The sequence below is a fragment of the Brienomyrus brachyistius genome, chromosome 22, assembly GCF_023856365.1.
Source record: "Brienomyrus brachyistius isolate T26 chromosome 22, BBRACH_0.4, whole genome shotgun sequence".
Classification (NCBI taxonomy): Eukaryota; Metazoa; Chordata; class Actinopteri; order Osteoglossiformes; family Mormyridae; genus Brienomyrus; species Brienomyrus brachyistius.
Window position 1 is genome coordinate 9,769,407 of NC_064554.1, and position 107,287 is coordinate 9,876,693.

Sequence of the window (107,287 nt, forward strand, 5' to 3'; positions counted from 1 at the left end):
GAACCTCAAAAAGCTGTATCACTTTTTTGGGGGTTTTTCCAATTACAAACCTAGGTCTCCTCAAGGCAAAGATTTTGTTAAGCTGAGAAACAAAATGGCCAAGCAAGAACCCTATTAATCTTTTAATCTATCCGTTTGTTAAAAGCATATTTTTGAAAGAAGCAGCATCGAGGATGGGATAATGCATCCATATATCCGGAGAGCTTCTTCCAAAGGGTCACACAGGGATTAAACTGGAGACATCTCAGAGACGAGTGATGGTCATTCTGTAGGTGAAGGAAAATTCTGCTTGTGTAATTACAGTACACTCGGGAAAGCTATGAATATTTCACGTGGATAGGGAGGGAGGGAGAGAGCAGCCAGGGGTTGGGGGAGGATGAGTAAGTACAAAAGGGAGAGAAGAGAAAGGAACAGGCATTCCAAAAGCGGGAGAGGTGAGGCACGTTGAGAGAGGGGGCTGGGGGTGACAACACAGGGCAAGGAGGGATCAGAGGGATTAGCGGCAGAGAGCTGAGAGAAGCACAGGAAGTGCCCCCACAGCAGGCCCTGCCCCCTGTCACCATGCCTCTGACTAGCCTGCCAGCACCCAGCAGGTGGCATAGCAGCTAAGGGGCTAGATCAGCATCCTGGGCCTCGCTGTTGTATTAGCGTACAGGGTCAGGGATTGTCAGCCTGGCCATATACGTATAAACATGTCCATGACGGGACTCTTCTGTGTCACCAACTAAATGTTTTGATTGGGGAAGATTAAATCTTTGTAGGCTATGCTGTTAAATAATATCTGTAAAAATTGCATTTTGATGAAAATGTCTATCAGAATTGGCCATGGTGTAAAGGGCACTTCACCTTGTCTGTTCTAGGACATTTACAGCTATACTAAACTGGTAAGCAGCAAAAATGAAAATTGTGAACAGAAACTGCATTTTAAAAGCTTCTCATAACATCTGACTTACTGTGTCTGTTTCTTGTCCTTGAGTCTGAAAATCCTGATTTCACTATTACGCAACACTAACCGCATGAAATTCCAGACTGCAAACCAATACTGAGAGGCTGTCACTCACTGGCTTCACCTGCCTCCCACTGTGTTGAGCCAGTGATTGACAGCATACTGTAATCCAGTTAGGTTAAAGCAGTGACGGAGAGCCCAGTGTAATCCCTCCCATTGGGTTAAAGCAGTGACTAAGAGCAGATTAATCTCTCCCTTTGGATTAAAGCAGTGAATGAGAGCCCAATGTAATCGCTCCCTTTGGGTTAAAGGCACTGTAACCCCTACCATTAAGGTTAAAGCAGTGATTGATAGCCCATTGTAACCCCCCATTGTGTTAAAGCAGTGGTTGATAGCCCACTGTAACCCCTCCCATTAGGTTAATCCAGTGGTTGATAGCCCACTGTAACCCCTCCTATTGAGGTAAACCACTGACTGACAGCACTCTGTGATCCCTGCTATTGGTTTAAAACAGTGATTGTCAGCACACTGTAACCCCTCCCAGCAGTGACAGCTATTGAGCAGTCATGGGGGGCCTGTCTTCCAATGCCCCTACCTGTCCCTGCGTGTCCTTCCCAGAGGGCAGCTTGTGAGTGAGGCTGCGACTAATCCACCACTCTCCCTGTGAGCCAATCTGTTCGCCGATGGTCTCATTGGCGGAACTGGTGGGATGGGAGGGAGGGCAATCTGGACCCCGCTGATGAATGGGACACTCTTCCCAGGGACGACAGGTTAGCAAGAGGGAAGCATAAGAGGAGGGAGATGAGGCAGGGCAAGGCGTCAAATGGCGAGACAGAGAAGGTATCAGAAGGCCAGCCATGTCTGGACGATCGAAGCAGTGCAGCCGTTGAGAAGCCGACTCTTGAGGAAGCTGTGTGTGACTGTATCACTGTCTCCACAGCCACTTGTATGATCATTTTATTGGTTGCAGATCAAATTTGTCACACAGAAGTCGCATCACAATTTTAATGTGTGAAGCGGGGGGTGGGGGGAGTTGCACTTTAAAAATCACATTCTAGTTTCCAGACTAACAAATCTACAGCTTCAGGAGGGTCGGGGGATGGCGCCTCCCAGCTTTTAATGCGTGGGGACAGTATGTGGTCCCCAAAATCACACGGCATGTGGCTTCTCTGCACGGGGAGGCAGATGCAGAGATGCCCTGAGAATGAAGGGGCAGACCATTGACCACTGACCTGCGAGTTCCACAGAGCAAGTACAGGCCTAAGAGAGAACCTTGCTGTGGTGATTCGTAACAGGGCTGTTAATGGGCTGTGCACAGAAACCGAAAAGGATTCCCTTAAGTCAATGTAGAACTGTATTAGATTTACTTATGGGTATATCGCGTTTGTACTTAATAAATGTAAAGTAAGTGACCCTCAAGCATTAACGTTTAACTGTGACAAACCCAGCTGGTTTGGAGCTTATCCAAACAAGCACCTATGCGTTTAAGCCTCTAGGCATGGACAGCCATGAGGTCCCGGTGACAGGCACCATAAAACACTCAGGGGAAGCACCTTATACCTTAAATCAGATTTCAGTTAACATATTACATCACAAATCAGTAAGTTTCACCCGTCTTTCACCTTCTTATCTGGCACTGGGTCGCATTGAACCTGCAGTTAATCCCAGAAACACAGGGAACAAGGCAGGGGACGCCCTAGATGGGATGCCAGTCCATAACAGGATGTACGGCCTCACTCTTAGGGGGTATTTTACACCAATTCACCTAAATGTGTGCAATGGCAGGAATCTCGAGTAACCATGAGACCCACATGACATGGTGAGAGTGTGCAAGTTCTACACACACACATGCCCACACACACTGGTGCACACACACACACACGTACACAGGTTTGAAATCATATCTTTGTGGGGACTCTCCATTAATTTCAATGAGGAAAAGTCTAATCCCAACATGATGACCTTAACTCCTACCCAACCCTAACCTTAGCCATAGGTAACCAAACAGAATACAAGACTTTCGGCATTTTTAGTTATTTGATTGCAGTCACATATCTTTGTGGGGACCTGAACAATGGTCCCCACAATGTCAAAATAACTGTTTTTTATCACATTGCGGGGGATGTGCATGAGGTGACAGTATGACTCCCTTTTTAAAAAAAAAAAAATATCTCAAACAACATTATGTGCTTTACACAATGTACATTGACATCATAACACAAGTCCATTCATAGGACATAAAACAAAACAAAACAAAAACCAGTAATCGCTTCTCTGGAACAGCCTCCAAAATGCCAAGAATATTCACAGGAGCTCTGCTTATTAAAGAATAGTGTGAATTTCACAAAGGCAAGACTACAATGGAAGAATGAGGAATTGTTCTTGATTAAAAAGATGAAGGTTGGCCTGGAAGACGGAGGGAGGAAGCAGAGGAAGGAATCAAACTGACGTGGCTTCTTAACAGATGGCAGATCTTCCTATAGAGAGCAGCAGCTCAGCCCGACAGAAGAGGGAGAAAGCGAGAGAGAGCGAGAGAGAGCGAGAGAGAGAGAGCGAGAGAGAGGCAGCCGTCAAAATGTGCGTGTTATGAAATCATGCAAAAGTGTTCCCAGAAGGTTGCCGCAGGACCAAGGCTCATGGCAGAAGAGGGAAGAACAAGTGGATTTGAGGCAGGTGTTTATGGACACACACACACACGTCGGGTATACCTATCCTTATGGTAGGCTATGCTGGTATACCTATCCTTATGGTAGGCTATGCTGGTATACCTATCCTTATGGTAGGCTATGCTGGTATACCTATCCTTATGGTAGGCTATGCTGGTATACCTATCCTTATGGTAGGCTATGCTGGTATACCTATCCTTATGGTAGGCTATGCTGGTATACCTATCCTTATGGTAGGCTATGCTGGTATACCTATCCTTATGGTAGGCTATGCTGGTATACCTATCCTTATGGTAGGCTATGCTGGTATACCTATCCTTATGATTCACTTCAATGGGAAAAATGCTAACGCTAACTATGATAACCTTAACCCCCACCCTGCCCTAACCATAGCCATAAGTAACCAAGCAAAATACAAGAGTTTTTGCATTTTTAGTTTTTTTCATAGCAGTCACAGATTTTTATAAAATAGAGTTTTACCCGGTCCCCATAAGGGGAAAAAAATGGATATTTATCATGTTATGGGAACATTGTGTCCCCATAAGGATAGGTATACCCGCTCAGACACACACACACACACACAGATGATGCAGAGAAGGGTAGTGCCATCGCCTCCTTTCAGTGGGGTTCTGTGGCGGCCAGTGATCCCACACACACCCATCGCCGAGCACGTGGATGCGGAGACCATCTGGCTGGTGGAGGAGGCGAGCCCCCAAAAAACCCAAACATAAGAGGGCAGAAGGTTCCAGAGCACCCTTTAGAGTGAAGGGCTGCTTTATGAAAGGGCTGCCAGAGAGGCACAGTTTAATATTAAAGCTCGACCGTGGCTACGGTCACTGTGACTTTCCATGTTTGGCTGTGCTGCAACCCTGCCAGCACCTGCCTGCTGTACCCCATGTCCTTGAAAATATTGTGTTTTTTTTAAATCTCCATGAAGACCTAACTTCCTGGTGCTTACAGTGAGGCCCGATTCACACTGGGCCTGATGGGAGGGCCTTCCTGAAGGCAGCAGCCGATTGAGCTCGTTCACAGGCCTGGCGGGCTGCAGGCACGAGTAACGTGGCCAAGCGTGAGCACAAAGAGGGTGGCATGTGCATATGAGTGGATGCTGTCCCCTGATAATTGGGTTTGATTTCTGTTTAATCAGATAAGCAGCCTGTCACCAGCCTCAAGGAAGAATTACAAGACATTCTGTAGCATAGCAACACCTGCTGTGGCATAAGGTTGTCTGCCCATCCATCCCTCCATCCATCCCTCCATCCATCCATCCATCCGTCCATCCATGGCCAGTCGCATTCCTGCTAAATCCTCCACCAGTGAAAACTAAGTAATTTCCCAAAAAGCTGAAGTTGTGCAGTGTCAGTAACAGGTTTGTTTTTGATCTGTCTGTGAGACACCTGCTACGGTCCAAACTCAGACAGTGCTGGCTGTCACCATGTGCCTTCCTCAGCATTAGGGCCAGTACTGGGGCAGGAATACAAGCGTAAACAGCTCTGTGAATGAGACTCTGTGAATGAGACTCTGTGAATGAGACTCTGTGAATGAGACTCGTGGCAGCTTGCAAAGCCGAGGGAGAGACGGGGAGGCAAATGGCGGACAGGGGGGGGGAAGCAGAGCAGGGGAGTGTCACTCAGGCATGAAGTGAGGGAGGACATTGCAGATGTGACTTACGAACTGTAACACTGTGAGTGCTTCAACTTCCCACCCCACACAGGCCGGCGTGGCATGGAGGACTGACTCATTCAAGGACTTTGGCTTTGACCTTGATCACAGTCTACACTTTGCTTTTAGCAAGGAAGCCCACACTATCTTGTTCTATAATGCTAGCATGTCCTCGGACCTTGGAGGTTTTTCTTCTGCCTACTTGGGAGTTTTTGGTTCCTTTCCTCTGTTGTCACTGTCTTTCTTTCTCCTTCATTTCTTTCTCTTCGCTTTTCCCTGTTTTTGTATCATTCTGTCTTAATGATGTTATAAAATATCCCCAGTGTAAAGCACCTTGGGAAGACCGGTGTGAAAGGCGCTATATAAGAATGAATTGATTTGAGGGAAGAGAGGAAGGCCGCTAAGGGCAGAGGGAAGCACCCAGGGGGATCTGGGCTGCAAGCAGCTTCTCTGGGTGGCCTGTCACTGATACAGGCTCCACACAGAAGCTTAAAGGAGTTAATCCACATTTATCTGAATTTCATTGGAATAAAGGGAGTACTTTGTTGACCTGTAAGTGTAGTGATGGTGAAAAATGTCAAAAAGCATGGCCCATACATTTATATTATTTATATTATTCTGTATGTATCTGACAGGACCTCTCTCCAAAGTCGCAGGGACAGAAACAGCCTGTTCTTCAAATGCCAGACACCCACTCTGGGGCACATGTCAGGCCACACTCACACCATTATCACACTGGGATCATCACATACGCGTGTAGGAACCTTCCTGTAATCGATAACTGGTTGCAAACAGCATGTGGTGCGCGGTGAGATGAGTGGTTATGTAAGGGGGGGTAGGGGCCGCTGGGTGAGCCGTAACGAGATGCCGTGTGATCCGGGGGAGGTTGAGTGCAGGCAGACAGGATGTCTCACACGGTATCCGGACACGTCTGCGGGCCGGGTGGCAGAACGCAGCGCTGGCAGCCAAGCAGAGAACTGCTCATGATTTATGGGTGCAGTCAGACATGCTGCAGGGAGCCTAGGGCTCAGCTGGCAGGATGTCTCTGCAAACAACCTGCCTGTCATTAATGCGCGATACTGTCGAGTCACATGCTCGGCCCTCCAAGTGCCACCGCTGGGCTTGGGTGCAGATCCGGTCAGTCACGAGACCGCCTTTGACGGCTGTCCAGCAACCCCGCTCCGGTAAATCTCACCAGCATGTCCCCGGATTCTTTGTAAGGTAAAGGAAGCTGGCAGCCAAATGCAGGCACCTGATCTGTTTAATCCCACCGTTATTCCAATAGCTGACCCCTGATCTTGCCGCCCGCCCACAGTCTGTGCGAACAATCAACCGGCCATCAGCACGCACTACCCCAAGCCCAACTCGCACCCATCCCATCCCAACACACTATGGGATCATAAAAGCTGAACAAACTGATACTCGATGTGTGGGGGTGTGAGACAGGGAAGGAACCCCCCTGAAGGAGGTAAGGAGGTCAGTGCGTCAGCACCTTTAAAGCGAGGTAGTGCAGGTCACGCTTCCCCAGCCAGCGAGGTGCCTGCAATTACCATGGGTGCCACTGTCCTGCAGCAACGAGGAGAGCAGCCCGAGCTCAGCAGAGCGAGGGTAACACGTGACTACATAAGTGCATGTCATGTAACGAAGCTAACACGAGTGCATGTCAGGTAACGACGCTAACACGAGTGCATGTCAGGTAACGACGCTAACACGAGTGCATGTCATGTAACGACGCTAACACGAGTGCATGTCATGTAACGACGCTAACACGAGTGCATGTCAGGTAACGACGCTAACACGAGTGCATGTCAGGTAACTACGCTAACACGAGTGCATGTCATGTAACGACGCTAACACGAGTGCATGTCAGGTAACGACGCTAACACGAGTGCATGTCAGGTAACGACGCTAACACGAGTGCATGTCAGGTAACGACGCTAACACGAGTGCATGTCATGTAACGACGCTAACACGAGTGCATGTCAGGTAACGACGCTAACACGAGTGCATGTCAGGTAACGACGCTAACACGAGTGCATGTCAGGTAACGACGCTAACACGAGTGCATGTCAGGTAACGACGCTAACACGAGTGCATGTCAGGTAACGACGCTAACACGAGTGCATGTCAGGTAACGACGCTAACACGAGTGCATGTCAGGTAACGACGCTAACACGAGTGCATGTCAGGTAACGACGCTAACACGAGTGCATGTCAGGTAACGACGCTAACGCGAGTGCATGTCAGGTAACGACGTTAACGCGAGTGCATGTCAGGTAACGACGCTAACGCGAGTGCATGTCAGGTAACTACGCTAACGCGAGTGCATGTCATGTAACGACGCTAACGCGAGTGCATGTCATGTAACGACGCTAACGCGAGTGCATGTCAGGTAACGACGCTAACGCGAGTGCATGTCAGGTAACTACGCTAACGCGAGTGCATGTCATGTAACGACGCTAACGCGAGTGCATGTCAGGTAACGACGCTAACGCGAGTGCATGTCAGGTAACGACGCTAACGCGAGTGCATGTCAGGTAACGACGCTAACACGAGTGCATGTCAGGTAACGACGCTAACACGAGTGCATGTCAGGTAACGACGCTAACACTAGTGCATGTCAGGTAACGACGCTAACACAAGTGCATGTCATATAATGACGCTAACACAAGTGCATGTCATATAATGACGCTAACACAAGTGCATGTCATATAATGACGCTAACAAAAGTGCATGTCAGGTAACGACGCTAACACAAGTGCATGTCATCAAGCTGCACAATATCTGATTTTCCAGTATTTCATATTTCCGGTGAACACTCACAGTCACTGATTTTTCCCTCACACACATACATATATGCCTAACAACTTTTGCCTTTAGCAGGAACAAAACATACCACAAAATGCTTATGGGTTTTGGAGAAACCCAGTGATCCCGTGAAGTTCATCTAATGATGTAAAATGTCGTATTACTCCCGATCACACTGTATAGGTCACAAGTAAAGTACCATCCAGACTAAAGTCTTCTGAAATAAATTCAATAAGCAATCTATTGTGTTTTTTTATTAGGTAGGATTTCAAATCGCCCTGTGAGGAGCAGACTGACACAGAGCTGAAAACAGTCACCAAAACCGTGACCCGATAGAAGACAGGAAAAAGAGAGGAAAATTAGGAAAAGAGGGGAGGAAGTAACTCAATTTAGACAAACAAAAGGTAGTTTTCCACAAATAAAACATTTAATCACGGTTTATTTATAAAGTACCATCATGGTTATATTTCATAAATGTATTTCACAACACCACAGTGGACCAGGTGTGACTATAAAACATAATTAAACCAACTGCAGGCACGACACTTCGGCCAATCAAGTTTCAAGAGAGAGGGAAGACATGTGGACCTTATACTTACTGTTACCCATAAGAGCTGCTTTCCACTAAGACAGAACGGAGCCCAAAAGGTAGAATCACACAAGATGCTCTGCAGGGGGGAGTAGCTTGCAGCCCTTTGGTGTGTTGCATGTGGCCACATCCTTTAAGGTGGAGTTGAAATCCCCAAGATAGCCTCTCGACACCTTTTCACTAAAATTCCCAAATTCCCATTCATATATCTATCTGTCAAGGTGCAAAGTAAAACACAGGCAGGAACCTAAGACGAAGTGCAGAGTAAGGGTTAAAAAGTACAAGTTATAAGACATAAATGTAAGAATGTGTGCACATACAGTAAATAAAGCTCAGCGCCAAATATATTGTGGATTATTTACAAAAGAGCAGAGCACTCTGTCTCCTTACACAGTATCCCATGTCAGTGTGTATGTGCACCCTGTGGCTGGGGAGTGTCACCATGTCAGCTCCTCTTGGGGAAGGGTCACACCTGCAGGATGGAGCACGTGGGAATAGGGGCACTGACCCCAACTCCCACACGATACGGGATGGCTGACAAACCTCCTGCTCTCAAGACAGTAAAAAGTCAGAAACGGTTAAACGCGCCCAAATTTGGTGATTTATTTCCAGGATTTCCCCAAATGCCTTGCGGTTACTTTTTTCTCTCGAGCACTTTCTATGAGTAAAAACGTGCTGGAACAGAAAATCTGCGGCTGCTTGGCCAGCATCGGCTCCTCACGTTCATAGGTCATTCACAAATCGTCCCTACTGGGCCCCGATTTGCTCCGTGCACGGCTCCGCTGGCTCCTTGGTGGCCCCCCCAAACACATCGATGCCGCGGTTGGTCCACGGCACCACGTTGCCCAGTAGGGCTGAGCTGCAGGTCGCCAGGTCCGCCACCTCCGAGGATGACAGCACCCGGTCCCAGAGGTTAAATTGAAAGAGCTCCCCCACCATGGCTTGGGAGGCATCAAAGCGACCGCCTATTGCATCCTGATTGGTAAAAGGGGGGGTGGTGCAAGAGGAGCAGAACCAAGAGGGAAGAAATGGGAAAGATTGGTGGGTTAGATGGGAACTGGCAGGAGAAGGTGAGAAGATGAAAAGGAAAATAGTGTCTAATAGCCAAAATCAGCACCTATTCCTCCTTACCTGCTCCTGCCCCAAGATAAGCATACCCCCAGGCCGGATAGGGTGCCAGGCAGCCAGACCCTCTCCTTCCCCCTTCAGTGTACCCCCTTGGTAGGCCTGCCACACTCCATCCCTCAAGCTCCAAGTTACACACAGGTGCTGCCACTTGCCTGGCTGCGGGACTAGAGGCAGCTGTGCCACCTGCAGGCAGGAGGATAAAACAGCATGCGACAGTAGTGAGACGTTGATGTAATAAAAGAAATTTCCAGGAACATCACCACGCAATCTGTCATGTCGTGCATGCGAGTGCCAAATATCCACCCGCAAATGTGCATCACGGAGCAGCAAACCAGAGTGTGGGTCTCCACCTTGTCGTTAATGAGGATCTCCACGGGGTTGTGCACGCCCTGCAGCAGCACCAGCTCGTTGGGCTGCTCTGGGATGGAGTAGGAGAAGGGTGTCCCCAGGCCTGAGCCCTTGGGGCGGAGCCACAGGCAGGCAGTCATGGCGTACATCTCCGGGATGGGGTGTCGCACCACACCATACATGTAGTCCGTCCGCACCGGGAACAGCAGCTTGTAGCTCTCTGGGAAGTTATACCCGGAGAGACCTGAGATGGAGTACAGAAGACAGAAAAGAAGCACGTGGCTCGAGGCAGGTAAAGGAGCACTGAGCCATGCCCTAAGGAGCCTTATAGCATGACGTGGGCAGAGAGCATCCTCCGCTAAGCCCAAAAATGAATCGTGAACCTTTATCCGGAGTGACGGCCCCAGCTTATCGAATTTCACGCCTGGAAGCAATTTTCTTTTTGGTGGTTTGGTTCAGGTCAGTTGTTCAGGCTTGGTACAGTGGCTGGAGCTCCCAGCCAGCATGTGAAGCCCCTGGCCCCCCACAGCGTGAACCCTGAGCACTTGGGAGCCTAATCAAAGTTGAGTGGCGAGTTTGATCTCCACCCCTCCAAACAAATTGGGGTTCCTTACTGAAGCCAAAAAGGTTCATTTAAAAAAAAAAAAGCTTGTTTAATCGCAGACCTGACAACCAACAAGGGATGATGAACAATCAAGGCCCTGTGCAGAAATGTACATGCTGTGTCTAACCTCAAAGTAAATGAATCCCACTACATCAGACATTTAAAATTAAGTCCATAACTGCATATAAAAAGTAAATATAATTGTATAACGCAACCTGACTGATATTAATATAGGTAAATCACCCCCTGCAAACATATCTCTGTTAGCTCCTCCTTTAAAGAGTGTGGCCTTACTTTGCTCCAGGCGATCGATGCTGCGCCATAGAGAGTCAGCATCCTCTGGCGCCTCCTGCTGGCGACCCCTCGCATCACCATTCAGCATCACCCTTTCCCCTTCCAGCTGCTGCACCTTGGCCTCAAGCTTGCCCCCCAGCTTGTCCTGCGGTCGTCGAGATGGTGCCTTGATCCAGGTGCCCCGGTTTCCTGGGAGCCCCCCCTGACCTTTCTGTGGTGCCCCCGTGTGGTTCTGGGATGTAGGCGGTGTATCAATCTGCCATTTAAAGGGACATAATACAGCTACTATTTTCGTTCGGTGTTATCGGCCCCCCCTTCCTGTTGATTATATTAATACTTGTATGATTAACAGCAGCTTAAACCAACATCATTGACACATTGCTCACATATATGGAGGCAATTTGTCATGTTTTGATCTTTATAACAATAGTAATTACAAAAAACTGACAGCTGCCTGGATTTATTGCTCAAGGACAAATTCAATGCAAGCAAAGCTAACAGAGGATTTTAAATAAGGTTTGTGGAAATTTTAGAAAATTAAGAAAAAATATTACTAACAGAGAACTGGAAGGATAGAGAGAAGGAGGGGAAGTGGGAGAGAGATGAAGAGGCAGCGAGGGAGAGAGAGTGAAAGAAGAAGAGGGAGAGAGAAAGGGAGGAGATGAAGTCAGAGAGAGAGGGAAAGAGAGAGGGAGATTGGAGAGAGAAGGAGAATAAGAGAGAGAGAGAGATGAGACGGTGAAGAAGAAGAGGGAGAGAGAAAGGGAGGAGATGAAGTTAGAGAGAGAGGGAAAGAGAGAGGGAGATTGGAGAGAGAAGGACAATAAGAGAGGGAGAAAGAGATGAGAGGGAGAGAGGGTGAAGAAGAGGGAGAGAGAAAGAGGAGAGGAAGTCAGAGAGAGAGGGAAAGGGAGGGAGATAGACTGAAGGAGAGGAGGAGTGGGAGAGGGGAGACAGGGAGAAGGAGAGAGGAGGAAAGAGAGGGAGTGGTAGATGGAAAGAAATAGAAATAAAAACAGAGAATGAAAGGCAGAAAGAGGGAGAGAGATAGAAAGAAGCAGAGGAAAAAGACAGGGAGAAGGTTAAGAAGAGAGAGAGGGGGACATTGTTTCATTTACTATTCCTGTCTATTTTTTCTTTGGTTCACAGGAGACACACTAACGCTTATATGCAGAAACACAAACATGCTGTAAATGTTACACATCTACCTAACACATATAGAGGGTTTATTACTAACAAGGGTGGCAGAAACAACTTCAAAAGAAGAGGGCTGCCTAGAACAACGCTGCCTGGGACAAGAGCTTACATGTCTTTTAGCTCATGATACAGCGGACTGATACGCTTTGTATCCCTCGCAAACTAAAGTGCAAACATCCGGTACGTTTATAACGTAATTTAATCCATGTAAAAATAATAAAAACGGAATGCGTGATTTGTGGTAACAGATTTAGCGAACAGTAATCTTTTCATTGAGCCTGAGATCCAACATTAATAGCACTATGAACCCGCGACCCTGACAAGTATAAGCAGTTGGGAAATTGATGCACTGATAGTATTATAAATGTTATCATTACTAAATGATCAACAGGACCGTTGTAATGTCTCACACTCAGATGCCTTTCTTTTCAGAGTAAGGAGTATAACTTTAAGTCCACACACGTGCACTAAAGATATCTTACACACGGTAAATATCCTCGATCCTTACCTCCAGTTTCTCAATGCGATCCTTCATCTGAATTATGGCCTGCTCCATCTCCTCCAAGACGAGGGTGCTCTGCTGCTCCGGCACGACGGGTGACATATGGCCGTTCCCGGCCAAGAGTCGCCGTCTGTTCCCCCAAAGCCCTGCGCTCCGTCCCGGATAGCTGCGCTCGCCCAGTCCGATCTCGCACTCGGACAGCTTCCCCGTAAGCTCCTGTATGGTCTGCTGATCTGAAAGTATCTGGTCCTTCTGCTGCAGGATGGTCTCCTGGAGCTGCTTGGCCGTGGTGCTCAGATAACTCCAGTCTTCGTCTGAGTGCAGCGGCGGACTGGCACTCTGCTTTAGGAAGGTCTTTGGGTTGCATTCGCCGGCAGGGACGGGGGTGCATATGAGGCGGCTGAAAGTAACCTGCTGTCTTCCTCCTGAACCAGCTCTGTCCGAATTACTAACGGAAGCCCCTATCCCATCTGTCGTTTCAGCACCGTGGAGAGCACCCAGCGGTCCAGCCTGGACCACGGATCCCTCCGGAAGGGTCTCCAGAACCGAGTCATGGGACAGCGACTCGTTGTCCGAAAACGCCTGGGGGACGGCGGAAATAAATCCGGGATGGACCGCGGCAATAATGCAGATGACCGCGCCGAGGAAGGCCAGCATCCCCGCGGCCAGAATGACAACGAGGAACTTCAGGGTGGCGGAATCCGCGGTCGGTCAAAAGGAGGAAACGGGCGACTTGGGAGAGAGTTTATTTAAGAAAAAAGCGCTCACCAGTCCCGCTGCTTAAGCCTTCGATCATACCTCAAATCAGTACAGATCTATTTCCAAGCTCTGTCGGCTGGACCAGGGAATGATGCTGACCTGCGTCTCTTTTCCCCTTTAGTAAATACAAAAACAGAAAAACGAAATCCGATCGCTTCTCGTGAGTATCACCGCAGATTTGCGACGCTCGGTTATTGCTGAACAAATGCGGTGCCTCGAGTCTCCTACTGGGTGTCTTGCTGGGCACCTTCTGTTTTCCTGAGCTGCTAAGCTCTTCGTGGCAATCGGGACTACGAGGAAGAAAGAGTGAGTGTGTGTGTGTGTGAGAGAGAAAAACAGAAGGGAGAGGGAACAGTATGACTGACACCCGCATCATAGATAAATCATCACAGGAAAAAGTGAGATCCCGTTCCGCACGTCGGACTACATCCTCACTCCCAGAGCACAAATTACTGCTAGTGTGGATAAATGCTTTGCGATCTCTTCTGATGACCTCTCCCTACATTAATATTAACAACACGTCTGTGTGCTCAGATCTCGGGCGAAATGCCACCTTCCACTCCCCCTGGATAGGAGGAGGGAGGTGCTGCCAGGAGTGTTTGTGCAGGGGGGGGGGGACAAAAAAGGATGGTGGGTAAAATTCTCTTCGGCTAGTGGAGTAATCGCTGGGATTAGGAGCCATATTCATTCACTCGGAGCTTAGTGGACACAACACTGCATTTCTATGCAAAAATAAAGACATAACAGCAGACAGAACAGTCCTAAGAATCCAAATGGGAACGCACTGAAAAACAACGGAAAAAGCACAAAAAAAACATCCTACCGTGAGTGGAGACTGAAGTAAAATACATGAGTAATACACCGATTAGCTGTTAACAGCCACCAAACGTCCCGGATCGATACATATTTGACTGCTATATTGACTGCGAAGTTAAAAGTAGCACAAAGGTATAGATATTTAAGTAAAATTCAATTTGTAAAATTTTAATTCATGTTTAGTTTTTTTCAGAAATAGATGAAAATGCAAAATAAGCAGCATTATTTTAAAAATGATTTTAATGCTTTTGAAGGGCTCTGAATATTTCAGGCGTGTTACTACCGCCACCTGGTGCTTAATCACGGAGATACTGCTCTCGTCGTTTTTTTTTTTGTTTTTTTTTTTTGCAACCGTACACCTGTACAGAAGGTGTATAGGGGTAGCTCGAATGTTACTTGAAACCCTAAATTCTTTTAATACCATACAAAATTAAATTACATTTCATATACACGAAAATACACGAAAATGCAAAAAAACCGCAATAGTGAATTTCACCAAAATCCAGACAAAACGGTATACCAATCTAAAAAGTCTTTACAATTCCTTTTTTTTAATTAAAAATGTAATACAGGAAACACAAACATGACAAATGAGCTGTACAGCTAAACATGCTTCTAAATACATTAGCCGGCATTAACACCAACATTATGAACAGCATTTCACAGTACAACGTGCCTCAGAGACCAGTTGGGCGCTACAAAGGCCCATGCAGATGGTCTCTGTTGCTCAACCACACGGCATCATACAAAGAGCAATATGAGGGAAGGCAAGGAAAACTTTGGTACTTACTGTTCAATCCAGCTGCAGCACAGTAACCGAAACCACTGAGCTCATGCATGAAAAAAAATCACAATTTTGAAAGTAATTCGCTTAACAGTCCCAGTAGACGGGGTGTAAATAAGAATATTAAAGGCACTTGCACTCCTGTGCCTTTAGGTGGCGCCTCGTTTTGTTTTGTGACACCACGGTAGACACCCCCTGTGTGATAATCATGGCCAGCCAACACAGCAAGAGGGTGTTACGATTTCAGCTGTAAATTGCCAAAAAAATTGACCGTACACACAACAGCTCTTCAACAAGCCGGACAACTCTGTGAAAACGCAGCGGGATTGAACAGTGATACCAAGGGGGAGCACACAGCCCCACATGGGTGCAGCTTTTTGGGGGTCACGCCTGGCGCTTCTCTCAAAACATCACAAAGCACGAGGTGCCCGACTAACTTTATGAATCACCCATTTTATAACCAACCCCAGAAAGCAAGCCGATACAAAGAAAATCTCAACAATTGATCAGAAATATAAAAATTCCATCCAGGTTCTGTAAGATCCAATGCATGATTCTTAATAATCGTGTTTAATTTTCTGGAAATGGTTGGTATCAAAAAGGCAACACAAAACTTCATATAGTATCTAAGCTTATTTCTTAATTTTTTAAAAGTTATTTTATTAATGTCTTTAGCACCTGTTAAAAACAGAGCATCATTTCATATGAGTAAGACCGGGATTTTAGCGACGTAACAAAACCTGTACATGGACACGCTAAAAAAGTGCTGACTCGCTTGTGCGGCAGATACTGGAAGCAGAGTAGACAGAGGAAGGGAGTTTCTCCATAATTTCCACCATAAATTAAGCCTCATCCTGAGCACCTGCTAGTCAGGATTACAGCACCAGCATGGGGGCTGTCTTTATTAATCAAGAGTGATGTCATAGACTCTAACGTGTTGGCTCAAATCTGCAATAAAGCAGCTTTTCTTAGAAACAGTTCACTCTTTTACCAAACTTGCTCTAGTGGCTTTCTGTTATTATTGATGCCAACACAAAAGGCAATCTTGGTCAACCACTATGACCGGCTGTTTGCCATCGGATTTCCTATGTGATTTACAGTAAGAGCTTGTCACGTTGACAAACTGAGACAGTCTTGAACTTGATCAATGTCCTTACTTAACAATCAGTACACATTCAAAGATCTAGAGGTTCTTAATAAAATAAAATAACTTTACTCATAACCTATGGCAAAAACTCAGATAAATGATAAAGGTGCAGCAAATTTTAAATATCCCCAAATCTGATTTATCATTAGGCAGACTTATTAAAACCATATAAACAATAAGCAGGACTCGAAGAGACACCTTGCTTATCAGACTTCCTCCTACATTTTCGCAAATAAAGAGCTATTTAAAGAGGGAAGACACCTTCCCACCCTGCTCAGGGTGGAGTTTACTTCAGTGTTACAGCTGAACGTGTTCAGGACAATAACAGGTGCACACCTGATGGTCCATTAGCTCAGGAGGAGTAACATCAGTGCATTTCACATTATTTAACCTATAAAAAGCTGTATGAAAAGTACACACTGATGGGCACAAAAGCACAGATACAGACACAAATACTAAAGAAAGGCTCAAACGTTTCAATCCTCCATCTCACTGTGGGCTGTTCCTAACAGCCACCTCCAGCCCTGCCTCCTATCAGCTGAAGTCTTGTTTTTTTTGCGTGTACCTGCTAGAAAGATGATTCAAAATGGGAAAGCCAGGAAATGTGGCTTTCAGAGAGATTATGAGAGTGCTGGATCTTAGTTGATGTTTCCAAGGTGCATGATAATAGACAAGTTCACCTTCTGGCACAATATTAAACGTGAAAACATTCACTGCAATGGAAACAATGTGGGTATCAAACTGGACAAACATTTCCATACTTGGCTTACAGAACATGAAATGTCAAAAGCAAACTTAAGGTTGTGAAAGACTTTCTGAATTGCAGCAAGCGTTACCCAGACACAACTGGCGTGTGGATCAGCTGGTTAGGCCTCTGTGATTGGGATCAGGAGGTCACTAATTCAAATCCAGTGTTCGGCAGGGTACTGCATCACTGCTGAATCCTTGAGAAAAGCCCTTAACCTTGAAAAAAAGCTTCAGGGATACCAGATAAAATGGCTGAACCAGTACTTCCATCTCAAATACAGCTCTGGAAAAAAATGAAGAGACAACTCCATTTTTTAAAAATCTGCATTTTTAAATCCTGGTTCTGCTGGCAGAAGGCTACACTGCACAGCAAGCTGCTTCCAGGCTTAAAGTTTCTAAGACAGCAGTACAGAAGAACATGGTGAAGCAGGAGACACTGGCAATGACCAAGAACCAGCCAGGTAGAGGGCAGAAGCAACTTTCTAATGCCAGAGATGATCGTCAGCTTATCCGGCAGTGCCTGATAAATTGGAGGATGACTTCATGTGATCTTCAAAAAGAATGGGAAACATTAAGTGGTGTGAAGTGCACTGTTATGACAATTCATAACAGGCTCCTAGAAGCAGGACTGAAGACCCATAAAGCAAAGAAGAAACCCTTTATCAACAAGAAGTAGGGAAAATCCAGGCTGGAGTTTGCAAAAATAATTACATTTTACACAGGTGCATACCCATAAATTGAGAAATAAGTGAAACTGAAAATTTTGCTTTGGTCTCTTACTTCTTTTCCAGAGCTGTATTCATGTGTAAGTATCAAAGAGCAAGATGGGACACGCGGAAATGACAGAATTCCTATGTGTCTGTACTTGTACAAATGGCAAATATAGGATCATTTCACAGTCGGAACTGTAAAACCCGGTGTCAAAGGTTCTGGTAGGTTTATGATTGTATGATAGATAAGTAAATAAGTAAAAATTATTTAAAAATATATAAAATTATTAAAATCTTTTGCACCTGGGACTGAGTACATCTCCACGGTTCAGAACTGAACAGGGACGCCCCAGGAGGACAAAAATACGAGAGCTAAGCTTCACATCAGCCCGACATCTCCACATGAATACTTCATTCTCAAGGTCAAGTACATTTCTCCTGTACAGAAGGTTCAAATCCTTTTTTCTTCAGTGAAGGAATTCTTCACTTAAAGGCACACAAAAAGGGGGATCGTCTGAAAGGCTCGCTTCCCCATAAAAAGACAGACATAGTAACGACAAAGTGAGAAAAACACCATGTTGGGTAAACACATATTTCAGGGCATTTCAGAGACTGCACAGGTCCCAGTAAAGAAATTTTGCTGTTATTGCCATGCAGCTCTCATCTTCTGAAGGTTAAACTTCACTGTATGCAAGTCCTGAGTTTTGGAAAAAGGCAGAAAATTTGCTTAAAATTGTTTAAGTGCACATTTGGCCTTAGAATCCGGCTAAAGTAGAATTTTCTTTTGCCCGCAAGCATGTTTTACTGCTTGATTCCTACTGCATAACTACCATAGTGACAGTGGGACGTCAGATATAAACAGCGGCCAACTTGTGAAGATTAGCAAGACTGGCCAGGTCATGAGCAAAGCTTTCAGCTCAGCATGGCCAGCCGGGTGATAAGCATTATCAATTTAGGACCGCTGGCCAGCTTGTGAACATTAGCACTCATTTTAGAATGGCCAGTAAGGTCGCGAGCATTAGCATTCTGTTAAGCATGACTGGCCAGCTTGCGAGTGTTAGCTTTCACATTAGCATGCTTGAAATTATTAGCATTTAGCTTAGCATAGCCAACTGCCTTGTGTACATTAGCATTCTGCTTAGCGTAGTCAGCCAGCTTGCAAGAGCTCATCACTAAAAGGATTGGTATGTGTAGGCCTGTTGTTGCTCCTGGGATGGGCAAAGTGGGAAAAATGGTCGTTCAAACTGCATGGCTAACTAGTGTGTGCTGGCCTATGTCACACTCATTGTAGAACTGCTTTAGAGTCCCTCATTTACTGACTATGAATATTTTGAGATCTATAAGACCTTTCACCTTACAGGCTACTAAAAGGAGAGAAAACACGATGAATAACCCCCATGCTACCTCTGCTGAAATGCAACAACAAAAAAATTATAATCATACTATGCAATCAGCCTGTATAAAAAGCTTCTCTAAACTATGTTTAACTAATTCAGACCGTTACAGCTGAAAGGGAGGGGAATACACTGGAACTCCCAGTATAAGGCGTCTAAGTTGAATGCTCATAGACAGACTGAGCTGACAGGCCCTGGGATATAAAGGAAGTACGCGGGAGGGTGGGAGGCCGATACCAACACACACTGCAACGATCAATGAAACCATTCACAACTTCACTGCTGCTTGTGCATAAATATACTCAAATATGTCAGCACGCGTGCATGCATGCCCATCGCATCATGCAGGACGCACGCTTGCTGCGTGCAGTCACCCAGGTACAGCTCGTAACAGAATCACGTCACATACGTCTGGCACACATGAGCACTGTGGCACAGAGTGATAAAAAAGTAAACTGCCTCGTTTATGGCTGGAGGGAATGCAGAATCACATACGAATGTCCTATTTGTTAGGTCATTGTTTTATGATAAATAAATCAGAAATTAAATTTAAATACAATATTTCTTATGCTCGATAATCCGCAAGTTATTTGGGTGAGTGTAGGCAGGTGTGTTCAGGTTTATAGTTTAGACTGGCAGGTCGCAGAGGCTGCTGGTGAAGGGGTCACTACTTGAACGCTGACAGAGGATGATGAGGGGGATGGTGGCTCAGGCTTCTCAAATTCAGGCGGATGGCAGAACTCCTTGATGGTGACAGTGAGCAGGTTTGTGGTTACGTCCGTCACAACCACGTTGGCGCGAGGGGCCATTTCAGGGTGCCAGTCAGGGTTGCCTTCCGACAGTGTCCTTGTCTGCTCGGGGGAGAGAAGCGGTGGCCCAATGCCCAAGCTCTTGGGGGTCAGAGGGATGGAAATGGCAGAGGCTGACTTGCCTTGAAGTCGACGCAGGTGATGACGACGTCGGGCGTTCCTCTTGTCTTCATGGGGCACAGACAGATCCAGGACCTCTTCATCCTCTGAAGTCGAGGTAGAGGATGAGGAGGACAACGAGGAGAGAAAGATGGACGAAGGAGATGGGAGAAAAGATGGAGGGTTGCGGGGCGCGTCTTGCTTTGACTCCAGGGGCTCGGGGCTGAGGCTGGGTGGGGATGGCGAAGCGGCAGAGGCGGGTTCGGGGGCTTGTAGAGGGGTCGGCTGAATGTGAGGCGGGGAGGTGGTACCACTGTCAGAGCCACTGGAGGTCGATGGTGAGGGAGAGGGCTGATAGCGCGGCAAAGTCTGAGGCTCTGGCATTACATCATCTGGATTTAACAGAGCAGAGCCAGGAATGGGAGGAGCACCTTCCCCAGGACCTTTCCCTCCTGTATTTTCACTACTACCAGTACTGCTTTGAGACTGACTAATGGGTTGCTGGACACCAAAAGGCTTTGTGTACATGGGGAACCCTGTCATTTTCAGTGGGGGCTGCAGACCTCTATAAGGCACTTCGGTAAACCTCTTGCTCTTCCCTATAATGCGGTTCCGGGAGGGAATTTTGGGCCGTCCTGGTTGGGAGTGGTGCATCCCTTGTTGGTGGGCCATCGAAGGTGCTCTCCTGCCACCACCTGCCTTGTCAATCACCTTCAGGTTTAGGATGATCCTGCCTCGTTTGGCTTCACGGGGCTTTACCTTGCGGTTCAGGATACGAACGGTCTCCGAGAACGGGGAGACAGGCGGGCGGGAGGGAAAGGCCAAGCTGGAGGAGGAGGAGCCTGGAGGCGGGGCCAGAGGGTCGGGGCGAGGCAGGGGACGCCGAGACATGCGATGGCAGCGACGAATATCTTTCTTCAGTTTGTGGTGGGCAGCACCTGACTGGAGTTTGGCGGTGGGGGCCGAGGAGGAGGACGAGGACGAGGACGAAGGAGGGTAAGGGGAGTGCAAGGAGGATGCGGGGGAGGCAGAAGATGAAGTAGGCCTGGAGGTGGAAGAGGCTGGTGAGTGGTACTGCTGGATGTCAGAGACTTGTGTTGAAGTGTCAGCTGCTTGGGCTCTTGCCTGAGATATGGAAAAAAAACATGGGGGTTACAGGTATGGGGGAGGAAACAGAAACATGAAATCAGAAGACAACAATGGTACTGAGAATTAGAACAGAGGTGGACACACACACACACACGCACACACACACACACACACACACACACACACACACACACGGAAATGGGTAGGAGGAGTCGTCCACAAGTACAGAGCAAATCAAGTATGGCAGACAGGAGATCACAGATTCAAAGATTACAACTAAGGTCAGATCTGGCGAGCTTGACTTCTAGCTAAGATCGTGAGGATAGATACAGGCATCATATTATAGAGCATGACTCATAGCATCTGCCTATTTTATGGCAAGACATTAAAATGGTGTCCAGCTACAGGGAAATGTGTGAGGACCTCCAAGAAGATTGACATTTATTTATTTAACAGACACTTTTACAAAGAGTGATGTGCAAGTGGGAATTAGACAAGTGTCCCTGAAACAACTGGTGGTTAAGGGCCTTCCTCAAGGAGCCAACAGTGAAATCACTCTGTCAACCCTGGTATTTGAACCAGTAACCTTCTGATCACAGGCACGCCATCCTAATCCACAGAACCACACAACACCTAAACCAGAAGTAAAGAAAAATAACTGCTTCTCTTGAAGATTTGGTGTTGACCCAAAGAGAAGCTGTGACTTTCCCCAAGAATACAAGACAAACATCTTAGTTATTAAATGCACACTTGTTTGACATTTTGAGTGCCTTTGATTTGTGCTGTCTAATTCTGTTACATGCTACAAGTAATATTTATTATGTGCTGATGTAAAAGGAACTAATAAGGAATCTTAAATCTTTATGGCAGGGTTCCCAAATTCCAGTCCTGGAGGGCCAGAATTCAACACAGTGTGCAGATTCCCCCGCTCAAACACATCTTAATCAGTTAGCTACCAGGGTAAGTAGGTGTGTCTGAGCAGGAAAGTCTGCAAACTGTGTTATATGTGGCCCTTCAGCATCAGAACTGTGGAACCCTGCTTAATGAAGAACAAAACTAGAAGTTTTTCAGAACCATACCTTGAGAAGGAAGGTTTTGGGTTTGGGTCCCCTTTTCTTTGGCCCGTAAAGTTCCCTCTCTCTCTCTCTGGAATAGATAAGAAAATGTAAATTGAATTAAGAGTTATGCACATATAGCCGTGATGGAGAAAGCACACATTTATCATTCCTGCAGTAATCAGACATGCCGTGCAAAGCTGAAAAATACACTTTGGTTCTGACAGCACATGACCTTTTTATCTTTGAGCGCACAGCATCCGCTGATTCATAAAGAAAAATGATTTGTTCATCCCGAAAAGCCGCAAGACAACCAGAAGTTAATATCCTCATCTTAGACAAAAAAAAAAAACACATCAAAAGATCAATCAGATCTCATCCACCCAAACACATTTTGAAAAACTTTGTTAATTCTAATTTTTGTAATTACTTTGCAGACATCTAGCCATCACCAGTTGTGCATGATTGGACTGTTCCGGGATGCCAGTGAGCACGATGTTTGTCAGCCTTCATAGTCCCTGTGAAAGCTTTTACCACCCACAGACGCACTGCTTAGAGAAAATGGCACTGCGGTGCAGTTTCAGCACGGTCTGTTAAACTCAAGAGACTGAGCTGAGTCAATGCACTGTCCCCAGGACAGTACCGGCCCCGTGGAAAATCCCTGCTCAGCTAATCTGACACTTACAGACGTGAAGACCTTTAGCTGTAGACAGACACATACACCTCTGTACATTGCCCTGCTACTGTTGCCTTCCCCATAATCCAGCACTTACCCACCAGAGGCAGCTCTAATTAGGCTTAAGGAAACAACCATTAATGCTAAACCTTAAACTAGGAAGCTAGGAAGGAATGACAGAAAAGCACAACTATTTAACATGAAGAACACCTTTATATAAACAGTTATATATCTGCCAGAGACTTAAAACATGTGGAGTGGAGAGTGACCTAAATATAAGTATGTACATATGGTGTTACTGGGCATAAACAGGGCTTAATACCACCAGTTTCAGTTTTATAAATGGCCCATGCAATTAAATTCACAAACAAAATGCTTATAAAATTATGTCATGCAGCACTACATCTAGACATAAACCTTAAGATCCCTCATACGTGCAAGGTTTACTCAGGTATGTAAAAACTGCTTTGAACACGAATTTTATCAGTGAAATACCACTTGGAAATGCAGTACGTTGTTGAAATGATTTTTCCCCTCTACTTACTTCTGTTCAAAAGCCGAAATAAGGCGTCCGTCCAAAATATTCTCTTCTGGCTCCCATGTACTATATCTACAAAAATACATTTGAGAAAAAAACCAAGTCACATTCAACTCCAAATTCCCCCGAACAACATGAAATACTTATATGAGGCTGATATTATCAAAGACAGATGTGATCCGAGTATATTACTGCAAATTACAGAGAAACCAGTCATACTGTCACATTATCAAAAGCCATGTATAAAAAAACACGTAAAAGATCGGAGACAAAAACAGAAGGTGGGCGTGAGACAATAGACATCGCACTTACTTGATCGCCCATCCTTTCCATTTAACCAGATACTCAATACGACCCTGCAAAATAAATACAATTAAAACATATACAACATATATTCCAGGAATATAGCTTATTTGTTTAAACCCTCACGATCGCAGCGATTAAATGTGTTTATAAAGAAAGGGACTGACGACTTAAACAGCGACCGCCAGACACCCGTGAATGAGTCGCGGAGCTGTGCACGTTTGGCCGAGCAGAGAGGCTCTTTTCCTGGCGTAAAGTCGTGTGCAGAGGCGGGGTGTCGCCGGACTCAACGGGCTGCTGGTTAGCCGATAACCAAGGGGCTGTAACACTTACCCCTTGTCAGGCAACATTCAGACCCTCTTTTGTTAAGATTTATTAGTGAAAATAAACCGGCTAGACGGCTTGAATAAAGAGGCGCTTTGCTGCCCGTGTTCTGTCTGTCCACCAGAACGGGGCAACTTGTTCGGACCTCCATCGTATCGTATCGTCACCACCGGAGAAACGACAGTGAGCCCAGTTAAAAGGCACCGAGCTAGGCCATGGGCCAGCCAGACTGCTAGCCGGCCGGCTAACGCTAACGCAGATGCGTGAAAACCGTTCCGCCAGTCTCGGCTGTAAGCAGACTATCCTCCGGACGGCTCACCTTCCGGACGCGACGTTTGATGATGGACTCCGCCGCGAACACTCGGTCCCCGACCGCGGAGAGCTCCATCTTCCACTGCAAAAGAGGCGAATATACGAGCGACGACGGCGCCCAGCAAAGCCCCCCTAGCACGGCTCGTGCGGCTGCAGCGGCTTGTGAGGCAGCGCGAGCTGTCACGTGAGACAACCCAGAGAGTTGAGAGAGAGGGAGGGTGGCTCCTGACACTGGCACCCCGAGGGATGGGTGGGGACAAGTAGGTCACGCGGGTTTGCACCAGCCCTCTGTGACATGCAGCAAGTGTGGAGGGAAATGCATGATCGCGTCGGTGACATGTCCCTAAGGAGATGTTCGAACCCGCAATTGGGGCTCGTGACACCTGCGCGTATAAAGTTTCCCGACCAGCTACATCAAGGGCAGTCTGTTCTTCATAAAATTTTCATTAAATTCATTAGTTTTAAATAAATATTGGCGTATTCGTTTGTTTGACCCTCTACATTACCACCTGTCACTTAACTGCTAATTTCATTGGCCTTTTTTGTGTTTATTAATTATTATTGCCTATGTTTAACATAACCACCCTCTTTATCCTTTATGACCAATTTATGTTTCTTGTTACACAACGACTAAATGTATCCTCTGCATTTAACCCATATGTGACATCATGACATAGCAGGGGGCAGCTAATTCAGTATCCAGGAGCAGTGCTCGGGGGGGTGGTACCTTGCTGACGTGGGGGTCAACTCCCTGGCTCAAGGATTCAAACCAGCAATCTTTCAATTACAAGTGTGCATCCCTAACCATTAGGCTACCGCTGCCCACAAAATTCTAAATATTGTATTTTTTTTTCAGTCAAATCCCTGAAAAACAAGCCCATAGCATTATCATCTCCTCCAATAACTTTACAGTTAGCACAATGCATCGAGGCAGGAATACCTCATTTCGAGGTATTCGACTTCTGTGAGGGGAGGCGTTTTCTGTTGGAGTCCTGTCATTCTGTCGTGCACAATCGCTCAGGCGCAGGAGTCGGGAAGTCAGGAAACAAGGGGTTCACTCGGCGAACACACTTGCAGGAACACGTCACAACATTAATGACAGGACTAGAGAAACATACTCGAATGCGGACTGAATACACAGAACTAATAAACAGCAACAAGAAACAGCTGGTAAACACGGGGATTCCACAAGGGCTAGATGAGGGGGCGTGGCACACGGGAGGATCGGACGAGCGGGGCATGACAGAACAGGCACACTCACCACCATCGCCCAGTATCCTGTTAGCCAATGTTCAGTCATTGGAAAACAAGCTGAATATTATCAGGGAAAGGATAAAATACCAGTGGAACACCCTTTGTCTCACTAATACATGGCTCACCTCATCGGTACCGGATTATGCAATTTGTTAATTCCCTCTCTGGTCATTGCATGGATAGAATGGAAGAATCTGGCAAAAAAAGAAGAGGCCTCATGGCGAATAACAACAGGTGCTACAGTAAGAATATTAAAGTCTTAAAGTCCAGCATGCCTAACCCTTTATAATTTTATCAATTATAAAAAAGAAAAAGGGAGGCAGCGTGTGGTAAAATCACAAGATCCCCATTTCAAACCCAGCCTCAGCACGTCTGTGGGTCCTTGAGCAAGGCCCTTAACCCCCAGCTTCCTGGCTGCCGGTACAGGTGGCTGCCCTTCGCAGACAGCTTATTCTACAAAGAGCAAGTTAAGGGAGGCATAAAAGACAATTTCCCCACAGGGATCAATAAAGTATCAATTATTATTATTAACTTCCAATGTCATCCATTTTTATCTTCCCCACATGGACTGTCGTTGTCTCCATCTACATTCCATCCCAAGCAGACACAGATGCTGCAGTCTGAACTGTATGAAATGGTTAACAGGCACCTGAATAAGTATCAGGATGCAGCCTTCATCATAGCCAATGACTTCAATAAACTTCTGTCAACACATTACATGTACCACCAAAGGACAAAGGACACTGGGCCATTGATATTCTTTATTCAAAGTTGGATACAAAGATCAGCTGCTCCCCCCATTTGGCAAGTCAGATCACGATGCCATGTTCTCCGTGCCATTATATAAACAAAGGCAGAAACAGGAAGCTCCAGAATTCAAGGAAGTCATACACTGGACGTCCCAGAGATCACTCTTCAGGACGAACTGAGTGATGTCGACTGGGACATATTCTGGCACAGCTCAAATGACAACATCAACATGTCTACTGAAGCTGTGCTTGGTTTCATCTAACTAACAGACAACATCTTACCTAAAGTTACCATAAAAACATACCCAAACCAGAAACTGTACATAGACAAAAGCATCCAGGATGCAGTAAACACGTACACTGCTGCTACCAACCTTATTTATTCATTACTCTGCACTAATTCTGCCTGACCTGCACATATTTATAGCTGCTTATAGTTATTTATAATCTTGTTTGATGTCTATTGTGTTTTATGTCCTTATACTCATGTTGTCACAGTGTTGGAGGCAGGAAGACCAGCATTCTTCTTATGGCGGCAGGACGTGGCACAGATGGGAATGAAGGTGACGATCCACTTATGGCTCCAAGACAAAAGGCGGTTTATTAAAGAAAACAGAACACACTATGCTAAAATACAAAACAAAAGGACCACAAGGGGTTACAACTAAGCAGGGGAAGATGACTAATAGAACAACAAATGACCTACAAAAGGAAACGGGTAATACGGCAAACAAAACTAAGAAAACAGGCAGAGTAACCAACACAGAACAATGTACATGCAGGACCGTGCAGTGGCACACAGAGTAACTTCTCACACAATTACTAACTAATCTCTTGAGCCATGTGGCAGTCCAAGGAGCAGTGGAACACACAAGAGTTAGAGAGTGAAAAAGCAGGATAGCCAGTGACACCTGCTGGCCAAACAGGGTACAGACACGAAGGGTAGGGTCGGACAGGCGCTGATCCTGACAATTTCATTACACACTATACGCACTGTTTGGACACAAATTGTGTCGACAAAACTTTTGACTTTGACTTGACAAAGCAGTGCCGACAAACCACTCGCTTTTGCTCAATATTGTCTCAGTCCGATTCAAAATGTTTTCCATACGGCCGAAGGCAAATGTCTTATGGAGACCAGTTTTTGTTCCCTGCTTTGTGTCCGTAGCCTTCGGGATAAGCTCCAAACTCCCCCATGACCATGTACAGGATAAACGGTCACAGAAAAAGCATGGATGTTTGTAGTGATGGAGCACTTGTGAATGAGTATTTTGGGGCCAGTCGGACTATAGGGCCTGGTGAATTTTTGGAATTAAGAGGTTTGGAGGCCGCTCTGAGGTGGCCAACAGAACCAGCGTGTGTGCATGTTGCTGCAGGAGCTGTAGGCTTGGGGCTGGTAATGAATAAGAGTGTTTCACGTATGCAATATGATCTGTACGAGCTATATCAGCATTTCTGAAACTTATTTGTCTTTGGAACCAGTCATGTCAGGCTATGGGGCTGCAGGGCCCTGCATAAACGACCACCCCAACCCTCCCACCAGCTGCAGATAGATAGTGACTAGATGATAGATAGATATTATTACTATAGGTAGATAGTATTACTATTATTATTATTATAATTATTATTGTTATACCTGACCTGATCTGATTGAATTTTGATTGGTGCAGAAGCGAGGCTCCGTGGACCGTCAGGAACCCTCTCACGGACCGGCACCGGTCCACGGCCCATAGTTTGAGAAACGCTGATCTATATGATAATCCCCCTGATGCCATTACAATGATTTTACTATAGCTAGTGATTGTATGACCATACCGTTTACTCACTATAAAGAAACTGAGACAATGCCTCCTATACTACAAACAAGGTGAACTTTCTGATGCACAACAAGGAAGGCTGCTAAAATTACGTGACAAAATCACCCTGGCCTGGAACTGCATACTGCAAGAAATAAATGCGACTTCTGGCACAAAACGTGTGGGTGTAACCCCCCACGGAAGGATATGTGGTTGTAACTGATTATTCTTTCAATGCCTAGTCTAGATACCAGATATCATACAAATATAACATTAACACATTTGTTCCTTTTATAAATAATTTGTATGTCTCGTTTTCCGTTATATTTTGCGCCATTTCCTTATTACCTGTGGACCTGTGTTTGATACGGAACCTTAAAACATTTCTTTTTAATCTCCTTTTTTGGAACCGCTAAATAATTTACAGGCCTGCCTGCACTTTCTTAGAGCTCACCTGACAGGTTTGTCGGACTACTACGTGCAGGGAACAAGTGTTTCTTCTTAAAACCTAAAGCTACGTATATATTTTTTTGTTTTATGAGACTCCGGTATTTTCCTCTTAACGTCTTTATATAGTCTGTTGAAATTGTTCAAATTCACTTAATCTGATCGCGTTTCTGTAACAGGAGAGAGGTACCATGTCAGGGCAGAGTAGCGATCATGTGCATCGGTCGACTCTTGGAGTGTACGCGGTAAGTTTTCCCTTCCGAAAGATCACAATATAATGGATAATTTGTATTTGTTTTGACTTCTCGCGCAATGCCAAATACTTTGAGATCACTGACGATGAAAAAGAGCAATACTAACGACTTACCAGTGCCTGAGCACCTGACCCATTTGCGCAAACGGTCGAAAGTGCTTCCCACCCCCTCGGAGGACTGAGAGTTTATTTTCGACCTGTTCCCTACCGGGAGTTTTGGCGAATAAAAAAATAACTAGCGAACCCGTCACGTTTAAAATGCAGACACGATCACCGACAATCACGACTAATTTAGAGAGGGGGGGGGGGCTCTGCACCTCGGAAATTCTCTGCTAGGCTCTAGTAAATATTAGTATCATTATTGCAGTGCCGTAGAAGTACATGTAAAATATCACTATAATTTCAATATTACAAAAAAAAAAAATCTTTGTGGTCGCCTTCATAACCCTGTTCGTCGTCTGTACAAAATGTCCTCTATGTAACCGACAGCATCTTTTCATGTGCAGAACATTTTGGATCAGTTCAACCCCGGCTTGCAAAAACTTGTCGGTCTCGGTAACAGTTACGTGCAGGCTTTCCAAGGTGAGAGTAAGAGGATTAAAAGACGCCGCTCGCATTACACTGCACATAAACACCCTGTGTGTGGATTATGTTTATATTACATTGTGGGGACCAAATATTCCCCACAATGCAATAAAAACCAGTTATTTTGACGTTGTGAGGTCCATTATACAGGTCCTCACAAAGATCTGTAACAAATAAAAAAACTAAAAATGCCTAAAGTGTCATATTTTGTTTGGCTACTTATGGCTAAGGTTAGCCATAAGTAACACTATGTGTGTGTGTGTGTGTGTGTGTGGTGGTCCGCAGCCTTGGCTGTAACCAGCAAGGCCTACTTCGATGCCTTGGCCAAGATGGGTGAGCAAGCGCTTCGAAGCAGCTCATCCTACTCACTAGGTAAGAACTAAGACCTTAATCACATGTGCCATATGCACCCCCCCCCCCAGTATGAAAATGCAGCCGTAAGCTTGGCTCCTCCCACCGCCCATTAGTGTTTTCGAACGAGATTAAACGTCAACCAGGGAGGCAGAAATGACATCCTGTCTTTCCAAGAGTTTGATCTCTTCTTCTGTTCTGCTCCATAAATCTAAAACCATAAATCTGATCAGACATTTGGCCAGATGGCGGTGATTGGAAACAGTGTGTGTGTGAGTGTGCGTGTGTGTGTGTGTGTGTATGTGTGTTTGAGTGTGCATATGTGTATGATTGTGTATTTGTATATGAATGTGTGTGTGCCTGTGTGCTGTCGGTTCAATATCATTCTAATTACTCTATCCCTGTCTGCCATAGATCCGATTAAGATAAAAATTGAAAACAGATACTGCTGACTGTACATTCAGAAGTCCTGCTAAGCTGCTGAAAGAAGCGCAGTGAGGTCTTTAGGGGCATATGGTCGGCAAGCCAGCAGGCTGTGAGCTGGAGCAAGGGGCATGAGTGCAGCAGGTTTGAGGAGTGTGTAGTACAGAATAGGGTACACAGCAAGGCCACTCTGCCAAGCTCTGCCTGACATTACCCATGTCCAGCAGGCAACGGGTACTAGGTGCACCAAGTGGGCACTCACAACCCCGGCAGCTGCGTGCTGGTGTGACTTTGCATGCACATGGCAGCGGACGCCGGCTGGTATCAGATGGCCCGTGTGCGCTGCTTGCTTGAATAATAGATTGAGGCCAAATTTCAGGCCCGGCCAATTAATCCGCTCAGCTGCTCCCGTGTCTAGTGGCTCCTAGAGGCTGTGGAGTGCTCCAGATTAATTTGAATCTGGAGACTGGCACCACAGTAGTAAAAAGGGCCCTCTTATACTTACTAACTTTTTAAAAGTACGGGGCAATCAGAAGTAAACTAAGTAAATAATGAAATGGTTACGGGCGTTGATGTGGTGGGTAAGTTCTGGGTCTGTATTTTCACTGGTAAAACACCACATGGTTCAGGTAACCCTAATTTGCCCATTCTGAGTGAACGATTGACCAGTGATTGACTGGCATCCTATCTGAATCATAATCCACATGTCCTCTCTCCTGCAGGAAATAACCACTAACTCTGCCGGTGTCCAACTAAGTAAATGTTTTGTGGGAAATATATGGAAATGATTTACACACGTTCTGTTTGAGCGTGCAGGTTTTTTTTGCCGTGGTGTGCTGCTTGGAGAGTTTGTGCATGTATGGCTTGTCAGCAAAAGTTCCGTGAAGCTTCTGACATTCTCTTTTACAGGGGACATCTTGATCGAGATCTCCGAGAATCAGAGAAGACTCATGGCTGAACTGGAGGCCGTCGTAGGTGTAACGCACTCTTTCAGCTTGGTCTGAGTCCCAGTAGCTGTGGAAGGCTCCGGAACATGGTTTAGGAATGGAATTGGGGAGATAGCCATGGCTTTTATCTTGCTTATAGTGTAAGGTTTATATCTTTTAGGAGCTATCGCGTCACATCTCTAATAGGGCCAGACAACTAATAATAAACAAAGAGGTCAATCCTGATTAGGGAGCGGCTGCGCTGGCTGCCTAAAGTGGAGCTCTACACCTATTCCAGTGACATCGTTAGCGTGCTAAGCGCTACCAAAGGCCCTCCTGGGAGAGCCAATAATAGAGCTGCTATACAGGAAAGTGTATCGTTACCATTCCTGTGGCTGCGGTTAATTAACGATTATTCTCTTTTTGCACATTTTTCTTGCAGTTTCGTTGGTTTCATACTGATGTGTTGCAGGAGATGGATAGTAATATCAAGATGGATAAAGATTACATATCGGTGAATGGTGGTTCTTCTCCATACTTGCATGTTTCCACAGTTCAACTGAGAGGCAAATCTAATAGCGGTATTATTAAAGAACTATTAACTTTATAAACTATGCATTTAGGGCCCAGAGAAATGAGGCAATGGGTGCAGTTGACCATGAGCTGTCAGTCAATGATTGAACTCATTGGCAATCAAAATAACCTGTGAGAAATGGGGTAAACCAATCAATTATTAACACATAGTAATCCCTCCTTCTGTGGGTCTCCTATTACTATACATAGGCTAAAAATGATCTAATTTAGTTCCTCAGTATCTCAGGGGTAATTCTGCAATTCTTTCTCCAGGCCTGCAGGAGGCGCTATGAGATGGAGGTGAGATGCCAGGCAGCAGCTCTAGAGAAGCAGCTGAAAAGAGGCTCTCAGAGAAACACCCAGGTGAGTCCATGCGGCTGCAAGTTAAAATCACGCACCACCACTGAACTCGTCTGTCAGCATGTCTGCGTGCCTGTCTGCATTTTTCTGTTTGCGTACAGAGCAGCAGCAGCTACATGCAGTTCCTTTGGCAGAACCAGCAGGAGGCACTGAAAGAGGAGGAGAGGAGGTTCCAATTTCTTGCTGAGAAGCACTGCGGCCTCACTCAGTCCATGCTGTACCTCCTGAACAAGGTAGCAGGAGCAGCCAGCAGCAGCCAACGGCTCCCTAGTCCCCTTAAGTGCACGTCCTGTTTCCTGCTCACTTTAGCTGACTTTCCCATAATTCCTGGCGTGCTGTGTTTTGCTGCCACCCTGCATGCCAGTTGGACCCAGTGTCTGTAAATAGCTTGAGAAGCGTGACTTACTGTGGCGCTCAGAAGCAATCGATAGCAGCCAATTTTTTGTTGTCAGACTGGCAGCGTGCTGCAGCAGCGAGCGGAGCGATGGAGGGAGCATGTGGTGGAGCTGAGGGGGGGCAGGCCTCGCACGGTGATGCACGTCGACCCTCATGCGACGGTGAGGACGCGGTCCGTGCTGTTGGATCAGTGGTTCCAGCGGAGGGCCTCTGCTGTTTGGGTTTCTGCTCCTGCGATTAGCTGGAGAGAGCTGGACAGCGTGGCCGAGTAGGACTCAGAGTTTGCGGTATTCAGGTGGAAGGAGGTGGCAGGGATTGGTAGAAGGGAGATCAGACAAATCCTCTTGTCAATAAGGGGGCAGAAAGAGATGGAGAATTTGGGGAAAGATGGAAAGGCTGAAAGTTGGATGGTTAAGTCATTCATCCCTCCATGGATGGTGGAATGATGTCCCATTCCAGCTCTAAAACCCAACTGGTTCTTTGCAGCAGGTGGGAGGGAGAGAATCAGATGGAGCATGCTCTCAGGCTACCAGAGGGCAGCAGCCATGGGGTGTGCTGCCCTCCAGAGGTAGGAGGACAATACTGTGTCCAGACGTCAGTCATTCTGTATGAAGATGACTAAAGAAAAAAGATCCTATAACTGCAGTTTCAGTTGAATGTAACTACCCATTACACTGTTTACTCCTCACATTATTACAGTGCAGCTACCCCCATTACAGAATCTACCTGTCACTTCACTGGAGCTATCCCATTTACAGCATCTACCTGTCATATTACTACACCTGTCCCCATTACAGCATCTACCTGTGATATTACTACACCTGTCCCCATTACAGCATCTACCTGTCATATTACTACACCTGTCCCCATTACAGCATCTACCTGTGATATTACTACACCTGTCCCCATTACAGCATCTACCTGTCATATTACTACACCTGTCCCCATTACAGCATCCACCTGTCATATTACTACACATGTCCCCATTACAGCATCCACCTGTCATATTACTACACCTGTCCCCATTACAGCATCTACCTGTCATATTACTACACCTGTCCCCATTACAGCATCTACCTGTCATATTACTACACCTGTCCCCATTACAGCATCTACCTGTCATATTACTACACCTGTCCCCATTACAGCATCCACCTGTCACATTACTGCTGTACAGCTGTCTCTCCATACCACCTTTAGGCTCCTCCCTCCAGTCCGTTTGCTCCGCCTCCTGCTCCCCAGCTGCGTCCTCTGGGCTGAACAAGGGCAGACCAGTGAGAGCGCTGGTCTCCCACGATGACTCAGCAAACCCCACACTACTGCCCTTCTCCCAGGGGCAGGTGGTCACCGTCTTGGTATCGACGGCCCTAAACGGCTGGCTATATGGCAGGGTGGAGGGGGGCTCAAGGTGAGTCCAACCTCACGCTTTTCACCAGTGTGAGCCTATAGCATTTTAGTATAAACCAGCGAGATTGTTTGTGAGCTGTGTTTTGCTTTTGCTTCCCACATGTTTTATAGCTTCTTATTGCCCTCTACAGGCTGGGCTGGTTCCCCGCAGCATATGTCCAACCGCTTGAGGATGGCCCTGAAGATAGCAACCTCAGGTAACACGCAGGAGTATTGTACCAAAGTGTTACCAAAGCAAATATTTCTGCCAAATTTATCACATCACATAAACAATTTATTGCATCCTCTAGTGGTTAAGCTAGTCTCCAAACATATAGTTAGGAAATTCGCTAAATAAAGACTCAGTTAAATGAGGCCCATCTGACCAAACAGCTTTTCGTATCACAGCGCCAGCAATTTCCTTCAAGTGAACATCGGGAGCAGTCAAGACGCAGCTCCACCCCCTGCTCTGCTCCCAGCTCAGCCCCCTGCTCCGCCCCCTGCTCCACCCCCATCTCCGCCCCCAGCCCCACGCTTAAAAGTCACAACCTCTCCCGTAAGGAAGGCAGAGTCCACCACTCCCAGCAAGGTGGGTTTGCAAATACTTCACCCTTCACTACAGTGCTATTCAGTCTTTTTTTTTTTTTAGATAAATATATTTATAGACATGTATCCATACACTAAGATGCTAATTTTCTGGATTTCTATTTCAAACATATATTTCCCTTATTCTGCTTAACATGATGTCACGATAAATGACAATAAGAATATCTACATGAATCATACACCAATCATGCAGACATTACAGAGAGCAGTTAAGTATCATTGCATTTCCATCCCCTGGCCTGCAGGGGCACCTCGGCCAGGTGCTCTTCTCCATGGCCCCTCAGCCGTCTTTCTGGTGGTTGCATGGGGGGTGCTCTAGCTGCTGACAGCAGAGCGGTGAGAGTATCCAGACATGTGAGTGTTGGAGTGTGCGTGTGCCGGCCCGTGTGTGCGTGTGCCGACCCGTGTGTGCGTGTGCCGACCCGTGTGTGCGTGTGCCGGCCTTTGTGTGCGTGTGCCGGCCCGTGTGTGTGTGTGCCGGCCTTTGTGTGCGTGTGCCGACCCGTGTGTGCGTGTGCCGACCCGTGTGTGTGTGTGCCGGCCTTTGTGTGCACGGTCAGGTCTTTGCATGACGAGTGAAGACCTTTGGGGCAGCCACATGTCTGAGCATATAAAATGCATCATAAGTAAGAAGTGACAAAGATTCAGTGCACAGAGTCCAGCATTACTTAACATAACATCTGAACAAAGCTTCTGTAGATGTGGGAACTGAGCGAGGACCCAGCAAACCTAATATTCCGGCTGCCAAGACATCTGGCTCGGTTTGCTGAGGAGGGCGTCACCCTCTGAGACGCACCTCTAATCGTGCCCCCCCCCCCCCGATTCCCTAGGGACACCTGGTGGATCTCCATCCCATGTGGATGCCCTTTTCTCCCAGTGTTTGCAGGTTGATAACGGTTTTATCTGCTATTCTAATGACCTCTTATTTAATATGTATTAAAGGGTGAAATAATTAACTTCCCGCTGAGCTGAATGTGCTTTTCTTCTTCAGGCGAAGCGACCATATCGTGACTGAAACGCTGTGACCCTCAGCTGCTAATTACAGATCTACCCCCGGATTCAATTACACTAAACATGGGCCTTCAAAATCTTTCTTTTGGCCAGTGGGGCGATAGGCTTCCCGCCACTGCCGCCATCCGCCTGCAATTAGCGGACGTCTGAGCTGTTTTATAGCAGGGAGCTGATTTATTACAGTCAATCAGTCCCTCCTTCCCTCCCCCTCACATCGTTACACACCCTAAGGACGTGTGTATGTGCTGCAAGGTTTTGGGTTGCATGCCGTACAGTTCGGTGATTTGTCAGCTCCGCTCCTGGGTCTCCCTCGGCAGAACTCATCACTCTTGGCCACTAGGCAGATCAGGATAGACGACACCGAGGTCACCAGCTCCTGCTGACTTTCTTTCTCGCCTTTGCTGTCCGATTATTGTGATTCTTTTGATTCTTTTGCCGTCCGATTATTGTGATTTCTGCCAATCTGTGTATGACCCTGGTTTGTTTACTGGTTTTCTCGATTCCTGTGTTGCCCCTGGTACTGTCGCCTGTCATATTTCCCGTTGTAAGCCTCTCTGATTGCCGACTCGTTTGCTTCTACCCTCGACTAAGCCCTTGACTTGATTAAGGCCATTCCCTGCTTTTGACGCTTGTGTTATCATTATTTATAGTGTGTATGCTATAAGAAGCGACTGCTGTTTCCTTTTGACCTGGTTCTTTCTGTATGTTTAGTGAGTAAGGCTAAGTCTTTTGTTTTGATTTCCTTTCTTGTAGGGGAGTCAGCTGGGTTTTCAGGTGTGTAAGATTGTTTTGTTTGTTACGTTGGCCTGTGCCACTTGGTAAATACACCCCTTTTTATGCTACTGTTCTGTGTACCGTGCTTGATTTCTCCCCACACCACATGACATTCTGTTGCTCCCCCACTTCTGCATTGGGGGGCTTGTAACACGAGTATTAGGGCCTAGCAGTGAGGCAGAGCGCCGAGGGTGGCTGCATTTTGGAGAACAGGAGGCATCTGTAAGTTCTCCTGTCTGCCTGTTGGCTGGCTGCCATGTGGATTTTGGGTGCAGAAAACATCTTGTGTGACCTGGACCTTCAGACATCGGCCATGGTGGCCCATGGGACCCCCTCCACTCTTTTTGAAGTGTGTGTGAGACGCCCCCGCCCCCCCCCCCCCGCGCACCCAGGCTCATAGACTTCAGACCTCAGCAGAATCCTTAAAACAATGTCAAATAATAAGCCGTTCTCAGACCATACGGGTGTTTTTTTTATATTTTTTTATTTTCTTGTTTTCTTTTTTTCACAGCTCAACTTATTTTCCTTTCGGTGAATTTCACAACAGCTCATTACCAGATGAGGGATCCGGAGGGGGAGCTGGGAGGATTATGTAGGGGGGGGGGGCAGGTGTTACATATTTATATATCTACATGAGATTCGACCTTCGTCACATTTGCTGACTGTATTTGCGGTATTTGTATAAAAAAGGTGAATGGCCTGTTTGGCACTACCTTGAAGGGTAGGGGGCATTAGGCACCCACGTTTCTGTCCAGTGTGTCTGGATGGAGAAACCGGGATATCGTGGGCCTTTTGGGGGGGGCTTGTTAAGGGCAGCGACAATGGAAATAGCAATGAGTTAAGGACCATGAGGGCAGAGCACTAGTCTGTCAGAAAGGCGTTGGCTTTTACTCCTGAACCAAGGCTGCAAACTCTGAAAGAGAGATGGGGGGGAGGGTGTCACATGACTGGTGATGACATCACAGGAGTTACGGCCAGTCGCATCGTCGTAATCTGAATGTTAGGTCACTTGGCCACTGACATTTGAGATTCACTTAAATTACATTAGAATAAGAATAGGACCTAGTTTTTAAAATTGTTTAAAATTATTATTCATTCATATTAACATGAAAACAATGATTTGTGCCTAAATACAAGAATATTAATATTTTGGTAAGTATGAAATCAGCCCAACAATTTAATGTTCCTGTAGAAAATAAGAATCATCATCTGTAGCCATGCTGGAGAGAGAAGGCAAACTCCAGGTTTGTAAGTGAACGGGAGCCCAGCATTCCTTCCATATTTCAGCATGATGGGTGCCCAGCAATAGGTCTCCAGCTCATGTGAGACGCTCCCACCTTCCATCCCGATCTTGCCGTCTCCGTCCTTGTCGGCTGCTTGCAAGAAGGCTTTGGTTTCTTTGTCAGTCAGGTCCCTGCCGTCCGTGGAGAAACCCTTCAGCACAAACCTGAAGGAGACAGGGCATCATGGAGGGCAGGAGGGAGCAGAAGGGTGAGAGAGTGCCATCGCTCCTCTGCTCTCCCAGGCATGGAGTGGTTAGCGAACATGCGCGCACACTCAGACACACACACGCGGGTTTGTAAATATATCTTTGTGGGGACTCTCCATTAATTTCTATGGGGAAAACTGTAACTCCAACATGACGACCTTAACCCCTACCCAGTCCTAACCTTAACCATTCACAGGTCTTTGTGGGCCCCTGAAAAAGTGGTCCCCACAACGCCAAAATGACAGGTTTTTATCACATTGTGCAGAAAATTTGGTCCCCACAATGTAATATAAACTTAATTCACACACACCCACATATATACATACACAGACACACTCAGATGCACACACACACACACACACGCTGCTCCCCTGCCTAATCCTGAGGGCGGGGGTCTGGGAATGGCTTCGGAAGGGATCTGGCAGAGAGGGACTGGGAAGAATTTCAAAGTGCAACTTTTGATGGTGATTTTTTAGTAACTCCTCCCTTGGGGGTGCAGTGTTGTGGAGCAAATTCACAGGTAGCGCCCCCACCTCCCTCACACTGTTGCCCGCCTGCCGCCCCCCTGCCTCTCACTTGAGCTCCTCCTCTTCGATAAATCCACTGTTGTCCACATCCAGGGCCAGGAAAGCTTTCTTGACGTCGTCGGTAGATTTCTTCTTCAGACCCACCATCTCGAAGAACTTCTTGTGGTCAAAGGTGTCTGCAGCTAATGAGAACCGGGCAAGGTTAGGAACGGGGACAGCTGGGCAGTGACGAACTAGCCAGTGCCCCAGAAAAACAGCAACAGCAGCATGCTTTTGGTGGACTCCTCGTGTGCTATTTCAGCATTTTGTTTCCAGATTTTCATTCACAACCTTGACAAAAAACTGATGAAGGGGGATTATGACACAGAATGAGGTTCCCCTGACTAATACTGTTGTGAGGGGGGGGGGCTTACCTTTGAATGCATCAAGGGCCTTCTTAATGTCCTCAGCTTTCAGGATGTCATTCATGGCCATCTTGGTAGCTGCAGGGTGAAGTGAAGGACACTGTAAGTCAAACTGAGCATTTTCACGAACGGAACGGCGATATAAGGGGGCATGTGAGGGTAAGAGGCAGGAGGGAGGTCGGATTGCCCTGAATGGGGTTCTGATATGAGAAGGCCAGCACACCACCTCCTTAACACAATGTTAGGTCACAGACTGTCTCTTCATGTGCGCTAACAGCATTAAGCTAAAGCCAATGTTAGGCCAGATGCATAGCAATGAAATGGCTTCTTAGAAAGGGTCATATCTTCTATTATATTTGGTCCAAGGCAATAAGAAGTTGGGATATAACCGAAATCACTGCAGACAGAAGGCTGCTGGAGGACCTGTGTTAATGTTGTTACTGTAGCTCATTTAGCTAAATTTGTTTATGCTGATAATGCCTTAACTAGGGCTTTGCCTAACAGCCTTGCAGAGAGCCGTGAGGGTTTGTCCACAGTAATACGTTTAGTAACGCAAAAATTTCATTCTGATTTAGCCTTCCATCCTCGCTACCACGGATCTCTTTCTTTCCCACAAGTGAAGAAGAATTTCAGCACTTTCCGACAACTAATCTTTCCATAAACACGTTAGTGAGGGTGCTCATAAATGTAAACATTTTGTTACACCTACATCAGTGACCTCTGATTCGTTCTGTTTAGCTTGTAACCCTTTTCTGATTAGCTATCTTCGTTTTGATGTCTCTTTTCCCGATTGGTTATTCTTGACAGGAACAAAGAACACTCTTCCATCGTTTTCACGGAAGTAAGCCACATGTGAATATGGAGAAAGTACAGGACCTTTGCTACTTGGCATATGTTGTTTTGCTTATGTTTTGTGCACAATGTGTGCTGTTTACAACCATTGTGAAGCTGAAACGGAGACTGTACCTGAGCCACGTTCAAATGCAGCTCTATCTTATGATAAAGACATTCAGCCGACAAACATCAGAGTAGGACAAGAGTGCACTTTAAACTGAGGGGAACAGAGTGAGATGGGTAGTGACTAAATTTCTGTATCCCTGTGTTGTTCCTGTGATGGTTCCTTTGATATACAGCTTTGTGTTTGTGAGGCTACAATATTATGATATTTTGCCTTTGCTAAATAAAATACGTGCATTTACTTTAAACACATGGTTGTGTGTGAGGTTAATCAACAGTCAAGCATTTATAAAAACTGAACTTTATTACTAATCAAAGTTAAAATACATGATTCAAAATATATACTTAGCCACTGCTAGAATTATAAACAATTTTGGCTGGACAAAAAATGTGCAAATGATATGTTGTTTTGCTTATTTGTGTACAGCTAACCCGACAAACAAAATATAAAGTTCGCCGCTTCTAAATACACATTATAAAGAGCTTTGGTTAAACGTGCAAATGAAACACGTCAGAAATATATACATTTACAACACCTCTTACTGTATATAGGCCTACAATATACAAAATTATACAAATGCTAAAGCTAATTATTTGTGCAGTCATAAGCTACGTCATTTGACTTTTACAAGGAGCAGAAGTTTTTTTCAACGTTAGTGATAATGGTAGTTTCGGAAACTCCCGTAAAAATACTTTTGCCGACCAGAGTTGCCAGGGTCCGCGGTTTTCCCGCCCAACTGGGCTATTTTGAAAATACAGTTATGGGTAAATATTAGGAGGTCGCCGATTACGGGTTTTTGGGTTGCTTTCATAATGTTCCACAGTAGCGGACTCTAAGGGGGAAAACAAATTAATTATTATTAACGGTGGCTCCTAATACTGAGTAATACTGAATCAAAGCCACTGGAGGTTAGAGACAGATGCACCTGGAATGCAGGGTTGCCAACTCTCACGCATCTGGCGTGATATTCATGCTTTCAGACTCTCACGCAAGCAATCTTATGGCAAATCTATATTATTCCACTATAAACCTAAAACTTAAATTAGCTACATCAGCTAAATTTGCAAACCACACAGACTATTTACAAGGTAATAAAACTGTTCCAAGCATGTACATGCATGTGCAGACATGTCTCGAGCTGAAAATCTCACTCCAGCCAGCTGGCCAAAGTTGGCACGTCAAAGAAAAGAGAGTGAGTCTGTCGACATGACGCCATTGTGTTGAACTGTGGTTTTAAAATGCCGAACATTTGAATGTGATCAGCACACAAAATATTGGTTTGTTTCTTTGAGATACTAGGATTTCAAATATCTGGCTGGTTTCAGCTTCCATTGGGTAGATTCCCAAGCAGACCTTGGGCACTATTTTTGCTGAACCTGGCAACACGCAGCCTTAGACATATCTTAAGTTACAAACTCTCTGGAGAGCTGGAATCACACTGATGTCACACTAATTCACGCATATGCAGGCAGTCCCCAGGTCAATAACATCCAACTTGCAAACAACTCGTACTTATGAACGAACTGTCATTAAAAAAAAAAATTATGAAAAGTTTGGGTTAAGTATATACGCAATGGTTCGTAATAATGAACGCACACACCACTTTGTAACGCTCATGAAAACATCGCATGGCTCCATTGGTTCGTCGGCTTGAGGGACAGTACAGCATTGTATGCAATTACTTTTATGATTACAATATTACTATTGCAGTATTATTATTTGAAGATGTTTTACTGTATTTGAAAGTGCTTTATATGCATAGAAAGGCAACATATATACTATATGATAGGACAAACATTTGACTAACTGACACTAAATGAGAACTATATGTATCTTTCAACTTACCTACAAATTTGACCTAAGACAGACTTAGGGAACGTGTGTTGACCAGGGAACAGCCTGTTAAGCAGCTAGCAGCAAGCATGCTGCAGTATCAGCTCCTCCTCCAGCTACCACCCACTGCGAACTGGCTGCCGTGAGCGGAGCCTGCGAACCGAACAGCATCACAGCACGTGACGGAAAGTGCTGCATCGGATTTCCCTGCTGGGCTTCGCTCGAGCAACGGATGCTATTAGCCAACCATCCATCTTCATTTTCACTTGCTTTTATGGTCAGGTTTTCTCCGTCATAACTTAATACATAAATATAGGCAAATTGCTTCAAAATGACAGGAAAGGATATTTCTGCTCAAGATATTTATGTTTTCCCTGTCACCCTGAAAGCTGGTTTTAGTGGATGTATCTCTTTGTAGCCTTTCCAGCTCCCAGCCCCCGGCAAACCAGGAAGAGGCTATACATCAAGATGAATTAGCATGACACGGATTTTCTTTTTTATGAGAGGTCCTGGACACCCCCAGACCCCCCCCCCCCTCAATTCAAATTATGGTCACAGGGAGAAGAAACAAATATGCTGTGTTTTGTGGCTCCGGTGCATGTGATGGTGTTGAGCCCTGGTTTGATGAGGAAACTCAGGATTAAAGGGTTAAAATCCTTTTCTCTGCCTTGTCCATTTTCTTCTACGTTATTGTTTGTTAAATGCTTATTAATTTGAATGAAATTTCTCAAGTCACTGATGTGTTTAAACTTTAAGCCTTGGAAAAGTGAATAATTAATATGATTAAATCTGTAATGAGAAGTTTGGCATTGCAGTTGGGTAGGTAGGCTGACAAATCTCTGATATTTTCTTACCTGAATGTTCTTTTAAACTGCTGCTAAAAATCAGGCGTGGATAGCAGTTAATCGCAAAGAAATAGACCAAAGCAGTCAATGTCACACAGGGAACAGAGCTGCGAGGTAACAGCTCACAGTTTCCTTTGGAAAGCATGGATGAACCCAGACATTACACTTAAACTGTTTTGGAGCTCATGTTGTGTAACATACACTAAGATGTATCGTAATTATACTATTTTTGATTGCTGTATCAGTAATGGCTCGACTGACTGACATTGTACCCAGTGTGTACCCCATCCCTCTGCCCTGTGCCGCCTGCGATAGGCTTCATGTCCTCCATGACCCTGAACAGGATAAGCATTTGTAAGATAGATAGATGGATGTATCAGTACTTGCACAATAATCTTAACATCCTGTCAACCATAAGGTAATTAGTAAACGAGCTGAGACACTGCTGGGCAGGCACAGGGTAAAAGGTGATGGCAGGTAGTCATCTACAGTGGACCATTAAAAGAACTGATGACATATTATAGGTGGACTATAGACCCAAGTGTTCTGAATAGTGTGGGAACCCCTATATTCAGACTGCACACCCTTCCCAGATTTTAGCTTCATGGCCATCGGTCGCCATGCACCCTGCACATCAATCAGCAACCATTGCTTGCATGCTAACCACTGCTTACACGTTAACCACTACGCTATCCACTGCTCACGTGCTAACCATTACCCACATGCTAACTACTGCTCACAGGCTAGCCACTGCTCTTACACTAACTTCTGTTTACATGCTAACTACTGCACACATGTTAACCACTGCTCAACACTAACTACTGCTTACATGCTACCCACTGCTCACTTACTAACCACCACGCTACCCACTGCTTACATGCTAACCATTATTTACATGCTACCCACCGCTTATATGCTAACCACTGTGCTAACCAATGCTCACGCACTAAGCATTACCCACACTCTGCTCACAGGCTAGCCACCGCTCCTACACTAACTACTGCTTACATGCTAACTACTGCCCACATACTAACCACTGCTCTCCCACTAACCATTACCCACACTCTAACTACTGCTCAGAGGCTAGCCACTACTCAACACTAACTACTGCTTACATGCTAACCATTGCCCACATGCTAACCAATGCTCAACACTAACCACTGCTCACATGTTAATCACTGCTCACTGGCAGGCTTCACCCCCTCTCCTTTGAGGAAATCCCCCCCTTCGTAGGGGGGGATATGCCTCTCCCCAGGGGCATATCCATCTGCTCCTCCCACACCCTCCCCACAGGTGTCCTAAGCTAACAATCTCAATACTGTCATGTTCACATTTTTTCCCATGATTTTTTGGAAATTCTCAAAAATGTCAGTGGTGTCATAAATAAGGCATCTACGCAGTAATAAAACTCCACAGCACCTTTTTGTCAGGTTCCCCGTCCCAAGTCTCATGTCTGTCCCTCTCTCTTCATGCCGTCTCTCCATGGGTTTTGCCACAAGTGCCAGTTCCTGGTCCCGCTGTTCCAGAATGGGCCGCAGTCTGTACCCACTCATCTGACCCAGAACAGGACTGACAGGTTACTAGAAATAATCGCTGCTAACAGCAAGTGTTTCACCTGGGATCCACATCATCAGCCAAAAGCGCTGAGGGTGGCCTTTCTGTGCATCTCCACCACACCTTGATTCAACTTTACAAACCAGATGAACAAAAAAAACTTTGAGCATGTGTGGACTCCTCCACGGGACACCGGCAGCCCGCATAGAACCAGACCCACGACTTTCTGATTTAGCAAAAACGTTCCAGGCAGTTCTGTGTTTCTGAGGAGGACGGGATCTGAGCCATGGATCTGGTGAACCTGCAGGCAGAGGCATTATCGGCTCCATTATTGGTCTCTCTTTTACAAGTGCCTTTTTTAATCCAGTTGCTCTCATGCGACACGTCACTTTCCTGCTGCCTCTATACTCTCCCCTCTATGCCTCCTCTCTGCTTTGTGCTTCTTCTCTGTGAGGAACCTCCTCGGGGTACATGGATGTTATATTTAGATACTACCTTTGGTATGGAGGTGACTTTCTGCTGGAGATATGAAGAAAGAGGGACAGAGTTCCCAGGCCGCTCTGGGGGCAGGGAAGCAGACAAAGGTGAAAAGCAGGAAAAATCCATATTTATCCACGTGCCTCATTAAGGCCACACTCTAAATAAAGGATGGGTGCCTGGCTACATGCTGGTCGTGCTCCGGCTGCTCGAAATCGGGTGATCTGTGGGACGACGCTGGGTGGCTGCTTTTTGGCATCTATGCAAAGTCCAGCTGAGAAGACGCATCAACACCAGAACAGAGGAGATCCGGGGGGAAATGTGGGGATGAGGGCCAGGGGTAGGAGGCAAGACAACGAACGAGCTCATGAATAATGGAGATGCGACACTGATGGACTGTCTCAGGCAGTCAAGGCTAAATTAAAATGGATGGTTGAATGCCAGGCGTGAAATTAGCTCAGAACTGGAAATGGACCCTGTTCCGGACACTATAAATGTTAAGGAACGATAAATGTTTAAAACAACCGAGAGATGTTCAATAAAATCGAAGTAGCTTGGTTTGCTATTGTGTTCGAGGTGCAGGCGCCAAGAGCAGAAATTTAACAAAAAAAGAATAAACAGAGTGTGAGGCCAAGTTTGTGTAGCCAGAGTAACAACAGGCATGGCAGCCAGTGGTAAGAGAGGGGGAGAGAGAGAGAGAGAGAGAGGGAGAGTGGGACAGGTGAAGAGGGGGGGAGATGTCAGAGCGTGGGAGGCCATGTGGGACCAAGTGGGATGCTGCAAATTCACTATTACATGCTTGAGGGAGGAGACTGAGGACAAGGCAAGTCTGCCAGGTACCACACAGATAATGTTGGTTCCCCCCATATAATGTATGTGAAAATAAAGCCATATTCTGAAGATCTGCTAGGATGTGCAGGTGGACACACATGGCCACACAGCAGCCAGCCTGACCTCCATCACAAGTGAACCCCGGCACAGTTAACGTTCCGTAAACTAGTTAAAGCAGGGACACCCATGCAGGGCGCTATATCTCACGGCTGCTTCTTGTGGTTTCACGATGTCCCTGTCGCCCACTAGTCACGAGTGTGGGGAGTTGAAATAGAAAATATCAGTAGGAAGCAACATTTTTACCAGAGTGCGTGCATAATGTTAAGCGACTGAACAATTCAGTAAATGTGTCAAACATTGGGCAGCTTTAGGTGGTGGCTCATTCTGTCATCAGAATGCATGAGATCCTTCCAGGACATGACAAGTGTAACAAAACCTCCATATTCACGCTTAGATCTGATCCCAAAGTTATAAGCAGGACAGAACTGGGGGGAGTAATTATAGTAATGTGAGGCGCACTGAAGGCGCGATCGATACCCTGGAGAAACAGCAGCACTCCTTTGGACATAAACCTGGTTTCCGAGGTCCCGTTTATTCTCCAATGAGAAGGGTATAGAGTGCTTTCAGTACGGCAATCATCACCAGCAGCATCTTCAGTCAAGCTCATCTCTGCCAGTCTCTGTCTGTCCGCTTGCTTCTGTCAATCTCTCTGTCTGTCTGCCTGTTTCTCTTTGTCTCTGTCTGTCTGCAATGGATGTAGCCCTGATTGATTGTGGACTTAAATCATCTGCACTAAATCACTTCTCCCTCCGCTTCACCACCCCTCACTTCTCCCCCATTCTGACTATATCTATCTCTCCTCTTTACCTCCCCCCTCCGCTTCTGACTCAATCCCCTTCTACTTTCTTCTCCCCTCTCCACCTGACTCGATCCCCCTCTCCTCTTCTCCTACCCCTTCCCCTCTGACTTGATTCCCTGCTCCTCTTCTCCTCCCTCCTGACTTGATCCCCTTGTCCACCCCCTCTACCCCACTGACTTGATCCCCCATTCTTCTCCCCCTCCCACTCAATCCCTCTCTCTGTCCCTCTCCTCTCCTTTTCACCTCCCTTCTCCCCCTCCTCTCCCTCTCCTTGCTCCCACCACTCATTTATCAACGTACCATTTCTCTTTTTTCTATTTTTGCAGCAGATTCAAATTCAATTTGGGAGATTTCATAATTAATTTAGGATAAGTGAGCCTTGCCCCCCGCCCCCCCCATTCCCATGTGTATCGCTTTATTCCCTCGTTCTGTTGGTCCAGCCCTGTGCAGCCTGTCCCTCCCCAGTGCAGCCACGTGATTTCCACTGCCATGTGGGGACTCATCAATTGCGATGAAATGATTTTCTGAGCAATAAATGTAATAAGCTTGCAGACAAAGCCCATGTTCTCTGCCAACTTCATTAGATGGCAGTAAGATATTGGCTAGACTTTAAACTTATTCACATAAATGGCAAATACATGAATCCATCTTATTTCCAAGTTAGATGTCCAGAAGGCCTTTGATGTTGTCCCCCACAAATGGCTCTTGCTTAAGCTCAAGGCTGCATGGATTTTAGGAACTGTAGCAGCTTGGATCGGAAACTGGTTAACAGCAGGAAGCAGCGAGTAGTTATTAGAGGCACAATGTCACAGTGGGCCTGCGTTCATAGTGGGGTACTGCAGGGTTCAATTTTAGGACCACTATTGTTCCTAATTTACATTAATGATATTGACACCAATACATACAGTGAACTGGTTACATTTGCAGACGACACCAAGGTGGGTGGTGTAGCAGATACTGATCTAGCAGCACAGAGGCTACAACGGGATCTTGATTTAATGAGCGACTGGGCTGATACCTGGCAGATGAAACTTAACATAGATAAATGTAAGGTACTCCATGCAGGGAGCAGAATATAAAGTACAGATATTTTATGGGTTCCACGGAAATAAAGGTAGCTGATTATGAGAAAGACCTCGGTGTGTATGTTGATGCTTCCATGTCCCACTCTCACAAGTGTGGGGAAGCAATAAAAATAGCCAATAGGATTTTGGGTTACATCTCTAGGTGTGTGGAGGTAAGTTAAGGGAGGTGATGCTACGATTAGATAATTCCTTGGTAAGACCCCACCTAGAATATTGTGTGCAGGTTTGGTCACCATACCTTAAGAAGGGCATTGCTGCCTTGGAAAGGGTTCAGCATAGGGTTACAAGAATGATTCCTGGTATTAGAGGAATGTCTTATGAGGAGAGGTTAGCTGAGCTGAATCTGTTTAGCTTCAAACAAAGAAGACTAAGGGGGGACATGATCCAGGTATATAAGATTCTAACAGGTCTGGATGCTGTTCAGCCAAATGGCTACTTCAATATTAGTTTAAATACTAGAACTCGTGGCCATTAGAGAATGGCCAAGTGGAAATTAGCGGGAGAACATTTTAAAATGAATTTGAGAAAGCACTTCTTTACACAGTGTGTAGTTAGAGTATGGAATACTGTAGTCTTCCTGTTAGTGTAGTGCAAGCTAAAACCCTGGGTTCCTTTAAATCAGAGCGAGATAAAATTTTAACAACTCTGAGCTATTAGTTAAGTTCTCCCCAGATGAGCTTGATGACCCGAACAGCCTCCTCTCATTTGTAAATTTCTTATGTTCTTATCCATTTAACAAAGACCTACATTCAAGCAGCTTTTTAGGAATTAAGGTACTTAATTGTAATTAGAAACTTTATTTGCTGTCAGGTTGATTTGTCTTATGTTATTATGCAATAAAAAAATCCTATCCAGGGTGTACCCCAGCCTTGTACTTCCTAAAATAGGTTCTACCCCCCCCCACCAACACTGACCAGGATAAGCGGTAAGATGGATGGAGAAATAATATAAATCTGGGTCATCAGGTAACTCATGGGGAAGCTGAGAGTCCTGGTGGCCCATAGGTGTCCCTGTGCTGCCTGCTATCTCACTGCTCTGCCAAGCTGAATATGGAGCAACGTGACCTGGGAACAGCAGTGTGTAAAACCTGCACTCCTAAACGCTTATGTACCCAAGCCTCTAAACGCCATGCCACCTGCTGCTCTGGTTCTCTTTCTGATCCGCTCCTTGGCCTCTGGTGGGCTGACCTTCAGAGGGTGCGATGCTCCTCTGCTCCTAGCCATCTCCACCAGGGGGTGAGAAAGTCCATGTCCTGGACGTCGCAAATGGAGGCCGAGAACCTGCTTCCGGCAGAGATAGCTAACCTGCTGGTAGGACATGCTAGCTTCACGATGATTAAGGTCACTCATGAACAAACTCCTAGTCCTTGGCTTTTAAGCCTGGCCTCCATAGCCACACTTTGAACTCACACCCTGTTGACCATTTTGCCAAAACAGATAATGCAACTGCAGCACCTCCTAGTGGCAAATAGCTCACAGGACTCCCCCTACGAATTGAACCACCTTTTAAGGCCAGAGCTCACCAGCTTCCAGAAGGTGACCATTTTGATTCAGAACTTCCCAGTATTCTGTGATGGGATGGTTGTAACGGCACACATATTTGTGCAGTATACCATTCAGTACGTCACAAAGAATGAATACCTTATTTGACATGGGCGGAACCCAAATTCACAATCTGATTATGCTAGCATTATGCTAAATGCGGCTGTGAGTTGGTTATGGCTAAAGCTGGTTACAGTCAGTCATCGTCAGCAGTTTGTGAATATTTTGGTTTCCCAATAAATTACACCAACACTGGAGAAAGTGGTTCATAAAAGTGTGGTTAAACCAAACTCTGATCTGTTGCTGGAAACACATCTATCATGCTAACTAATTTCAGACGACATCATGTGGTGTGTGTATGACTGCTGCAAAAGCAGCCTCTGTGACATTTAAGGTGCTTTTACCAGGAAATTCAGACCAGGCTTTAAATAATTACAGCTATAGGGTGTGTATCGCTGCAGTACTAGAGAACTGAGTAATGAACTATGGTTTTAATTCATTATGATTGTTATCTTTGTTTTTTTCATACACGGTGACAGAAGTATTGCCTTTGGTTTACAGCTGTTCCTGATTGTGGTTAAAAGGTTTAACGACTTAACAACACAAATTCAAAACAAAGGTTTGTACTGAACCATGAATGTCGCATACTGTTACCCCCCTATTTGGTGCCCCATCCTGACTTATACTCTGCCTTGTGCCTGTAGCTCGGACGCCCCATGATCTTCTTATCTCTGCCTGAAGTTTTTCCTTTATAAACGCCTCTTTGACTCTTTGCAGTGAGAGCTTGCTTACTGTGTAAGACTCCTTCTGTGGGTCTGCCACCACCCCCCTGCATTCCTGATTCCGGTCATGCTCACAGCTCAGAGATCCAAAAAAAAGGGAAAAGGGGAGGAGGGGGGGGGGCACAATCTGTATTCGGTTGCTGTCGGTACAGAGAGCGAAGGTGGGGGCAGTCTTTATGTCAGCACCATATACCGCTTTCAGAGCAATAGAAGACGACATCTGTAAAGGTTAATCCCTCTCAGCTTTCATCCTGGTCCCAAAGTGTACACAAGACGGAGTGCAGAGTTCACGACAAGGATGATATTTACTGCCTTGGTGATAGAGAGATTGGCCCGGATGAAGAGGCTCGTTGATAATACCGGACCTGCAAAGCAGCGATGATGAGATGGGCGAGTGTACAGGGCTGTAGGTCCTGCTGCACCTGAGGGCTGGGTGTGCTGGCAGTGGGCAAACGCCCCCTGTATGGATGACGACAGCAGTTAGGGGACTGTACGGCAAACGGGGCTGGGGGAACTAGACTCGGGTCACTCTGCTGACCTTGCACCATTAAAGCGGTGTTCAACCTCTCACTCACTCACACACACCCACACATACACACACACATACACATAGAGGGCGCTAGAGAGCACAAGGGCCCTCCACAGCAATGCAGCCGCACAGCATGAAAGGAGTGGAGGAAATAGGCTCTCACTCCTTTGGCTGGATCCAGAGCTGCTGGCAGCCGCAGTGTCCTATGCACGGTACAAGAGTGCCCCTGGGGGGGGGGGCGGAGAGGCACTCCTGCTCAACATATTCATTTCTCCCGTATGTATAAAGAGTTGCACCTGGCCACTTAACCCATATAATTGACATACAGATGCTTTGAAGGATTGTGCAAACATTTATTCATTATCTGCAGGTAAGGGGTATAAAATAAATGGTATATATATAACCTACATAGACACAGAGAGACATGGATGCCCTTTGTCAGGGAACACAGAAGCTATTTCCACAAGTATGAACCACTTCATACTTCAGTCGCAGAGGTTGAATCAGAGGGCAGCTCGCCGGGCTAATGATTTTATAATCACCGCATGTTCGTCATTCCAGCCAGTCGCCCTTTTCAGATGGAAAGGAAAATGAGATACAAAAGTTAGGCTTAAATGAACCTTTCATTCTGGGATGATTGCGAGCCGCGCTGCGTTTATAACCCTGGCGTGATGGAGTCATGCTCTCCGTTATCCCTCAAAAGGCTGCAGTTTATTTGATGTTTTATTGCGATTTTATTGAGATCTACACTGCAACTTTTCTAACCCCTGTAAACGTCTGAATTACGTGCCCAGAAAGCACAAGTCCGGGATGCTGAAGATTTAATCCGACGTGTAGTGCCGACTCATGGCTGGTACAGGTGAGAGGAACAGGAGACAATAGGAGACACCGGAGGCTTTCATTGTCATCGACTTTACAATTGGCAGTCGGACATGTGTTTATAAGCTTAGATTAATACAAATTCTGTCATCTAATTTTACCAGCAAAACCGGTGCTCTGCACTTGTCTCCAAACTGCTTTGAAAGACAACACTGTGAAAGCGAAATTTAAAATTTGCATCAAATGTTTTGAGGGGGTAGCATTTCTGAAAAACCAATTTTCACGGCAGTTGTCAGTCTCCGGAATAAAGCCGGAATCACCACCAAGCTGCCCTCGCTCTCTCCTGCAGCCATCAGGCCCTCCAGAAAGTGGGGAAGTCCAGCAGATCCAATCAGAAGCCCCCGTTTATAATCTCTGCCTCATTGGACACCCAGAGCGAAGCCTGGAAGCTGAAATGTAAAACACAGACCTTCATCACTGCCACAGCCAGGGAGACTCGTTTAAGGATGACACCCTTAGGACACCGTGCCTTCAAAGACTTTCTTCTACATCCCTTAGAAACTTTGTGACATTTTTGTGGGGAATTACTGGTTTCAGTTAAACCAAGCGAACTCAAAAAATATTTCCCCATGAGAACAACTGCAATACCCTACACTTACTACAGGGGGCAGCATGCACCCTCAAGCAGCAGTAATCTCCACAGGTAAGGAGCTGCCATCGAAATCTTCACCAAATTGCTTGTTTAGGTCAAAGTAACTATAAAACACCTTTTGGGTTGCCCCCCCCCCCCCCCCCCCCCCTCACCATAACTCCTGTCTTTCTTAATGCCTGTTAGTCAACTGAACTAAGATCCCAACAAAATGTAAAATCATATGGCTGTCTCTTCAATAATGGCTGAGAAATAGGTCACTTTCTCTCATTTACGAGAGTCGCTCCATGACAAAAAAAAAAGAATTGCTCCAATTCATTCTGTTCTCATCTCTCTGACGGGTGGAGCGCTAACGCTAATCTCATTTGGGAGGACATCAGCTCCTTAATTGGAATGGCCGACTCCGCTGTGCCCTGAAGTCAGTCTATACTTAGATGGGCTCTTTTTCACTCTTTATTCTCGTTAAAAATACCTGCCCTTCAAACGTGACCAGCCCCCAAAACGTAGCGGTGAACGCTTCTCTCACGTTTTTCCACCAAACCGTTATTTCCCCCCCCGACTTAAAGGCGGATGTCTTCGGCGCGGTTTTCCATGTGACAATGGTACGGCAGACCAACAGGTGGAATTCTCACTGCACCCTTGACCCCCCTGGCCATCCAAAATCAAACATATTTCCCCAAAACCTATTTATTCACCATAAATTAAAGAGTTGGTGCAAATAGAGGCTCATTAGCATGACATTATTCATGTGGTAACGAGTCAGTTTTACCCAAAGTGGCTTCCAATTTACATTTATAAAGCTTATTATAACCTCATACAAGTCATTCTGGTTAAGTATCTTGCTTTAGGGTTGTACTGTAACCCCCCCCTCCCTTTGGGATGTAAACTGGCTCAAACACTTTCGATCCACCTCCAGTCACCACTACAGCTGGAACTAAAAGTCACTACAACATTTGGAGGTCACCACAGTAGGGAGAGAGGCTCCAAAACCCAAGGTGGGCGGGACCAGGAGCTGCCAATCACTGGCTGGGTTAGTAACATTGTAACTAATGGGAAGTGGGTTGAGTCTGTGGGCGACCCACAGCACACAGTAGTTGTGCGCTCAGCACACTGGGAAGCTTTAAGGTTGCTAAGCAGAAACGGAACAGAGAAGCAGTACCAGACCTGGTGTGGGCAGGAGCTGAACTCACTGAATTTGCTGAGCGCAGTCTCACCTACTGCGTGTTTGCATGTGTGCGCAGCTAGGGTGCAGCTGTCATGCAGTCAGGAGCCCACAGAGTGCTGCGCCCCCCAACTGATCCCAGGGCGTGCCAGATCCCAGAGACATTGTCTTTCCGCTCAGTGTCCGTAAAGCCATCCGCACTTTCATCGCGGAATTATGTCCAGCCAATCGGAAAAAAATTGCCATTAATCACCTATAATCTGTGATAAATGCCATTTTCAGGCCTTTTACACCCCCAGAAATTTGTAAAAATGTATAACTACACCACTTACTGTTAAGCTTTATCACATTACACCCTTTCTGTTGCTACATGTGCCTGTTTTGCTTTTTTCCACAGTATAACAATCCCCATGCTGCCCTCATTTCACTTCACCAAAGTTAACAACCCTGATCTCCAGGGTACCCTGCTTTGTCAGCCCCCGATCAGCTGCAGAGTCTGCAGCCTTCGAGTGAGTGCTGCCCACAGGTCCCGCCGCAGTAAGTGCTATCGGAGGAGGGAGGCTTCACCTACTCACTCCCACATGGAAGCATCTTCTAAGTCACTCTGTGACCCCAGCACACAAGCACGATATCGTATGTGTGTAACTGTGCAGGGAGGGAAAAAATGAGAAAATGTAGTGAGGCAGGCGACTGCGCCCCCACACTCCCACGCATCCTCGGGAACTGGGGTGGGGGCATGCAGAGTGAGAGGCAGAGCTCTATCCTGGGCTATCCTCTGGCGGATTGCTAATCCAGCAGTTCCCAGGGTTCCTGTTCTCATTAATCGCCCGGTGCGGCTCGTGGCTCGTTAGCTGCACTAAACACAGCCCCGGGCCCCCGACAGATCGGGGGGTAGGAGGAGAGAGCGTGTGATGGGACATTCTCAAAACTAAGTTTGCTGCAGTGGTGTTGGGGCATCCTGAAGTGGACATGTGTGTGATGTGACACGCGTGTGATGTGACACGCGTGTGATGTGCGTGTGCCCTGCAGTCACTACTAAAGCCTTACCGGCTATAACTACCCTGCTGCTGCCATTTTTTTTCTATTCATTGGAAGTAAAGAAAAAAAAGCAAATCTCTTGACTGAGGAAATTAAGGTTAAGTGCTGCTCTCAAGGGCACAGAAGCAGGGCTCCTCCTGGGATGTGAACCCACAAGAACTCAGTGAAACATCCCCACACCCATCCTGCCTCCAGCAAGGTGACCCGCGAGGACAGTGATGTCATGGGCACGGCCTCATTCAGCAGCGCAGGCAGTGTGAGCCCCTGCTCGGCCTGTGCCCCCCTGCACAGCATGCCACCCCAAAGACCCACAGGTGGCCCCCCACACGGCCATGACCTGTATAAAGCTGAGAGCCCCAGTGGCAGTTCTCCTTCATCCCTCACTCTCTCTTCCTCCGTTCCTTGGTAGAAGCTCTCACTCTGTTACACCCACTAATCCGTGGGTGATTTTTAGTGGAATCTTACACATTTACAGCTCTAAGTGCCACACACACACACACACAAGGCACATTCCCAGTGCTATACACATACATCCCCTGCATGTTTCAGGTCCTGTACAAAGACATCTCCCGCATGTTCTTTGTGCTATACACACAAATCCTCTGCACATTCTAGATGCTTTAAGCACAAACTTATGCATGGCATGTTCTAGGTGCTGTATACGTATATCCTCTTCAGGTTCTAGGTGCATACACACATTTTTTGGTGTTCTGCAGTCCAGTCCTAGTGAGCTGTCAGGTCATGACAGGCTCACTGCTACATTAGAAAAACTTTCAGATGCCATTTGAATCCGGGGCATCAATCAAACTGGATTAAACACATTTAAATAGAACCCACCTCCGCGGCGTCCCCAGCTTTCCAAACACACCCGGACTCATTCACCATCCCTCCAAGCCATTTACGGCTTCCTATCGGTTCCGGTTGATCACACCTGGGAACGCTGGACGTTTATGTGGCCGGCCAGGCAATACCGCAACTCGCAAACTGCTCCCAGGAGAGCTGCGACAGGGACAGCCTGTGAACATTCACACTCTCTCTGTAACGTGCCGCTGCTCTCACTCTCTCTCTCCCCCGTCCGCCTGCAGCATTCCATGCATCACACTGTTCTGCATTCCGAATTTGCGCTTCTCTGATTCCATACTCTGTGGGACCCCCTTGCCTCCCTGATCTCCCCCACATCTATGCATTTCCCCCCCTCCACATGTCACTGGACTCTTTCCCGCCTCTGCCCATCTCTCTCTCTATGTCTCTCTCTCACACACACACACACACACACACACACTCTCTCTCTTCTGGCTTGGGACTCTACAGTGCCGCCCATCCCGACAGCCTGGCTACCGGTGCCCCCCCCCCCCCCCCCCCCCAGGCCCACGGCCTCTAACCTCAGAGTGTGTCCCGGGGCAGCGCGGTGACTTCAAAGTGGCGGGCCGGAAGCTGACCGTGTGGAGCGGAGGTCCTGCTCGGGAGATGCACGCTGGAGAAGTGGAGGTGAACTGAAGGGGAGCGACAGATAGATAAAGGCAGCAGGAGGGAGGGACGGAGGGAGAGAGGGAGAGAGAGAAGGAGGGGCTTCACTTTGTTACGTGGGGGGGGAGCCTGGTGAGGCTAGAAAGGAAGGGTTGCATGCTGGCGAGATGAGAGGATAAAAAAGAGAGAGGAAAGTAGAAAGGACGGGTTGAAATGAAAGGTAGGAGAAAGGGATGATGGGATGCAGGTAAACATGGAGACAATTAACAATTTAGGAGATGCAAATAAGTCAGTGGGTGACGGGTGCAGAATTTGCAAACCCACGACAATTAAAAGTGTCACAGTGACCATTATGGGCAAGATTACAAAGGGTTATTCTGCATTTTGTCCACTAGGATGTAGTGTTGTGATGCATACAAAAGGCACTAACCATTCATATATCTTCCAATAACTACTCTCAGACTGGGTCACAGCTGGGGGTGGGGGGCTTGGAGGGGGTTACTGACACTGGTTTTGCTCAGATGTTATCGGCAAAAAATTCTAAAGCTTGGTTCGGCTGAAACAAACAATACTTTTAGTGTTAGTTCCCTTTTTTTCTGGATTTGGAACTTCAGGACAGATCTTGTGTCGAGGTCAAAGGTCAAAGTGGTACTAGAAATGGGAAAATCTGTCAACAGGACTCCCCTTATTATTCAGTGCTGGGACGCAAGAATAGGGCTCGCAATGCTTTATAAAGAAGAAAGAAAGAGGTGAGTACAGGCCCCCTTCGAGCACTGAAGTATGGGATACAGTTCAAAATAACATATCGGACGGAGGGCAACACCATACTGTCATACGGTTTATGTTTGCAAAATACAACATCTAAACTCCATAGGCGATGGAGGAATTTAACGTGTCACGTGAGTCACATGGCTACAAAGTCACTGTGTCATTATTAGAATTGCCGAGCTATATATAGGAAATAAATATTTATTTTAAAAGGCAGACCATAAACTATGAAGAGAGACATTGTGTAGTTGAGAGAAATGAGTAATGTGACTATAGGGGAACCACAGCGTTATTTCCAGCTTTGATACCAAGTTTATCTAGTTCAGCAGTGTGGCAGAGGATTTGCAGTGATGTGCTTCCCCTTTATGTCTTTGCTGTGAAAGAGCCTGTCACTGCGGCAGATGCTGGCTCACACACACTGCGTCCTCACTGTCAGGCATCCCTAACACTCATTGTTGGCCTCAATTTCCAGATCATCTCCCTGCATCTCAGGAGGTCGAGTGTCTTGTGGGATCTGGAGCCCAAGGTTGGCGGACAGCGGCGCTGTGGATGTTCATACACTGATGTTGAAAAGCACCTCACACCAGCAAGTGCAGCATGATTTCTGCAACGTATCAGCCTCTCTTCTGCTAATAGTCACAATATCGCACTTATTTGACGTTATTTGACGTTTCCCAGACACAAAGTTTAGTTTTTTTCTTTGTAATTAAATGGCAAATAACGAAATGGTTGAATTGCCTAGGTGAGAGATATCATAAAGAGGTTTCAAGACAATACATCGTTCTTTCAATTTACGTCACTGATACATCAAGCAACATATACAAATTGAAATGCTGTAAATGACTGCATAGGGGCTACCATAAAGTGTCATTTTTTGTGCGTATCTCAAATGAGGAATTATATGAACACACGCATATCTACATGCACATACGAGACAGCGTGTGGCTCAGTGGACTAAGCCTGTAATTAGAAGGTCAACAGTTCCAAACCCGCCTCAGCACATCAGCGGGTCCATGGACAGGCAGCTTACTCTACAAAGAGCAAGTCGAGAGAGGTGTAAAAAGACATTATATTATTATTATTGTATATATATATATATAATAGATTCAGATTTCATTTCCTATATATTTCCCTCTCAGTTATTTCATGCAGTGTTTGAAAGCAGCTATCAGTCAGTATATTTCTGAGCTTTGCACTGGAAAGGCCGAAGGTGTCGTGCCAGGAATTCTTCTCCATACACGGATATGTGCGTATGTGTATGACGCGATTCACTTAACCTGTGCTCAAAAATGTGCAGCGTTGTGCAGTTTAAATTAGCCAAAAACGTATGTGTATGCACCTAGAACCTGAAGAGGATATGTATAAAATAATAATAATAATGATTATAATCATTGGTAAAATGTTTTTATGAAGATGGAGCAAGCAGCAATGCAGGATACTGGCCTGTTGCTTATACTGAAACTGGCATCCAATATTTAAACTTTATCAGCTTTCAAAGTTAGCAGCAGTAGAGCTTCTTGGAAATAAAGGTTATGATTGCATTTGATGATCAACCATTTTCTGTAGTGGAGGTAAAGTACCGCCCATGTAAATGTTTGTAATTCATTATTAAATCTGGCCCATAGACCTGTTTTCTTCCACAGAATTTAAGTCACTCCGCTGATCTGCGCCAGCAAACTCAGCACGTTTCATATTCTTTTCTGAACTCAGATTTCCTTACTGTGCTGGCCAGGTTCATACTTCACTTTTCCTCGCGCTCTTTTGCTCTGCGAATCTTGTGTTCACACGTATCAGAGACACAGAAGGTCGCCTGTGCAGAGCAGTAATACTCCACCATACCAGCAGAGGGCAGATGTATTGCAAAAAAACACAAACTCAAGCAGCTTAGTGATATGGATAAAGATTTTAGGGTGGGTGGTATTAATACGACATACCAAGACATTTTCAAATCCTTTTGACAAAATTTGCCCCCCACCCCTCACTAGCAAATTTTATTGCAAGCATTTAAAAATGCCTGCATTCTGCCATTTTTTTTGCTGCCTTTTTCAGGATTTGCTATCGTAGCAGAAATTTGCAGTTATACCTGCTGGTTTTTGCTACCTTGCCAAAATATCATATTCATACTTTAGAATGGATATTTGTATGCTGCCAGAAACTGCTATCTATAGTTTTCAATGGGATAAATGTAATGCCAGTGTAAGAATGTAATGTCAAATAAGTTTTGTTCCAGGAAAACAGAAACATAAATCATGTTAGTTGATTTTAAATATTTTACTTAAATTAAAACAGAGACTACAATTTAAAGTAGTCTCAACAAGGAAAACAAATACACATGTACTGTCAAGTTTAATGATAAACTTTGGTCCCATAATTATGGAATTCGGTCAGAATACAAACAATATATTACCACCTCAATTGTTTGTGATAAATACAAACATCAACAAAATGCAAACAACATGTAAGATAAACTATGTTACCACGCAAGGGTAGCAAACATTTTCAGACATTGTAGATGTGATATTGATTTACATGCTGTACTGCTTGGAAGCAATTTTTGTCGGGTAGGAACAAGGGCAGAACATACGTGATATAATGTCAGGACAGTATATGGTCAGGTCAGGTTGAGGAGCATCCAGTAATACAGCCTGCTGCCACGCCCACCAGACGACCAAACATCTCAGGGTCCCGGATGATGACTCAGGTCAACATGCAGCCTCTGTCACCCTCTGGTTGTCTATCTACCATAGCCAGTTACATGAGGCCTGGTCCGGCGGCTTGGGTCCTCAGCAATGAGGATCCTGCGAGTCAAATCAGTGTCAGGGAGTCGCCGTAACTGTCACTCCCTCACAATGCAGGTAAAGTGCCTCATTAGGGACTCAATAAGCAACTTGTTCATTTGACACAAAGTCAAACCCAAGGATTCTCAGAAAAGACACAGTGCCGAAAGAGTTCAGTCTACATTTCAAGTCAGGGGATGGTGTCCATGTCTCGCAGCCATATAGCAAAACATCCCATTCCAGCGACTGCATGCTCTCCGAATCTGGGTAAGTGAACCTCTCAGCGAGGTCGATATTGCCCCCCCCCCGCCCCCCCGCAAACAGATACACTGTGCGATGCGTGAAGGCACAGCGTATGCAGAGAGTGAATTTTCGTGTTCGCAGCCTAACCAGGTAGCTTCTCTCATGAATATTAATAAGTTTTCCCGAACTACCCTGAAAAAACAGGTAGTGCATGGCGATGGGAGCATGTTCACCGGCCAGTCGGATAGTTTCATGAATATAAATGAGTCTTCCCAAACCAGCATGCAAAATGAAAATTAGCGTGCAGACAAGTACGTTAACACGCAAAATTTAACCCAATTGCTTTGTCTCTTTACCTAATCATCGTATCACTGACTGGTGATTTCCTTTTTTGTTTATGGAGAATCATCACAACTATAAATGCCCTCGTGTAGCAGGGGGAAATGGATGAAATTTGCATTAATAACTGAGGTTTTTTTGGTATAGAGCAGTATGTAGGCCCACTAGAAAGTTTTCAAAATGAATCTCACTAGATATCTCAATTAGTGTTGCCTTGAACCACAAAAATGGGGCGGGACTGTAGATTGACGCTATTGATAGTGTCAGTGATAAGTCAGGTTACACGCAGCACGTCACGGTGTATTTCAAGCAAACTTGGGGAAAAAAATACTGATCCTCATACTGTCTGATTTTTCTATCTTTTTTTGCTGTATATATGCCATGAATTATATGCTCCATGCATTAAGGATAAGTAAGGTTGTAATTCTGTACTGACATTAGGGTTACCAACCGTCCCTTACAGTATGTAATACGGGAGCATCCCGCATTGCAAAATAAAGTGCTGCTTCCCGTACTATATGGGAGGATCCCATATTATGTAAGAGATGGCTGGCAACCCTAATGTCAGTACAGATAGACGAAAACGTCAGCCTCAGAGAAAAGAGAAAAAGGAACTTGTATTTTTTTTCCCAGGTTTGCCTGAAATACACCGTGACGCGCTGCAACGTAACCTCTCTTATCACTGACACTATCAGTAGCGTCAATCAACCCTAACACCTTTTTTGTGGTTCAAGACGCACATCCTCACCCAAGTGCGAATGACTTCTTTACTGTCCTGTCTAAAGATGTTATAGATGTTTTTGCTATTTTTTTTGCCATATTTTATTTTATTTTATTTATATATTATTAACTTTGTTGTTTTGTTGTACAAGTGCTTTCTGGTACTTGCCAGGCTATCATTGTAAATAAGAAATTGTTCTTAATGCACTACCTTGTAAAGTAAAGGTTGATGAATGAATGAATGAATGAATGAATGAATGAATGAATGAATGAATGAGATGAGATTACCTCTCAAACAGCCAAAAATAATGCAGTGGTTCTCAGCTATAGTACTGGGGACCCACTGTTATTGGCTGATTGACAGGTTATGCCGAAAAACTCCTGTGGATCAGGTCCCCCCCCCCACTTTAGATAACAGTGTCTGTCAAATACATAAATGAAATGTGAAGGACACTCACAGAGTCTGGTTCTGTGGGACCTGAGAAGCCCAGTGAAACCAGTAATGGAAGAACAGGGTGATAGCAGCACATGTCTAAGGAAACTGGCTAGTCTCTCTCTGGCTAGTTACGGACTGGAGCGCGGAAAGTTCTTGAATCACGTAGCAGGCGACTTGCTGTTGTACTGGCTTGAGATTGAAGTGTCAGCAAAGAGAGAGATATTCAAGGGAATGTGGAAGTGATCAAAATGTGAATGCTGGTATTTCTGAAATGCACAAGCTGGGGTAGATGAGGAAACTGTAGTTATGCTACTGGTAAATGATCATGCATACAAATGCCAACATCCCTTCACTGACGCCCAGTCACCAGCTGCTGCATGGCGCATGCAATGCCTATATCTGCATTTAGCAGTTTGCATCTAGCAAATGGCGAAAATGTGGAACTCCTAAAATAATGCCCTTAAATATAACGGCGTACAAAACTTAACTACTCAATCCCTGGAGGGGAGACTGATGTCTACCCCTAGAAAATGTCGCTGCATACATTTCGTTGGCTGGAAATTGTGTATATCCACAGCATATTACTATACAGTATATATACAACTAGATTACTTACAGGAACCGCTCAAACACTAATCATTTTACAACTTTCTGAAGGAGCAATTTCTAAACTCAACTAGTTATAAAGGTTTGTCTTTGTGATACCAGTAGTAAAGGAAAGGCAAATTAGCATGTATCATTCTTAGCGTGACGCTTCCCCTTTTTAAAGTTTTGTTAACACCCACACCCCTATTTTGGTTTTATGCCCAGCTGCAGGTGCGATGTGGTCTCCGCACATGTAGCAGACTCATAGCTGTCTTTCAAACACTCTTTCTACAGACTGAGCTCAGTTATGTCTGTAGGTTTAATGCAGGTGTCGAGCATTTTCGTTCCATCGTTGTCGCAGCTGCCTAACTTGTGCACAAGGCAGTGCGCAAGAGCAGATGCGCCGTGCATTCAGGAAGACATTCTCGCATGCTGCTATTAAAACGAGCTGTTATTTTTTTTTCCACTTGCGGCCTTCCTGTTAGCTTAAATGAGTCTGGCTGTTCTCCACTGACATCTCTCATTAACGAGGTGTTTTTGGCCACAGAACTGCAGCCAACAGGATGTTCTTTGTTCGTCACACAATTCTCTGCAAACCTGTAATGCATAAATACCAGGAAAGTGGCTGTTTCTCAGATGCTGGAACCTTTGTTTTCAGCACCATCAACTGTCTCACTTAGATCAGGTTAGGGTTAGATATTCTAAAATGCAATCGAACAGTAATATAAACCTCTTCACCCTCCTGCATACCGTATATATTCAATTGCAGCCACATAATTACTTTTGGAGAAGCAAGCAGTCTGTACTGCACAGTAAACTGGACACTGGCTGTAAACAGAAAAAGAAAACTTGTACGTGCGAGCATTTACTCTTGTACCCTTGATACTTAACTAGGTATCCAGATAAGTGCCAAGTTTGGGTGAGAGAAAAAGTAAATCAACACCCGCCACTGCCCTCTAGCGTCCGTGATGTGGTAACGGCGCCCTTACGACGATACATTATGATACATTTAAGAAATACCCCACCTGCATTCTGAGTGCCCGTACACTGCTGCCGGAATGAGGAGAAGCCATTCATAATATATTTTTTTCAAATCTTTTTCAGGTGTGATATGAACATGTCAAACGGCAACCAAATACTCTTTGGAACTTTCAGGGGCGTTTTTTGTAAATGCCATTCACTCAAAATAAATTTGGTGATCGTTTAAAGGGTTTGCGAATATTAATACATACCTTTCAAATGCACTGAGAACTTATGTGAGAATATTTATAGTGAATTATTACATGCCGAAATATAGCCATGGCGTCCCTTATATCCAGTAATTCTGGAAATGTAGGCCACTTCTCTTTAACATCTTTTTAACTATTGCGCCTAATGTATTTAACGTTTTTATATTTGTTGTTAAGACCGCATCTCCGAGAGCGCTGCATTCAAAAAATAGTATTTAATCACGCTATTATCTACTGTAATAGCATCTACTTAAGCTATAAGTGATGCCCATTTTAAAATTTTAAAGTGAAAGACTAAAGCAGGATGATCTGGATAAGTTTTATTTAGTGTGTTAAAATGAACTGTACCGACAGCGTGCTCGCTTTCACCTCATACACGCTGAATGTGTGTATTACTAGAAGACTCGAAGACAGCCGAAAGATGGATGACGCTCACCGCCCCCTCCTAATAATCCCCCGAAAAAGGGGAAGGGATCGGCTCAGAAATTTGCGGCGCCTCATACCCGTACAGAAGTAAATGACAGCTGCTTTTGCGGAATAACGGGGTGGGGGTGGGCCTCTGGGCTTTCCATTAATTTAAAGCAAACTGCACTCCAGCAAAATTTCAGAAAATAATGAGGGACGCTGTAAAATAGCAATTATTAGCGGAAGCCGGGGAAAAGTGTCCGGGCGAAGAATCGGACCGCAACATCAGTACATGGTGAGTATTATATCCATCCATCCATTTTCCAAACCGCTTATCCTACTGGGTCGCGGGGGGTCCGGAGCCTATCCCGGAAACAATGGGCACGAGGCAGGGAACAACCCAGGATGGGGGGCCAGCCCATCGCAGGGTGAGTATTATACAAAGTTTTTATTTCTAAATGCATTCATCAATAAGATTCTCTTGGATTTTGTTTTCCCTTGTCTTTGGATTTGATCAACATGTGGTTCTTCATCGGAAGAACAACCTTTACTCCGTTAACGAATAATGTGCTGTCGGCGCAAATTTTATTAACTCTAATACCAGTTAACTGCAACAAAGGCATTTCTTTTTATAAACTTCTGCGAAGTAATGCAAACTTTTGAGAAGAGTATGAAACCGGTTGCTTGTCTGTTCGTTTAAGGAGTTTAAACTAAATAATACTAAGTGGTTCTCGTGTTTTATCCTACAGTATTGTAAAAGCGGAGTACAGAAAAAGATCTAAAAATAACAAGGTCAAAAAAGCCAGAGCAAATGTTTTGATATATTACATCAAACTAGACGCACAGGCGGTATTTGTCAAAATGATTTTCCACCGTCTAAATTTAGTTTTGCCGGTCATGCTACTTTTCTGGATAAATCACTTACAGTAAACTGATGAACGATTTAATAATGCAGAAATGTTTTATACCCACATTTTTATATTGTCTTGCATATATTTTTCATATGCATGGTCATTTTACTGATATTTAAAAACAATGGCACGGTTTATTTATGTTTGAATTTTCCAGTACCAAAATAAAGCAAGACGCTTTCTTAATATATACAGTACCAGTCAAAAATCTGGACACACCGATAGAAAGGTTAATTTGTTTTAATTCTGTACATCTTAGAATAATTCTAAAGACATACATATAAAACATCATATATAAAATGATGCACTTGTTAAAAAAAATTAAAATGTTGGGGGGGGGGGGGGGGGGCAGCTCTATGGGTTGAGACTCAGAAGGTTGGCGGCTCAAATCCCGTGATCAACAGAGTGATTCTACCATTTGGGCTTTTCAGCATGGGCCCACCTTCTGTCCACCTTCTATCTCTCTCCCCTCCTCTGTCCCTCTTCTGTTCCCATCCCCCTTTTTGATATGGACGGCTTTCTGTCTCTCATGACCTCCAATACTGAATTTGTCTTGTTCCACTTCTCTTTTGATACCCAACGTCATCCTGTGTGACTCCAGTTCAGTAATTTCACAAGAACACGGAACCCTTTATGAATATCACATTATTGCTAAGAGTGTGAATTTTCCCACCATACTAGGGGGGAAATCATTCAGCGAACAGCAACAGAAAAAATATTCTTAAAATAAGGAAAAAAATTAGATAAGACAAGACAAGACAAGATACAACTTTATTGATCCCACACTGGGGAAATTTACTGGTTAAAATAGCCAATGGAAATAAATAGAAATAGAAAACAAAATGGACGCAGTGCAATTATTAATAAATACATACAAAAACAAATACTATTAAAGGCACATGGTGTATATTGTCCCCCATGGTTTAACGCTTAAAGCACATTTTAAAGACATGTCTGTAATATTTAGATTGATCCTTGCCGTCATGTTGCCGCAAATACCGTGGGCAAGTGTAGTGGGATCACAAAAGCATTCTGAGGGAATGCAAACTTTTGCCCGGAATCACAAAAGTATTGCAAGAGAACACAAAACTAATTTTAAAATATTTTCCCACCCTGACCTTTAAGGGGCGACTTAGACGACAAACAACAAAATCACAACAAATGGTCTAAACGAGGTTATTGGCTACGGTGACTCATTAAAATTCAAACGGATTAATTGCAGTTTGGATGTGAATGTTTCACATCATGTTCAAACGAATGTTTGAATATCGTTTAAAAAAAGACAGCCACTGCTAGTCACTGGGGGTGTACCCTCAATGATCTGCCAATTGTAGACATAACTGTAGGTAAATGTACCTATTAATGTACAGGAATGAACCTGAGGAACATTTCTGTACCATTGTAACATTAATGCTGTTTGTACCTTTGGTACATTCCTCAGAGTCCATTACTGTACCATAAAAGGTACAATTACAAGGGTACATGGTAGACTGTCAGAAAAATGTACAATGTACACAATTAGACTTGCAGAAATGCAGTGGATATTGCGCTGATATAGCAAACATTCATATGTAATTAAAAGTCAATACCTAACAATGGTACAGAGCAGAAACTGGATGTAAATATAAATATTGCACCCAGTGGATATGAATAGAAATTACTCATGTATTTGCAGTGGATATTGCACAAATGAAAATAACATTTATGGGTGATGGACATTCAGCTGGAGAATTTAATGGACTTTCGTTAACTGTGGTGTTATAGAGTCTAATGGATGTATTGTTGGCCTAACCGGACAGGTGAGCTGTACGGCTCTATCCATGTCTGTCTCGCAGCGCCGGAGAACAGCATCTCTGCCTAGTTTACATGTCTATGCAAAGTTAAGTTTTTAAGCAGCTGGAGTTTAGGGCTATGGATGGGTTTAGATCTCAAAGGGACACAACTACTTCCCAAGGAAATAGGTTCAGTCATTGGGCTGGCGATGAAGCCTTTTTCATTTTCATAAAAGAGCCGGCTGAATAAATTTGGCGAGCTTAGCGCACAGTTAGTACCCCTCCGGGTAAGAAAGCTGTGAGAAAACATTTTGCAGCGGCACAGAAATCCTAACTGCGTATGTGTTATGAGCTCAGCAGCTTGGTGTGGACCGCGCTGACGATGCTGTCACTGTCATGCAGCTCTGCATATCTGCTCGAGCCATCTCGCCTGCCGCAGCACTCAGAGACGCTATAACCTACCGCTTAGCCCTCAGAATCCTCCTCTTGTTCTCCTTGCGCAGAGTGAGCGAGGCCAGCGGGGCTGCCAGCACGTGCCTGCAGACCTGAGGCTGGCCCTCCCTTCGCTGTAGGAAGGATGATTCTCGTGTGGATGATGTGTATTTCTGCCCTCCCCATCCTGGCCTTCACCTCTTCACCTGTGTCCTGTAAGCTCAATGCCTGCTCAGAACACGGTAAGGGCGGCACCCTAACTCAGGGCTAAGCCGGAATGGGGAGGAGGTGTCCGACAGCTCTTCTAAACATGCCAATCCTCCTTCCCTTGTCCAGTTTCCTCCCTGGTAGACTCGGTCCAGTGCTACAATGACTACAGCACGCACATTCGCTGTACATGGCCAGAAAGCACAGAGGAACACCAGCTGGAGAATCTCTCTCTCTACCACAGCGACGCTGAGGGCAGGTGTGATGGTGGAGGGGATGACGGATGAATCTTCTGGATCGTATGGATGTGTACGGATGGATGTATGACAGAATGAATTGTTGCCAAATACTGTACCTTAACTAATATGCCACCTACTGGGCAGGTGTTCAGATTACAGGGAGCAGGACTGACAAACATGGAATAATGGGGAATGGAAGATAACATGGGGTTAGGGTTAGGGTTAGGTTTAGGGTTAGGAATCAGGATGTGAAGTAGAGCAATATGAAGCAGCTGTAGTGGTGCTGAACGGTAATGTTGACAACCCAAGTGTGCAGCAGAGTGTAGCAAAGCAGCAGCCCTATCAGGCACAGAAAAGCATACACTGCACAGCTAAGGGCAGCAATGGACGATAAGAAAGGGGGAAAGCGATGGATCCCCCTCCGGCCTTGATCAGGATAAGTGGATGCACAAATGGATGGATGGATGCACAAATGGATGGAGGGATGCATAAATAGATGGATGGATGACCTACAGTATTTGTGTTGGGTACAAATCCCAAGGTGGGCAGGACTGTTATGAGATGCCTATGACAAAGAATTTTGGGTAACCCTGTCCACCCTCAGTGCTGCAGCCTCCTCCATGTCATGGCCTCAGAGTAATGCCCCCCCTGCTCCACCCTTTCCAGGGAATCGCCCTGTGTGGCATACAGCCCTCCTGAAGGCCACCGCGCAGAAAGGTGGTGTCGCTACAACACCACCCGGTTTGTCAAGGGCATCAAGCATGAATTCTTCTTCAAGGTCCCGCTCCCCCCACCGGTGTCCAAGGGGATGATCCTGTCGCAACACGGTCAGTGTGGTTGCCGTGGCCCCCATTCTGATGTTGTCATGGGAACCCTCTCCCCCAAAATACTCACTAAAACAGCATACTTGTAAGTCCTGAGAAAATGTGAAAACGTGATTTAATCACGTCTGCAGGCCCTGAAGCAGAGTGACTGGGTTTGATTCTGACATTCCCTTTTCGCAGTGAAAGTTCGCTCACCCCCAGCTCTGTTCCAGCAAGCCTTGCACAATGGCAGCAGCTTCCTGTCTTGGCACAACCCCTTGCCCTCAGGGTCAACCCTGTACCCGAAGCTGAGGTACGAGGTCGGCTATAGGAGGCCTGGCCACGACTGGATGGTATGTTTGCTCATACTCTACTGACATGAGTCTGACTTCAGGCAAGTGGCCTTGAGACCCATGGTAGATGTGAAAAGTAAAAGTAACCCAGCCACCATGGATTAGAAGGCCTCGTTCCACCAGTAGCTAAACGCAGGAGGCAGGCGTCTGTGAATTGTGATATGCTGGCTTTCATGTAGTCCTTTTATTCATTCTGCAGGTGCTGGACGTTTCACAAACAAATACGACAATCAGCAAGGAATGGCTGGTACCCAGTAGCGAGTATGAGGCAAGGGTGAGGGCACGGGCGGGTGAGGGCCCGTGGAGCGACTGGAGCCCCCGGGTGCTGTGGCAGACCGAGGAGGGTGAGTGTCAAGCATGCGTCAGCAAACGGCCCCCATGCTGAATTGCTTAATTGACCATCCATAAGCAAGCACATGGCCAGCTGCCCTACACTCAGCACCCCCTCTTTGGTGTGATGTAGCTGAGGTCCACACTGCACGCTACATGTCCAGGATCTCATTTAAATCACAGAGCAGTTGGGCAGTAAGGAGGATGGTTAGATGGAGAGCCGCAAAGCGGGTGTCTGCTTACGATCTTCCCCCCTTCAGCCCCGGGGCCTGAAGGCCCTTCCAACCTTCAGTGTCTGTCTGATGGAGACGTGACAGTGAGCTGCAGCTGGGAACTGAAGAGGGAGTCTGCTCAGTTCATCACTTACAACCTATTGTACCAGCCGCAACGCGACCGCAACATCACACAGTGAGTGTTCACACTGGGACTGTCCCACCAATCAAGGGTACAACAGCGCTATCCTCTAGAGTCTAAGCACCACTTTACTAGTGGTGTTCCTAATCCCTGGATTATCTGGTGCGAGACTGAAGCCCTGTGGGTGCAGCCCAGTCTCATGCATCCTTCTCACACCCTACCTCTCCCCCCCCCCCCCCCATAGACCCCAGAGGTGTTATGAGACAGTCCTGGTTACCAGTGACTCCCGCGACCCCGTGCTCAGGTTCAGCTGTTCATTCTCCATGCCTGTAGATGAGGAACTCTGGGTTGAGCTCACTCCTGCCCACGTTACTAAGCAGTTTCTCTCTCACAGTCACAGTAAGTTCCCCCGCTTTCTCCAGTCCCAACCGCTCGTTCGCTATTACAATTTTTCTGTAGTGAAACGCCGGCGACTTTCGGAAAAGGATACGTCACATGAGCGGACGCCATTAGCAGTTCCTCCTGTCTGCACAGCAAGACCTCTCTACATTATAGCAGTACACAATGTAAAATGACCCATTGGTATGGCATGTTTCACAGCTTATGATGGTGCTGCCATCTTGTGGCCAAAAATAGCACAGCAGGCACCAATGCATAAGTGTCGATCTCCCACGCAGTATATCCCTCCCCTCCGAGCCCTGTGCACTTGAGACAGGATGGCCAGGACTGGCTGCTCACCTGGACCATCCCGGAATACAACTCCAAAATTCAACTCTCTCATGAGGTGCGCTACTGGGACTCTGAAACAAAGGTAAGGGAGGATGCCTGTGCGTCAGCATGTTCGCAGGATTGAACGTGCTCAAGATCAGCTATCAGATTATACTTATCCTCAGTCACCTGTTTGCTCTGCATTTAAATTGCTGATCTTCATCCTTGTCTTCCTCTTCACTCCCTGGGTCTGACACCAGGACCACAAATATTTCAACATGTCTGTGCACCTCAACTTGTACCACATATATGGAGCCACCCTGCGCCCTGCTACCCACTACTGGGCACAGGTGCGAGCAGTGCCCGCTGAGTACTTCACGGGCCGACCCTCCGAGTGGACGAAACCGGTGGAGTGGGACACCCCTCCAGGTAAAATCACACCTCCGACTGCCACCATCGGGATCTTAAAGCCCATACAGAAACCTCTGGATTCAAAGCAGAATCTCTTTGTTTGCGTACATCCTTCCTGTGCTTCTAGGGTCATGGTCAATGCCCAAGATCGTGTACATCTCCGTTGCGGTGTTGGTGACCATACTCTTCCTCGGCCTGTATGTGAGCTTTCCCACTTTCCACAGGTAACCGTTATTGCTATAGCTTGTGTTCATATTTTAGAATAGAACAGAATAGTTATTACACAACGTACATCGAAATTCAAAAAGCGCTTGTCCAGATTAGTGCAAACTCGACCAACAACCATGGCAACAACACACAATAAATACAAAAAGTCTTCAAATTAAATGAAATAGAGCAGCTTGATAGGGACATGTGGGTATATAAGATATAAATTTGTGCATAGGAGCTTGAGGGGTGAAGCAAACAGTTAATATTGCACTTTGATGGGGAGTCATAGCACTCAGTTCACATAAAGCGTTTGGAAAGAATCTGTTTTTAAACCTGGTGGTTTATGTCTTAATTGACCTTTACTGCCTGCCAGAGGTGAACAGCTCAAACGGGTAGTGACCAGGATGTGAGTAGTCTTTAACACTCAAGGCAGCATGTGGGAAAATTGCCATGCTCATTTCCCAAAAAGGGAAGCTGACGTTTTACCCAGGAATGAGGAACTTTAACTTGTCAGTAAGCAACAAGCCCACACAGTGTATGTGATGTTAGAAATATGCTACATGCATCCACATTACAGAATAATAACATTTTGTTGGTGTTTTTCATGCTCCCAGGTGGTTAGTCAGCTGGGACGTGTCCCTTCCCTCTCCCATCAAGAGCAAAGTTTTGGAAGGAATCTTAAAGGTGGGTTTCTCCTCCAGTCTGTGCTGCACTCATTATGTGAGACGCCCATCGGAATGATGTCACACCTCATCTTGACATTCCAGCATTAACGTGCCACCAGATCACAGAGAACTGACCGGTCCGTGAGTTATTCTTCTAAACTGAGTGGGCATATGAGGCGAACGAGAGATGAAACAGGAAACAAGATGTTCTCCAGAACCTGGCACACCTGTATCTATCTAAACAGCTTGAAATGGACACAGACAGTAACTGTTTTCCACACAAATAATTATACAATTAGAAATAATTACTATAGTGTTGTTGTAGGACATGATGCAAGGAACAAAGGAATCGCACACAAATGATCCAATCCTAAAGGTGATGGGTATAATGAGGTCATTTTGTATCAGAACACAGTCCCATCCCCTGTTGAATAAAACTGACAATGAACATCCATCCTGGAAATGAACACATGACATTCTTAAGGGGGACAGTGATGTTAATTTCACTGGAGCACTGGGTGACATCCATGGGTCGTCTCTTCTCCTTTCCGCATTACTATCAGAGTTACCACGCAAATAAGGTCCAACCTCTAATTGGCAGAAAACAGCAACCCCGTCCACTACAGCTTTCAAAAGCTCCTATTGTGACCAAACTGTATTTCCTCCTCCTGCTCATCTTTGGCTCACTTGCAATTTTTCTTTCTCTGTCGTTTTTCATAAATATGACTCTCTAGTCTTACTCCTATCAATCTGCAAACTACCTTGTCATATTTCTTCTGTTTAATATTTAATATTAATATTTACTAATGGGAGTTTGACCAAACCAACGGGAACCACCTCTAAAGCTCTTAAATGAATTGTCAACACAAATGAATAACTCCAAGATGGGTACATTAAAGGGCCCCCTCAGGGGATTCGAACCCACAACCATTCTATCAAAAGTGTAGCTGATGTCACATCTGTGCTCCCCCTTCACAGCGGTCCCAGAGTACATGGATAGTGCCCCACAGGGAGGTTGAGAGAGCCCGGATCTGTTCAGTCCAGGTCCTGGACAACGTCCCTCCTCCCAGGTGAGCATCACAGTTTCACTGTGCTCTCACCACTTATTGTCGACATGCACCCAAAAAGAGCTGAACTTTGTGTAAAAAACGAGACCACCACCAGCTACGATGTGGCTGTAAACCAGGGCTGCCTTTCCCTCCTAGTTTCTCAGATGCTGACCGGTACAGCTTCAGCAGCCTACACTCCGAGTCTGAGGAGAAAATCCAGCAGGAGAACTCCTCTGTCAGCTTCAACGGGCCATACCTGCTGTGTCCTGCCATATCCAGATCTCTGGGCTCCCTGGTCAATGCCGGTGCTCAGGGCGGCACCGAAGACTCCCTGTCCTGGTCTGTCTCACTGGGTTCCCAGCTTGCCCTTTCCCTCCGGGAATTCGCCACTGGCTACGTCAGGATTCCATCGCCTCTCGCCATCTTGCCAGTGGACAGCAATGTAGCCACGCAGGGCACTGATTTTGTGGCAGGTGGATATGTAGGCTGCCCACTAGCGGCAAGCGGAACAGCCAAGACAGAGTCATGGTGCGGACCCAGCTGTGAGCCCCCTGAGTGTGACCCCCCAGCCTACACCCCCACTCCACCTTCCTTCCTCTCCAACGCTCTGGGTCACATGTCTGATAACTACTGCCTAACGAAGGGGAGCCAAGCAGAGCATACTACAGAATGAAGATGCACGAACAAGCCATGCGCTGTCCCTTTGTGTGAAAATAAGCTAGCAAAAAGGAGAGCAGAGTCGTATACCACTCGCACAAACATGTCAGCACCTTACGTAACCATATATTTCAATATTACCTTTTATAGACAACTGTATTACTATACGATTACCAGCTTATCTGTAAAAACTGGACACTGTGTATCCTGTTACATACTGCATTATTATAGATAGGGCATTTGCTTCGGCACATATCATTCACTTACATTTCTCTGTATTTCATAAATCCATTACAGTTTTTCATGACTGTCCTGGCACATCTCTTAAAACCTACTTAACATTCTCACGAGTATAACAGCATTTCTCGAAACAGTTCCTGCACATGGCACGAGAGTAAGGTTAGGCTGCAACAAACCAAAACAACTGATGCATGTCTCAGAAGCAAATATCTCCACCAATTCATTGGTCGGTGACACCAAGATGAAAAGTACAGCCAGCATTGTTTAACCACGAGAGTCGAAATGCCTAGATACATTGTTTACGTATCTTCCCAAGCGGCACGATCCTGAATGATAGCTGTTTAACACTTTAGCTGTTTTACTGTGGGTGACTGATCACACAACAGTATAACAGAAAAACACCAAAACGGTAATACAAGAATGATAAAATGGCAACAAAATAATGTCCTGTGGGGGTCACGTACAATGCTGTGGTGATTACTCCTATTTTTTTGCAAATGTTGCACTTTTTCTCAGACGCTTTGGAACACTGACAAATCGTCCTTAACATTTGCAAATCAGTAAGTGCATTTCTCAAAATAATTCATACAAATAGCCACACAATTGATTACCTGCAAAAGCCCATAACTTGCTCAGAATCCTTAGTTCATCTCTTTAAAGTAAATATTTATGGCAATGAATGTATCAGTGCCATCGGAATGACAAATCTTTTTGCCATTGTTTAAAAACAATGTAGTCAAATTGTTTAGTCATGTTGCCAATGTGACTCTGTACAAGTATTTTCTGATGTAAACTGGCTAAGGTTTTGATGATAATGATGGAAAATGAACAAGACTGTACTTATTCTGTATGGCATTTAACAGCTTCAACAGTTACATGTGCTGTACATACAGCCGCGGAAAAAATTCAGAGACCTGCACTCTATGTTTTTAAACAAATCTGCATTTTTAAATCCTGGTTTAATTATGGTTCTGCTGGCAGAAGGCTACACTGAGCAGCAAGTAGCTTCTACAGTAGGTTCAAAATTTATAAGAGAGCAGTACTCAAGAGTAAGGTGAAACAAGACCCTGGGAACGACCGGAAACCAGCCAGGTAAATGGCAGAAGCGTATCTGTTTTATGTGTGAATGATTGAGGACACAGTTGTTCTACCAAAATTCAGCTGCAGCCTTCGATCAGCCTCCGCTATTGTAAGACTGTGATTGAGGAGATGGTCCACAGTTGTGACAGTTGTGATACAGGATATTTTGACAGCATATCAAGCATTTTGACTCTCATGGTTAAAACGATACTGGTTGTACTTTTCATTTTGGTGGGACTGACTAATTCACTGGTGTAATTATGTGCTTTTGAGACGTAACTTAATTGTTTTGGGTAAGTTACAGGCTTTTGCAGTTAAACCGTACTGTTGTACTACTGTATACGCATAAAGTGTTTTGGGAAATGCTGTTACTGTGCAGTTGTGAGTATGTGAAGTTTCACAAAATGTGCCAAAATAATTGAGAAAAACTGTAATGCAAATGACACAATAGAGAAATGCATATCTCTGTAAATAAAGCACCTCATCTCTGCCTGTGATGCATGTGGAATAATCCCTCGAGGACGTCGTCTGTCTCTGAACAAAGTTGAGTATTTCTGATAGCTGGAGTTCCCCTCTGAAGACGTGCATTTCTGAAGCCTCGCCACACCCAGAGTCCCGCGGGGATCTCCCTGCACCAGCTGCGTCCTCCTGGTGGGGAGGGGGGGGGGGGGCAAACTGCAGATTATATCCTACAGCACCCCCTGCTTTTCTCTCCCTTCCCTAACAGCTGTCTCTCCTACACCATTTATGAGACAAGCCTTTTTTTTTATCATTTATTGATCTTGAGAGTGAACACATGATAATACTCACCGAAAGGGAATTTACAGTGGGCAGTGGTGTTAATTTCACTGGAACACTAGGTGACATCCATGGGACATATCTTTGCACTGTCTTCTGCTTTCTGTATTATTATAAAAGTTACCGCACAAAATTTCCGAGCCAAGTTCTTCCCAAAATCACACATTATAGCCTGAAACCAGCCCAAAACGCTGCGGTGGAAGCGGTGTAGGCAAAGCTCATGAACATTTTATATATTGAGAAGACACTTTTGTGAGGCAAATAGCACATTGCAAATGTGTATGCTGTCAAGGAGTCAGCTAGGCTGAGCTTCCAATGAATACCCAAGTACAAATGTAAGCAGTATTGGAGCAGGAGCTACACGACAACTACTAACTAAGTAAGTACCTAATAAGATTATTCAATGACCAGAAGCACAATATAATTACATTCGGGGAACATGGAGAGGGAACATAGAGCAGATTTGTAGAGAAATTAATGGAACATAAAGTATGGGTCTTGAGGTATTTCTTGAGAGTGGAGAGGAAGCCTGATGAGCAGACGTGGTTTAGCAGCTCATTCCACCACCAGCAAACCAAACGACAGAACCCCCTGGAGTGACACTTCTCACATGTTGCCGTTGGTTTTCCAACCAAAGGGGACGAGATGGGACATCTTGAGGATCCTTTTGATGGAGATAGGTGCCTGTTCTTTGATAGACCTGTAAGCCAGCACCAGGGACACCAAGCACCAATAGGGAGCACATCCGTGCTCCTGCCTTTTCCTGTTTGGAAATAGCTTTGCATATTTGGGTTTCCTCATGTACAACTTCAACTCATAAACCTTATTTATTTATTTGTGAATTTTCCGTAGCACCTCCCCCCTTTTTGCTTCCACACAGAGGCCTCGTAAGGGCCAGCAGGTCCTCCAGTGACTGATCTCGCAGTCCAGGTATTGCTCTTATCGGTATTGCAGCTTAGCTCTGGGCACTCTTCCTTATCTCTGCTCCCCTTTCACCAAGACCTTCAGCAGCAGCATTGATTGTCGATGGCAGTCAGCCAAGGTATCAGCACACAGCGGATCAGCTACATACTATGTTACCGTGCTTCTTAAATTCAACCCATACAAATCTGCCCTAAGCACCAGATTGAACCCCTGTGGCATCATCATGCAGGCGTACTGCTGACCCCTATAGGTGAAGACAAACAAAAACCGTGACTGTTGTGCCAGGGGCTCGCTGAAAAATGCCAAACACAAATCCACAACTCTAAACCGCTTTACACTTGGGGGCACATTTGCTAGCAGGGTGTGAGGATTGGGAACTTCTGCTGTCTGAGCCTCCAGTACCTCATTCACTGCGTGCAAATCGTATATCACAGCCACAAACCTCTCCGTCTCTTATGCTCTCTGCACTCCACTGAACTGCCAGCAACTCGCCTTAGGCAGCAGCCTGCATTTTCTTCATGCTACGTCGGTGCCCAGACAGTCTGCTTTGCAATTCTCATCGTCTCTCCCAGATCCAGTGTGGGCTGATTAAAAGCCACAGCTATGTGGGGCTCCTCGTCTGGTGTGTTGTACCTTATTCCAGCCATTCTCATTCTCTGTATCTGAATGGCTACTCCCTTAGGGCATAATATTGTCCCATCTGCCATCATGGCTTCCGGTAGCGAATCTATCAACTGATCCCATTTTCCTTCACTCCAGGATCCCCAAAGTATCTCCTTCCTAACAAAGATCTATGTTTGTGCTTTTTCCGATTTAGCCTGTTGCTATACTGTTCTAGCATTTCCCAAACCTTACTAGGAACATCTTCTACCCCATATAAGCTGTATTGCTCCGTACTATGCAGTGCAATTTCTCGCAGAATCCTCCATCGTCCACTTAGCACCTCCACTCCCCCTTCTATACATCTGATGTCCATTTGTCACTGACACAGAGCATCTCTCCCTAACAAATTCACTGGGGTATGTTCTGAGATTATCCCCTATCTGAATCTTTACTGGATAAGAGAATGTGTTAGAATGTGTTTCTTTATCTCTTCCCTCTCACGCTCTTTAACGGAGGCACCCACTTTCCGATATCCATCTAGACAGCTTACGGTTTCTTTCTGTTCCCAGGTCACTTCATCATTCTGTGTCACCTTACCTCTGAACTCTACCTTTCCTTCTATAGCTGGACACTGACCATGGGGGGCTTCCACTAACAGGTACTGACTTCAGTACGATGCCGGCCGTAACCATTTCTGTTCCGTTTCACCTTTCTCTCCCGCCTGCTACTAACTTAGTGCTCTTCTCATCACTTCCGGGTTGATTCTCCAGGCCTCACCCTTTGCCTCAAATAACCTCAGAACCTCCAGTTCCACACTCCTTTTCCTTTTACGTCTTCTGGTATTTTATCAGTGTCTCCATGTCCTCACGCAGTACTCCTGTACATCCCATGTCCCCCCTTTAGGTCACTTAGTTACCAGGGCCTTTGTTCTATTCTCCCACTTTTTAGACATCTTCTCTATCTTTCCTTTGAACAGGGGGTGCTCCTCTCACTGGGGCCGCTCTCCAGTCAGGTACAAATTATTTTCTCGTGGTTTTTCTTAGGCCCTGTACTGTTGTTTTTTATTATTAATATGGGCTCTCTTCCTAACACCACCCACTAATAATATCTCAAGACTACTCGTTTTCTATTCCCTCTCCTGGGTGAAAAGTTACTTCTTTTGTCCTCATATGTTTTATGTGCTTCTGCTCTCTCAAAAATGTACTTTAATGTCCTCAGCCTCCTGCAGCATCTTCATCTTGCGTTTCCCTTCTGTCAGGCACCTGCGCCGTATATCACTCGGCACGTACTGCTTTTTCGAATCCTCATGCATTTCCCTCCACTCTTCTCTTAAATCCTTGCACTTTACTGATGTCTTGAGATTTGTCCAAATTTTAAGGTCACTTACTCGCACTTCTACTACCGTTAATTGTCAGGAACTGCAGGGTTTTCCATCACAGGCTTGGGGCATGGTATAGGCAGAAAAGAAAGGTGAGGATCCACTTACAGCTCTGGAAAACAACAGAGGTTTATTTACAGATAATGAGAACACTGGGAATACTACAAACAAAAAGACAATGAGGGGTCAAAACTGTCACGACCGGTCGCGGAGGTAAGCGGCGATCGTGCGGTAGGGCGTGGAAGGAGCAGGCAGGCAAGCGGGATAACGGGAAAACGGGGGTTTAATGAGGTAACGGGGAGCAGGAGACATGTAACGCCACTAACATCAATGACAGACAAAGCAAACTGGGGAGACCAGGACTTAAATACACGGAACAAGGCAGCAGGAAACAAGACACGACTGGGCACGATCAGGAAATCACACGTGGGTAATTAGGGGGCGTGGCACACACGAGGAGCGGACGAGCCGGGCATGACAAAAACTAGACAGGGGAACAATAAAACTAACACAACAAAAACAATGATCTACAATGAGAAACTGGTAGTAACACAGAGAACAGGAAGGGAAGCACACACAGAAGAACCAATATCACCGAATCAAGCAATCATAGTCAACAATTAACTGAAGAACAAAGCAGGGCAGGCACTTAAACACACAGTAAACTGGGGCACACAAGAAGACATAACCGATATATATAATATATAAAATATAAGACATAATCAATTAATCAATCAACACAGGGCACAGAACAACAAGCAAGAGAATCAAACAATCAAGAGGCTCAGGGAAACAACAGAAAAGTGAATCTAATAAACTAAATCATTGAACTCAGATAGCGAAAGAGAAACTGAGGAACACTAGGGGAATAACAATGACAAGTAAAACACAACCGAGGGCACAAAACAAAGAAACCAGAACAGTATGCAAACCTCATAGGTTAGTAGCCACATGCTCAGCCCTTAGCGACACACAACAGTCCGGGGAGCGGGGAAACCACATGAAGCATTTGGGCACAGGGAGAACAGGATGGCCAGCGACATCTGCTGGCCAAACGGGGAGGTGACATGAAAAGCTGGGACAGATGGGTGCTGACCCTGACAGTTAATGCTTTTGCATTAAAGCTCGCAGATACTTCCTTCTGCGTCTCTATAAAATAGCCTCCTACTAATTTAGACTACTTACACTTTTTTACTACTGGAATAAAGCACAAGAATTACCTACACTAACAACAGTTACACACTGGTACGCTACAGTATAGACACGCTAGATTATGGATGAGTGCCATTTCTGTAGTTATGTATGGGTGGGTAGGGGGTCTTTTTCGTTTCATTTCGCTTTGTATCTAGGTGTTATTTGGTTTTCTTCTGTTCAGTTTTTTGGCACTGCTTGCATTCCTAACCCCACCCCTTTGTGTTCACATTAACTCACTGTATGACACGTTTGTCACTATCCTTGTATGTCTCAGGTATATCATGTCCTCCACTTGTGATATGTACTACCGCTGCACTGCTACTGCTCCCCTTTCGTTTCCCCTTACAACCTAAGGCGTGGGGGTGGTGGCGGGGCTCGTCCACGATCTCTTCTCGCATTAGCACCAGTAATATATCATGGAAGTCAAGCTCAGCACTTCTGCGTCCGTGCTTTAGGAGGTTCTGAGATACCTTGAGTGCTTTGAACGGGGAGTACTGTATACCCATATAGACGATGGGCGACTCTGAGTTGCCGGCTTTCCTCGCCTATCCGACCGCAAGTTTGATAGGTGTCATAAGGATGATTTACAGCGGATAGCATAATTTTAATTTATTACAGTGATGCTGCCGTTACTTTTATTGTTATTGATTAAAAATAAAGTTACAAAAAGGAGGATTTTTTCCCTAATGGCCCAACTCTAAACAATATCAGTTTTGAAATACAGATCACTTATAAGTCCTCACGGTGTGCTCTGCTGGTATCTGTATTTTAGACAGTGGAGTTTAGTTCGACGTCACGACATTTCCAGGTGTGACAGCGCCGAGCATGACATTAATCGGCCGATTGTCACTGTCACACCTGGAAATTTTATGAAAAAAAAGACAGAACAGCAAAAATATTTCAGCAGACTGAATTCAATAAAGTGTGAAAAATATTATTCAAGTAAATGAATCGCTTCTTGTAACAGATTACTTTAATATATTTATTATTTGAGCGATATCTATAGTTTGAAAGTTTGCGCGCTACGAGCCAGTTTGGCTTTCGTAGGAAACACGAAACAGCGATGTTATGCAGTTTTTTCCGAATTGATAAAAGGCATTTCCTAAAATCTCCTCTCATTTTCTCAAAATACTAAGCACCAGCAGAGCTGTGCTGGTCCACCAGCAATAATTTATTAATGATACTGGTCCACCTGCATCAAAACACAGTGCTGGTATAAACAGCATGCATTACGCTGGTCATGCTGGTAACGAGCTATGCTGGTCTATGGTCCTTCCTACACAACCTAACATGGTAGTTAGAAATCTTGGCGTTCTTGTCGATTCAGATCTATGCTTTGATGCTCACATAAGAAGTATTACTAGAACTGCATTTTATCATCTACGGAACATAGCCAAGCTTCGTAAGATGCTCTCACTTAATGATGCAGAAAAACTAATACATGCCTTCGTAAGTTCCAGACTGGATTACTGTAATGCCCTCCTATCGGGTTGCCCGTCTGGATCCTTGCATAAACTTCAGATGGTACAGAATGCTGCAGCCAGAGTTCTAACAAACACTAAAAAATTTTATCATATTACACCGGTCTTATCCTCTCTTCATTGGCTGCCAGTTAAGTCTCGAATTGACTATAAAATACTGCTATTAACTTATAAAGCACTAAATGGCCTTGCACCAGAATACCTTAGTGAACTGCTGACCACATACAACCCTCCACGCTTGCTTCGCTCTCAAGCCATGGGATATCTGTTAGTGCCTAGGGTAGAAAGAGCTACGGCAGGCTGCAGAGCTTTCTCCTACAAAGCTCCTCTGCTGTGGAATGGTCTTCCCCCGGATGTGCGGGTTTCAGGTTCACTCTCAATATTCAAGTCCAGACTAAAAACACACCTGTTTAGTTTAGCGTATAGGGACACTAGTTCTAGCCCTAGCTAACTCTTCACTCCCAGTCAGACCTGTAGTGTGAGGTGTAGAGCTGGGTGGGGATCGGTGCCATTGGCTTTGGATGAACTGGATTGTCAGTGCTGTCACTCTAGCTTTGCAATCTCTTGTGGAACTGGAGTGCTGACATTTCAGGGACTCCCCATGCCGGCATTCCCACTTGCCTCTCCCTCCTACTGATGCTGCCATAGCCATATCTGCCGGAGCTTGCAGATTGCACTTCATATTGTACTCACCTAGCTTTTAGCACTGCCAATAGCCTCCTCTACTATGCCTAATTGTACATTTATTTCCCCTACTCCTCCTGGGGGTGATGCCTGGAGACCTCAATCTATCAAGATATCCAGCACACCCGACCACCACCAGTGACGTCCCTGCATCCAGCTCGCCGTCCTGATCTTCCATGTATGACCCGCTGCCTTACCTCTGGTTGCCTGGCAATTGGAAGAAGACTCGGCTTCGGCATTGGCTTATCTTCCTTGCTCTCCTCTCTCTATTTGACTATCCCTGCCGGCCCCTGGAGGATGGGCTTCCCCTTTGAGTCTGGTCCCTCTCAAGGTTTCTTCCTTCTAGGGAGTTTTTCCTTGCCACTGTCGCCTATGGCTTACTCACTGGGGGCTTTGGGTGAGGATACTGTAAAGCGCTTTGAGACAATGCAATGTTGTGATAATGCGCTATATAAAAATAAATTTGTTGTTTGTTGTTGTTGTTATGTTGGTTTTTCAGCAGGGTGACCACAGGTCATGATTGTCGTGTGATTTAGTGATTTGGCTCAATCTCTTTGCCTTGTTATTTACCTCAGCTGGCGTTTAGTGTGCGGTTACAGAACGTCAATCAACGCCCTTCAGATTCGAGAACTGGACAGTGCCATGGCATAACCTTGCTGGAAAAAAAACAGCACAGACCAACACAGCATAGTAGCTAAATAAAGTTTACACTTTTAGAAGGAAAAAAATGGCATCTACCTAATAATTTGTATTTTTGATCAATATGTGCCACCCGGTGGCCATGCGGAAGTACTGCAATTCTCATAAAGCGCCTGTGGGAAAAGAACTGCGATGTTTCCATCTGCGTGATCAATGTTATGATACGCGGTGGCTCCTTTTTTTTGTTTAGAGCTTGAACAGAGGATGGAAAAGACCACGATCAAGATCTTGCAAATTTGGCTTGGACATCTTATGTAAGGTGCAACGACTAGGAGAGAACGGACTTTGTGGGGGGAAAAGGTAAAACCGATGCTTTTAAAATTCAAAATCCTTCTACTGTCAAAGTGGATTATGAATTAGCTTCCAAATCCTGATCATAATGCAATATACTGCATATACGGTATATTCTTATGAAAAGCAATGAAAGACGAAAACAGCCTCCTACACCTACCTTCATGTATATTTAACCACCCCTTCCTCTCGGTGTCTTACACAGACACACGCAAACTGAAGGATGCTTGTGTGCCGGGACAGATTTAGTCTCAAATGGAATAACAGGAAACGTTTCTGCACACCGCCAGAGGAGATAGTGATCAGCCGCATTGTCTGGGTGCATGTGGACGTGTGCAGGGGCTGGAACGTCACGCACTACATCAGGCCGACCGAGAAACATGTCGAGGTGTGTCAAAGAGACTGTCAGCCACTCAGGCAGAAAAAGTGTAGAACTGTACCATGTGTAGACACACTAAAAAGTCCCTCAACAGCAGAATCAAACGAATGTGTACAAATTATTGAGATTATGTGGCGCAACAGGGGGAGATTCGGCTCCGGTGGCCTGACATCAGCAGCATGGCTGCCGTCCACTTGTGGGCGTTATGGTCACTCTTCAGTCACACATAGGGACACGTGTGAAAAACAATAACTTTCTGTCCTGTTGTACAGAAGCGTCTAGTGAATCCTGTGCGTTGTTTTCGCAGACCTATGGAGAATTTAGCGGCAGGCTGATGTGTGGAGCACAGGGCTGGGTCACAAGATGGACTGTGAGCTGTTTTACCTTCACTAGATGCCCTGTGCAAATATGAACATATGCTATACACAAAAAAAGTCAGTGATTTAACACTAAAATAAGCTATCGAAGTATTACCAGTTAGCTCTCCAGTTAGCAACATAAATCCAGTGTTGCGATATACCTCCCAGATGAACTGCTCTGCATTTACACGCATCATTTCCTGGACTGACACATGCCCTGCACGTTAGTATAAGAATGAATAACTTTATCAAACAGCTGTTTTATAATATGGTCACTTTCTGATGAAGCCTCTTTTGTCTGCAGTTCAGAAAGGTGTGACATCTGGGGGGGGGGGGGGGGGGGGGGGGGGGTTTACAGTATGTCCTGGAGATCATCTCAGGAGAAACCGTGGTCCTGGAGCCTGGCCACCGCTTACTGAAGCTGATTCAGCAGTAGGCTCCTGACACCGGGGCAGGTCCGGTCCAAACGGCGCCATGTAGCATCCTAGCATTCTGACAGAGCTACCCGAAGTGCAGTCAGCACTGCATCTCCGGGCAGAAGGGAGCACACGAGCAACACCGTCCTGCGATCTCTTGCCCCCGCGTCTGCCTCCTTCCATGCGCCATGAGCTCACCCCCTGCGTCCAGTACTATCACTTTACGTTCTCTCTCATTTGTCCATCGGGGGGCAGTACTGTAATCGACACAGCAGCCAGCCACTGGAAACATGAACGTTCTTCTGGGGGAATGGAGCAAGCAGGATACTTACCCAGACACAACTCAGGAACCAGACAGTATTTTTAGAACAGACCAGACGTTCACTCACAGGAATCAAGAAGCCCCTTATTTATTTGCTTAGAATATTTCCTAACATAAAATGCTATTAGTTGCAATAACTTAGGTGACACACGACCCTTGAGAATACAACATTCCCCACTGAGAATTAACCCAATGACCTTTCAGCTGCAAAGCTCAACTCCTTAATCACAGCACCACCTGGGAAGGACCAGGGAGGAAACAGAAACACTTCAGCAGTTAAAGCTGTATAAATTCATGGACTTCAGTAGTTAAAGTTGAATTTGTTTCAGCCCCATTACATTCCTTTCGCATTGTTCAAATGCCACTATCATTTAAATTACTCTGGATCAGGACATCTCAATAAATAAATAAATACCTTTTAGGATGTAAAACAATTTACAGTTGTGACGAAAGTCAGTCATGAGAAAGGCAAGGAGTCAGTAATCAGTCAGTAGAGGCTGCACTGTACATACATACATATTTTTAAAGTAAATGTTTAATTATCCCTGACATTTTATTGACTAGCATAACGAAGAAAATATAATCTAATACAATTTATGAGAAACATCTTCTGAAGTCTGTAATTCAAACAATCCTTACATTAACAGTGATGTTTATTCCTGTTAAAATAGCATTAATGAGTTATGATTTCGTTAAAATAACCACCCTTTAATTAATTTCAGTAGGGACTGGAGGATGAAACAGCCCCCATTACATTGTTTTAAAAATAGGTTGAGAAAATACTTTACGGGGAGTGTTGGCCAGCGAGTGCTGTGCAGGGGGGCTTGGCCTCACCCTTCCAGAGTGGTGGCTGTGCTGGGGGAGCTGGTCACTTCTCCGAGGGCCAAGGTCTCCTGCCATTGTATTGCAGTGGGGGTGGGGGGTGTCTGTCACCACTCTCCTGTCTTGGAACCGCAGTTGTTTCCAGAGAGAAATGGAGAAATGAACAAGGCGGACCAAGATCTGAGCACAGGCATCCTGGGTAAAGGTGCGAACTTTTGCTTGGTTAAAAATACTGTGATACCGTGACGGTTCCCTGTAGTGTCTACTGCCTTGTTGCAGAAGAAAACTGTGGTGAGTGTGTATCGTGTGTGTGTGTGTGTATGTGTGTGCGCTCGTGTTAGAAGGGCTCTGGTGGGGGGGGGGGCTCCTCTGCCACACCACACACCACTGACACAGTGACCCAGTCAGAAAAACATGCATGGCTGTCTGCATGTATGAGAACTGAAATCGAAAGCTTTGCAGTCACACTGTTTATAATCACTGAAGCCTGCAGCCATAAATACTAATACTCTGTAAATTACTCCTCCTGAAACAGCTTCAGGCTGCAAGAATCCAGCGTGTATTTGAAATGTTATTGATTCCTCCCTAAACAGGAAATAACAACAGCAGTAATTTGTCGATTAAAGTGATTAAAGGTTACTGGACTGCCTCTCTCCTGCCTCCCATTCTGTCGTAGGGGTTTTCCTCTTCTGGGTCTTTCACGAGGAAACCATCAGTGTTTGACTGCAGCCATCGCTCTTCAGCACCTTCGGCCCCCTGCTTTGCCCTACTGGTAGGCTTACAGCCGGCTTTCCTCTCCCCACAGGGAGAGCTCCTCAGTTTGTGTGTGTTCTACGGCCTTTTTTATTTACTGAAGTGTTTCACAGTCCAGCTCCCCTTTTAAGTCCAGTTTAACCCAAAGCATGGTGTCCTCTAGCACTGCAGGGGCTGCTGGAAGTTCTGAGTGGATCTCTGCCACCCGCGAGTTGCTGTTCCAGGATTTTTGGGCCTACTGGACAATCATTAGTAATACTATAGCTGCAGGCACAAATGTGTTATGTGACTAATGGCAATGGACGAGATTTGAGACGATTCTTCCACGGTGGTCCCTTTCAGCTCCCGAACAGAACACAAGGCAACATCACTGCTCCTGTGCGAAGACGAAGTGAGAAATCACTGGTTAATTAAGATAATTACAGTTCTTAGGCCTCAGACCTCAAAACTCTGATGATAATAATAATACAGTATAATATAAAATATATAATATAAAATAATATAATATGCTACATTGTAATAATATAGAATATCAATAATATTGTTATATAAAAATCTAAGAAATATATAATATATAGTATAAAGATATAATATAACATATAATAATATTGTATTGTACCGTTTTGGCCTGAATATAAGATTATAAGATTATATACCCCAATTATAAGATGACCTCCCGCTTTTTGGCAACGATTTCTAGAAAAGCATTTTTGGAACACCAAATCTTGCCTTAAGATAAATAAAATAAAATAATTTTATTTGATAAGAACATGCAATAAATTAAGAAGCAACCACAGCTTAAAAAATTATCACAAGTGGACGACAATAAGTGTATTCATTTGCAAACATTCCAAAAAAACAAATATATTATTGGCAGAGAGGGGGGTAGATAATGAATATTACAAACTCCATAACCCTTGAGGACGCATAATGCTTTTGATCCAGTAGACCCACATGAAGGGAGTAGTAAAGCGTACTGCGGAGAATACTTGAGCCATATTAATAAATGATACGACAGCTCTTTTAAAATGCATACTACTCTCTTTATTAACAGACAGAGTCTAATTAATACTAGCAGTGGCACAGCCAGGGAAGCCAATAATTTACACTACACTCAGGGATACACGCTAAACATGCGTATTGCCAGGGTGGGAGCGGTCACACATCCGGAGGGACACTCACACTTCCTGACTCTCGCGTTCGTGCAAGAAATCTTAAGGAAAACCTATATTATAGCGAATCAAAAAACTTAGCTCCGGATCAGTTACAAACGATCGTATTTGCTGTCATCTATCCTCCTTTTTATTTATTACCCGAATATAAGACGGCGGCGGTTTTTCAGACGTATTTTGAGAAAAAAAACGTCTTATGTTTGGGGCGACATGGTAATAATAATAATGAAAATGAAAATAAGTTATTGTGAAGGCCTGTTGCCAGTCTCTTCATGCAAAGGCTTTTCCTGGAAGTAACACAGCTGCCTCCTGACCTGTCAGCTTGGTTCTGTCACATCAGCAGCGCCCTCATGGAGGCCTTGCTTATCCGGTTTCGGCTCTTGCGCCTCTTCTTCCTGGAGGACTCCTGACGAGACAGAGGGTGCACCACACTGGAAGCTGGCGGGGCGTGTGCGGGACTGGGAGCTGCTGTCGCTACCAAACAGACAGGGGGCATAAATAGGCAGGTGAACCTCAGCACGCATGCATGGCACGTTAAGCAGAGGGCCTGCCGTCTACCTGCTCTCTCTGTGGTTGTTTGTGTCTCGGCTTGCTGGTGAGGGTGATGATGAGGAGGATGATGAAGATACTGGCTCTGCAGCTGGCTCCGCCCAGACTCCAGCTCGTGCTTCTTCTCTTTACCGTCGATGCTCACCACTCGCTGCTTCTTGTGTGGCTGCCCTGCCGGATGGCCGAGACCCCCCCCTCTTTCCAGGCTCTCGAGGAGCTGGTGCTTAGGGCCGCGTCGGTCCCCCCCTGCGCTATCATGAGCCTGCTCCTGTCTCTTGAGTCCCTCGGAAAGGGGAAGGTCATACTGGGGTGACTGGGAGATCTCAAAATGAGGGAACTGGGAGTCCCGTTGTGACAACTCCTCCATGACGTGGGTGCTGCTGTCTTCTGGCATTAATTGGCTGCCTCCTCTTCCCAGTTGCCTCGTGAGATTGAGGGCCGGCAGACCCAGAGTGGGGGTGTGGCTGGACCAGTCAAACCCCGGTTCGGCACCATCTGCAAGCTGCACCTGTTGGTTTCGTTTCAGCTCGTCTTGGCGGTGCAGCTCCTCTTTGGAGTGACCTTTGGCCTTAGGGTACCAGGGGGTTTGCCTCTGAGCGGGAGGTTTTGCTGGTGTGGTCTGGGGAGCCACTAGGGGAGCAGACCTCTGGCAGTGACACTCCACGTGGTCCACGATGGGAATGACGGCCTTCTCGTAGTAGGGCTGCTTATTGACATATTGTATCTTCATCACCTGACCGGGAAGAAAGAGAGTTATGATAGAATGAACGGCAGAACAGAGTTATGTTTAGGTTACTGAACCTAAAACGACAAGAAAACATTTTCGTAAACTGAAACAAAATAAAAACTATGATTAAATGAAAACACTAGATATTGATTCCCAAACTAAATTAAATAATAAAATAAAAGAAAATCAAATGTCAAATACTTTCCTTTGCTTTAATGGCTTTTAATACTATTTACAGTAAAATATATCATAACCAAAGATGGAACAGAGTCACCAGATAGTTTTCCAGATAGTTGAAAAATACTCAGTTGTAACATTTCTTACACTGACTTCATGCACACATATTAATCATAAATGAAGTATTATTTTAAGTGGGATATACAACAGAACACTAAAGCGTGCTGATGCATAGGTGCATGCATAGACTGACATTGCTTTTCTTTCTGATTATTAGTTAGGCTAATATCATATTTTTAATAGAATCATTATGTATTGTGATGATTGCTACATTTTCATATTGTCCCATTTCACTGAAAACTGATGGCTTTTACTGTATCTACGGTAATGATTTTTTATCTTTAATGACCATTAGCAATACCTGAAACATGTTTTGCCCATTTTGAGGAGATTAGTGCATAATGTGCACTGTGTGTTTGTGGTAGGATTCTCTGAAGATCAGAGATGGAGAAAAGCTGTACTTTTAGTCTATCCCTTGAAGAATATGACAAAAATTGTTTTCTAAAACTATAATATCAAAAAAATCATCACCCTCACCTGTAGATAGCGGGTGTCTGTAGGGGGGATGTACCTGTAGGTAGCTGGTGTGTGTGGGGGGACGTACCTATAGGTAGCAGGTGTGTGTAGGGGGGATGTTCCTGTAGGTAGCGGGTGTGTGTGGGGGGATGTACCTGTAGGTAGCAGGTGTGTGTAGGAGGGATGTACCTGTAGGTAGCGGGTGTGTGTGGGGGGATGTACCTGTAGGTAGCGGGTGTGTGTGGGGGATGTACCTGTAGGTAGCAGGTGTGTGTAGGGGGGATGTACCTGTAGGTAGCGGGTGTGCGTAGGGGGGATGTACCTGTAGGCAGCGGGTGTGTGTGGGGGGATGTACCTGTAGGTAGCGGGTGTGTGTGGGGGATGTACCTGTAGGTAGCAGGTGTGTGTAGGGGGGATGTACCTGTAGGTAGCAGGTGTGTGTGTGGGGGGATGTACCTATAGGTAGCAGGTGTGTGTAGGGGGGATGTACCTGTAGGCAGCGGGTGTGTGTGGGGGGATGTACCTGTAGGTAGCGGGTGTGTGTGGGGGATGTACCTGTAGGTAGCAGGTGTGTGTAGGGGGGATGTACCTGTAGGTAGCAGGTGTGTGTAGGGGGGATGTACCTGTAGGCAGCGGGTGTGTGTGGGGGGATGTACCTGTAGGTAGCGGGTGTGTGTGGGGGATGTACCTGTAGGTAGCAGGTGTGTGTAGGGGGGATGTACCTGTAGGTAGCGGGTGTGTGTGGGGGGATGTACCTGTAGGTAGCGGGTGTGTGTGGGGGATGTACCTGTAGGTAGCAGGTGTGTGTAGGGGGGATGTACCTGTAGGCAGCGGGTGTGTGGGGGGATGTACCTGTAGGTAGCGGGTGTGTGTGGGGGGATGTACCTGTAGGTAGCAGGTGTGCGTAGGGGGGATGTACCTGTAGGTAGCAGGTGTGTGTAGGGGGGATGTACCTGTAGGTAGCAGGTGTGTGTGGGGGGGATGTACCTGTAGGTAGCAGGTGTGTGTGGGGGGGATGTACCTGTAGGTAGCAGGTGTGTGTAGGGGGGATGTACCTGTAGGTAGCAGGTGTGTGTGGGGGGGATGTACCTGTAGGTAGCAGGTGTGCGTAGGGGGGATGTACCTGTAGGTAGCAGGTGTGCGTAGGGGGGATGTACCTGTAGGTAGCGGGTGTGTGTGGGGGGATGTACCTGTAGGTAGCAGGTGTGTGTAGGGGGGATGTACCTGTAGGTAGCGGGTGTGTGTAGGGGGGATGTACCTGTAGGTAGCAGGTGTGTGTAGGGGGGATGTACCTGTAGGTAGCGGGTGTGTGTGGGGGGATGTACCTGTAGGTAGCAGGTGTGTGTAGGGGGGATGTACCTGTAGGTAGCGGGTGTGTGTAGGGGGGATGTACCTGTAGGTAGCAGGTGTGTGTAGGGGGGATGTACCTGTAGGTAGCGGGTGTGTGTGGGGGGATGTACCTGTAGGTAGCAGGTGTGTGTAGGGGGGATGTACCTGTAGGTAGCGGGTGTGTGTAGGGGGGATGTACCTGTAGGTAGCGGGTGTGTGTGGGGGGATGTACCTGTAGGTAGCGGGTGTGTGTGGGGGGATGTACCTGTAGGTAGCAGGTGTGTGTAGGGGGGATGTACCTGTAGGTAGCGGGTGTGTGTAGGGGGGATGTACCTGTAGGTAGCAGGTGTGTGTAGGGGGGATGTACCTGTAGGTAGCGGGTGTGTGTGGGGGGATGTACCTGTAGGTAGCAGGTGTGTGTAGGGGGGATGTACCTGTAGGTAGCGGGTGTGTGTAGGGGGGATGTACCTGTAGGTAGCGGGTGTGTGTGGGGGGGATGTACCTGTAGGTAGCAGGTGTGTGTAGGGGGGATGTACCTGTAGGTAGCGGGTGTGTGTGGGGGATGTACCTGTAGGTAGCGGGTGTGTGTGGGGGGGATGTACCTGTAGGTAGCAGGTGTGTGTAGGGGGGATGTACCTGTAGGTAGCGGGTGTGTGTGGGGGGATGTACCTGTAGGTAGCAGGTGTGTGTAGGGGGGATGTACCTGTAGGTAGCGGGTGTGTGTGGGGGGATGTACCTGTAGGTAGCGGGTGTGTGTGGGGGATGTACCTGTAGGTAGCAGGTGTGTGTAGGGGGGATGTACCTGTAGGCAGCGGGTGTGTGGGGGGATGTACCTGTAGGTAGCGGGTGTGTGTGGGGGGATGTACCTGTAGGTAGCAGGTGTGCGTAGGGGGGATGTACCTGTAGGTAGCAGGTGTGTGTAGGGGGGATGTACCTGTAGGTAGCAGGTGTGCGTAGGGGGGATGTACCTGTAGGTAGCAGGTGTGCGTAGGGGGGATGTACCTGTAGGTAGCGGGTGTGTGTGGGGGGATGTACCTGTAGGTAGCAGGTGTGTGTAGGGGGGATGTACCTGTAGGTAGCGGGTGTGTGTAGGGGGGATGTACCTGTAGGTAGCAGGTGTGTGTAGGGGGGATGTACCTGTAGGTAGCGGGTGTGTGTGGGGGGATGTACCTGTAGGTAGCAGGTGTGTGTAGGGGGGATGTACCTGTAGGTAGCGGGTGTGTGTAGGGGGGATGTACCTGTAGGTAGCGGGTGTGTGTGGGGGGATGTACCTGTAGGTAGCAGGTGTGTGTAGGGGGGATGTACCTGTAGGTAGCGGGTGTGTTTAGGGGGGATGTACCTGTAGGTAGCGGGTGTGTGTGGGGGGATGTACCTGTAGGTAGCAGGTGTGCGTAGGGGGGATGTACCTGTAGGTAGCAGGTGTGCGTAGGGGGGATGTACCTGTAGGTAGCGGGTGTGCCTCAGGGTGGGAACACACTGCAGGCTCTTGGTGTTGCAGCATCCTGAACAGCGCTGCACCTCTACACACGGTGGCCACAGCAGGAAGTTGGCATTGCGACGATCCAGCATAGTGCGGGTGACCTCCAGCACCTCTGTCCGCACTTTGCAGAGGGCCTGCTGAGCGGGTTGGACTCCTAGGGCACCACCAGAGACAGCTCAGAGCTCATCACTGGGGTCTGAAGGCTCATGCTTAGCTACCGCTCACCAGGACGAGCGCATAGCATCATGGGGCATAAAATGTGCATGTGTTTGACTGATTTTGAGCTTTAGTAATTGATAGAAAATCTTCAAAAACAATTCATTTGTATTCATCTGTTTTTGAGCCATAATGGAATGAGAAATCATTAATCACATTATCACAAACGCTCTCATCTATCCATCATCTATCACAGTGAGTAGGGGCCTAGCCTCCCATCCAGGATGCACGCTGCCCTGTCCTTCTGGGGATGAGCTCACTGTGAAAGATGATGGGAAATGTGTTTGTGTCAGGCATGATTCACATTGTTTACTCTCCGTGTTTAGTAGCACATATACCTTATTCACGTATGTTCACTGTCAAAGTGTCAGATGCATATTGAGAAAGACAGACCCAGAGAGAGACAGGCTCACCGAGACTCCTGGGTATCCGACTGATGGTTTCATTGGACTGTGTGTCCTTGTGTGATGGACTGTTTGGATCCTCTTCTGGGAGAGAGGGAGAGAGAGAGAGAGAGAAGGGAGAAGGCATTAACATTGTTTAATACTTAACATAGAAGTTAATATTTAATCTGTTTCTAGCTGTATAAACATAAGTGGGTAATACAGTCAGTGAGATATGTGGGCTCAAGCAATCAATCGACTGTTATAAGCAACCATTGTACTGAAGCAGGAGGATGCCAAGCTATGTGTATGTAAACCCATGGGAATGCATGCTGATTAGCAGAAGCGCCGAGCATAATACTGATTACAACCTAAAGGTTTAGCCTGCCTGTGTTCTGTAATAGCTACGTGCATGTATACCATGTTCAAGACAGACATGGTTTTGCTATATGTTTCACTATATGGAAAAATATAACCTGAAGTTTGTCTTCAGGAGGACAGGTGTCCATCATGTATTATTCAGTCATGCATTATTTACATCGGTGGGCAGGCCAGGTTCTTAATCACTAAGCCACGTGCTGGTGTTAGAGCATCAGCAGAGGTATGCTGTCGCGTCAGGTTGTCTGTGTTACAGTATGAGGTAGCTGATTTACCTACGGAGTCAGTCAGCAGCATCAGACGCAGGTCCTCCACCGAGGACACGGGGCTTCTCACCAGCTCCACCAGGGCAATAGGTGCCGGATCCCCCTTGAGTAAGAAAAGCCCGTCAGAGATACAAACGCACTGGCTCCTGGCCACACAACCTTTCTGAATCTACAGTCTGTCAGGAGCTGACAGAATCACATCAGAATCAAACGCACAGGTACAATGAATGCATCCTAGTGCACACCTTATTTAGACAGGTACATACAGCATGATGCCTCATTCAGACAATGTCATACACTGCAATGTTTACCTCAGACAGGCATGTATACCATGAGGTATGCCTCATTCATGGTACGTACACTGTGAGGTGTTCCTCAATCAGTTTGGTACGTACACCATGACATATACCTCCATCAGACAAGTATTTATACCATGAGGTATGCCTCATTTATGGTACGTACACTGTGAGGTGTACCTCAATCGTACTGGTATGTACACCATGACATATACCTCCTTCAGACAGGAATGTATACCATGAGGTATGCCTCATTCATGATACGTACACTGTGAGGTGTACCTCAATCAGACTGGTACGTACACCGTAACATATACCTCCTTCAGACAGGAATGTATACCATGACGTATGCCTCATTCATGGTACGTACACTGTGAGGTGTACCTCAATCAGACTGGTACGTACACCGTAACATATACCTCCTTCAGACAGGAATGTATACCATGACGTATGCCTCATTCATGGTACGTACACTGTGAGGTGTACCTCAATCAGACTGGTACGTACACCGTGACATATACCTCCTTCAGACTGGAATGTATACCATGAGGTATGCCTCATTCATGGTACGAACACTGTGAGGTGTACCTCAATCAGATTGATACGTACACCGTGACATATACCTCCTTCAGACTGGAATGTATACCATGAGGTATGCCTCATTCATGGTACGAACACTGTGAGGTGTACCTCAATCAGACTGGTACGTACACCGTGACATATACCTCCTTCAGACAAGTATGCACACTGTGTGCCTCATTCAGAGAGGTGCATACACTGTGAGGTATGCCTCATTAAAACAGGTCTATACACTATGAGGTATGCCTCCTTAAGACAGGTCTGTACACTGTGAGGTATGCCTCATTCACACAAGTATGTACACAATGACATGTGCCTCATTTAGACAGGTATGTACACCATGATATATACCTCATTCAGACAGGTACATGTGCCATGATGTATACCTCATTCAGACAGGTACATACACTGTGATGTTTACCTCAGACATATCAATTTATCGTGACATATCAATAAATTTATACAGCACAGTTTTAACCACATGGTTTGCAAAGTGCTGTAGTCATTTAAAAGAAAGGAATCAAAAAAAGCATTCACAAAATCACAAAAAAATGAACAATAGAAATCAATCAAAAAATAATATTGTAGCAATATAAATAAGTATATAATTTGGGGACCTAGCCCCAAATTCAGTGAGGACTCTTGCCCATACAACACTGGGGTCTCTAGCCCCTACCACACGGAGTTTCTTGTCCTTACCACAACTAAGACTTTAGCCCCTATCGCACTGGGAACTATAGCCCCTATTTGTTCTGGGGGGAGCGACCTCTCATATTTTCCAAAATTAATGAATAAAATAACATAGAGCAGTTATAACCTGCAGTGTAGAGTACAGGTGCACTGTGCCGTACCCGGAGGTATATGAACAATCAGAAATTCCACATCAGCAGCAGAGCGACAGAAGCTGTGGACATTTCCACATAGGTGAGGAGGCATACAGTAGGCAGAGAGGTGTGAAGATCTGCATTCCTAACTCCCTGCCAGGAGTCACGGGGCAGACAGACAAACAACAAACAGGTTGACAATTAGGGTTAAAAAGCCACTGTTGCCCACAGTATTCAGGCAGAAGACTCAGGGAGTGATTTGAAACACCGCCCTTACTCCGCTGCTGTACCCTAATGTTTCACATTGTGGCACATTCCCTTGTAATAATAACGTAATGGATTATGTGGCTTGACGACGAATTACACTCAGCCAACTCATACAAACCCAAATGGCCTGCACCCGGTGAGTCAAAAGACATGGAGGTTTGGCCATGAATGTTATCTGTCAAATGTATGGTCATTGGGCTTGTAAAAGGCTGTTTTGATTGCTGCCTTTACAACATACGCAGCTGAATTAGCTATACGCCACGGTGTACATACCTGTCTGATTTAGGTGCACATCACGGAATACGTATCTGACTGAATGCAGTATACCTCATTCCAAACATAACAGAATGGCTCAGGTCATTTCCAGGTTAATCGGGAACAGACTCACCATGTCAGTGTTCCTCATTAGTGTAATGCTAATGAGACTGTGTTTATGCACAGCCAGCTCCATGAAACACGCTATTGGTGCAAATGTCAACACTGAAAGCCCTTCTAATAGCATTCCTACCTGTCACTTGGCAGAGTGTCATGCACAGTAAATTGGCTGAGGTGTGCAGCGTGTGATAGAGTCTGCCTGCGGGTCTGTGTTGTTGCATGCAGTGAAACCAAGCCTGGGTCTGTCTGTCAGGCTCAACGCTTCATTATGGAAAGTCTGGTGTGCCATCGTAGTGGCCGGTCAGTTACGGTGGCTGTTCCCCGCAATGTTTTCCAGGACTTGTGCTTCAACAGAAGCACACCCCCGATTAAGCCACACGATCCATTTTAGCTGCATTATGTCATTTAAAAAGCAACAGCGTGGAAATTCACATCACGCCCTGTGTTCAAGCACAGGAGACACGGCCAACAGGTCAGTATAGCAGGCTGCTTATCAGAACCGCAGTGCAAAAAAACCTGGGAGTTTTTTACGAGGAGCCAGAGCAACTGAGGAATGTCAGGTGTGGGCTGTAAGAGGTGAAAGGTGAATTGCAAAGAGGAGTAATTATGGGTCTGGCTCACTGCTGACATGCAGATACAAAGCAGGCAGTCAGATACTGACAAGCACGCACACACTCACATCGTATCACTGGGGATTTTCCCATAGAGTCTGTATAAAACATTTTTTTCCCAATCGCCACATAAGACAAAACTCTGAAAACCTTCTGATCTCCAAACCTTTAAACATGCAAACACACCTCAGCTCACTACATTATAGAAGTTCAGTGAGGCAAAATGTATCCACACATATTCATTGTACCATACAAATACATGCTCTCTCATACAAGTTCATTCTGTGTGACAGAGCCAGCCAGCTGTGATCGCTGCTGAAGTGGTGCTTCATGGGCAAACCAACAAGTCTCCAGGACATACACAGCTGTAACCCTGTCCCAGAGTAAACCTTCTCCACCTCAGTAGAACTACGGCTCACACAAAGCCTCCATTACACAGCAAAGCTGTTCAATTCCAGCTATCACTTCTGCCAGTACAGTTGTTCAGTCTCGATCAGTGGCGATACTCTAACCCTCATCTGGAAAATGGGCATATATTTAAGGACACCATCACAGAGCCACTCATCAAGCTCAGCTACATTTATGACAGCAGGTCTCTCCTGACTCATCTGTGTACCACATCTGTAATGGGGATTGCATGTTCATTCGAGAAGAAACCAAGCTAACTGCAGAGTTTTCATGTTCTTCTGCTTAACTTTAAAATATAACACCATTTTAACCTAATTTATATGGCTGTATAATTTACTGCAGGAGGTACAAGGGATTCACGGGATTTAACCCAGAAACCTTCTGGATTCCTTAACCACTCTGCCAGTCCGCTGATTTTGAAAAGTGGAGAGGTGCAGGAAAAGCAGTGATTATAAGTCGCGTGTAAAATACTTACTCCTGCTTTCATGGAATTACACAAATTAAAATTGCTTTTTGACATTGCACCAAGTGAAAAACCGTGACCAGAGGACATTTCACTTCATTGCTCAGGGCGAGCTGTTAATCACAGTGTCAGCTAAGTAATGCTACCAACACACAGGAATCTACTCCCCAATACATCGATATTACTCTGTTCCATCAAATGGGTATCAGCCATTGTGAAATGAGTAGTGGACCAATTATAATTAATATATGCAAACATAATTAATACATCTTATATTACAAAAAGTTCAATCGTAATACACATTATGTATTACTAACGTGCCTCATAACTATGCTGTCATAATCCGAACGGTGTTTACCGTTTCTGTCAAACTAAAGATATTCATTTTTTATGTCTGTGCGCGTTTCACTCGGAGGAAGATCATACAGCGGCCCCTGACGAGGGATTCCTAAATACCCCCTATTTAACAAAAAAAAGTAGAAATTAAACACGAAATTAATTAAATTGATTACCAAAACACGTTGTCGGGTGAGGGCTCTATCCTACCCTAGAGCCCAGCTATGCGTGCAAGGGGCGCGATGCGCGGTCCTACCTCTGCGCTAGCAAGCCGCAGATACGCCAGCAGCGTCAGCTGCAGAAGCCGCACGCTCATCTTGCCGCCCGACGTGGAGCCTCCGCGAAAGGCTGCTCATTTATGGCAACTTCGCTTCCCAGCGCTTGGTTCAAGGACAGCGGCTCGCAGCGCCTACTTCTCCCGAAGACGCTCTTCTCCTGACAATATCCGATTACTGTCTTACTTCACAGTGTCTAGTTTCGGGTTTTTCTAAATCCCAGTGTGAATTAACACAGGTCAAGATGAGTCGATGTCCACCGAAGAAGTCACTTTATTTCACTTAAAATGTTCTTGAAAAGTGTCATATGTCCGTGAAGAAATATCGAAGATTATCACCTTTACGGTTTATATGTGAGAGCTTATTTAAGAGATATATGACAACTGTCCCCGGTAGGGTGTAAAGCACCTCGGACGCGCAACGAGAGCATTATTCATTCCTGAAAGCAATGATCTTCGCAACAATGTAATATTATAAAAGCATTTTCATCAATGAAAAACCGGTAGGCTACATGACCTACACATTTGTTCCTTATATGATGATCAAGGTGCCATCAAGATTCAAGATAAGATACCGTACTAGGCACAAACAAGCGTACATTAATCCGATAAAATTATACTTTTGCTACAGTTTGGTTACTCCTGCACGTTTTCTTCCTTCCCACAAACCGCCGTGAGACGCGCTGTTAAATGAAGCGAAGAGCGACGCAGCTACTTCTTATACTGCTGCCCCCTTTTTTATAAGCTTATCAACTGCGTCTCGGGTCCCCGTCGTTTCGGGGCTGTTCCTCTCCGATTCGGCTGAACGACGGGCAGCTCTCCGACAGTTTGTGTCTCTCCCGCCCCTTTAAGGCTGGGCCATAATGTCAGTATTAGGGACTAATGCTGCCTTCAAGTCCTACTCGGAAGATCCGACTAGAGCTGGAAAATCGTAATTGCGATATGAGGCGTGTTCAAGTGGTCAAGTGGTCAAATGGAGGCGATAAGAAAGCTACTTTTTGTTCTGCTGTATTTTTCGTTCCTCCAATGCCAAAGGGCATTTGTAGCGTTAATAGAACTTTTCGCAATCACTAGTTTATACAGCAGGTAGCTAACCAGTTACATATCAAATATTGAGACAAAAAACTTATTCAGGGTACACTATTTAATAACAATCTCCTCAACATTAAAAACAATTCAGTTTTGCAATGTTCTTTCAAAATAATTTGCCTTCGACAGTGGAGCACCGCGCCATGATCATTATACTGACACACCCCCAACTCGGCAAACTCTGGGCTTAAAGAATATCCCGAGTTTCCCCACTGATAAATACGACTTTGTAGTGACGTACATGTCCTCTCCAACTTGTATTTACGATTTCCGACGTGAAGGCAGGGTAAGGCAGGTTCTCTAATAGGAAATGTTAAATGCAGATGTTTTAAAGGAGGACACGTGCAATGAAAAGTTCATGCTGATATATATATATATATATATATATATATATATATATATATTCATTTATTTTATATAACAGTTCCGACTAAGAAATCTGTTTGGAGAAGTGGAATCCTATAAGTGCGGTTATCAGAGAATGACTCTCAGACATTTTAACTCAGCTGTACCACTGCGATTTACAGGTGTGTTAAAAAACCTCCAATCACGTTTATTCTTTTGTGAAGGGCAGACACTTTGTGATTGTGTTGTGACATTATATAACAATAAATTGAATTGAATTAATGATACAAACATATGCATGTTAGATGTCAATATCTAAATAAGTTCATTATTTTAAGTTAATAGCCCCCTGTAAGAGAAAAGAATTGTTGAAAAGGGCTGTTTCACAATATTGGCGTACGTCCAGGAACGGATTACAGACCGGGCCAGGGCCGCTGCCCAGGGGCCCTTGGGGTGCAGGGGGTCCGTGGGGCCCCTAGCCCAAAACAATTTGCAACGCTTATCAACAATGTATTTTCGTTTGTCTATTTTAGAGGGCCTACATTCTTTGATCCTCTGGGCCCCTGACCCTATAGGGAGGGCGTTTGGCTGCCAAGGGCCCTTGAATTGTGGTGGTTGTGCTGGTGGTGGTGGTGGTGGTGGTGGTGGTGGTGGGGGGGGGGGCCCTCGCGAATGTTTTGCCCAGGGGCCCACACAACCCATAATCCGTCCCTGCGTGCGTCTACAGATTGCCATGAAGCGTTAAGAGAAAAAAAAATGCGCTTGAATTGTCGTGTTCAGCAATTTTACATTCTTTTCTTTTCACAAGTGCCAATTGAACGTCTGTCTGCTCGTGCTTTTGATAAATCAGTCGATGTAAAATAGGTGCCACTGTGCTCTTTGCCGAATGTGGTAGACCAGCGTATTGCATGGCTCAAATAAACTTGTGATCAACCTCTAGTAAAGAGGCACGCAAAAAGAAGAAAAAATAACTTCCTTCAACTAACTTATTCAGGGAATGGTTGCAACTTTGGTAAAGTAGGTTGTTATGGGAAAGAAAATCTCGAGTAAAATTTAAACAAAAACAAGGTGTAATATTTTCATCCATCCATCCATCCATTTTCCAAACCGCTTATCCTTCAGGGTCGCGGGGGGTCCGGAGCCTATCCCGGAAGCAACGAGCACGAGGCAGGGTGTAACATTTTCAGATTAAACTTATTTTTTCTCTTTATATTGGGGTGAAAAGTTAACAAGCTTGAGTAAATGTAGTAACTATTTTAATTTACCGGCATGCAAGTATACAGACCTGTCATGTTCACATGCTACTGTATGTGATTGATGAAGTGTGACCATTGGTTGTGACCATTTCATGATTTGAAGACAGTGAAGAAAAACATACATCCATACAGCATACATCCTTCTGTTTATTACCTCAGAGGATGTGGTTGGATGCCCAGGACTGTCTGCAAAGGGCAGCGAGCTTGTGGTATTTCCATCTGCGCAGTCATGAAGAGATGAGTTGTGCCACAAAGGAACGGATCAGGAGATCAAGTCTGGATGAAGGGTTGTTGAACAGTTATCAAATCCAAATCCATCCTTTCCTCTCTTTAGATCTCTTTCGTCTGCCTGGAGTTGTAATGATCATGCCTGGAAGCACTGGAAAAAACGCTTATTTTGACGTTGTGTGGACCATCCTTTCGGGTCCCACAAGGGAAATGATCGCAGCCGAGGCATGCTGTTTAATTTTATTAAAATCTGTGACTAGAATAAAAAAGCTACAAATGCCAAAGTCTTGTATTTTGTTTGGTTACTTATGGTTAGGGTTGGGTGGGGGTTAAGGGTGTCATTTCTGGGATTAGGGTTTTGCCCATACAAATGAATTGATGGTTCCAATAAACACCCATCCATCCATTTTTCAAACTGCTTATCCTACTTGGTCGTGGAGGGTCCGGAGCCTATCCTGGAAGCAATGGGCAGGAGGCAGGGAACAACCCAATTTAGTAACTCCAATTAGCCTCAGCATGTTTTTGGACTGTGGGTGGAAACCGGAGTACCCGGAGGAAACCCCACGACGACATGGGGAGAACATGCAAACTCCACACACATGTAACCCAGGCGGAGACTCAAACCCGGGTCCCAGAGGTGTGAGGCAGCAGTGCTAACCACTGCACCACCATGCCACCCCCTATAAACATATGAATACAAAATGTATGAGTATGTGTGTGTGTGTGTGTGTGTGTGTGTGTGTGTGTTTGTGTGTGTGTGTGTGTGTGTGTGTGTGTGTGGGGGGGGGGGGTATACCGCTTTGAGGTTCAATGCAAGGGGGTTTTCCATCCATCCATCCATCCATCCATCCATCCCCTAAGTACTTATCCAGCCTTGTGCTTCGTGCCTCTGTTTGGGATAAGCTCTATGCAGCAGTGGGGTTCTGATTCATACTCTAATAGAAATATAGTTGGTATTATTAATGGGAATATTGGGGGAAAATAGGGTTTCCATGAATTCAAAAATGGTATAGGAGCACATTAACATAAAAGAAACGATCCAATGACTGTGAATGATGGCGCAGGAAGACATTAGGCTTCCGATTTCCCTGGTGAAACAAGGTTAGGGGGCTGACAAGCAGCAAGCTGCATTGTTTGCAGTACTGTACCCAAGGAAGCTAAAGCATTCTGCTAAATGTGTAGTATACATAGTAGGTCATACACAGACAACTGTTTGTGAGGAAGTCTAGCATACCAGTGCAGGAAGGGTCACTTTGCCGAAGGCAAGTTCAGGCAGGGTGGATGAAGTGAGGAGTACAGGCTGGCCACAGTTCAGCTGTGAACCTACTTTTGAATGCTGGTAAAAGATTTGGCAGTAAACCTGACATTTTCTGTAGGTATAAATGCTGGTAGCAAACTTGCCTAGTAAACCAGATAAGTGATGTAATGCATTAGGTCCAAGTTGTAGAGAAGCTTGCAGTTGCCAGTGATGGTGGAAAAAGACAACACATATTCATAATGAATCAAGCTGGCTCTGATACCCCTGACCCCCATTAGAAGCCTCAAGAGTTCTCAGATTTTTGGAGAGTACTGTCATTTTTTAACAGCAAATAAGGCTTTCTCTGTTTGGAAGAAAAGAGTGGTTATACAAGGCAGGACTGTGTGTGTCAAAAAAACCTCAGTATTGACTTGTTGCTTTTATACTGTCTGAATTACTGCATATTGCTTGCCGTTCAACTTGCTGCTGACTGTAATGCTTGCAAGTGTCCCAGGGACTATGGCAGAGTAGGAACCCGCCTTTTGATCTGGAATTCCACTCAGGAAATTGCCTTTTCAGATATGGAGGAGAACCCACAAAGGTGGCCTTTTTCTTGCCAGAAATGGACACATTTTTCATTCCTGCTCTCTCATGTTGGTAAGGGTGGAACCTGCTCTTTGTTGCAAAAGGCAGGGCTTTCTTTTATTCTATATTTCACTCCTCAGTAAAGTTACTACAGTTAGACAGCATAGCTGCCACGAAATTTGACTTCTGCAGTAAGGGGCCTTTCTACGCAGGGCTTATTGCAGCAGAGGTCTGCATAAGTTTTCTGCCAAAGTCTGAATAATAAAAGTGAATACACACACACACACACACACACACACACACACACACCCATGCCAGCCCTGGCGGCTGATGAGCCGCCTCCTCAGGTTCCTGTCCCGGCGGCCCATTCCGGCGTCCGATGTGCCGCCCTGCGAGGGCCCAGCTGATCCCCGCTCCCTCGGACTCCCTGGTCCCCGCTTCCTCTGGCTCGGCCTTCCTGGTCCCTGATCCTTCAGCGGCAAGTCACCTGTCTTCCTTGGCCCCAGCCCCTGTCCCTGAGGAGGTCCCTGATGGCCTGACTACCGCTCCTCCCTCCTTAATGGAGCTGGAAGAGGAGCTCGAGTGGGACCCCTCAGGGGGGTCACCTCAGCCACTGCCCCCTCATCATGGCGGATCCAGGTCAGGTCCCAGTCTGTCAGTCTCCCAGGGAAGGAGAAGACACTGACGCCGGGATTGGGTACCACCCGTCCAGTTCTCTGGTTCACCTTCGCTCCCCTTGATCTGGGGTCGACGGTCACCTACGGATCTTCTGACAGCTGTGGCTGCGTCCCCGCCTGCCGTGGCTACGGTTCCCTTCTCCCCTCCGCCGCAGTCCCCTTTGCCTCCCTCTTCGCTATCTCCACCAGCTCCTTCGCCGTGCTCCTCGCTACTTTCAGCGCCCCCTTCAGCCCCTGCTCTGGCCTCATGGTCGCCTGCTGCTGCGGCGGCCTCCACCTCACGCCCGCTGAGGGTCCCTCCAGTTCTCTGGTTCCCCTTGCCCTTTGGTTCCTTGCCCCCCCCCACATTTATTCCCCATCCTGCTTCACCATCAGTCCCCTCTAGTTCCTTCACATCCCCTAAGTTTGCTGCCCATCCCTCCGTGCCTTTGTTCCCTTCTGGTCCCTCTGTGCCCCTGTGTCTCCTCCTCATCCCTCTGTGCCCCCGTGTCTCCTCCTCGTCCCTCTGTGCCCCTGTGTCTCCTCCTCATCCCTCTGTGCCCCTGTGTCTCCTCCTCATCCCTCTGTGCCCCTGTGTCTCCTCCTCGTCCCTCTGTGCCTTTGTTCCCTTCTGGTCCCTCTGTGCCCCTGTGTCTCCTCCTCGTCCCTCTGTGCCTTTGTTCCCTTCTGGTCCCTCTGTGCCCCTGTGTCTCCTCCTTGTCCCTCTGTGCCCCTGTGTCTCCTCCTCGTCCCTCTGTGCCCCTGTGTCTCCTCCTCGTCCCTCTGTGCCCCTGTGTCTCCTCCTCGTCCCTCTGTGCCCCTGTGTCTCCTCCTCGTCCCTCTGTGCCCCTGTGTCTCCTCCTCGTCCCTCTGTGCCTCCGATTGGTTTGTCTGCTGGTGGTGTCCCCTCTACTGTCCCTGGGCCCCGTGTTTCCTTCTTTGGTGCCCCTGTGTCTGTCTGTGTCTTGTTGTCTGAGTTATTCTCCTTGTGCCTCTTCCGTGTGTCTGTGCTGTTCCCTGTGTCTCATTGATGGTTTTTTGACTTGTGTTTCCCCAGGTTTCCTTGTACTGGTCTCGCATCTTCGCTCCCCTTAGGCATGCCCAAAGTGCGCGCCTTTGGAGGGGGGTCCTGTCCTGCCCCGATCGTCCACTCCTTCCGTGTGCCACGCCCCCTCGTTAACCCCGTGTGGATTCCCCTGGGTTTACCAGCTGTTTCTGATTGTTGTAATTATTCCTACGTATTTAGTTCGCGTTTCAGTTTGTTTCCCGAGTCCGGTCATTGTATTGTCGCCCTGTGTATACCTTCCTTGCCTTCTATTAAACCCCCTGTTTTCCCGGACTCCTGGCATCCTGCGCTTCTCTCTGTGCTCCCGGCGCCTTAGAGCACAGCACATGCGGTATGACAGTATGAATGTCTGTTTATTTGGTAGTTCTTCTCACCTATGTGCTGCTTTCCCATCATTTCCAGTCAGTAACCCTCACAGTATTGCCCTAACTGCTCCGTACTGCTTTGTAACTTACTCGGGAGATATTGCGATCCAAGGAATTGATCCCAGTTAGCTGCAGTGTCATATGCAACTGTAATGTCGCCATTTTAAGTGCATGAGGTATTTTATAGTGAACATTGCTCATATCACTTTTAGATCTCAATATCACAGACCGCAATACTGATCATTTTCATAAAAATTACACCAGCATGTCTGACTGGTAATGGGGGGATCTGTGTTTTCTCCCCTCAAAAAGTGATTCTATACAGAAGCAGGTGGGACATGGAGTACAAGGTGATGCATGTCTGCAGTACATTTTCCCCTGAGCTGTTATAGGTCAATGGAAAAATGCTGCTTGGCCATACAGGTGCTTGTTACATGAAAACATGGGATCTTTTTCACACGAGTAGCATGATGCTTCATGGAAAACTGGAGTTACCTTCCATGAAAAAGAATCTGAATCACTTTGCGGTTGCTTCCATTGTTGAGGAATATGTGAAAGCGTTTTCAGGTCAGACCTATGGGGCCATGGCACCATAATCTAAACAAATGGATTAAAAAGGGACCCAACACATTTTCTCTACCTTAGTTATTGTATTTGTTATTGTTACTTTTTCTGTTTTATTGCTTTAACTACATCATTGACCAGTTTGCATTTCACAGCAGGTTATAGTCTGATTGTGTACCTTGCATGTGATGAATAAAATCACTGAATCCTTAATAAAACTTACTATCTAAAGATCTGTAAAAATGGAATGAAATGTTTGACGTTCTTTCATCATGTGACACAGTTCCCGGATCTCAGCGGTAAGAACCCTGTACTTTACAGGTAGACCTTGTTCATCGCCGGCCTCAGCACCTCCAAGCTGGGGTCACCTGAAAGCTTCTGTTGTGGCCAAACTGTTCTCAGGTCTAACTGACACTGACCAGCCTGGCCTCCAGTGAAGGAAGCGAGATCTTTCCTGCCATGCCGCTGCATCCCTTACACATGTGTTTACCATTAAGCCTCCTCTTCTCCCTTCCATATTCCATTTGTTTGTTCTCTGTTTCCAAGTGATTTCCTACTCTGCCCGAATTCCACTTTGGAAAGTGTTGATTTAGCTCCCCCCCCCTTCCGTAGTGACTCAGGTACCCATGCCTCCCTGGCTCCTGTGTTCCGGACTCCACACCCTCTGTCTCTCTCACCGTCTCATCCAACAATAACACAGCGAGTCCGATTTCCTCATTGTGGGGAACAATGGTGGTACAGCTTTGAGGTAGCAGGCTATTTTCACGCTCAGATCCATGGAGAAGACAAAGATCTGCATGATGGATTCATATCATCCTTATCCACACATTTATCCCTTAATCTAAAATGACCTGCAAATATATCTTTTTTTTTCATGCAGACCACAGAGGTAACACTTGTGAATTACGCTTGTAGCTCGTCGACAGTGGTGTCTGAGTTAAATGTTCTGACAGTGACAGTCCTTGACACACTGGCTCTCACAGGACCATATGCCTCCCTAGGGGACTCAGAAGGCCTTTTCCCAGTCTCCGGTATGGTGCTCCAAAGCAGACAATCATGACTTCCAGCAGCAGGAAGAGTTCATTCTGTCTGTCTGGGGCAGGATACGACCCCCAGCACCTCCCTCACTCTCCGTCCCGCCCCCTCTCTCCCTCAATGCCCGCATTTGTCCCGCGCTGAGAACCTCTGCAGGATCGCTGCTGTGTTGGGACACAGGCTTCGCCTAGCAATGCTCATTCTTCACCCCCGCAGTCGCTGCCACTTTTGTCCATACAGACAGAGATGGGTTGGGGTGGGGGGACATGAAGGAAGAGAAAAAAGGATGAGTCATCCACATACCACCGAACACAACAGCACCCCCTGTTGGAGGTTCGGAGGTGTGGGTGTATTGTCTGCAGGACAGACATGACTTCACTGGGTAAGTCCCACTCTAATCTGTGGTTTTATGTAGGTGTGGGGTTCACAGGTGTAGGCTGGGCTGTATTGCCGTGTCTGCTTATCCCTGTCAGCTCACAGCAATCGACAGTTTCTAGTGCCTTCTATTGTGGCCATTTTTTTCCTCCCATAGTTAATAGACGCAGTGATTGAGGGAGTTACTCATGTTGGGTAAACGCTGACAGATTGTTAATGACCCATGGTTATTAGCGAGGTGTTCCAGGGTTGGGGTCAGATCGGGGCATCTGAGGGACACACTGCACCAAAAGGCCATTGCACCCTCCAAAATGGCACTTACCAAGGACACCATTTTAATTTTATTTTATTTTTAATAAAGGCGTCCATTAAAAACAAAGAAGCTTCAAGAGTCTGCTTACCCAAGCTACACAATGTAATGAAGATGTAATCCATACAAGTGCACGCACACACACACATACACACACACACACACACACACACACACACACGCAGTCATGTAATCATATCTTTTTGGGGACCGCTCATTCATTTCTATGGGAAAAATGCTAATGCTAACTATGACACATACACACACAGACACACACACACACACGTGCACACACACACAGTCACAGCGGGAAGAGGAATCTGCAATACAATGATAAGACCTCAAACACAATAGAGCCCGCCAGACACAAAGCCAAGACCGGTCCAAAAGGTCAACAAGTCTCCTGGGCTCTTGGCTCGTTCCAGCCGCTACTATTGTTAGCATCATAACGCTGATGGCCTTTAATTTCTAATGTGGAACAATCGGGAAGTACCAGCAAAATGTGAAAATGCAGAATAATAAGGTTACTCTTTTGCCCGTCCCTTGCATCTGACGTCAAATTTTGAGAGTCTCGAAGTTCACACATTTACAGTTAAGATAGATGGAGATCTCATATTAAACCCCCATGATCCCCCAACTGCCTGAGAGTTTTTCTACAGCTCACGCTTTGTTGTACTTAAATGAGGGGCAGACAGGCTGCATTTCCTGCTGATGGAACCTCAGAGCGTGTGTGTATTATGTTTATATTCCCAATAATGTAATAAAAACCTGTTATTTTGACGTTGTGGAGACCATTTTTCAGGTCATGGTTAAGGTTGTGGCTGGGGAGGGGTTAACGTCGTCATGTTGGGATTAGAGTTTTCTCCATGGCACAGACACCTCACGGCACAGACTCCTCATGGCAGAGACACCTCACGGCACAGACATCTCACGGCACAGACACCTCACGGCACAGACAACTCACAGCACAGACACCTCACGGCACAGACACCTAACGGCACAGACAACTCATGGCACAGACACCTCACGGCAGAGACATCTCACGGCACAGACAACTCACGGCACAGACACCTCACGGCAGAGACACCTCACGGCAGAGACATCTCACGGCACAGACATCTCACGGCACAGACAACTCACGGCAGAGACGCCTCACGGTACAGACACCTCACGGCACAGACATCTCACGGTACAGACACTTCACAGCACAGACGCCTCATGGCACAGCGTGCCGTCACTGTCCCTCTCCCAAGAAGAGCGTGACCAGCCAATGAAAGGTCATTCTTGTTATATAATGGGATTGTTCTCACGTCCAAAGGTCACAATATTAAAGTAAAGGTCTACTTAATAATATATAACCAGAACAATTTACAGATAAATATATCCAACTTTCAAACTTCCAGCAATGGACGGGTTTCCCATCCCAGGTGGTAGAATTTTATCAAGTTTCCTGTTATTTTTACCTGAAATTCCAGGTTTCATCAGTCACCATTGTAAGATCACTCTCCGCCTCATTAGAATCTGATCTGGAGTGCAGAATGATTAAAGTCCCTGCACAAGTGCTTGCCGACAACCATAGAAATGCCTGGTCCGGAAAGTACAAATCCAGACCAGGATTTTGTTTCAACCAACCAGTGGAGTACTCTGTAACTGTGATTCTTTATGCACAACTGATTGGTTGAAGCCAAATCACGGTCTGGATTTGTACTTTCTGGACCTGAAATTTCCACCTCTGATGTCAGACACTTGTACCATTTTACAAAATCATAAAGTGCAACAGTGCGCCCCGACCTTGTGGCCTGTGTTGCCTGCGATAGGCCCACTTCCATGACCCAGACCAAGATAAGGACATGGGAGAATGAATGTATGGACATATGATGTAATAATGTGCACAGTATTTTTTTTTACATTCTGTGAAAAAATAACTTACTTGTGGAACTTACTTTTTGGCTGTTTGGAAAATGTCTTCCAGAAGTGAGTGGTCCCATATTCACATATCTCTTCGATGAGCTTCAGCAATGGAGGAGCCTATCCTCACACTGCCAGAGGTCCATTCTGGAGTTGAAACAAAGTAGTTCAAATTTTCTGAGCCATAATTAATATTTATGGAACAAACATGAAGAGGGAGGTAGATGAAAGGAAGATTTGTATGACATCTTTTTGTTTTGCTGCTTATTATTAATCGGGTTCTACCAAGCAAACAAAGGTTTGGTTCTTCTGGCAGATAAGGGGCTCCAAAGCACCAACTGGAAGGGCTATATATTGATCATGCAGAATAACACACATATGTAAGGTTCTTTATACCCAAAACGTTTCCCTAAAGTACTCATAGTCTGTGCATGTATTTGTGTCTCTAAATTGCCCATAATATATTGCTAAACAATAAATTGAGAGCTAAGATAAGATGTGTTTTGCAGTA

General features: G+C 45.9%; 5 protein-coding genes across 8 annotated transcripts; 2 read left to right on the forward strand and 3 right to left on the reverse strand.

The window, feature by feature from the left end:
* Positions 1–9,282: 9,282 nt before the first annotated feature.
* On the reverse strand, positions 9,283–24,514 carry cbx6b (chromobox homolog 6b). Its single transcript, XM_048992291.1, has 10 exons — positions 24,314–24,514; positions 23,680–23,723; positions 23,374–23,439; positions 22,178–22,244; positions 19,725–21,134; positions 12,751–13,455; positions 11,046–11,301; positions 10,150–10,391; positions 9,803–9,982; positions 9,283–9,646 (listed from the first exon to the last, which is right to left on the reverse strand). The coding sequence occupies exons 1-10, from the start codon at positions 24,380–24,382 to the stop codon at positions 9,419–9,421; spliced, it is 3,267 nt and encodes a 1,088-aa protein (XP_048848248.1). The 5' UTR covers positions 24,383–24,514; the 3' UTR covers positions 9,283–9,418.
* A 3,815-nt stretch (positions 24,515–28,329) lies between these two features.
* LOC125718482 (brain-specific angiogenesis inhibitor 1-associated protein 2-like protein 2) lies at positions 28,330–36,264 on the forward strand. Of its 2 annotated transcripts, XM_048992360.1 has the most exons (14): positions 28,330–28,566; positions 28,732–28,797; positions 29,312–29,387; positions 29,676–29,762; positions 31,074–31,135; positions 31,533–31,604; positions 31,937–32,026; positions 32,125–32,256; positions 32,476–32,580; positions 32,906–32,987; positions 33,620–33,827; positions 33,958–34,023; positions 34,214–34,394; positions 35,403–36,264. In XM_048992360.1, exons 2-14 carry the CDS (start codon positions 28,744–28,746, stop codon positions 35,424–35,426), a joined length of 1,239 nt encoding a protein of 412 aa, XP_048848317.1. In that variant the 5' UTR covers positions 28,330–28,566; positions 28,732–28,743; the 3' UTR covers positions 35,427–36,264. The 2 variants fall into 2 exon arrangements, with proteins under 2 accessions (XP_048848317.1, XP_048848318.1); XM_048992361.1 differs by having other exon boundaries at positions 28,330–28,797; positions 32,909–32,987.
* A 407-nt stretch (positions 36,265–36,671) lies between these two features.
* Positions 36,672–55,088, reverse strand: pvalb6 (parvalbumin 6). Its single transcript, XM_048992287.1, has 5 exons — positions 54,961–55,088; positions 38,626–38,694; positions 38,262–38,394; positions 37,534–37,643; positions 36,672–37,109 (listed from the first exon to the last, which is right to left on the reverse strand). Exons 2-5 carry the CDS (start codon positions 38,684–38,686, stop codon positions 37,084–37,086), a joined length of 330 nt encoding a protein of 109 aa, XP_048848244.1. The 5' UTR covers positions 38,687–38,694; positions 54,961–55,088; the 3' UTR covers positions 36,672–37,083.
* Positions 55,089–62,618: 7,530 nt separating this feature from the next.
* On the forward strand, positions 62,619–73,458 carry csf2rb (colony stimulating factor 2 receptor subunit beta). 2 transcript variants are annotated; one of them, XM_048992319.1, is made up of 14 exons: positions 62,619–62,842; positions 65,734–65,904; positions 65,999–66,128; positions 66,775–66,935; positions 67,113–67,264; positions 67,464–67,608; positions 67,855–68,002; positions 68,193–68,347; positions 68,626–68,759; positions 68,917–69,085; positions 69,195–69,291; positions 69,892–69,961; positions 70,921–71,012; positions 71,148–73,458. In XM_048992319.1, exons 2-14 carry the CDS (start codon positions 65,808–65,810, stop codon positions 71,662–71,664), a joined length of 2,067 nt encoding a protein of 688 aa, XP_048848276.1. In that variant the 5' UTR covers positions 62,619–62,842; positions 65,734–65,807; the 3' UTR covers positions 71,665–73,458. The 2 variants fall into 2 exon arrangements, with proteins under 2 accessions (XP_048848276.1, XP_048848277.1); XM_048992320.1 differs by lacking the exons at positions 62,619–62,842; positions 65,734–65,904; positions 65,999–66,128 and having other exon boundaries at positions 66,880–67,017.
* Positions 73,459–82,568: 9,110 nt separating this feature from the next.
* LOC125718376 (uncharacterized) lies at positions 82,569–96,585 on the reverse strand. Of its 2 annotated transcripts, none has more exons than XM_048992199.1 (7): positions 95,740–96,585; positions 91,334–91,427; positions 90,711–90,782; positions 90,042–90,235; positions 85,802–86,525; positions 85,558–85,717; positions 82,569–84,447 (listed from the first exon to the last, which is right to left on the reverse strand). In XM_048992199.1, the coding sequence occupies exons 1-6, from the start codon at positions 95,797–95,799 to the stop codon at positions 85,575–85,577; spliced, it is 1,287 nt and encodes a 428-aa protein (XP_048848156.1). In that variant the 5' UTR covers positions 95,800–96,585; the 3' UTR covers positions 82,569–84,447; positions 85,558–85,574. The 2 variants fall into 2 exon arrangements, with proteins under 2 accessions (XP_048848156.1, XP_048848155.1); XM_048992198.1 differs by having other exon boundaries at positions 90,711–90,785; positions 95,740–96,584.
* Between the last annotated feature and the right edge of the window lie 10,702 nt (positions 96,586–107,287).

Excerpts from the sequence above, each read along its gene's own strand:
- cbx6b (XM_048992291.1), bottom strand. The coding sequence starts at position 24,382 with ATGGAGCTCTCCGCGGTCGGGGACCGAGTGTTCGCGGCGGAGTCCATC. Across the intron at positions 21,135-22,177 it reads CCAAAACCTTCCTTCTCAAG|GCAAGAGCCCAAGCAGCTGA; the intron begins GTATGGTTCTGA and ends TCCATATCTCAG. Across the intron at positions 9,647-9,802 it reads TTATCTTGGGGCAGGAGCAG|GATGCAATAGGCGGTCGCTT; the intron begins GTAAGGAGGAAT and ends TTTACCAATCAG.
- LOC125718482 (XM_048992360.1), top strand. The coding sequence starts at position 28,744 with ATGTCAGGGCAGAGTAGCGATCATGTGCATCGGTCGACTCTTGGAGTG. Across the intron at positions 31,605-31,936 it reads TGGATAAAGATTACATATCG|GCCTGCAGGAGGCGCTATGA; the intron begins GTGAATGGTGGT and ends TTCTTTCTCCAG. Across the intron at positions 33,828-33,957 it reads AGGGTGGAGGGGGGCTCAAG|GCTGGGCTGGTTCCCCGCAG; the intron begins GTGAGTCCAACC and ends TGCCCTCTACAG.
- pvalb6 (XM_048992287.1), bottom strand. The coding sequence starts at position 38,686 with ATGGCCATGAATGACATCCTGAAAGCTGAGGACATTAAGAAGGCCCTT. Across the intron at positions 37,644-38,261 it reads ATCGAAGAGGAGGAGCTCAA|GTTTGTGCTGAAGGGTTTCT; the intron begins GTGAGAGGCAGG and ends TGTCTCCTTCAG. Across the intron at positions 37,110-37,533 it reads CGGCAAGATCGGGATGGAAG|AGTTTGCAGCCTTGGTTCAG; the intron begins GTGGGAGCGTCT and ends TCTCTCTTTCAG.
- csf2rb (XM_048992319.1), top strand. The coding sequence starts at position 65,808 with ATGATTCTCGTGTGGATGATGTGTATTTCTGCCCTCCCCATCCTGGCC. Across the intron at positions 68,348-68,625 it reads GTTTCTCTCTCACAGTCACA|TATATCCCTCCCCTCCGAGC; the intron begins GTAAGTTCCCCC and ends TCTCCCACGCAG. Across the intron at positions 68,760-68,916 it reads ACTGGGACTCTGAAACAAAG|GACCACAAATATTTCAACAT; the intron begins GTAAGGGAGGAT and ends GTCTGACACCAG.
- LOC125718376 (XM_048992198.1), bottom strand. The coding sequence starts at position 95,799 with ATGAGCGTGCGGCTTCTGCAGCTGACGCTGCTGGCGTATCTGCGGCTT. Across the intron at positions 90,786-91,333 it reads GCTGCTGACTGACTCCGTAG|AAGAGGATCCAAACAGTCCA; the intron begins GTAAATCAGCTA and ends CCTCTCTCCCAG. Across the intron at positions 85,718-85,801 it reads AACAACCACAGAGAGAGCAG|CGACAGCAGCTCCCAGTCCC; the intron begins GTAGACGGCAGG and ends TCTGTTTGGTAG.